The 144,179-nt window shown below is 40.2% G+C and overlaps 2 protein-coding genes across 5 annotated transcripts; both read left to right on the forward strand.

Moving 5' to 3' along the window:
* The first annotated feature begins 7,377 nt into the window (after positions 1 to 7,377).
* Positions 7,378 to 9,779, forward strand: NKX3-2 (NK3 homeobox 2). Its single transcript, XM_032984529.2, has 2 exons — positions 7,378 to 7,887; positions 8,196 to 9,779. Exons 1-2 carry the CDS (start codon positions 7,488 to 7,490, stop codon positions 8,669 to 8,671), a joined length of 876 nt encoding a protein of 291 aa, XP_032840420.2. The 5' UTR covers positions 7,378 to 7,487; the 3' UTR covers positions 8,672 to 9,779.
* Positions 9,780 to 34,633: 24,854 nt separating this feature from the next.
* On the forward strand, positions 34,634 to 103,115 carry RAB28 (RAB28, member RAS oncogene family). Of its 4 annotated transcripts, XM_042808355.1 has the most exons (9): positions 34,634 to 35,083; positions 42,417 to 42,513; positions 47,751 to 47,839; positions 56,647 to 56,776; positions 84,985 to 85,041; positions 90,664 to 90,767; positions 93,632 to 93,709; positions 101,112 to 101,212; positions 102,126 to 102,234. In XM_042808355.1, exons 1-8 carry the CDS (start codon positions 35,006 to 35,008, stop codon positions 101,205 to 101,207), a joined length of 729 nt encoding a protein of 242 aa, XP_042664289.1. In that variant the 5' UTR covers positions 34,634 to 35,005; the 3' UTR covers positions 101,208 to 101,212; positions 102,126 to 102,234. The 4 variants fall into 4 exon arrangements, with proteins under 4 accessions (XP_042664289.1, XP_042664290.1, XP_032840441.1 ...); XM_042808356.1 differs by lacking the exon at positions 101,112 to 101,212 and having other exon boundaries at positions 34,650 to 35,083; positions 102,126 to 103,115; XM_032984550.2 differs by lacking the exon at positions 84,985 to 85,041 and having other exon boundaries at positions 34,659 to 35,083.
* The last annotated feature ends 41,064 nt before the right edge of the window (positions 103,116 to 144,179 follow it).

The following is a 144,179-nucleotide window of genomic DNA, read 5'->3' on the forward strand; positions in this document are numbered from 1 at the left end:
GAAATTAAAGTACTCTCTTGGTTTCCCAAGGGATTCATAACTGATGCTTTGTTTATCCGCATGACTCATCCCTCTCACGTTGCAAGAGTTTCCCACTAAGTCATGGGAGTCCTTTAGCACTGAAGACTTCTTCGACCAGCTCATTTACTCTCGTTCATGTAAAGGGTAGGGTGCAAACTGCTTTTGTCATATTACACATTTTTATTCTTTGACATCTGTCACCTGTCTTAGTAATTTTTTCTTCTGTTAGATAAATCCCAAAATGTGTCTGGCTAATAAATTATAGAAATAGCTACTCTTACAACAAGAATATCCTGAGAATCTACTCAAGATGCGCTCCCCTCAATACCATAAAAATGCTCAGGAGACAATCTGTAACTCAGAATCTCTAAATTTAGTCAAAGATAACACTAACAAAGGCGGGAATTCTGAGAGGATAGAACTGAGTATCATAAAGACAAGACGGGGTGCATATGTGCAAACATCCATAATTGACATGCTCAAAGTCTGTATTCTCTAAGGTACACACAGAAAATATGAACAATATCTGTATTGCCTCCAGACAACTTGTGTCACATTTGTTAATTTTCAGGCAGCCAATTAAATTTGCATGTGAACTGAACAAAACAGAGTCACTAATTTATTTGTGAAGTTTATGTAAGTATTTGTATTCTCACTGAGCAAGCCAAAAGAATTACTGATTTAATGTAAAAGCTGCATTCAGATGAAATGTACAGTCACTGTACATACAAAATCATTGCCAGTGGAAACAACTCACACAGCGAACCTACTAATTGCCCTAACTTCATAAATCCAATGTTGGATCCAAGGTCTCTGTGCTCAAACATCTTGGCTTGGCTGCTCCACCACAGGTTATCAGGCGTGGACGGTGGCAAGTCCTACGTCGTGGCCGTGTAAGGCAGCTGCAGGCGTGGACTCCCCCGTCACACATCATGTAGAGCTGGGGGGCTTGTTTTCCACCAGAGGCATCAAAAAGCTCTCAGAGAGGCTGGGGTCCCTTCAGAGAACAGAGCTACCATGGAGTGAGATGCTTGGTCTAAAGGGCCTGGCTTCCTTCTCTGCTCAGCGGAGGGATGGGCGCTCCCAGAGAGCAGACCGACCACCCTGGAGAACTCACACCTCTGATTTCTCTTCAGACGTACAAAGCCAATCACACAGGCCTGGATCCAAAACAGGACGGATGTACCACGAATCTCATCTCCTCAACACATCATGTTTGAGGCACCTGAGTCCAGTGCGGGCGCTCCCAAGTCCGATCTGCTTCTCCGAGCAGGCACCCCGACTGCCAGCACTGCACGCAAGAGACCGCCCAGGGCACGCACAGAAATGTCACATTCAGGCTTCCTATTCGGTGTGAGGAGGATGTGAAACAAATAAGTCCTTGATCTCACACTCTGAAATTTTTGCGCAATTGGTGATCTGTGTAAATTTGTAATGGGTAAGTCCCAAACATTACCTTTGATGGGTGTCTATTCCTGATATGAATAATAAAGAGATAGAAAAAATAATCTAAAATGATGTTGACTTGCTATCAATAAAGATGTGACTCTTCCTTAGACAAAGGTACGAAATCACTATAGTTCCAGTATCCTGAGAGGCTGGCAGGCTTTCTTGATTTACCTAAGTGTTAGAAGCAATAAAAATATTCAAGTGTTACCCCAGTGTAGCCACTGATTTAATTACCAGGTTAGTCCATCATACATGAAAAGTGAGCTCAGTTATTTCAAACAAAAAGTAGGAAAGGCTGTTACTTACTTACAGATTGAGGAACAATGGTAAAGGAAACCTGGACTTCATATTATGTTGTACCAAATAAACATCAAATGATTAATCTGTGCTATGAGTGTTCTTAAAATCCTAGACACCTGCACACGGGAAATGCCTATACTGTAATATGGTGAATATTCATTAAAATGTTGCAGTAAATAATAAGGAGAAATTCAGAACAAGTAGGTAGACCAGATACTGTATGGATGACTCACACATATATGACTTTGGCGTAAGTCATTCAATCTGTTTCTACTTCAATTTTTGTACCAGAGAGTGCAAACAAATAGACTACCTCCTCCTTTTAAAATTGTTTGAAACAGATAAAAAGCTAAATACAGGGGTTAAATATCAGCATATATATTTAACACAAACATTCAAAAGCTTTAATTAATGACTATGAGATGCACCTGGCCATTTGGATATGCTAGTTTGCTTTTTAATAGTAAATAAAGTTAATCTTGGCCAGGTTGTATTTCTAACCTACAGATAAATACATCAGAAGACAAGGAATATATAGTCATTTACTGAGGTAGTAGGAAACTTAGCATAAAAATAAGGAAGGAGACAAAGATTTATTTCAAAAGATGGTCTCACCTGAGCACAGTTGTGGGACAGGGCTCTCGGTGTGTCCACAGCTCGTGGCCTCCTGGCACCAAGTGGCGGAAACGACTGTTTGGCTTCACTCTTTCTCGGAGGCATGATGATTAGATAGTTGGTGTATCTTCTCCTTTTCGGGATATTGCAAAAAGGAATAATTCAGGAGGAAAACTGCCATGCAGTGAAATGAAATGTCAGTAGTTTTGTTTTCATGGTAGGTACTCTACATGTCAAGCCTTCACTTTTTATTGTAAAGATGAAGCGACAAGAGGGAGATTTGGGTTGGTTTTCCCAGAAACAGAATCTCTGAGCAATAAAACTGGGCCGAATTGTGTCACCATATATAAGCAACCAGCAGGATTCAAGCATTCCTTTCAGTTTGGTTGTAAACTCCTATAGGAGTGTTTGTGTTTGAGCCCCCCAGCCTTAAAGGACATAGGCTATTCCCCATATAAGGAATATGAGCAGAGAAGGGGGTTGCCAACCAGCTATTAAAATCTACCGAGCCAATTTGCTAAGAGGTTGTCAAGCCAGTAAGATTAACACTCTCATTGTCAGCATTGTATTTGCACATTCTCCAAGTTTAATATTCAGATGGATTCTAAAAATCATTCAGATTTTTCTCTTAATTGTAGGCGGTGTATCCTTCCCTCACTGAAGTCCAGGAGCATCTTACAGTTGACATCTCAGCAACAACGCAGGACCCTGACATCAGTGCCAAAAAGCAATTTGAAGGCTGAGTGTTGCAGCAGCTACTTAAGCGAGGTCCATCACAAAATGCGTGGAGAAATCCTGCTAGGACTATGATTTAGAAATGCACAGCTGTCACCTACTGTGTAGCTACAGTCATATTTGCTTGGAAATTATTATTTAAGAAATAGAATCAAAGCGTGTTCAAAACCAGATGACTTGAAATTTTCTTGCAAATACCAGCAAGTTGTTAAGAACGAATTTACATACCTTTGCTGCACAGCCAGAGAGGAGCACAGCTGAGGTAAAAACCATGAACCAAATCTTCCTCATTGACATCAGAATCACAAGGGTTTAAAATTCCTCGTAGGAGGAAGCACTGTTTGTACCATTGTCATGTTCCACGTAAAACCCTGGCAGACCCAGCAGTAGACTGCAAGGATTTGCAGAGCTCTGTATATATCAGGAGGCAAATCAGGAGCAAGTCTGGGGAGGCAGCTTCTGTCCAGGAAAAAATTATCACCTCTAATTAGGTATGGCAAAGGTATCACCTGCCACCGTGCTGGCTTCGGGACGTGCTGACAAGAGGGCTACAAGTGTGGGGTAGCCCTGGGCCATGAAAATCTTTGGCCTTCCGCAGAGCTGAGCAGGGCTGGGAGGGCAGATAGGGCAGAAGCGGGACGGAGCTAGCCTGGCTCTGCCCCAGAGCTGGCGCATGGAGGCTGCATCACTAATTGATTTTCCACACTGGACAAATCCTACCCTGAAGGAAAGGTTATAACATTTCCTTTTCCCAGTGCAAGCTAGTCCCACCCAGGGGACCATCTGGGCCTTTTTATACAACATTCTCTATTATATTAAAAGTGTGTGCTCCTTACAAAAGCTTTTTTAAGGTTTTGCAGCCACCTCCGTGTATGCGTGCGCTGTCTTTCACCAGTTTATCTGACGCTTTCCCAAGACGCCCATGAGCAGGACGCATCCTTCCCTGCTTCCTCGTCCCGTGCGCTATACACAGTGCTCCTGCGAGCGCCTTTCCCCGCACCTGGAAAGAAAAACCTCCCAGGTGACTCGCACGAAGCCACCCCGCGCTGCAGCCGCGCAGGCTGCGCTCCCGCTTCCCCAGCCCGCTCCGGGTCCCGTCACTGGTGGCCGGGGCAGGACACCGGGGCTGTGCTTTCGCTGTGCCTGTCCCCGCATGCGGTGGCCTCGGCCCCGGGGCCGGGCAGTGCGGCGGGGACGCCTCTAGATGGGGCAGCCCGGCCGCCGGCAGCGCCGGGCCGGGCCGGGAGGGCGAGGGCCGGCCAGCCGGGGACCCCCGCGGGGTGTGGGATGAAGACCTGGGGGGGGTGTGTGTGTGGGGGGGTGGGTGTCTCCGGTGGGAGCAGGGAGAGGCAGTTTTGGGGCGCGGCGGGGTTTGGGGGTTTTCCCCTCTGCAACGTCATACGCGTCTGTAAAACGGCGGATTCGACGTTTTGGCTGCTTTCAAAAAGCAGGGAACGGGCGTGCGAGGAGCCCTTGACAGGGGTCCCTGGTTCAGGTACCCCCGTTTCAGGCGCTGCCCTACCCGCTGCCTCCTCTCGTCCCGTCCCCCCGCCCCGAGCCTTTTTCCTGCGAGGAGGGTTTGCGCCCGAATTTGCCCCCACAGGCTCGGAGGGGAGCGCCCGGGCAGCCCTTGCCCTCCGGTGCCGGCCCAGCGGAGGGCAGCCGGGAGCCGGCTGCGAGCCCTCCGCCCGGGCGGGCAGCGAGGAGCAACGCCGGGCTGCGGCTCTCCCCGCCGTCCCTCCCTCCTTCTTTCCTCCCTCCCTCCCTCTATCCCTCTTCCCCGGCGGGAGCGGCGGGACCACCCAGCCGGCCCCCGGCCGCCGCAGCCCTGGGGCCGCCGGCCCTGCCCGGCCTCCCGCCGCCGCTTCCCTGCGCTTCTGCTGCTGCTCGCTCTCCTCCCGGCCTCCTCCCCAGGCATTTCCTCCCTCCAACAGTAGTTTGCTGGTTGGGAAGAAGGCGCAGAGATCGCCCCGGGAGGAGGGAGAACGAAAAAAAAAAAAAAAAAAAGTAAAAAAAAAAAAAAAGGGGGGGGGGGGAAGAAAAAAGAAAAGGTGGTGTCAGGGTAAATAAATTAGCTGGGTAAGTAAATTAGCAAAGAATTACAGCCGTTGTAGAGTAATCGCAGGTATTTCCAAGAGTTTGGACGCGAAACTTTGTAAATCGGGGACTTCGCGGGCTGGGGCTGCCTGCGGCAGAGCGCGGAGGGCGGCGGCGCGGGGAGCGCCCCGCTTCCCCCCCGCACCCTGCCCCGGGGCAGCTGCCCGCTCTGCCGCCCCTCAGCAGAGCCCCCCCAAAAAAGAAGCCCACGGCGGAAAGCTGCCCCGGCCCCGCCGTGCCCCGGCCGCCAGCCCAAAGCACGGCTCCCGCCGCCCGCGCCACCATGGAAGCGCGGAGCCCTTCCTCTCTCCCCACGTCTCCGTCCACGCACCTCCACTGACACCCCAAAATTCACCTCCCGGCTGTTTAGCACCCCCGTAAAATGCCCGCACAGGGCACCTTCACCTCCTGCATATCTCGTCGTAAGTGGATTTCTCGCAGCTTCCCCAGATGCTTCTTACTCCCCTCCAGCTCTCTCTCTCTCCCCCCCTCAAAAAAATAAATAAAAAATCCCCTTTGGATATTTTCTGAGTGTAATCGTGGCACCGAAGTCTTGGGTGGCAGAACCGATGGCTTTCCCGGAAAATACCTCGGTGGGGAAAAAGGGATAATACGAGAGTCCAAGCGATGTTAATGAAACGGGCTGAATTTGTTCAGAAAGATAAAACCTGTTCTCGTTCAGTCATGCAAAGGTGCTCTCCAGCTTCGTGCTGCATACGAGAGCGGGATTATTTATTTTATTACTTTATTTTCCGAGTAAGAATGATGGTTAAAAACACTTAATTCGTGCCAGAGTCGTTGATAATCAATTATCGTGGCTTCGTGGTCTACAGCAAACAGGCGCTCATCTCTGCGAGAGCGAGTAAGGAGCTGCTGGAAATGGACGCACGCCTGGGAAGAAGCAGGTTAACACCCTGGGAATTCGGCTCACGAAGCAAAGCCGAGTTTGGGGGTATCATTTTGATATGCTCCAGCTCGTTGAGCTGACGCGTCTTCCCGGCACCGAAAAAAACACGGTCGTGGAGTGCTGGCATTTCATTTGGCGTGTATCTGCTTGATACCCTCGCCGGGATTTTTCTGTTTGCTCTGAGAATGCTAATAATGCCTGAAATAGAGAAAACCATGATGCTTGGGGCACGTTGTTGTTTTGGCGACGAGTCGCATTTATACAGTTCACGTGCGTGTAATAGTTTCCGAAAGCTTCTTGTTTAGGGCCGTTTTCTTTCAGGGGAAGACCCGTTTGGAGGAAAGCCGTCTTTAATCCGCGAGAAACTGCCTTCCCCAAACGGTCTTTAAAAGCCCCACGGGCAGAAGATCGTCCCTACTATAAAACAGACCACGCTTTTAAGCCGACGACCTGGTGCGAAGCCCGTTGTGGCCGGCGCGGAGTGGCGCGACGCGGCGCGGAGTGGCGCGGCGTGGCGTGGCGGGCGGGCTGGGCGCTCTCCCCACGGCGCCCACGGCCCCAGCCCGCCGCGGCGTCCCGCTCCCCGGCAGACCCCGGGGAGCCCTTTCCCGGGGCTCTCCCCCGAGCAGCACGCCTCGATCGCTTTGCCGGCCTGCGGCGTTGTGCCCGCTCGCCGCCGCGGCGTTTCCCGCCGGGACCCGACCCTTCCCCGCCGCGGGGCTGCGGCGCTCACCGCCCGGCTCGGCCGAGGCGCGGCGGGAGGGGGAAAACCCCTCCCGGGGCTGTTACCCCCCTCACTCCGCGGGGGGCAGGGGCCGCTCCCCGCCGGGGGCCGGCGGCGGGCGGGGAAGGGTGAGGAGGAGGAGGGGGGGGGGGTTGGCGGCGGGAGCCCCGCGGGCCGCAAGGGGTTAAGGCGCGGCGCGCCCCGCCGCGCGCCCCGCGGCGCCGCGTCGCCCCGCGGCGGGGGAGCCAATCGGCGGGCGGGCCGCGCGGGGGCTGCCCAATGGGAAGGCGCGGGGCCGGCGCTGTCAGGCGGCGGTGAGGGATGACAGCGCCGCCGGCAGAAAAAGGAGAGGGCGGGCGCGGGGCGGGACAGAGCGGGGCGGAGGCGGCCCCGGGACCCGCCAGCCACCCGCCGCCGCCCGGCCCGGCCCGGCGCAGCAGCGCGGCGCGGCGGCCCCGGCCCTATGGGCGGGCGGGCCGGCGGCGGCGCAGAGAGGCTGCCCCCGCTGGCGCCCGCCCTCCCGGCGGCAGAGAAGGGCCCGGCACCGGCGCGGCCGCGGCCGGCGATGCGGTCGCCCAGCTGAAGGCGCCGGCGCGGGTCCGCTGCTCGCCCCGCGGGGCGCGCCCGCCGCCGGGGGCCATGGCCGTCCGCGGCGGCAACGCCCTGACGCCTTTCTCCATCCAGGCCATCCTCAACAAGAAGGAGGAGCGCGCCCGCCACTCCGCGGGGCGGCCGCCGCCCCCGGGGCCGGCTGGCGGCTGGCGGCTGTGCGGAGCCGCCGAGGGCCCGCCGGTCCCCTCGCCCGCCGCCCGCACCCCGGCCCCGGCCCCGCGGACGCCGGCGGGCTGGGACTCGGATTCGGCGCTCAGCGAGGACCCCGAGGGCGAGCGGCGCTCCGAGGAGGAGGGCGCCGGTGGCAGCGCCCGCCCCGCCGAAGCCGCGGGCGGGGGTCGGCCGGCGGAGGAGTCGCAGCCCCCGGAGGCGGCGGAGCGGGACGCCGCCGGCCTCAGTGACAGCGAGATGTCGGCCGTCGTCTCAGGTAGGGGCGGCCCCGGCGGCGGCCCCTCCGCACCCGCGCGGGGAGGGCGGAGGGTCCCGGGGGGGGGGAGCTGAGAACGGGAGGTGACCGGGGCTTGCCGGGGTTCTTCCCGCGGGGCCGAGGGAGGGAGGATGGCGGACCCCCCTCTGCCGCGCTGAGCCCGTGGCCCGGGAGGGCGACGGACCCCCCCGCTGCCGGCGGCGGCCGTCCCGGCGGCGGGGTGAGCACCCTGCGGGGCGCGGGGGGGGGGGGGGGGGTTGTCCCGGTGCCTGACCGCCCTGACCGCCCTGCTCTCGCCCTGCCCGCAGATCGCGGCCCGCCGGAGGAGGAGGACGGAGCGGGCAAGTGCGGGAATCTGCTGCCGGGAGAGGAGGAGGCGGCGGCGCCGAAGCCGCGGAAGAAGCGCTCCCGCGCAGCCTTTTCCCACGCGCAGGTCTTCGAGCTGGAGCGGCGCTTCAACCACCAGCGGTACCTGTCGGGGCCCGAGCGGGCCGACCTGGCCGCCTCGCTGAAGCTCACCGAGACGCAGGTGAAGATCTGGTTCCAGAACCGGCGCTACAAGACCAAGCGGCGGCAGATGGCCGCCGACCTCCTGGCCGCTGCCCCTGCCGCCAAGAAGGTGGCCGTCAAGGTGCTGGTGCGCGACGACCAGAGACAGTACCACCCCGGTGAGGTGCTGCGGCCGCCCTCGCTGCTCTCCCTCCAGCCGTCCTACTACTACCCCTACTACTGCCTGCCCGGGTGGGCTCTGTCCACCTGCGCTGCAGCCGCCGGCACCCAGTGAGGGGCACACATACATTCCTCCCCCTAAACCCTCCAAACCCTCTACCACACACACTGGCAGCCAGGAAACCCATCTCCCCTCTGCCAACCCCCCCCCATCCATCCGTCCATCCATCTTCTCAAATCCAGAGCCCCAGCTACAGCTCTCAGTGCCTCGGACAGTATTTATTATTATTTTATTGTTATTTTTATTATTAATATTATTTGGATGGTTCCTCACCCTCCTCTCTTCCAACGTAGGACTTCTCGGCTACCCCCGCCCCAACCCTCACTCCATCCCCACCCTGCCAGCCGAGGACTTTCGCGATTCGGCACGACTAGTTCATGGTATCCATGTTGTCAGTGTATTTGGTGTAGACTTTTTGTTTGTTTGTTTTATTTCGCTTTGGATTGGTAGAGACTCGATCCTGTGTGGGAGAGAGAAAGAGAGAGAAAAAAAAAAAGGAGAGAAAAAACAAAAAAAAAACACAACCCGCAAAACCAAACGCAGCTCAAAAGAGGAGATCAAGGACTCCCTCGGTGGATTGTAAGGAAGATTATTTTTGACGTCTGTTTTGAGTCCTTGGTCTTCCAACTCGCTGCAAACTGAGTGTGCCTTGTATGGTGCTGAATGTAAGGAAGCCTCTTTCAGATCCCCCCTGCTCTTGTTGCCCATGTTATTCCTGTACTCCATGATCCCTGGCAAAGGATAAATATGTCACAAAAGGGTGAGACTTATATCGAAACTCCAGACTTCTTTTCCTTTTTTTCCTGAGATCTTTCCATGTTTGGGGAGGGAGGAGTTACAGATTTTTCGCACTTTCCAGTTGTATTAAAGTTGTTGTTATTATTATTTTTATATTCAATGTGAATATTTCTAGTCAGGCTTTTTTAAGAAATTGATATGACGGGAAATTTTAATACCATCAGTGCCTTTTACAGTTTTTCTGCAGACCTCTCCTTCAGAGGCGGGGATTTCTGATCTGCTCAGCAATGTAATTACAGTCTCTTTCTTTCAAGGTAAATCATTGCTTTTATTTTTCTCCTTCCCCCCCCCCCCTTTCTCTTTTAATGGCACTGTGCACTCAACTAGATTATTTACTTCAAATGAATTGTGAATGTTTGTAAGCTACCCGCTGTACTTTTTTTTTTTTTTTTTTAATTTATAAACTTTAGTTTAACACTTAGTTCTGCCGCTTGTGTCGTTTCTGAGAGCAGACACGGGTTTCCGCAGCGACTTTTTTCCCCGCGGCAGACTTCAGGCTTCTGTCCAGCCCGTGTCCCTCCTTTTCCCCACTCTCGTGGCGGCTGGCTCTGGTGGGAGCTGGCAGCTCCGGACGTGGGGATCGTGTGGCCTGGCGGGGATCTCGCCCCCCCGGTCCCAGTGCTGCTCCGCCCGTGTGCACCGCGCGGCGCCGGGGCCGGTTACCCCCGTGGAAAGCGGAGGGGGCTGGGGGGGCTCGGGCGGGGAGCCTTAAGGAGTTGTTGGCTAACGCGTGTCCAGGGTGGAGCGATCCCCGCTTCTGCCTCAGAGCCGCGCTCGCAGGTTGAACTGGCGGCTGCCCGGTGGCGGCAGGGATGCGGTGCAGCCGGAGGAGCCGCGGGGACACCCACTCGGGTTTTCCCGGGGCGAGGGCGGTCTCGCTGCGCGGGCCGGGCCGGGGGCCCGCTTTCCACGGGCCGTGTCGGTTTAAACCCTCGGCAGCTCCCGGGGAAAGTGCGTGGGTCGGTGGGTTGTTTTCTCTCTGCCGAGGCCCGGCGGGGAGGCCGGGGCCGGGGGCCGCGGGCGGGCGGAGGCTCGGGACGGGGCTGCGCAGCCCTCCGCGAAACGGCCGAGGCCGTTCGTATCCCGACACGACCGCGATAGCCGCTTGGGGCAGCCTCCCGCCTTGGACCGAATCCCCTCCGAGCCTCCGTGGCGAGCCCGGGCCGTCGGCACGGCGCTGGCAGCGCATCCCGGCCGCCGGCCGTCCCCGCCGGGGCCAGCGCGGCCAGACGGGGCGGGCAGCCCGCACTGGGGGGGGGGGGGGGGGGGGGTGGCAGCTCCCCCCGGGGGGCCGGGGCCGGGCAACGGCGCTCGGAGGGACCGGAGCCGGCGGTGGCTGCGGTAGTTTCTCCACGCCGATGGAGCCCGCCTCGCTCAGGGGCGGCCGCGTTGCCTGGGCGCCGCCGATTCTCCATCGCCGCCGGCTTCTTCCTTCCTTCCCTCCTTGTTTCCTTCCCCGCCGGGTCGCACCGGCTTCCCTCGGCTCCCGAGCAGCGAGAGGCTCGGAAAAAGCCCCTGCTGCCCCACCGCCCCCCCACCTTGCGAGCCGCTCCAAGAGGTGGCCGAGCCGTTTCCTCGCCAGCCCCCTCGCCCCGGCCCACCCCCGGTTGCTATTCCGCTCCGCCCTGGCCCCCCGGCTGCCCTCGGATGTGGGGAGAGGGGCGGCGGCGGCCCCAGCCCGGCTTCGGGGCGCGCTCTCTGCTCCCAAAGCCGCCAGTCGTCTTGGCGTCCTGGGGATGCTTTGGTTTTGGTTTTGTTCCGCCAGGCGGGTCGGCAATCACTCCGGATGCAGCGGTCCTGTGCTCTGCAGAGCAGACCTCGGTGGATGAAGGAGGACTGACATTTAGTAGGCCCGATCCTGAAACCCTTTTTCTTTTTCCTTGTCTTCTTTCTTTTTTAAAACAAAACAAAACAAAACAAAACAAAACAAACAAAAAACACAACTATTTCCTTCCGCCTTCCCCACCGCTTTCCCTCCTGGGAAAATGAAAGTTTTGGATGGCAGGAGCAGGGCCCCCGTGCACTTGGGAAGGTGAAGAGGAGCCCCTGCTGCCCCGCAGACAGCTCAGTTTTGCTCCTTTTCTTTCCCCTGGGGATGTTTCTCCGCTCGCAGCCCCGTCTCCCCGTGTGAGGCTTTCAAACCCCGGCGACACGTACATAGCCTCCGATGTCTTCGATGAGACAATTTACACCAGCGGCGGGTTTGGCCCCGGTGGTGACGGGGGGGGCACGGCGGTGGGGTGGCTTTCGGCGAAGCTGGTTACGATTCCTACCGCGCTCCCTGGTCGAGAGACAGGATTATTTCGAAGCCGCCTTTTTTTTTTTTTTTTTTTTTTTTTTTTTGCCGTAGGACACCGTGTTTTATTATTTTGCTTCGTGCTTGCTGACGGCTGCAGCGCTGCAGGAAACCGCCTGATATGAAAAGAAAGCGTCGGTCATTAGAGCTTCCCCGGGGTTTCCCGGGCTCTAACACTGGGCAACATACGCAGAATAAAGGGTCAAATTTTTTTTTTTTTTTTGAATCCGGTAAAACTGAGATGCATTTTACTTGAGGTAGAAATTTCTGAAAAAGATGATCCAAGTGAAGCTTACTTGGAATTTTAGGATCGTGTTTCTTATCGAATATTTACACAGAGAGAGTGTCTTCGTTTGGAGTCGACAAAATCCAATATTTCAGAAACGTCAGTGTTTTGCATCGGGAAGTTTTAATCGATAATTTAATGGAATTTTACCGGAATTTGCAGGTGTTTATATTATTGTTTTTTTATCGATAATATTACGATTTGAAGTATAAACCAAACGCTCTGAGTCTTTTTGTCTTTTCTTAATGACAAAATCCCTCCTAACCCACTCATAACTGTACCAAGGCCAAAAGAGTTAGTCTGGATTTTTGGCGTTAAATTATCAGCAAAACCTGGACTTTAACATGCTCTCTTCATGCCCCTCGAACACACATTCAACTCATCAGCACATCCACGGCTGCAACACGAAAATAATCTCCCTAACGATTTATACCAACTTCGGCCTCTCTCCCAAACCTCGAATCCGTACAGGAGTCGTGGGAATCGTTTTCCATCCGGCCACGGACAAGTTTCAGTCTTAAAGAAGAGAAAGCAGTCGCAAGAAACAGAGGGAGAGAGACAAACTACCGCAGCTACAAGAAATTCGATTGTTGAAATGTCATGTAAATTGTGTATATCTTTGCATAGGTCTCCATAGGCGCTTGTGTTTGTGTATTAAACACTCGCAGAAGCGCAGAGACCCACTCTGCGACCGGGAGGCTGCCTGTGTTTAGATACCTCCCGCTCGCTCGCAGGGTAATAAAACAGGAAACCACGTAGATTTTCCTCCTTCCCCACCCCCCCCCCCCCACACACACACTTGTCAGGTAGGAATCCGCGGCGCTTCCCCGGGCGATGGAGAAGCGGCAGGCGATGCCGGAGCGCGGGCAGAGCCCCCCCCCGGCAGCGCAGCACCTGCCCGGCCTCCCAAGGGCTCCGGGGAGCAGGGGGCAAAGGTGGCCCGGAGGTTAAGGGCTTCTCCCCGGCAGGCCCGGGGCTTTGGCAGGCACTTTTCCGCTCCGCTTCCTCCGCCAGTTGGGAAGGGGAGGCGCCCCGGGGGTGGCCGCCGGGCCGGGCCGGGGCAGGGAGGGGGATAACCAGGCCGGCTGTCCTCCCGGCGGCTCCCCCCGGGGCTGCAGCAGAGCGGCGGGGCCAGCGGCTCCGCTCGGGGGGCCCCGGAGCCCGGGCCGGGATGCTCCTGCCCGCAGCCGGCGGGGAGCGCTGGGAGCCTGCCCGAGCGGGGCTGACCCCCGCGGCCAGGGCACCCTCGGGGTGGTGGCAGTGGTGGCTCTACCGAGCAGCCTCGGTTTTTTTTGTTTTTTTTTTTTTTTTTTTTTTCCCGAGGTGATGGGAAAAATAACAAGCAGGTCTTTCTGCCCCGGCCGCGTCCTCGAGGATGATACCGCTCCTAGCCTGCCCGAAAGCCTCCCCCAAAGTGGATTCTCGCTTCCCGTGGTTCGCTGCTGCGAGGAGCAACGCGATTCACCGGGGAGCAAGGGGAACCAGGGGGCAAATGAAACATTTCCCAGCCAAGCCGCACGGCGGTCAGCCTCCCCCGGGGGCGAGCAGAGACGCCGGGGGGCGAGTAGGCTCTGCCCGGAGACCCCCGGCCCCGCCGGGGCTGCCGCCTGCGGGCCCCCCAGCTCCGCTCTGCCCCGGGGGGGCCGCGCTTCCCCCCGCACCGCCGCAGCTCCCCGGGGCGGCGGGCCGGTGCCCTGCCGAGGGGCCACGGGAGTGGGTGGACTCTCACCCGCAGGTGGGACTTGTCCTTTTTTCAGAACATGGTTTGTATTTGGGGTTTGGGGTTTTTGTTTTTGTGTGGGTTTTTTTTTTTTTTTTTTGGTTGGTTTGTTTGGGTTTGTTTTGTTTTGTTTTCTTGGGTTTTGTTTGGGTTTGGTTTTGTTTTGGTTTTTTTTTGGTTGGTTGGTTGGTTGTTTTTTGTTTTTTTTTTTAAGGGAGGAAGAGAACTTCGGCAACCCGCACGCAAACCTTCGCTCTCTCCAGTGGGATGGAGGGGGAGCCGATGTCCGGGCCCGCCCGGAGAGGGCCAGCACCAGCCCGGGGGGAAGCCAGGGGCGAAGGCTGCCCTCCTCCCCCCCGTTACCGCGGACACCAGCTCCCACCCGGGTCCCACGGCCCGAGGGGAAAGCCCTGGCCAGTGGGTGAGAGCTGTGATTCCGCTGCCCGGAGCCCTTGGGGCGGCTGAAGGACCCTCCCCGCCTCTTTCCCCGGCTGCTTCCCCAGCTCTGCGCCGGAGCTGCGGGAGGTGGCAGCCCCAAGGCCGGTCCCAAGTGCTGCTGGCGATGAGTGCAATTGTCGGTGTGCTCCTTGAAAAAATAACAGCGGGGAGTGGTGGCTGCCGAGCCACAGGTGAAGCCGTTTCGGGGCTCTCAGGTGCGTCCGTGGCCTTTTGCCTAAGATGTGACTGGGTAGTGAATAGGCCGGCGCTTGGGCTCCCGAAAGACACTGCTGGCAGCCAGCAACGGATCCTCCGCTGAACCAGAAACGCTTCTGAGCCAGGGAAGCCTCTCCTCGCCAGCGGCAGGGGCTCGGCTCTGGGAGAGGCAGGCGAGGGCTGCAGCCCCGCCGCTGGCCACGGGCGAAAGGCGACCTGCAGGGACTACCTGCTGTCTTCAAAAGGGTTCAAGTTGCCACCGGGACTAGTGACTGATGTCCTTCCCGCCAGAGTAGGGACACAGCTATTAATAGAAATATAGATCTAGGTAAGAGTGCTCGTAGGTATTTCAAATAATTTTATTTTCTGTCTTAAAAAAAAAAAAAAAAAAAAAGGAGCTAAAAAGGCTACACGCTGCTTTCTCATGCACGGCCCGTTGACAACCAAAACAGTGTTTCCACACCGAGCAAGAGTGGTCAGAAAACCATACAACGGGTGGGAAGGCAAAGAAGGGTCCGAATTGGAGCTTCCCGGGGCCGGGCGGCAGCAGCCTGCGAGCAGGGGGGCAGGGGGGGCCGGAGCCGGCTGCTCGGGGGGGCGCGGGTTGCTGCTTTGTTTCCTAAATCCCTCTGTAGGGAAAGCAAATCCTGCAAGCGGTGATGGCTCTGAAAGACACTGTCTCCCCTGCCCGCTGCTTCAGAGCCCGACTCTGCCGCTTTTCGGCTCGGGAGGTTTGAGGACCCCGCTCGGCACTGGTGATTCTCTCCCCGTTAAAGCTGCCCCACGGCGAGACCCCCTCACACCCCCCCCCGCTTTTCTCCCGGGTAGGGATAAAACATTTTGTCCATGGATCTGCGCTGCATTGCGCTTAAACCGGCCGGGGAAACGCTTTGTGTCGCAAAGGACTCGAGTGATAATTAGGGATGAAATGCGCGTGGAGAGGACTAATATTATTTTTGGCTTGTGCGGGAATAATACGGATTTGCAAACTGTAGGAATAAAGCCGGGTAGGCTGGGAGGGAGGGAGTTCTAGGGGCTGCCGGCAGCGCTTGGGTTTGAGTCGGGCTCTTCTGCTCTGGACAGCCACAACGAGGGACGGGTCGTGTCCAGGATTTGCCTTTTGGCACTCGCGTGGGGCAACGGGGGGCGGCCGCGGGGTGCCTGGGGGGTGGTGCGGGGCGGCTGGCGGGTCCGCAGCCCCAAAGGCACCGTCGAGAAGCCGTGGGGCCGTTTTCCTCCGTGAGGGATGTCGTGAGCGGGTTTGCTGAGGTGGCGGCGTCGCCGCTCTGTTCTGCGCGGTGGCACTGTGAGTCTAAATGGACACAGCAAACAAATAATTTGTAACTAGCTAATTAAAACAAAACAAACGACGATTCGCGGCTCCCTTTATTCAGTTAAGAATAAAAAATAATCGCAAACGGAGAACTTCTACGGACAGATTACATTTTCCCAGCGACCACAACAAGAAAGTAATATATGCGATCATTCGCTGGTTATAAACACCAGTCTGCAGGGGTGCAGACTGTCAGATTGTCAAGTGAATCTGAAGGTTCCTTTAAGTTGTCTGAAATGTTACGAATTTATCAGATTTAAAAAAAAATGTCTGGAAGAAACGGATGAGTTTCCTCACTCTTAGGGAAAAAGATTTTGCGTGTTGTTTTAAAAAGTGCGGTTCTGCGCCGTGGCTTCGCGGCCGCTGGGAAGTTGTGCTTACATGTCCGTGTCAGGCTATGGCCCGGGGCATCACAGTGGCATAATTTTTAGCAAAAATACCTCCAAAAGATACTGAAACATCCTCTTCGGTTTTGTGAACAAACGGTTTCGCTGAAGAAGGATCAGAAACGAAGGGAGAGGGTGCAGAAAGAAAGAAATCTAGCGTCTACCCCTTGCCGTAAGGGGTGAACTTTAAAAGGAAAAAACCCGACATTTTATCTTAGAAAAAAAATATATGCAACCTTTGCAACGTGGAAATTACTGGTTAACCGATCTCTCCTCGGAAAGAGTCTCGTTTTGAGCGCGGTGGCGAAGCCCGCGGGGCGGGCAGGCACGGCGGGGCGAGCCGGGGGATGGAGGGGCCGGCGGCGGGCGGGGGGGCCGGGAACGCGACTCCCCGGACGTCCCCTCCTGCCAGCGACCAGTGTAGCGCCGGGGGATGCAGAGGTGTCCCTTGCGGCGGACATCTGCCAGAATCCCGCCCCATCGTTTCTCTCCTGCCCCCTCTCCTGCGGGAGGTGCCCGCCGGCCGCTCGGGACAACCGCCCATCGCCGCTGCATCCCGCCCGGCTACCTGCCCCGCGCCTCCCTCTGCCTGCTAAACTTCCTCTGAAGGACAGAGCGCCTCTCCCCCGTCCCCCCACCCTGAGCAGGGCCACGCAGAGCCGTCGCCCCGGGCCACCGCGGACCGGCAGAGCCCGGCGGCCCCGGCGCCTCTCCCGGGCCCTGCCAGCGCCCCGCCGGGCGGCTCCCGGCCTCCCGCGGCCCAGCAGGGAGGGTCTCCTCAATGCCAGGCCTGTGTATTTGTAGTTTGATTTCGCACGTCAAGGATAATTTCTTCATACAACTTAATGGACGCGGCTTGACATCCATAATGATCGCTAATCATTCAAATTATTTTTGCTAGCGCCCAGACATGTTCCAGTTGTTGTGATAGATCGCGTTTCACCCATAATGACGGACAATTACCATTTCTAATTCGCCGGCTTTTGACACCTAAATCCACCCACCATATGTGGCTGAAAAGCGCCGGGCTCGGCGGCGAGGCCCTGATGACATTTGCAGCAAGCCGCTCTCCTCTGAGAGGGGCACCTGGGGTGCCACCCCCCCAACCCGACACCCCCCGGCCCTTCCCCAGGCCCCCGCCGTTTGCCATCGCAAGCCCCGCGGCAGCAGCTCAGAAACGCACCCGGTGCGGAGCCAGCCCCGCCGCCCCCCCGGGGTAACGGAGCCGGGGCTCGGTCCCGGGTGGATCGCGGCTCCGTGCCCGAGGCAGAGCCGGCTCTGCAGGCTGCTCCCCTCCCGCTGCCCCCATCGCCAGCGCGGCCGCGGAGAACCGTGCGCCTCTTCGTGCTCCCGGCGCAGGCGAAAAGCCCTGATCCTCCTCGACGTGAGGACATATGGCCTTGAACCGTCCTAAGTAAAAGGCAGGGGGGTTCGGTTGTAAAAAGGGAGCGCGGTGTCTTTTCACCACATCCAGCAGCTCTCCCGGGGCATCTACTTGCACGGTTCCCCTGTAAACCCGATGCACCCGGTGGAAGGTCTCTCTGCGGGACCCGAGGCACCCGGTGGAAGCGGGACCGGCGGCTCCGCGCCGCCCCAGCCCCAGTCCCGGTCCCAGCCCCGCTCCCCGGCCCGGCCTGCCCGTCGGGCACCCACTCGCTGCGTGGGCAGGGGCGGCCCGGTGCCCCCGTCCCGCCGCGCCGGGACACGATTTGCCAAAAGCAACCCGGTGAGGATTTACCCTGGGAGATCCCCTTTATTATTGTTGTTGTTGTTGTTGCTGTTGTTGTTGTTATTATTATTATTATTTTATTTTTTAATGAAGGGACGGAAGAATCCGTAGCGTTTGGTTTTAACCCCCGCACGACGGAAGCACTGCCGCAACTGCCGCGACACAACGCCCACGGCACAAAGTCCCTCCCGAGTGCTGCAAGACGAGAAAATTCGCGTTTGTACGGATCGTCAGCCATACCTCGCGTTTTAAGCCCTACATATTTCTGCTGCACGAACATTTAAAGAGCCGCATGAGCCATTTCCTTCGGCATGGGAAGAGAGGGAGCAAAGGAGGTCAGCTCCTGCCGTTGTGCTGCTCTCCCCCACGATGCTCACCGCCGCAGCCCAAGGTGTAGTTAGAGTGACAGAGAAGCACACATAGCATCACGCAAAGACACGCGCGTTTCCAGTGGGACAGGCAGATTTGTCCGGGGGTCACACGCCCGAGCATGTCGGGGCATTACCCGGGGCTTCTCAATGCCTTCAATCCCCTTGTTGCTCCCTCTGAGCACCTCTACAAAACCCACTCGTGAACTCAGGCCTCCCCGCACACAGCCCTTCCGGCTGCCTCGGAAATCTCTTCCCCTCACCGCAAATGCTTAAACCCGACAGCTCTGGTTTAATATCCCTTTTTTTTTTTTTTTTTTTTTTTTTTTTTTTTCCCCTGCTGTTTCTTCTCTGAGCACCCGCGAAAGAGCCGCGGGCGGCAGGCAGGAGGGCGAGAGGACGGCCGTGTCCTCCAGAGGCGAGGCGGCGGGAGGATGCTGCGGGGATGCGGGAGCGGGGACCCGCCGGGGAGCTGCCGGGGCCCCGCTCGGGGCGGCGGGAGGGAACTGTCATCGGCGGGAAAGTGCTGAATTCGGCCTGACCGCCGCCCCGGCCCGGCCCCGCTCCTCCGCGGGTGGCATGAAGTCCTTGCACACACACACCCACGCCCCCCCCCCCCCGCTCTCCCCACTCACCCCGGTGAGCGCGGCCAAACGGCCCCGCAAAGAGCAAACGCACCGAACCCCGCTTTGGTTAGCTGGGGGTGAAGAAATGCTGTACTCATCGTCGTCTTAACGGAGAAAGCGGAAGGATTTATCTATCAATATGCTTTAAATAAGGACTAGAGGGATTGCCTGTCTGAGGTGCCTCAGTTCCCGGTGAGGTATCTTGATTTGGAGGTTTATTTCTAGTCAAACTTCCACAGCACGTCCGAGGTGTTATTGCAGTTTCCCCAAGAACTAAACAAAATACTTTCTCAGCCCTCGATTTCGAGGTAAAGACGATGAAAAAAACCCCACCAGCCCACTCCGCGTTAAAAATCAGGGCACTGCGAGTCAGCTAGCACCGACTGAGTACCAGGAGCCGGGGCTGCTCGCCCGGCAAAGGCGAGGGGTCCCGGGGCGGACCCAAACACGCCGCGGGGGAAGCCGATGGGAGGGACGGGGAGTTTGGGAGTCGGGTCGCTCCTCTGTATCCTCGCTCACCCCCCGTCACGCGGGACGTCAGCGCCGTGTCTTTGCCACCCCCCCCCCCCCCCCCTCCGTGGATGCTTTATCCCACCCGCCCTTGTGCCTGCAGGGCGCTGGGTACCAGAGAGCTCTCCTGCCTGGATCCTCAAACACCTCCTCAGCCTTCCTCCCCTCACCTCCCAGGGATCTGCCCGGTTTCAGGTCAACGGGAGAAGTGCTTGACTTGAGTGTCCTTGCTCAAGTAATGACACTCGGTGAAAGTTTTGCTTGGTTGGGAGGATCCAGAACTGCATCGTTCAAAGGAATAGACCCATGTCCCTCAGTGGGAGCAAGACTGGGGTTCAGGAGCTCTGTAGTGCTAGGAAAGTCATCAAGGACAGCCCAGTAATAATCCCCCAAACTCAGCACAGCAATTGTTAATGACCTTTACAGGGTTTGGACATACTGGTGTGATTGAAGGATTTTTAAAGTTTGTTTCCTCAGTGAGACTCTGCCAGGTGTCTGGACTCCTGCTAGCCCGCTGTCTGCCAGGTTTGGTCTGGGGATTTTGCCACCTTTTAGATCCTGGTCACACCTTCTCCACTCTGCCCTTCACATGCTCACCATCATTGACTGTAGTGAGCTTCCTAAAACAAACAACAAGACAAAACCATGGCATTGAAGAAGCAACAAATAAATTTTCCTGTATGTCTTTGACAAGGATTAGGCTCTTACTATATGTGTCAGTCTAGCCAGCTACAGAGACTGGTGATATAAGAGTTCAGAAAAAACCCAAACTAACCAACCAACCAAAAAAACCCCCAACTTATATATCCATTCTCTCTGGTATAACCCCAAGGAAAGAAAAGCAGTGCTCCAGTGACAGAAGGGCCGTTTTCATTGAGAACTTTGCAAGATACATACTATTTTACGTCTTAACACACCATCTTAGCAAACCTGGACATCTGAGAGATCTGCGTGGGAGCAAGACATGCTCTGCGGAGAGTATTGTTTCTTTATTCCTTCTGCAGGGTATTCTCCAGGTATTGTTGTAACAGAAAGGTCTCTTAGATTCCCAGCAAGAGTTCCATAAGGGTATCAAGGAAAGCAGGAAGACCTCAGTGCTTCTTGCTTCTGTCCCCCCTCCCAAGAGACCCGGCTGGAGCAGCCCTAGTCCCCTGCTGGCCTGGTACGTGTGTCTGACACTGCCATCTTGTGTTCTAGAGTTTCAGCTATTATTTACAAAACCAGAGTCTCTGTCACCAGGTTTCAATGAAAAGGTGTTATTGGCAAAGAAAAAGGTGTAGCTGAGTCTGCAGACAGTTTAACACATGCTCCCAAAGGGAGGTGCCAAGTGCCCATTTTATTTGGGACGCTGAATTTCAACATTTTAGCTTCTAGCTAAAGAGCTAAGGTTTAAGCATAACGGAGCCTGTTGGATCTTCTCGAAGGATGAGCAGGTTTTAGGTTTTTCTGTGTCTGTCATGGTACAACTCAGGCTTTGTTGATCTCTCAGGTCACTCCAGTGGCACTTTCCTTCTAGTCATGTTTACCACTCTCTAGGAAGAAAGTAGAAGAGTTTATTTATCCTTTGTAGACACAAACATGAAGGTCATGTCAATAGTTTCCTGCATATTTTCTGCCTTTGTTACCACCACTGTAACCTCAGACAAATCTCTGCAGACTCACCATGCAGTTTTGGTGAATGGCTTCAATAGGTAAAACTGCATGAAAGAGAAAAACTAGGTAAAATAATTAAAATGAGGCAAGACAGGGAAGCTTTACCCTAGTTTAATCATTTGAACTGAGTGGCAGAGACATCTGGACAGAAAGGACAAATGGAGGTGTGACCTGAGGGTGACACACCTGTTTTATACCCACTAATAAACATAAAAACCTTCCTGGAAGCTGGAAAGGGAAGGGAAAAAGGGGGACAAGAGAGGCATCTCTGGAAACACAGAAGGCCTGTCAAGCAGTGTCTTTACTTTTAAATTACCTATTTTTTTTCCTTACAGTGAAGGCCTAGTAGCATGTTAAAGATAATGACCCAAAGTTTATTTAATGTTTTCTGACTTTTTTTTTTTTTTGTATGTTATGACTTACATTACTTAAACATGGTTTTCTTTATTAATTAAAATAAGTATAGATTGCATATCACCGTATCCTTTTAAAAGTATTAAAATCATATAAGAATGGTGTAATTAGAGTAAGTGATGAAAACTTTCTGGTCAGGACTTCAAAACATGTTAAATTAATAATGAACAACTCGAGTAAGGTGTTGCAAATAATGTTAATTAAAAATGTTCACGTGCAGTCCCTTTGAGGGCATGTGAATAAATATCTAACAGTTTCTATTGGGGTCTCGGTTTATACTGAAAATGAGGAAGTCTTTATAATTCATAACTATTACAGAGTCTTTATGAATGGTCTTTCTCATATTTCCCACTGGAAACCATTAGATAATCTGTTTTTATTATACAGAGCCAAACGTTTGGCTTAATATTTTTGTTTTAGAACAGACCACAGAATCGTGGGGATATTAGCCATCTCATAATTTTTAGGGGTGCCTTAAAACCATGTACATTTATTCCTGTCTTGAGAGTTTCTTAAAGTTACAATCTTTGATCCTTGTTCTCCCCAAAATGTTACCCAAGATACATATAAAACAGGCACTAAAGGAGTTTCCTACTCTATGTTTCTTCATTAACCATCTACCTTACCACCCACCAATGCTGTGGATTTAAGAGTCTACATAATTGAGTCCGTAAATTAACAAAAAAATCCAGGCAGCTGGAGTAACCAAGCAGTAGATGGTACGCTGGCCTTAATGTTCTCATATTAGCACATTAAACAAGCAGAAAGGGAGCTTTTAATTATGCCTGGGTTTTTTATGGCAACAAGATACATGTCTTTCTCTGACCTTCCTGCAAAGTCAATACGTTTTTGAGGCCAAAGCTGAATTAAGAGAGAGAACAAAAGTGAGTGGATTGAAGGATTATTCTGAGTATCTGAGAAAGATTGTAAGTAGGAGGGAATGAACTTCAAGCACAATCTGCACTGGTGTTCAGTGTTCTAAACGATGAGTTATTCAGCATTTCAAACTGACAGCTTGTAAAGGTAGATTTTATTAAATGCAGAGCAATAAAATTTTGTGAGTTTCTGTCATTCTGAATTTTAGTGGCTCAGATTGAAGCCTCCAGCCTTTTAAATCATAACTTGTATGAGCACAGCTCTAAAGCATGCACCATTCTTAAATGTGTGCTTTTCAAAACCTCATTATTGCCTTTGCTGACAAAATATCCTTGTCGGGATCCAGGTATGCATGTCTCATGTCAGTGACAGGCTGACAGGCTCATGCCCTCTGTTGTGTTTACACTGTATATTGTATAAAGCTTTCTTCTCTTCATTCTCACTAGGCAGAAAATAAAACAGGGTTAGCAGTGATATCACCCTTTAGACCAGCCAGATTTTCTCCTTTGATCTCCAAAAAATTTCTTTGCATGTGCATGGCAAGAGTCTGGCTCAAGGATCCTTGTTTTGCACTTGAGACAGACATTGAATGATTCAGGACAAATGAAAACATATTAACAGCTATCAGTTAAAGCTGAAATCTAGCAGGGAATATTTTGGAAAAGTTCTTGCATGACAAAGTGAGATCAGTGGAGATCTCTGGTAACATTTTAATGGATAACAGAGCTTGAGGAAAAGGCAGTTTTGTGTAGGCAAAGGACCGCAGGAACTTGGCCAAACAGCTCAGAAATTTATGAGACCAATTTTTTTTTTTCAGATTACAGCTGCCACTGAAGCACCAAAGTGAAGTGACAGAATTGCACAACATCCAACAGGTCTGTGTTTGCCAGTGGGGACCTAAAATCCAGCCACTTCACTTGATGTGCTCCAGCAGTCACAGATACATATGTCTGTGTGTGGCTGTGAGTGTGCATTTGTCCATTTAAAAGGAACACTATCAATTCAGATATAATATTTTCTTCTAAAAACATGTGCTCTAATTACAAGTAACCATAGAAAATCACTCCAAACATTTCAAATTGTGTTGCGTGGTGAGAGAGATTAAAGAGCCAGCAAACCTAATTGTAAGTCCAAATCTCGGTTTTCATAGTAGTCTATATGCGTATTTTTCATAGTATTTCATCAGGTCCATGCAATAAACTGTGTAAGCTCTTAATTCATATGTTGCCAACTGAACGTGAGTTTCAGTCTGTTATTAACCAGCAAGAATTTTGCCTGAGTAAAGTAAAGTAAACCCAGTCGGATCTGATCCACTATTAGATGCTAAAAGAATATGTGGTAGAAACCTCAAGACACTGAAAATAATACCTAATCTCTCATTAGTAATAGTTGCATTTTCTCAAAATCTTAACTGCAAGGTTTCATCTTGGTCTTCTTGAGTACAGGATTAGATATGCAAATTCTGTCACAGCTGTTGCTTTTCATTTTTCCTGGTGTCCTTCTCCTAACTATCTCTTCCTTACTATTTTCAACGTTTGCCGGGTTGCTAATACATCTCTATACTTTGGCTAAACAGAGATCTGAGACAAAGCCATAAATATACACCAGAACGCCATAAAGCTACTCCAGCTCTGTTAAGAACGCTTATAGTTTTGGCAGAGGTAAACGAACTACCCTCAAGGATGTAAAATTTCCTGGGAGGAAATTAATTTGGGAGCACATAGGCTAGCGTTGAGCAAAAGCATTTTGGGTGAGTCATAACTTTTGATACCACATCAAAAGAAAATCAATACAAAGTAAGGTGTTGACAATGAGTTATCCTAGATATGTAATTCTGATGATCATACTCACTTATGGATTTTTGGCAGTTAGTTCTGAATTTAGTTTGTCATGTGCAATGAGAAAGATGGACAGGAAAAGTATCCGAAATTCTAGCCCTTTGTCATTCCAGCCAAGACACGTTACCATTGAGCTGTGAGTTTTACTGTGTTAAATAATATCAATAGTATCTAAGAGAGTAGGAGTTATTGAGTTGTTGATAGATTGAGTTATTAGAGCTATGACAGGCCAGCTGCTGAACTGGGCTGTGATGCCCAGCTGCCCAGCCAGGACATCAGCTCCCCTGACTGCTGGGTGTCACAGTAGCTGAACAGGCAGCACGGATTTGTGCCCGGCCTCACTGCTCATGTCATGGCTTAAGTCACTGACAAAGATGAGTTCATGCGAAGGCATGGGGCTGCGGTGCGGATGAGGTGTGGGCGCACGTTCACCGCTGCCAAATCTCTTGCTGTGGTGGTAACCGTGGGCAGAGGTGTGGTAGGGAATAACACAGGGGGTGGGGGATGATAACATCACAAATTGCTGCAGATGTTTGCTCTCTGAACATGAGTCAGAGCCCTCTGCCACGCTGCACAGTGACACGAATGCCTGTCGGGCACAACAGACATTTCAAAGCTGATTAAGATATGTTACATTTATTCAAATGGGGATCATTTTCTGGCAAAGTACACTGGGGTAGTTAGTGCTTCAGTCATCTTTGCCTTCATTTGCTGACACGTTGCACTGAAATGGCACAGCTGATGAATGGTTGGATGGTTTGTGAAGGTTAACATGAGGCTTCATCCTCTCTTGCTGTGTATCTTAGTCTCTAACAGTGGTACACAGATGAGTAGGAGGCTACTAAACAACACTTTACAGACATTTCAAATTAATTTTGGACTGGGATAGTTGACTACTCAAGAAAATCAAGCTTGGGTGTCTGCAGTCAGTGCAAACTTACCTCTACCATGAAAGTTTCGCATGAAAGCGTGCATCCAGCTGAGTAATTCCAGACTGAATTCTAGATCTGACTGGATTGCTTGTATATTCACAGCAGCTAAAATCCGCAGTCAGGATCTCAATTCACTGGGTGATGTATACAGGTAAGCAAAAAGATCATATTTGTTCCTCAAAAATTGCAAACTGCAATCTAGAGATAAAGAAACAGGAACTTGCCACAATCATGGGGGAGAACCAAGAAACAAGGAGAAAATTTTATTCAATATGACAGACAACTGTAGTGGATCATCAGTACTTTCCAGCTGCCAAGACACTTATCGACAAGGAAGTTGAGCAGTGAAGAAGTGGAGGAGTAGGCTCTCGTCTCTTCACATCTGAGTCCTTGTGTAATTGGACTGGTAATATTCTTTTCCATTCAGTATGAGAGCTTCTTGAAGAGCTATGCAGATGCATTTCCAAAATAATTCAAAGTCCAGAGAGATCTCTTTCTGCAAAAAAGCTCCTGGAACAGGGATTCAAGTTCTGCCAAGTGGATCACAACCCAGAATATTTTTCTATGCTATACAGAGACTAGTAAAATAAAGTCTAGGAGTCTAGGGAACTAATTAGGCTTGAGCACACTGAAAGCATGTTTGGTATGCGCCACAGTGAACACAAGACTACATGTTTAGGTACAACAGTCATGACTATAATGTCTGCAGTTTAGTGTTGGAGATAAATGTGTTTTTTGATAGTTGAGGTAGGAAACCCTGAGCTCTAATCTGGCCTTTGAGGCTGACGTCATATATGACTTTGAGCAAGTCAGACTTGGCGAAAAGGGGATTGCGGTGGGTTTCCCATGTCAAGGCTCATTCAACTCATGTACATGCAGTTCCCTGGATGGAGATCAATAGTGAATGATTATTGTTGAAGATGCTGATCATAAAAATGCTGAAAGGGATATATTCATTATCATGGGAGTCTTAAAAATTATTTGCAATTAATAATTTATTCAGAAAATGGAGTTTGTCTTCTTGTGAATTGTTCACAAGTAGACCATGTTTTCACAAATTGATAGATTCTATAAAGGCATTTACTGATGTACTTCCATGGGATTTCTCTTGGCATAAAGTTCCCTGTGAAAAAGAATAATTAATATGGACCTCCAGGCAAGTGGAAAATAGGATACATTGCAACACAGGTTTACTTCATGTGTCAGATTAATGTGACAGCTTTCTTTGCTGAAAGATTTTTCAGACAAGGGTGATATGGTAGTGTATTGGGTTTGCACAGCAAGGTTTTGGTAGCAGGGGGTACAGGGATGGGTTGTGTGAGAAGCTGCTAGAAACTTCCCCTATGTCCAACAGAGCCAATGCCAGCCGGCTCCCAGATGGACTCACTGCTGGCCAAGGCTGAGCCCATCAGTGATGGCGGCAGCGCCTCTGTGATGACAAATTTTAGAAGGGGAAAAAAACCCTGTGCAGCTGCAGCCAAAGAGAGGAGTGAGAATATGTGAGAGAAACAACTCTGCAGACACTAAAGGTCAGTGGAGAAGCAGGGGGATTTGGTGCTCCAGGTGCCGGAGAAGAGGTTCCCCTGCAGCCCGTGGGGAAGCCCATGGTGAGGCAGGCTGTGCCCCTGCAGCCCATGGAGGTCCAGGGTGGAGCAGATCTCCACCTGCAGCCCATGGAGGACCTCACGCCAGAGCAGGTGGATGCCCCAAAGAGGCTGTGACCTCGTGGGAAGCTTGCTCTGGAGCAGGCCTCAGGCAGGACGTGTGGACCCGTGGAAAGAGAGGAGCCCACGCTGGAGCAGGTTTGCTGGCAGGATTTGTGGCCCTGTGGGGGACCCATGCTGGAGCAGTCTGTTCCTGAAGGACTGCACCTCATGGGAGGCACCAATGCTGGAGCAATTCCTGAAGAGCTGCATCCCACAGGAAAGACTCATGTAGGAGAAGTTCATGGCGGACTGTTGTATGTGGGAGGGAGCCCATGCTGGAGCAGGGGAAAAGTTTGCAAGTCCTCTCCCTGAGGAGGAAGGAGCAGCAGAGACAATGTGTAATGAACTGACCACAACACCCATTCCCTGCCCCCTGTGCCACTGCCCAGGAAGAGGTAGAGAAAACTGGGAGTAAAGTTAAGCCCAGCAAGAAGGAAGGGGTGGAGGGAAGGTGTTTTAAGGTTTGGTTTATTTGTCATTATTCTACTCTGATTTGATTGGTAATAAATTAAACTAATTTCCCAAAGCTGAGTCTGTTTTACTCATGATGGTAATTGGTGAGTGATCTCACCCTGTCATCTTGACCCTCGAGCCTTTTGTTGCATTTTCCCTTCACTGTCCAGCTGAGGAAGGGAGTGATAGAGTGGCTTTGGTGGGCACCTGGTTGTCCACATGTAGGTATCATCTATGCGGACTTTCTTGATAGAGAGTAGCTACTCATTAAATCAGAAAGGTGGAAATCAGTAGATAAAATGAAGACAGGAGAAGTATCTAAAGAAGATGATGATGGATATTACTGAAAGAAGTAGCAGGTTGCAGGGGATGGCATACCTCAACGATAAGCTTCAGGTGCAATCTTGTGTAATTCATTTCTTAATGAGCTGCCCACAAAAAGAAGGGTTGGAGTGATTAAGTGGTAAAAGGATGTTGGGAAGCTATTGAGGAGGTTCAAGATAGTGGGCCAAAAGAACTGGATAACTCTGTGGTCTGAAACATGTGATGTGAGATAAGATTCAGCCACATAAAGTGCAAGGTCTGGTGCACTTGGAAACTAGTAGCAAAATCTTCATGAGAAGGTAAGGCATTATAGATAACAATTTATGAGGCGAATGAGCTAGCTACTGGATCTATTGGAAATGTGATTTATTTGTGAAAAAATCAAATGAAATTGTAGTGATCAGTAATAAAAGCTGAGGGAAAGGAGGAGAATGGGGGACATTTGAGGTTAGGGCACTTGTCCTCCCAGGTAATCATTAATCATCTTGAGGCTCTGCCTTCCAGGAAGTGTCTAAACATCTACCTGCTGATAGGAAGTAGTGAATGAATTCCATTTTTTGCTTTGCTTGTGTGTGTAGCTTTGTTTCACTTATTAAACTGTCATTATCTCAAACTTCACTTCTTGCTTTTGCCTTTCTGATTCTCCCCCATTCTGCTGAGGGAGAGGGAGCAAGTGACTGGGTGGGAGCTTATCTGCCAGGTGGGGTTAACTCACCGCATGGAGCCAAACCAGTAGGCTCTAGAGCAAGAGCACAGGGGGAAAATGACTTTCCTGCTTTTGTAATGGAACTTGATGGTTTCCTTCAGGAATTCAACAACAGGACACCACTGATTCAAGTGGGTCCTTCCAAACCTGCAGTCCCAGATACTAGTAAATAAGCTGGGAGTTATTTTCCATGCTGTGGAAGCAAAAATTAATGGCTTTTTATTGGACCGGTAACAGGTCAACATTATGAGAAAGATAGCTTTCTCCATTATTCTAATGAGCACTGTGGTTTGGAGACAGGGAAAGGTAGTTCCCAGTGATCCCGTGTGTTCAGGTGGGAGCTTTAAAATTTGCATGATCTGCTCGGTAGAAGTTGGATGTACTTTATGCAAGCTGCATCTTCTATAAATTAGTTCTTGTTCCAAAGGTATTTTTGACCCTTTCTCTAACTGTTGTCGTTGTTATTTAGCCTGGCGGTTGCTGGATTTTCTACACTGAGTTGGCTAGTGTGCTTTCCTTCAACAGTGAGAAAAAGTGTTTACCACACTGCAAATGTGGTGTGGCTTTACTAGTACCTTCGGCTAGTGGAAAGACAAGAGAACTTGTTTGTGCATTCACACAGCTGTCAAACAAGTTTCCAGTGTGGGTTTTTCATGTTAGCTGTGGCCAGAATTACTGTTCGTGTCTTAAATACCAGCCAGGTGTCAGTTAGCTATTCCCTTTCCACAATGCAGGGAAAATTTAGCACCTCACATAAAGAAAAAAGCTGCTACTTGCTTTACTCTTCTCTCCCTAGCACAGACAGTGTAGAAGGAGATACTTTGTTTGGGACCACATGACTTGGTCTCTTTTGTGGGAGGGAGGATGCGGTTAGTCTTCTCTTAAACATTTAGCTTGGCTTCCATAGTCTTGTGCTTGGTGAACCTCACTGGTCCTGTTTTACTGGGTAGTTTGTGGGGAACAGCTGGCTAGCGGTTCTTCCCTGTTTTATTAGGCAATGTAGTTCATAAAAGTTGTGGCCTTCATTTTAATCATATTCCTGTGTGGAAAGTCTTGTTCACTGCAACGTCTCGGCCAGAGACGTTTACATCACTGTAATCAACAAGCACTTAAAGCAGTTATTCCTTAAATGACCTTAGGTTAGCAGGAAGAAAGATGGAAGAATGCCCTTTCAAAAGCAAGGATTTCCAGCTTTAGTAGGACCTGTTTTTTACATGTATAAAAACAAGTGATTATTTACCATTTCCACTCAGTTGTCAGTCTAGTCGGCTGCATTAATCACTGAGTCTGACTCAAAGCACAGTAATCAAGCAGTGCAGAAAAAAAGACTATCTGGTAAAGACATTAGAGATGATACCGATGGAGAAGAAACAGTTTGGTTTTCATTTGCAAATCTCCAGTGCAATTAAAAGTAACAGCTGCTTTCTATTCCACTCCAGAGCTGAGTGGCAAAATCAACACAATAACGCAAGTAAGTCTTTTTTTTTTTTTTTTTTTTTTTTTTTTTCTTCAATGCACATTCCACTTTTGTTTTTGCAACAATTTTCCTCTTCAAGGAAACTTTCCTCATTCAAACAGATATAATGGCAATTTCCACCTTGAAGAAGTGTCTACAGATCCTACCTACACAAACTTGAAATAGAAAAACTGGTATGAAACACAAAATGAAATACATGTGTTTGTATAAGCACAGGAAGAAACAGCAGAACAAAAGTTTAAAAAATAGCTTATATTGGTAACAGAGAACACAGCTCCTGTCGATCACTCTGAAATGTGTTGTTTCCATCAAGCTGAAGAGGACAGCACAGATGACTTGCTAGCTAACGACCCTGCATTCCTGGCGAGGATGGCAAAAAGGTTGCAGGCTCTCACACATGCCATTGCTTTTCCTGTCAGCCCAGAATTCCATCTCATTCAGCTTGATTTGCACCTTTTCTCAGAGCTTGGGAGAAGCGTATGGCTATTTCCTATGTAGGTAGTGATTCCTGGCTCTTTTGTAGGTACTTTCATGCAGGAAATGCTACCTTATACTATATTCTAAAAAACTGACACATTCACAGAGATCTAGTTTGCATTTGTACAAGTTGCATTTGCAAACATAGTAGACTGTGTATGCCACAATTATTTACTCAGGATAAATTAAGAACAGGGGCCCAAAGGAACCAAAACTGTAACTGTGCTATTTCTTCTTCAAACTGAAACTGATTACCAACAACTGCTTTTTAATTAAACTGGAATAAAATGGTGGGAAAAAAAAAAAAGAGTATTTCCGATTGCCAGCTCAAAACAGGAGCAGGAATTAAAAACAATGGACTTGCACTGAAAAATGTGACCAGGAGGGTGTAGGGGAGGATGTGAGAGAGGGAACTGGTGGCATCCAAGAGAGGCACAGAAATAAGCAGGTCCCAGGAAGGAAAGTTCCTCTTGATCCAGATGAGGAATGAGCTGTGTATGTGGCTCTGTCTCCTGTGAGGGATGAAGGTCTTGCACAGGAGGGGTGGACTGTGGGGAATTAATACTAAGAGACTCCCTCACTTGTTTCTGACCCTCAGAAATTCCCATAGATCTTTCCCAGCACCAGCTTCCTACAACACCCACTCAACTGTTCCAGCCCTCCTTCCCTACCTGCATAAAACCTCTGACTCCTCCACTGCTGCCCGTCTCCCCTCCTAAACCTCGCTGGCCCCCCAAAACTCAGTCAGCAGTTGCAGTGAACCCACTTAGGGAGAGCTGCTAAGCCTTCAAATACTCGAGCCTTTTCAGCTAAAACTGAATAACTTCAGTGATAATCAGAAGGTGAAGAACCTAACCAATGAAAACATTTATTAAACTCACTGCCCACCGAATAAACGTGGAAGATCTAGTAGTGGAATAGAGAAGCAGCAATAATCAATCTTACAGACTCTTAAAAATCCTCAATTGAAAATGAAAATCCACGTAGGCTAAATCTAAGCATTCTGGGTTTGCTTTTCTCCGCAACCTTCCATGGAAACACCTGTGAGGTGTTTTTAAACACCCAGGGCTCCACTGATCAAGAACTATGGATCTAGGGAATTTAAATGAAGTCATACAGCTCTTCCATCCCTTTTTCTGAAGTATAGTAATAGGTAATTGTCTATACGTTTGTTTTCTTATATTAAGAAGTCCATTTAATTCAGTAGAAACTGCTCAAGCCAAGTAATACGCCCAAACTTGTCAAAGAATGGGGATACCATTACTTTCTTATTTGGAGCCTAAATGAAATAGGGGAATTTTGCCATCTCACTTATCATTGACAATATTCTCAATTACCAGTGAAATTTCCTCCTAAAGAAATATTATAAAGTATATAGAAAATATAATGAAAAACAAAAGAGCAAATATCAAAATACTGACTGGATGTCCACTAACCAATATATATTTATTTTCTGTTTCACTGGGTGACCCAGGCACTTTTCAGTGAAAGCTCTATTCAAAGGCATTGCCCAAGGATTTTTTTCATAGTATCATAAAAATGCAGAAGAGCTTCAAATTATTTGCATACTGTTATCAATGAAAAAAAGCCTTTTGATGGCAGTGTGTTCTGTTTCTTAATTCCAGCACTTTTCAACATGCTTCACATATTTCCTTTACCTGTAAAGTATCAAGAAGTTCAAGACTAGCTTCCTTTCATGTATAAAATGTTGTTCATATTTAGCTATTAACAAACTATTTAAGATTGCAATGACAAAAACGTTTCTATTTGAAAACGTCCCTAGAGGGGACAGACATGCTGGTACCAACAATCTGTACCACTCCACATAAAATAATCAGACCATTAATGTGCTTGATGTACTGGCAAATCAGATGTATAAAGACTTGTAGTCTGATTGGTTGCTCTCTTAGAGTAGCATAAAGTGAAATCATGGTAAACAATACTCCTTTGTAGTTTTATTGTTACTTAAAGCATTAACTCCACCGGGCAGCTTTAATCTTGTACAGTGATTTTTTTATATAGTAAAAAAAAGATTTTAGTAGATCCCTGTCTATCAATATTCTTAGTCTTTCAAAAATTATGCCTTAATATACAAGTGCTTATTTAAACATACCGGATACACAGCTTCAAGACAACTTTAGGTCATGAATGCCGTATTCAAGACGAAGCAGTTTTTTCCATATCGTTCACTCATTTAGATGATGATGCTAGCTTTTAACAAGCTTGGATGATTTGTGGAGGAAAAATTAATATAATCTAAGAAGAAAATTAAGGTTGGGGTTGTGTATTATAGCACACACATTTCTTTGTCGTATCTGAAATGAGAATACATGTAGCCTGGGGTCCTGGAGCACCTTCCTATCTGATCATCCTGCTTGTGCACACTGAGCTCAAACCCTCTTAATTCTCATCTTGGGAGTTGAATAGAACCCTGCTTCTTCTCAAAAGTGCTGCAAAGCTTTGAATTAATCTTTTACGTTCTTAATGTGACTGAGGCAGAATTGGCAGGAATATGAACAGTTCCATCAACAGTGGTTTATCAATCACATCTGCCTTGATTTGAGATGTGGAGTTTTTAAATGTTTAATGCCAATTGTAGAACCGTTCAGTATGTCAGATATCAAAGGAAAATTCCATGTTTGTCCTGGTTGCTCTTCCTTCCAAGAACTGCTGTTCAGCTGAGCCCTGATGCCAATCTTGCTGAAGTTCCTAGTTAAGAGAACTTGCAGTATAATTAGGCTGAAAGATGATTTGAAGTGGAAAATAGTTGATGAGTAACACGTTTAATTTGTTTTGAAGTATGAAGAAGGTGACAAAGATGTGTGTCTGGTTTTCCATTAGAAATTATGGCCTTTTCTGCTTTTTTTTCCCCCTTTTTTCAGAATGTCATTGGGAAAGCATTTGGCCTCAATTCTGCAAACACTTGAATACATGAGTAATAAGGAATTTTCCTGATCCTGTTGAGGATTGAGTAAAACAGTATACTTGTAATATTGGAAATTTCTGATATACATTTCAAAAAGAAAAGCTGAAAGAGACTGAAACATGAATTATTTTTATTCAGGCAGTACTCAAAGTTGTTCTAAACGTTCTTAGCTTGATATTGAATCTATTAAAGTACATCTATACTTTAAACAGTTTTAGCCGTCTCTTTTGTTCAAATCGTTGTGTGAACTGTGCCCAGAGAATTGTTGTCACTTGTCATATTGGAAGGATATGTCAAACAGGGGCTTTCAGAGGTCTGGTAATATTGGATATCTTTATTAATGGCCTTGGAATAGAGAATATGATTCTTGAAGTTGCAAATATAATCAAGTTGGAAGGAATAGCATGCATTGTGGAAGGCAAGATTATAAATATGTTGACAGATTGTGTAAGTAGCCTAAAATATAGGATGAAATTCAATGGGGACAAGCAGAAAGCACTACAGTTAAACAGGAATAAAACCTCAAAGTGTATGAAATTCTGATAACAGGAGGGGATTCAGAGGTTTTTGGGTAAATCAGAAACAGTATGAGTCAGCAATGTCACACCGTGAAGAAAGCAAACATCATACTGGGATATATAAACAGGAGTCTCATATGTAAGACACATGAAGTAATACTTCCACTCTACTCAGTACTCATAAGGCCTCAACCAAAGTACTGTATCCAGTTTTTGGCACACCACGAAAGTGGAGGGAGGCCAAAGGAAAGCAATGAGAATAATCAGTAGTCTAGAAAAGACAACACAGGGGAAGACTGAACCAAGAGGAGTTGTTTAGTCTACGGAAAAGAAGACAGACTGAAGACATGCTGACAGTTTTCAAGTATGTGAAAGCCTGCTACAAATGAGGCTATAAACTGTTCTCCATGGTCATTGTGCATAATAATGGTTTAAAATTCAATTAGGGCTATGTCACCAACTTTTCTTACTAACTGCCTATATGGATGGAAGAGTTCTCAGTAGATCATGTGAGAAAACTGTGGCATCCCTATCAGGGAGGTTTAGGAGAAGGTTGGGCAAAGAACTGTCAAATCTGCTGAGCTACAATGTGGGGAAATTAGGCTGGATTCAGTGCAGTGCTTGCTATCGTATTTGCTTTCTACTCTAGCATACTTCTTTACGAAATTTTAATGTATCTTGTTGCTGTGGGGAAGCCCATCCAAGGAAGGGAGGTGGCTACGGAGGGGGATCCGCAGCCAGGATGAAAACGCAGCCCCTTGGCCGAAGCGGATCACCTCTGCCAGGATGCACCGCAGACGACCGGTTCTCTGCTCCCAAAGGAACTCCCTCACCGCACTGCCCGGGCCGGGCTTCCCCCGCGTCACCCGCGCGCCCCCGCGGCTCGCGCCCGCTCATCCAGTCAGGGCGGGTCCGCCTCCCTACTCCGCGCGCGCGCGGCCGCTAGCCCCGCCCACCCCGCGACCTCTGACCCCCCCCGCGGTCCTTAGTTACCGCGCGGGGCGTCAGGTCGGGGCTAAACCACAGCGGCGCGTAGCGGAGGCTCGGGTTAAACCATTCTCCCGGTCGCTGAGGGGGGGGGGGGGGGGGGGGAGCGAGGGCTCGGAGGGTGCCCCCTTCTTGCGCCCGCAGCGGCTGCTGGGCTTGTTGTTGTAGCTCCCGCCCGCGAGCTGTTCTCTCCCCCTTCCCTCCGCTCTCTGGTTGGTTTCGTCCCGTGCGGGCCATAGCGACGGCGGGCGCGCTGGGGGAAGATGGCGGCTCCGGCCTCCGCGCTGCTGCCGGCTCCGTGAGCGCGGCGCTCGCTCCTTTCTCCCTTCCCCTCCTCGCTCCTGCACCCCGTCCCTCCCCGTCTCTTCTCCTTCCCCGCCGGGGGCGTAGGGACCATGTCGGACTCGGAGGAGGAGGAGAGTCCAGACCGCCAGCTCAAGCTAGTGGTGCTGGGCGACGGCACCACTGGCAAGGTCAGTGCCGGCCCCCGCCGGCAGCGCCCCGCTCCTCTCCGTCGCCGCGGTGCCCCGAGCCCCCTTCCTGGCCTTCCCCCTCGGCTCTCCCGCTGAGGAGGTAGCAGCCCGCGGCGGCTGCCAATCGATCGCGCCGCCGTTGTCGCGCTACCCGGTGGCGTGGCCCTCCGTTTCTCTTTCTCCGTGGGCTCCCCAGCGGCGGGGGCGCAGCGGAGGGCCGGGACGGGTCCCCAGTGCTCGGCAGCTCCTCGCTCTGGGGCCGCCGGTGTCCGCTCCGTGCTCGGCAGCGAAACCCTCTAAGGACGTTTCGCTACCCTCGCGGCACCCGGAGAGGCTCGGCCAACAAATAGACGCGTACGACTCTAGTCCCCTTTTCTTGAGCCTTAATAAAAGGAGTGGCTAGTAGCGTAACGACTGCGGTGCTGCCTGGTATGGGAGTTCCCGGTGATGCCCGTGCGCTGCAGACCGGGCCCGGGTGACGGGTAATTAATTGCTTGTCTGGCGTTGCAGGGCTGTCTCCACGTCATTCCCGGGGGCCGGCAGTGCCCGGGAGGGGCCGGGGCCGGGGCCGAGCACGGCAATTCCCGGGTCTCACCGAAACGACGAGCAGGGCCGGTTGCATAGTTGGGTCTCCAGGCTCTCTTCATTTCGGCTTCGGGGTTTATGACCTCCTGAGTTGGCAGTTGGCATCTGAGTTACTGCATCAGAGTTTGGAAAGACACTTCTGGGTCAATTTACTTTATGATTTTTTTTTTAATGTATTATTTTTTCTATCTAGAGTTAACATAATTAAGTACTATTTATAAAAGTTTGTTTATGAGTAAGTTATACTTGTATTTTTAAAAGAGAAATTTTGACTGAGAGACCAAAGAAGGCAAGAGAGGCCACTTTCTTACCCATTAAAATAGTCACTCTTTATTGTACGTATGTGAACATATCGCCATATGTAGCCTGAATCCTTTTGTGAGATACACTTGAAAATAGTAATTTTGATGTATATTTGAGGAATACAGTTTTAACTGCATCACTAACTTTTGAAAACACTGGGAGGCAGAAAGTCTGTGTGCCTCACAGTTCATATGAAAAGTAGAAATATTCTTAGAGGTAGTTTAAATGAAAATAAGGTCTTAGTACATGCATGGTTTTGCTCACTTATGCAGAGCTCTATAAAGAAACAGAACGTTGTTTTTTTTTGTTTTTTTTTTTTTTTTGTCTCCAATGGTTCTAAACCCAGTCTGAAGTGGTATTGTATTCATCTGAGTCAGTAGATGGGCAATTCCAGGCGACTGTGTGATGAGAGCATAATAAATACACAGGATTGACAGCTGAAGTGCTGTTTCACTGGTAGTGTTCCCCAGGAGTTTTCCATTCAAACTGAGGAATTCTTTCACTACTGCTATTCAGCACCTTGTGGCAAGACCTCTTGCCAAACATGGATTTTCAAGTGTTCTTGAGTTTTGATGTATATTCCTGCTGGTTCCTACCTCTCACGCGGGAGCTGCCACTCACTGAATCTCCTGCTGGCTCTAGGAATCCTGTGCTTCAAGTGCAGTTTATTTTGTATGAGCAGCAGCTATGCTATGGTGGGCTGCTTTTCCTCCTGTCCCCCCTAGATGATGCTGTAATAGAGGCTTCTTCCAGCCATCCTGATGGTCTAGCAGCAAACACTTGCAATTATTGTAAGATCTTTCAAAAATAAAGAAGTGATTGGGTCATGGAATGGAAGGATAAAATGTACCTAGTGCTATTTCAAGCACCTCAGAAGACTAAATTGTTGAGGTTCTTCTCCTTTGTTGGCTACTCGTTCTGTTAACTTGTTGAAACATGTGTATGTCTATATGTTTTCAAATCTAAATAGCCTGCCTCTCACATCTGGTTCACATCTGGTCTTTAAACACATGCATACTTAGCCTCTCATTTACTGTGCAAGACATTGGTTTTTCTCTTCCTCTGTCACTGGGATCATTGGACAGGAGGAGTGTAGAGTGTAGGATATCATGCAATATATCTTTGAAATATTGCATTTTGTGTTTAATGTGAAATGTTCACATTTGACTTCTTTTCATTGCTCCCCCTCCTGCCAAAAAAAAGAAAGACAAAAAAGGAGGTAAAAATTTTTTTTTTTTTTTTTTCCTCCCTCTTGGCCATCTAGGGCTGTCTGGTCTTCAGTTCTCCATGGGAAAAAAAAAAAAAAAAAGTTCTTTGAGTCAGCTGGCTGAAGGTGTAAACTTGCTTTCTTTTTCTTCACCCATTGTTTAGAAGCAGTATGTTTCAGGTTCTGTGCAAGCGTTGGTAGAAGTTTAAAAACAAATCTGTGTCAGTTCAAGCTAAGGGTAATATTTGTGTTTCCACTAGCTAGGTATTATTGCTCTATCTGTAAGGCAAGGGAAGGATGTGCTTCTATCCATTTGTTTTGTGGTGGTTGAATGAATAATTGGATACTTAGAATTTTAAGGGTAGGAACAAGTAGCACAAGCTGTAGGGAGGGAGGAGTAAAAAGGGAAGAAGGAATATTGAGTGAGACAGAGTAGAATCTGGAAGAGTATTAGGGTAAAATAGAGACGGTAAGGAAATAGTAAATTGTTGAAGAATTGAGGAAGGCAGGATTGGATAGTAAGAAGCTAATATAGGATGATTTTAGTGAACTAGACAAACTAGGAAAACAATCTGAAAATAAATCAGAAGTGGGGACAATATGAGATGAAAATAAACAGCAATTATTAATAGCAGTTGGCTCTTTGATTTTGATTACAGGAAGGAACATATATACACGCAGCAGCCTTATGCATCTAGGTTTTAAATCAACCCACTCTTGCCAGGCCAAAATGATTTTCCATTAAAATAAACCAACAGTACTAGAATGGACTGAAAAAAAAAATGATGCAATGGTCCAGATATTTCTACTCTTGCTATGCACAGATTGTCTTAATATTGAAGGATATAATGATGCTGATTTGAGCTAGAACTACTCTGATTTGATACTGTTGAAAACGGGTTTGGGCCTCTGGAAGCAAATCTTGGAGCTATTCATGGGAAGGGAGGTCCCGAGAAATAGGTGTTCAGGAGGAGCAAAGCAGCTGAGGTTCTGACTTTCTGATTGCAGAAAGTCATCTGTTGCGGCTGGGACTAAGGTATGATAGCAGAAACATCCTACCTTTTCTTTCTTGATGAAAATGAAAGAGCAAATCCTCGACGTGGGAATCTGCAGGAGTTAAAATATAGGTTGGAATAGAGAGTGGTGGCCTGTTTGCTTTAGGACTTTTTAGGATGCCAGATTTTCAAGCATTGTGCTGATTCTGGATGTTGTTACACATGGGCTCAAAAACTTCATCAGTGTTGACAAAAACATTGTTAATGTTCAGTCTTGCAAATGGAAAATTGCATCAAGCATCCTGTGCAGATTAGCCTAGTTTCATAGATCCTTCTAATGTCAAAAAAGCCTTGATAATTTTTTCAGTGAACAAAGCTTCATCAATAGTTAGCTTCAGATGACAGGACTACTTCCTTTCTATACAAAATATTTCCCCTCCGCTGCCCCAGCTAGATTGTTGTCAGTGAGGAATTCTTTGTGTTGGACAGTATGTGGTTTTATGCTAGGTGAAGCATTTTGTTATTTAGCCTAGTGTTTCTTTTCGTTTTGTCTGTCTTAAAATTCTTGCCAGTAGGTGTAGGACATGACCGAAGAGTGAGTGTTGCTGTGCTTGGAGAACTGTATTGACATTCTAGAAGGGAGTGAGGGAAGGGATAGGTATGTATTGCTTTTTTGAAAATGGATTCTCAATTGGCTGGTAAAGTTGGTATGTGAATGGAAATCCGTGGCTTCAGAACTATGTGCTTGCATCCCACAGAATTTTGGTTTTAATTTTTCTTTCTTTCGACTATGATGCTACATGTTGGCATTGCTTTCTGAAAGCCTTCTTCTATAGGATTTTACTCAAAGAATTGTCATTGGCAAGGTTTTCTCTACAAGTTTGTGTTGTCCTGGTGAGTAGTCAGTGTACGTTAGAGCTGGCTATCATTGCTTTTTCTGTTTGACTTTCAATTTATTTCATTTTTGTTTGTTTGTTTGTTTGTTTTTTTTTTTTCTGCTGTTTATTCAGTATGTAGGTGCTTAGGAACAGCATACAGTTTACACTATGAGTTGTTGACATTGAAAAATAGAAGCAAGAAATTGTCTTGCCTCACCTGTGAGGTTTAATTGCATCTTCATTTCCAAAAAGCCTTCCCAAATATCCCATTGTATTTTGCACTTAGAATACTGTAATTTTTATGTATTATTTTTTACTGTTGTCTTGATTGCTTTGTGTTAGAACCCAAAGACATATTTTTTATCTGAAAGGAGGGAGTTTGTAACACCAACCTTCAATAGTGTATTGCTATTCAGAACAGCATGTAAACATTTGCTTTGAAGTATTTAAGACAAATGTGTGAACCTGCCAAACTGGGTCTAATGGAAATTCTGCCATGACAGTTGGTGACCTTGTTGTCTTGGTAGAGATGTGAGGGAACAAGGACTATGCTCTGATCTCTATATCAATGGCTGAAATTTTATGAATGGAGCATTACAATTTTTAAAAAGGTTCACTGATCACTTATTTTTACAGCTACAGTTCTACTGAGCCATTATTTAACTTTGGTTGTTTTTTACACGGATTATACTCAATGTATCCTTACAGGCAAAGCTGTCATGCAGGATCTTTTATGACAAGCATGGCAGATAACAATTTTAGGATTGAACGGAGTATTTGCATTGTAGAGGTACTTGAATATGCATTGACCTAAATTCTTTCTTTGCTGTTGTGGAGAAGTTTGAACTGTTGCTCTTAGTATTTTGTGGATAAATGCTTGTTCTGTAAATATATAGAGGACTCTAGTCTGGTAATCCAACACCTTCCTTGAGCTCTAACGTTTATTGGAAAAAAAAAATTAAAAAGGAGTTAGTCAATGATTTTCTGCTATAAATTCCTTTGCATTCAGGAGCACAGTAGAGGAAAACTGTTTAAGAGAACTTTGCCATGCTGTTGATTACTTGCTGCTCTTATTGGTTGGCTGTTAATTGAATGTATGTTGTTTATTTTTACTAACACCCCTAGAATCCCTCAGGGAATATCGAGTGTCACAGAGTGATAAAGCTAATATTTACTGAGCCCTTAAAACAAGAAGGGAGTGGTTGCTTATTTAATGGGGATCTAAATTAGTGTGTAGGAGAATATAGAACACTGTGATATAGTCAAATGGTATTTTAATCTGTACTCTGGGTACTGGTTACTTTTCTGAAAAGGAAAATGTCAAGGAGAGGACTTTATGGTATATTCCTGCAATGTTCTTATTCTTATCTACATCTTTAAGGTCATGACAGCTGAAAAAGAATGTCTTTGTAATCCTGACATGCTAGCTATTGCGATTAAAAGATTCAGTTCTACTGACTTTTTCAGTGCTGTAGTCTAAATCTGTATTGAATTTTATTTTGTGCATTTTGTTAGTATTACTGTCTCATAGCTGTAGGCAGAAGAATCTTCTCATGATTCATCCTCTGTGGTCTTCACCCTTTCCACAGTGATGCAAATGAATAAGCATATCATGCCATTTCCAACTTACTTGCTTTTTCCACATTTATTTATTTATTTTTAATCCTCTCAGAGCTTGAGTTCAGTGAAGTAGATTAAAATGTTACCATAGTCTTTAAGTCTTTAATTGTTTTTTTTTTTTTTTTTTTTTTTTTTCTTTTTTTTGGATTACTTTCTAAACATATCTTCTGAGATCAAGATATCATTTATTCTTTATATATGACAGTGGTAGGAATGTAAGTGTGATATAGAAACAGGAAAACAGTAAGTCTTCTGTTATTTACTTCACAGGTAATTTAATAGTTGAATAAATTTTTGCCTATTCATATTAGAGCTTTAATTCTAGAGCTCTGGTGATCATGTTTTCATGCAAAAAAAGAGTAAGTTACCTTTTCTTCCTGTGTACATTTGACATTATGAGCATAATATAGATATTTGTTATAACTGTTCTATTGATAGAATTTGCCTATTCTAATTTTTCAGAACTATTGGCATTATTTTGCTGTTGGATTTTTGACTAAATGTGCTCTAACGGCAATTTCTAATAACAATTGATGTGATGCATCTCTTCATGTCTTGATGAGCAGAAAGCTGGCAAAAAAAAATCCTTTTTGCCCATTTTGAGTTTTCTCAGACACTGTGAGGGTTTTGTGAGGATGTTAGGCTTTTTTCCCCCTATACACATAAATGCATATTTAGATTTGTTTTCTGCAATTACTTTGTTTTTATATTTTTAGATGTCACATCAACAAGAGATTTGTAGGTATGCACTAAAAATTTGACATAGGATGTACTTTATCCATGTAACATTAATTTTTAATATAATATTTTTTTTTTCACAATACTAACTTTTGTATTCTTTATAATTACACCTCTCTTTTCTCCTTTCCTTTTTTTTTAACTTTAGATTGTTGGGTTTTTCCCTTTCCCCTTTCCCTTTTCCCCTTTCCCCTTTCCCCTTTCCCCTTCCCTTCCCCTTTTCCTCACCTTGCATGGAGAACTTAAATTGCTAGTGAAAGAATATAAATGCCTTGCTTAATTACCTTATGTTGATTAGTTGTGTATCCTTTTAGCAGTATGTAGTAAAAGCTGATTATTAGGTTAACAGTATATTCGTCTGTTTTTGTAAATCCACAAAATATAAATCAAAGAAATTAATTTTCAAAGTTTTGCTTAAAAGAATGATTCTGCAAATGTGCGTTCTTAACATCAGCTTAGTTTTTTCTGCATACCAGAAAGTACTCTTCCTATCTTAGACTTCATGTAATCCTTGATCCTGAAACTTTGATGTACAGTGGCAGGAATCCTGCCTCACTTTGGAGTCACTCTGGGAATCTGTGCTGTGCAGATCTTTGTTCCCTCCCAGAAAGTTGGTGTGGGATCATGGTGTTCTGTATGAGGGAAGGATCCTTGTTTTGGAAATGAATGTTTTGAAAAAATAAGTTCTTCAGGTATGGTTAGTGTTATTTAGATTTGTGTCAGCTTGAGCATGCCAATAATACATCATTAAAATCTGTAATATTAGTGATCTGAATGTCACAGTATCTTTGAAATACAAAGGAAATATGTGCCTTCTGTTTGCATAAATTAATAGCCTTTACCACCTACTCTTACTATGTTGAAGTTGGCTGGAATGCTTGTCAATCCAAATCTGTGAACACTGTCAGCATGCTTTGATTGAAAAAGTGCTTAACTGTTTCATACTTCTGGTTTAGCATCAAGTTTTTTGCTGTTTAAAATGACAATTTGATATTGTTCTGTTTTAGACATCCTTAGCTACACGTTTTGCCCAAGAAACATTTGGAAAACAGTACAAACAAACCATAGGACTGGACTTCTTCTTGAAAAGGATAATATTGCCAGGTAAGAGAATAAAAGCTAACACTAAAGGGTTTGGCAGCAGTAAGACTTGAAGAAACAGATTCTTCAAAGTAATGTATACTAAGTAAGCTTAGTACAGTGCTTTTTATGGCAAACTAAATTAGGTTATTCAGAGAAAATTTTGTTAGTACATTCTTGCCAGGTGACAAAGGGTTATGCATTTGCAATGTATATGTTTAAGTAAAACACCGAATTAAAATAAAAGGAATGCTATCTACATTCATGATTTTTATTATCTTTACTTGAGTATACTCACTGTCCATGTGGATAGTGTAACACACAACAATGAAATGGAACTTTAAATGTATTCATTGAGAAAGTATATGTGTTTTGAAAGATAGATTTATATTTTTTTAAATGTAATACACAACTTGTATTTGAGTTGTGTAAGAGAAGCATAATGCAGCTATGGAATCGCAGTGCTCTAATATGTGAATGCTGTTTTATGCAAGGCAGCATGAAATTGCTGGCATTTAATAGACCACTAAAATTTAGGGTCCCTTGACACTCATAAAAATACAGTTTGAGCATTCAAGATGTTTCACTTCACGACGGCAAAGAAACTATTTAGATGCCAGTTGCAGCATACTGCAAGGAAAATGCAAAGAAATAATTAAAAAAGAATAGTTGCTGATAGAAGTTTGTCTCCAAACAATTGGGGGTTTGCAATAACTCTTTTCATTGATTTGTGGTTGCTCAATTTCTGAGAATGAAAGTATTTCATTAGATGCATTTTCTTCTAGCTTGAGAAATCAGAAGTTGTTAGAAAAAGTATGTGCAATTATTAAAAGTTGTAGTGAGATTTGGTAAGGTTGGTGCAAGTTCTGTAGTTCTGTTTTTTTTCCTTGTGGAGGGGAAGAGGGAAGCAAACCCAGAAATGAAGCATTTTAGCTATAACCTGAAATTATAAGAAAATATATGCAGTTCTTTAACTTATTTTGTTAAAATTATATTGCCAGTAATTTCTTGATTATGTTTATATATTTTCTTAAGTGAAACAGAATATTCTTTTCAGACTAGTCCTGCATTCACTATTTTGATTTGGCCATTTTGCTGTACTTTTTTAGTATCTGGTGAGTGATAAAGTACCAAATTTCAGTGCTTATTTCTCCATAAAATCAACAGAATAATTTTTTTATTGTCCTGCTCTAAAAACACTAGTGTGCATAATACTTAACAGCAGTACTTGCAGATGGAATGTGTACACAAATCATGCAGTGTGCATGCTGAGAACTTGTATTTTGCAAGTTTTTTTCCAGCTGTTAAGCATACAGAAGCTATTAGTACGTTACTGGGATTTTAAATATTCTTGTTGAGTAGAAAATTTGGAAAATTATCAACTATTGTTTCATTTATGTTTTAATTTCTCTTAGTTTATTTTGTAATAAAATCAGAATGTAGATGAAAATAGCACCAAAGCAGCAACAAAGTCTGTACATCTATTTTCCTCATTTATTGCTAACAAAATAGTAACATTCATGGAATGTATTCATATTCAGGAAGAAGCATTTTTCTGTAGATTATTATTCTGTTTTTGCCTGTGCCTATACACATGCTTAGGTATACATGGATTTCTGTGTTTTGTAGATAAGCAGAACTGGTGGTGGGGAGCAAGAGGGAAGGAAAAGAAGAGGGAGGGAGGTAAAATTGCTAAAGACTGGAATGGGAAGCATTACGGATTTTTCCAATTTCTTGATTAGTTCTGGGTTTGCAGAGCTGCTATATTTACTTGAAATGTTAATTCATACTGCTGTACAGACATTGTGATGTGTATATATAAGTAGGAAAAAACCTCTAGTTTTCTTTAACAGAACTGATTAATAGCTATGGTTCAGTATTTGATATTTTTTTTCTTCTTTAAATATAAGCAAAGATTTCAGAAGTTAAAATTACTGATCTCTATAGAATTGCACAGAATTTTACATTAGACCATGTTAGAAATGCATTTTAGCTTGTAAAATCAAGTAGTTTCCCCCCTTTTTTGACTTTTTTATAATAAAAGCTATATTTGTCTCTAGTTGTTTTAGTAACTGCAGTTTTGCAGTGAAAAAAGTAGTTTGCATGGTAAAACAATAGTTTAATACAAATAATAAAACCTTTGGTTAATTTTGAACAATATGACTTCTAGTGTTCAACTGTTGACAAATTCTCTCCATACAGCTTGTTCAAAATATTATTTCAAATGCAAATCAATTTCAGTATATTTATTCATGCAGTATCTTGTATAGTCTGGATGCAACCACGGTGTAGATTTTACTGCGTAAATAGTGTATCTGTTAGTCAGAGGGTCTCCTGATAGACATTTGTATGAGCCAAAGACAAATACTTTTAGGAGGGTTGTGGGTGCAGTCCAGTAAACAGGATTCTTCAGTTAAAGGGATTTTTTTTTTTAGGTTGTCAGTGCAAAAAGTGGGCAGATTCATGTTTTTAGTTCCATCTTGACTGTGCAGCACTTTAAGTAAGGTTAACCAGTGCACCGAGTATACTTCTGCAGGATCACTGCTGAATCAGCCCTGTGGCTTCAGTTCATACTAGAAACAGTCTAGGTACCTGGATGGTGTTGCCTCAGTTATTTTAATTTTGCACTTGTGTGCATTTTCTACAGAGTAAAGACTATTTTCTCATTCCTTATCAGTGCATTACATACTATTTTTATGTTTTTTTTTTTTCAGTTATTTTTATTAGTATATTAACCTTGTTTCTGAGAACTGTCTTATTATGCATGGTTTATTTTTGTTTTGTTTTCATTCTCCGGTTTGTATGTTCCTCTTAAATCTGTGAAAATATAGATTTCAAACTCTGCAGAAAACTTCATGTGCTACTGTCGTAGTTGTTTATTAAATATTTGCTAGGCAAATTGTCCAGTTTTTCCTTCTGTCAGAGTAATCAGCATCCTTCTTTCTCCCCCAAGATCAATCTGAGCACAAAGCAAATATTACAGAACCTAATTGAAAAAAAGGGAAAATCAAGCATTTTGTGCTGGAGGCAATCAGCATGGTGAGGTCTTAAATAAGAACCATTTCACCTTAAATTAAGGTTTTTTTCCCAACTTTTTTTCCCAGTTTCTTTTTTCTGTTGTTTGTGAATAATTCGTAACAGTAGATTTTTAAGTTGAACAGTCACTGTTAGACCATTTAATTTAACTTCCTGCATTCATATTTCTCAGATAATTTCATACAGTTATCCAGATGCTAAGCCCAGTATGCTGTGCATGATTACCACTCTTAGGAGGAAGAAGGAAGTTTAGAATCTTTTTAAAGCATTTGAACACAAAATTAACCATCTGAAAATTGTTGAGTTTTTGTAATTGATAATATTTAAAAAGCTTTTTTCCAAATAGCTGGCATGAATGATGTGGTAAATTTCCAGTAGAATGCATACAACCAAGTTAGAGGTGGAATACTGCAGCGTGGTGAGCTTTTGAGCATGTTTAGTTTGATTACCCACTTGAGGATATGTAGTTGTTTCAGACTGTGGATTGGCCAGTTTATCCAGGGCATGTTTTATGGAGGACTTACCTGCATTGTTTGCAGTCACTCATGTTCTAAGCTTTAAAAATAATTAATTAGTACATAATATATGAACTGTCAAAACAAATATGCTTTTTATTGTATAAGAGGTTGCCTTTGTTGAACTGAAGCATCTATGATGTACTAACTAAGCCCCATGTAGAAATTTTGTATCTTTATAGTAGATAAAACTCATTGTATCTCAAAAGTACTGTGAACAGATCATCCCACATTCATCTTTAAGTATTTGAGACCAAAGTAGCAGTCTAGGAAATTGGTACTTTTAAGCAGATTAAAGCAAGATGCATCATAAAATTATAATGTGTTATATTTAATACTACAATTAGCATATATTCAACTGTATAGTTCAAATTTGCTATTTATATTCACTGAGCGCTGGGTTATATTTCCATGGAGCACCCTCACTTGGGTAACAAATGTGAGTGTGTTATTTATAAATTGATGGCTTAATAGATCACACTGTGTAAAATAAGGTTGCTAATAACATAAAATAGTTGAATTAAGCATATCTATTTCTTAGCAGCCCAAAATATTGTGTTCTTTTTCACTTGGCTCAGTTGTTGTGATGTGGAATTTGTTGCAATGTTGTTTGTTTTTTTTTTTTTTAGTCTAGGAATAAAATTATTAGGCAATTATGATTATTTGCGAGTATGTAGAATTGTTATGAACATGTAAGTCATATGAGTTGTATGTAGATTAGAAAAACTTTCATCAGACCATACTGTATTACAGTTTGGTGCTTCCAGTTGGTCAGTACAATTCTGAAGTTCTCATGAAAGATGAGCCAAACTGTATTTTAATATGTTTATATGCATGTGGTGACATACGCTGCTGTGTGTGTGTGTTTAGTCTGTGGGTTTCTGAGTTGTTAGCTTGCAGAATATGTATGACTTTTAGGATATTAAATATTCTGTGTTTACACCATTTTTTTTTGTTACTTTGTTTTTGAAAACTTGTTAACAGTTTCATCATAATTTAGAGACTTCACAGTAGGAAGGAAGAACTATTCTTCGTGGAGATCCTTCAAAGATGAAATTTTGTAAATCATGTCCAGTTTAGTTGCTTGCTTTGGGGTGGTGAGTGGAGTAAATAATCATAGTTTGCATCCTCAATTTAGATACATGTCAGTATTTCCATTTTTTTAATCTGTCAACTGTATAATTCTTTAGCTGTATAGTACTAAGAGTATCACTACCAAAGTATAGTTACTGTGCTGATTTCCCCCTCTTCTAGATTAGTAAAGAAATTTTGGAGACGTGGAGGGGCATAGTATATGGAATAATGGGATTAAGTTGGCATTAATTGTATTACTTTTCAGTTCCAAGTACGGTGGTATAGAACTTCATAAAGTTTTACATGTTTCTTCAGTGAAGAATGTTACATAATTTCTAGACAGGAATGTTATACTTTATGCAATTCTGGTTCTTTTCTGTTAATATTAAATACGTTAATATTTAGCTATAGCTATAGTTTTACTGCATCTTAATGATTTAGCTGGACACAGGTGACTTTTTTCCAAATTATACAGTCATCTTTGTGTTGAAATTCAGTTACTATTTATTGTATACTTGTAAAAAGCTATGCTGTTATATGGTAGAGCTGTATTACCTGCCGTGATAATATATCATTAATTTTTTTTGTATCTAAATTTTCCAGGTTACACAATATCTGTATAATTTTATTTTTCAGGAAATTTGAATGTTACTCTTCAAGTGTGGGATGTAGGAGGGCAAACAATAGGAGGCAAAATGCTGGATAAATATATTTATGGAGCTCAGGTACAGTATAAATGATGATAATTTTATCTATAGTAATTGTATAAAATTAATTGAAACTTTGTTTTTAAAATTATATATATCTTACAAGTGGTTGTTTTGTAGATCTCAAAAATGTTGATACTCTGCTTAACCTAAACTTAATTGATACTAATATGTAAGTCTAATTTTGATTTGTAGTTATTTTTTTAGTGCTGCTTAAAAAGCAAAGCAAGGGTGTGCCTTTGTATATCTGAATAAGTGCAGATGCATGTTTCCATGCTTTGTGTCTTGAGTTAAGAAAAGCAATCATAGTAAATAGTAAAGGCTATTTGGATATCCACATGGTAGATATAGTGGCTGCTTTTAGAACAGATGCCTCCTGGGGGGAAAAAGTAGAAGGAGGAAATTAAGAGCAATCCTACACCATTAAACTCATATATGCAACTGGGGTTATAAGAGGGCAAACAGAAGGAGGCAACCATGTAGCTAAATATTTTTGCAGAACTCCTACCCAATGAAAATTAATTTTATCTTGAGGTTAACTAAGCAACTTAAAGTGAATGGTAGGATTAAGTAAGAGCTAAATATTATAACAGCATCTTGATTTAGGAGGATGTACTATATGCCAAACTTCTTAACATGAGTGATCCTAAAATGTCCTCTTTAGGTTTTATAACGAGAACAATATGCAAAACATGTTTTATTATATAATGTTATATTTATCTGAAAAGAAATCAAATGCACCTATTTTTTCCCCCAAGATTTTAAGCTATAGGAGTATGGAATCCTAAAACTTACTGAACTGAAACTTTATACTAATAAGTACATCAGAGGGATGGCTTATTAAGGAGATTAGGATTTGTTAGTTAATAGGATAAAGACAAACTTGTCAATTTAACGTTGTGTCTCTCAAAAAATGTCTAAATGTTTTTAGCTGTTGCATCTGTTCTATAGCATTTTCTTATTTTATAATAAAAACCATTTTGCTGCCCCGTTAAAGATCTGCCAAGCAACAGGAGAAGGTGGCTTCCATGACAGAGGGAATTTGATTAATCACAAATTGTTGCCATATGCCCAAAGTAAACTCAATGGAGGAAATAAAAAGCTATTAACTTTTTCTGTATTGAATTTGATGATAAACTTAGGAGTTTCTTATCAGCAATAGCAGGTCAAAAAGTTAATACCAGTGCCCCATAATAGTGAAAAAGTTGATATCAATAAGCCTAAAGTTGCAGAAGTTTGATTTTTAGTCATTCTGAGCACATTAACAAAAACAACTCTACATCCAATTTCTTCTCCTTTAATCCTCCCCAACCCTCACTGTAACCCTAAATTTTAATGAAATAATGGCTGTTCTCTCTCCCATTATTGGCATGTATTACCAATGTCTGATAGACTTTTTATCATCAAAGCTGACTTGTAACATGCTTTTCTATTAGCTTTGTAACAGCACCTGTTCAGGACACATAAAACTATCTTTATTTTCATCTATTCATGAAACACCATGAATAATTCGGAAAGGCACTGCTTTCAGCTTGTTTCTAGGCAGAAGCTTATTTAATGTTGAGCACCTGTATCTTTGCAGAAGAAAAAGAGGAAACATAAAGTAGAACAAGTAGGAGTATTTAGAAAGAAAAGTCCTTTTAAGTACTTATAACAATTCCTGTGACTAGACAGCAAAGCAGCAAGAGAGTAATTGGGAAGAGCTAGTGTGGAGTTAGCAAGGATAAATTGTGCCCAACCAACTTGATTGGCTCTGTGGAGATGAAAGCAGTGAATGTCGTTTACCTTGGCTTCAGCAAGGCCTTTGACATAATCTCCCATCATATTATTACAGACAAAATGTAGAGATACAGACTAAATGGGTGGACCATGAGGTGACTAAAAAACTGAATGGACAGCTGGATTTAAAGGGAGATGGTCCATAGCTCAGTGTCTTACTGGTGTTTGGTTATTTGATACAGGGGTCGTGTCTTTTACTAATTCTTTGAACAATGGAACAAAACATTGTAAGTTTGCAAATGACACCAAACTGGGGAGGAACAGTCAATATGCTGGAGAGTAGGGGTGCTATTGAGAGAGACTGTAACCAACTGAAGGAATGGACCAGCAGAAACCATATGAAGTTCACTGAAAACAAATGCGAAGTTCTGCACCTGGCACAGAATAACCTTATGCAGGCTGGGAATCAGCTCTCAAGGAATCAACCAGAGAGTGCCCAGCAAAGGGCTGTGAAGCTGATTAATGGACTGGAGCATCTCCTGTATAAGGAAGGGCTGAGAGGCCTGGGGCTGTTCAGCCTGGAGAAGAGAAGGCTCAGGAGGATCTTTTCAATGTATATAAATACATGAAGGGAGGGTGGAGAGGCGTTGGAGCCAGGCTCTTTCCAGTGGTGCCCAGTGACAGGACCAGAGGCAGTAGGCACAAACTGAAACCCAAGAGGTTCCCTCTGAACGTCAGGAAACACTTTTTAACTGTGAGGGTGAGTGAGCACCAGTACAGGTTGCCCAGAAAGGTTGTAGAGTCACCATCCTGATATTCAAAAGCTGTCTGGACATGGTCCTGGGCAGCTGGCTTTAGGTGACACTGCTTGAACAGGGGCATCGCACTAAACGACCTCTAGAGGTCCCTTCCAACCTCAGTCATTCTGTGAAAAGGCTGTGGAGAAAAGGCAGTGGGGGTCTTACTGAAAAAAAAAAAAAAAAAGATTGAATGAGAGTCAGCAATGTACCCTTGCAACAGTAAAAGCTAGCTGAATACTGGGCTGCATTAGTAAGAAGGTAATAGGTAAGTCAAGGAAAGTGATTATCATCATCTCTGACATTTTTTGAGGCCACATTTGGAGTACTGTGTTCAGTTTTGGCTTCCTCAGTACAAGAAAGCCTTTAAAATCTTGGAGTACCTCTAGGGAAGGTTGCTACAAAAGAAGTTTGTGTACCTATGGTGCATTGCACTTGGTCAGCATGTATGGTGCAACTGGAATTGTAAATATCTTGTTTGTAAAGTACACAAGCTGTACACATATACACAGAGTAGATGATTTGGATGTATTTTAGAAGTTGTGTTCATCTGCATGTATCCTCCAAATCTAAATAATTCAGATTTGAAGTACATGTGTAGATAGCTTGCAGCATGCCTACAGAATGCATCATGCCTTTATCCAGTATTTGCAGATACCCATAGCCTTGTACAGACTTCATCTGGTTGATGATCATGAGATTCAGAAATCACAAGTGACCGAATTCTTGGTTTTCTGCCCAGAAATCCAAATGTATAGTAGACCTACTTATAAAATAAGATGACCAGCTGGAGATGGAAGTTTTTGAGAATCTACAGCAACTGAAAAGGTTATCTACAGTCTACAGTTCACTTGATCTCAGTTGAAATTTGATCAGAATACCAGGAGGAATAAATGGAGCATGCATCTATACTTTGCTGCGACTCTTGGCACTGGAGTTTTCCTTCTCTTTGAATGAGAGATGAATCTCAGTTCTCTAGGATAGATCTTTTGGTTAAGTTACTGTTAAGAGGCCATTTTTTTGACTGAGATCCCTGATTTCTCGTGTCATGTTTTCAAATATGAGTGCCAGATTTGAGGATGAAAACCTGCTGAATTTGCTTGCGTGTTTGCAGTTGGAGAAACTGCAATTCACTTGCTGTCTTGAAGCAGTTGCTTTCCCCCCCCTTTTTATTCTCTGGTGTTGCTCATCCAGAACAATATAGTTGCTGTATCCTGTCTTGGTAGCTGAATTTCACTAATGGGTCAGAACAACTCTGCAAGGTGAGAGGAAAAAGAGCTCTTTGATCTTTGTAAATAAAAGGTACTTATAAACATATTTCTGTCAGTGTTGATTAAAATTGACACATTTATCTCAGAATTGAGAGAGGCTAAGAGTAATCTTGTAGTCAGTTACCATAGCTGAACTGATAGACAGTAGCTTATTCAGTTATGGCAACTCAGTCGTGTGTAATTGAGAGACCATATCCTCAGTATCAGAAAGACAACAGTGATTAAGTGTATGCAGACTGTAAACTGGTTTCACTTGTAAAAATAGCATTTCTGCAGATGTGCAAGATATAGTGAAGTTACTTTTTGCTAAAATGAATATTCTGTGATTAGAAAAAATACTTCAGCATTTTTGGCCTGATATATTTAATGAATATTTTGGCCTGATATATTTAATGAATATTTTGGCCTGATATATTTAATGAATACTTTGGTCTGATATATTTAATGAATATTAATGAAAAGTTGAAAGTTAATTTAGTTCTTTTATACTAGTCAGTCATAGGATGAGGGCAGCTGAGCATAAACCTGAGGAAGAAAACATATGGTTTTAATTAGTGTTTTCTGTAGCTTTCTTCTGTCTTGACCAATCTTGACATAAACGTGACACTTTTCAAATGTTGATTGTCTAGTGTGAATATATTGCTTGGTTAAAGCACTTCCATAATAGCAGTTCTGCTTTATAATAGCACTGCTGCTGTTTGCGTGGTAAATATTTCAGAACCGCTCCCATCTCTTACCTGTAATTGCTGTCCCTACCCACATATCTAGTTTAAAGTATCCTTAAGAGCTGTCATACACTACCTCGTAAATTGGCATTTTAATAGAATAAGTGTACTGCAGACTCTACCTTTTCTAGAGGCCAGCAAATAATTTCTGCAATATTCTGTTTCCAGTGACCTATTTTTGAAAATACTCTATAATTCCAAACCAAAAAGCACTCACATACGTACTAGTGTAGGCAAAATGTCTCTCTTACTAAACTGCAGTTATGCAAACAGGGACTATTTGCCACATTGCTGGAGACTAGAATTAACGTGCTGTTCTTGGCATATTGTCCGCCATGTGTTTCAAACCTTTTTCATGGCAGGGAAATGCACTACTTTTGTGTAAAAAAAACAGTGTTAATTTTCCACCTTAATTTCTTATACATAATAGGGAAACAACAGCTTTTATACTGTCTACTTGTTCTGTACTCCATATACTGTAAGTTTGTGAAAAGTATGATGTATTTTTGTGAAAGCAATGATGGAATTTCTATGTTAAATAAAAAAGGTGAAATAAATTTTAGCTATGGAGTTATGACTAGTCATTCATTAATTATCTGTGTCATACTAAGTTGCTTAAAAAGTGCTGTTGCGCAAAAATCTAAGTACACTTTATGACCTGGATGCCATGCTGCCATTTTTTTGCATCTCTAAGATGTCATACCTGCCATCTTTGTTTCTTAAGTATAACAAATATTGACAAAATTAAAAAAAAAAGAATGGTTAAGAAAATAATATGCATTAGAAGCAATGTTTTAGATCATGGAGAAGAGGACCAAAATTAAGTTAGGTGAGCTCTAGTTGTGAACTTTGTTCAATGATTTCTTTGATGGTAAATGCACTGTGAATACCGTTTCTTCCAAAGGTGTAGGCAGGCTGCAGTTGGCTAGAGGACATATAGTAGAGTAGGATTTTGATGAAGAATTAGTTAGAAACAGGGTTGGCCAACTTTAAATACTCAGATTCTGTTAACTTTATGTTAAGTCTAATTTACTAACTCAGATTAAACTCTTCAGTGCTGAAGATGGTTTAGATAGTCTGGTCTGCTCTTCTGCAAGCTGTTGAGGGAACTTGACCACTGGTGAAAGAAGCATGCCATATGCTTGTTCTCATTTACAACTTTCAGCCTTATGTCTGGTGTGGTTTGTTTTTTTTTTTTTTAATCTTTACAGTGTCTGTTCTTCAGCTGGGGTTTCTTCTTTTACACTCAGCATTTAGTAACATCAGTCTGACCTTCCTAGGGCAAGGCTTATATTATGAAAGAAATATATGCATGCACAGGCATTTGGGTAGTTATAAAAATAGTCAGGAGAAGTTAACTGAAATGCAAGATATTAAGGAATAAATTGTACAGAAGTTGGAAGAGGGAAGTGAATGTTTAATATTAGATTTGATTAGTAAAGGAGGAAAGAGAGCAAGGGAAGAGATGGGTGTCATAATTTTAATTTCCTTCAAAGAACTGGTGAAAACTGTTCCTCAGAAATTAATAGCAGCCATATGAATAAGAACTCATTTTGCCAAGGAGTTGATGACATCAAATGAAAAAAGATTTGTATTGCTGTCATAGGGAAATAGGAATCAAAGGGATCTTACTAGGATCTGTTGCCCTCCTCTGAAGCTATACCTGTGTAATGTCTCTTTTATCAACCTTCAGAAATCCTTCAGTGTCGATGACCCCGCTATTCCTGAACATCATGTATTTCAGAGCTTCGCTATTCTTACTGTCTACATATATTTTTTTGCCTAGTATGTACCCTTGTAATCTTCTTGCTGTAAGTTAAACCTGTTGCTACATGTTATATTGATCACAGAACCGTAAGAAAGTTCATGGTGGAAGGGATGTCAGGAGGTCAAACCTCCTGCTCAAAGTAGGGTCAGCTGTGAGATAGGACTAGGTTGCTCAGTGCTTTATCCTTCCTGTAAACCTCCAAGGATAGAGACTGAGCAACCTCTTTGGGTAACCTCTTCCACTGCTTGATTTTGTTCATGGTGAAAAAGCTTTTCCTTATATCTAGTTTGAACTTCTCTTATTTGAATTTATGCCCATTGTGTTTCATCCTGCCATGCACTACTGTGAGGAGCCTGGCTCCACCTCCTTTATAGCTTCCTCATGGGTACAGGAAGGCTACTTTTAGGTCCTCCCAGGGCCACCTCCTGTCCATACTGAAGAATTCTGATTCCCTCATGTTTTTCTCATAGGACAAGTGCTCTAGCCTCTGATCATCTTGGTGGCCCTCTTAAGTAAAGTGAACTTATTCCACTTTATTGACATCTTGAGGGGCCTAAGACTGGATGTCTTACTTTAGATACTGATCTTATCTAACGTGCTGAATAGAACGGAATAGATCCCTTGGTCTAGTGGCTGTGCTTCTGCTAATACAGCCCAGGATCATGTTGGCCATCCTTGCTGCCAGGGAACATAGCTGGATCATACTTGGCTTGCTGTCTACCAAGACCTGCAGGTCATTTTTTGTTGCTCCCCAGGGAGTCAGTTCCCCTAGCCTGTATTGTTTATTCCTTCCCCGATGTGGGGTTTTGCATTTGTCCTTGATGAATGTTGAAAGGTTCCTGTTCATCTGCCTGTTCCTTGAGCAAGTCTACATACCTCTGAATGGTAGCCCTGCCCTCAGGCATATTGGTTGATCCTCCCAATTTAGTGTCATCTGCAAACTACGTATAAGAGCATATAAAAAGACAACTCCTGTTATCTTCTCTTGAAACTTTTACCACTATCATCATGCCTACCATCGATCTTGAAACAGTCCAGTTTTCTCAAATTTCTGATGTTAGTCATGATATCTAAACCTCTGATATTGTTACTGGTCTCTTCTAGTTTCCCTTTTCTTGACATTCAGTGCTCAAAGCTGGATGCATTGTTTTACCTGGAATGTTTCATGCCAGTGTGTTATTTGCCTTTTTGCTACAAAATAAGCTTGACGGATTCAACTGTGATCTACTATAACGCCTTGATCCTATCGTATGGAACCTGCTACAAAGCCAGGTGTTTCCTGTTGTGCAGTTGAATATTGCTTCCTTTGAACTTGTCATGGCACTTATTGAATTGCAGCTTTTATTTTTAGATCAATTCTCATCAGATAATCTGAACTCTCCTCAAGTAATCTTTCAATCTCTACCAGTTTGTTGTCATCTGTGAAATTAATTTAATAAGCATGCACTCTATTTTGTGATCTAAGACATGCCTCATGAAACAGTCAAGTAAAGCTGAGTCTAGACAAATGCCTGAAAAAGCTTGACTTGAAAAATCTTTTCTATTGACAGTGGGTGGTTGAACCAGCTAATTTTATATGCATTGTATGTTATTTTTTTTTTTTTTTACAATATTTGTGAAAATTTCATATGAGGAATAGTGTGCAGTTGCATGGATTGTTATTTCCAGATGTGAACTCCATGAGTACAAGTTCAACAGAAGCCAGTTTTGACTTTATTCTTCATTTATAAGCTACTTACTTTATTAGGGTGTAGCAGAAAGCAGGGGCGGAAGACTCAGTAATTGAGAGTGATTTGTGAGAGCTGATCTTAGAATTACGGAGGGGAGAAGGTACATATTTGGTCTGTTAATAGGCTGTGCTTTATAATTTTGGATATTAGCTCTGAGGAATCCTTGGTAATGTCTGCTTTGAGTATTTGATACTTGTAGCCTGGACCAAAACCTCTGAAATAGATGGGGCTCTCTTTTTGACTTTTGACCACATCTTTAGTTTCTCCTTTGAAAGTTTAAAGCTTGCCAGTACTTATTGCTTGTCTTCTACGACAGTGAAGGAAGGGATCTGTTTTTTTTTTTTCCCCAGAGGAGAGCAGAGACATGACAGTCAATGTGCAGAAATGCACAATTGAACTGCCTTTTTTTAAAAATGTTTTCAAGAAGAGAACAGTGAAACTACAAATAATATTAACTAAAAGTCCTCCAATGTGATTTTTGTCTTACTACTAGTATGAAGTGCTTTTTGTTTTTTCATGAAGCATATGCAGTTTAGAGTATTTCTAATGTAAGTAATTGTGCTCTTTACTGAAATGCCATTTTTTTTCTTTGTAATTCAGTTAGCATCTGAATTTGGAACACATGGAATGCAGGAGAAATACTGTAATGTGTTTATTACAGAAACTTGTAATTGCTTTAATTGTTCCTCAAAAGATACAATGCCATTATTTGTTAATGCTCTATTTTATGATAATAATAATATAGACTGATGCAAATTTTACCATGTTAGAAAACTTTGCAACCCGTAACATTTTAAATATCTTTTTTTATTTAGGGTATTCTTTTGGTTTATGATATTACCAATGGCCAGAGTTTTGAAAATTTAGAAGACTGGTATAATGTGGTAAAAAAAGTGAATGAAGAATCAGAAATACAGCCACTTGTGGCCGTGGTTGGAAATAAAAGTAAGTTATTCGTACTTAAATATTAATCGATATACTCTGGATGTTGCTGTCTTGAAGAAATGGCACAGGGTATATAGTATATATCTATAATAAAATGAAACTAAATACTGTCTTGTTTGTTGTTGCTGCAAACAGATGACATTTTTGGGTGTACTTCAGGATTCTGGTTCTGGGCAGTTAGGTTGAGGGACTTGCTGGATTGCCCTTTCCTTGGCCTGCAGCCTCTCTGCCCATGTTTTCTTTACTTGGAGAGCAGCACAAAGGAGTAGAGAGATCTCTCTCACCTGTGTTTGAATTAGATAGGGGTTCGGGATATAGCCATGACATGCATCTAAAATGGAGAACTGAGAAGCATTCTGGAATCTAATAATAGGTATATTTCATGGTTCTCTATGTCAAAAGACTGCTGAATTATGTAGTGGTATATATTATTTGAAATAACTACACTGCACACTAAGTATAATATTTATGAGTTGCTTATTAGTCTTTTTTGCATGCTATCTGTAGTTTTGCACGAGGTTACTCATTTCCTGTTGTTTTGGGATTTTTTTAACCTGTTCTCTTTTTGATCATGTAAGTATGATACAGTTCTATTCCTCTGACCACCAAAATATGCCACCTTAAATAACCATCACCTAGTTAGTTTCCTAATTAGATGTATTCCAAGTTCCCCTATTTCCAGCTAAGAAATCTTACACAAAGATCCTTATTAGTGTATCTGAGGTCTTGATCCTGGCTCTCTTACCCTTTTTCTATTGAATATGATAAAAGCAACATAAAGCAGTTTTAGAAACAAAGTGGTAGAAGCAGATCCAGATTTTTTAAACAATGTAAATACATTTATTTGAACAACAAAAATCAGATTTTATTTCGTTTGATTTTCCAAGCAATTAGTGCCCATGTCACAATGTCCACATCATGAACAAACCTGAAAAAAAGACCTCATCCAGCGAGTTAGTATTGTTTAAAAGCATTTGAAAACAATGTAGAGACAACACTTTCATTCAGAAACATTAACTGTAGTGTTGCTACTGTGATGCTGTAACATTTTGTGATATTAATTAAGAAAGACTACTTATTTTCTGGGAAGAAAACAGAGAAGCCCTTAAAGTTGTAATATATAAATACCAGTTCTGAAAGTATAACAGTGTTGTACTCTAGCAGCCCAGAGTCAATAATATAGACTCTGTTGAAATTCAAATGAAAAATATTTTTCACTGATTCTTATTTTTCCCCAAAATTGGACTTCCTAGCTGGAGTTCTGCAAATCTTATGAGGTATTTACAGTAAGATATATTATAACATATTAATGTTCTTTTGCTGAAATGACACCATAGAGGTAGAAAATCAGACACAGGTTTCCATTTGAAGGAGTTTTATTTCTGTTGCATACCTTAAGTACATATATATTTTTCTCATACACATGCCTGCAATTCTTTAAAATCCAAGTGTTTCTTTTGGAGCCATCTGCAAACAGAATACAATTTTGCAGGTGAGTTTCCAGATAAAGGCTGACACTGACTAGTGAGAGGGCTTTCATTTTATGAAAATAGCAACTGCTGATACAGTGTGCTTGCTACCTTGTTTTTCTTCAGAAGCTGTGTATAAAGAAAAAAAACAAACTATTGCTTTCACCTGATCTTAAAGGTGTTTGTTGTTCCAAATGTTGAGCATGCAGGGGGATGCTGTTTTCAGAGGTCACTTTTTATTTTTATTTCAGCATGATAAAAATTAAGCTTTTAGAAGTTTATTGCTTTTATAATAGGAGAAGAATATCTATGAGGGCTTCTACCCCAATACTTAAATGGCCTGTGAGACATAACTGTAGTCAGGCTCCTTTTGTTACATAAATAGAAAAAAAGGTAAGTGTTTATATAGAAGTATGGTGTTGACTCTTGTGTATTATGAAAAAATAAAGCTACCAGTACTAACAAGTTCTTCAGGTGGGATCACTGTGTTTAGAATAGCTCAACTTCTTTACTCAGTAAGTGATAAGACACTTGTATGCAATGAAAGAGCAATAATAAATTTAAAGCCAAGAAAAGCTATTTCATGAATTGATGAACTTATTTGACCTCATGCATCATGCAGGAGAAATACTTTCAGTTAGTAGTTTCTGTCTCAGGATTGTACTTAGTTTTTGATCTATACATGTCTTTTAGGAAAATAGCCAGGTATGCTTACTTAAAGACAAGAAATGTCTATATCCACAGGCAAGTTACTTTAACACTTAACTTTCTTTCTGAGAAAAGTTTTGAGAAATTGCCAAGAATGTAGTTACTTTAACTCATAGCAACTAGAAAGCATTGGGCCAGTATTTAGATACCTAGATGAAAATTTGGAAGCTCAGCTGAAACCCTCCATTTTGAAACCTTGGCCTAAATTTAGTGCTGCTCTTCTAAGTATACTTAGGTTGGGCCTACGCTCTCACTTGATTGTTTTCACTTACTAATACTGTCAGAAAGAAATTCATATTTCTCCCTTTTGGTGTAAATACACCTGGAATCTCTGCTGTAGTGCTTCAGGTGCTTCAGAAATAGGAATAAAGCTATAGTTTTTTTTTTTTGTTTTTTTTTTTTTTTTTTAAAAAAAAGCTTGGAAGAAAACAATGAAAAATGTTTTTCTTCACAATGTAATGTAGAAAACTGAAATGAAACACATGAATTCTATTAGATGAAAATAATTTCCTTGGGTAATTTTGTCACTGAAAGCAAATTACTTCAGTTACAGCAGTATATGGTATCTAATTGTGTTCTGTTAACTTATCTGTGAAACTACATTATTTATTAGTGATTTTTTGTATCAATTTGTAGTCATTCTGTTAAATGTGTTAGGTTTGCAGGAATTTCTTCAGTATTCCACCATATTTGAAGAAATTGTTCAGTGCTGATTTAAATAAATCAGTGCTAGTTTTGCCTATTTTATGGTACATTACAATAGATTAGAAGCATGAACACAGTAAGCTATTGTGCCTGTTTAAAGCATGATAATTAACTATTAAAATCTTCTGTTGTGATTCTAAGAGATTAAGATTTACTCATAGAACATTGGAAAGGTAATTTCTACATACAAAGCTCCAGTCTCCAGACTCTTATCCATCAGAAATTTATTTAAAATTAGTAAAGTTGTATGAATTGACATCTCGTAAAGTCTAGACCTTTGCATTCCTCTTTTTTTCTTTATTTGTCTTGTTTTTTCTTTTTGTTCTTCAGGACTAGCTAAAGTGAAGGACTGTTATTGCCCACTGATTTATTAAAAATAATTGGGAGAACAAGAGCTTTAGAGATGCACTCCTCCTTTGTGAAAGTGCTACTTTATTTAAGGTGACTGTCTTCCTCCTGGGTGCTTAGTTTTATTTATCATTGTTTTTCAATTTATCATTTTTTTTTTTCCCATAGCCTGACCTACACATTTGGTCAGAGAGAGTAGAAAATTGATTTGAGTCAAGATCTTGCCCAGACCTTCTTCCTGAATTTATGCCCAATTTTCAGTTAATTCTCTAACCATAAATTTTTGTCTGTGCATTTGGTAAACAACAAAAGGAATTGGAAAATTTAGTGTAGAATTTTTCTTTTTCATATTAATTGTAAATCATAAAATCTTAATAATCCGAAAATCCACAGTTGGCATTGAATCTTAAATTCAACTTTCCTTATAACTTACTTTGCAATATTTTAATCTTATTTAATACAAAGTACATTTGAAGCGTACTTATTTCTATGTTGCTAATACCACTACATTTGTACCAGAAATAGGGGAGTAAACCTTATTAAGATTAACAAATGCTTTGGAGTTTCAGTACAATAACTTAAAACTTTTATAGATATGTTGATGTCAAATACTTTGACTCATAACTATAGTTTCATTTATATTATACAATATCGAATGAACTGTGTTTTGTGCATTTAGGAACTTTGCTTAAATTTGGTATTGACAGAGTTCAGTAATTGCAATAGATCCTGTAGTTGTCAGTGTGAATTAGAGAGGTTTCACTGTGTTTTGTGTGTCGGATGTATTTCTTTCCTTTCTACCTTGATTACTTTATATATTTTCCTCTGCACTAATCTATAAACAGTCTCTTCAAGTGTCGTACCAACATTTTCAGTGGATAAATTTTAAACAAAAATTAACCCAGGTTGCATAGAAGCTACACTCATTCTGATTTATAACTACCAAGATGGTCTTAGGGCAGTGGTTATCTGTAGCTTATACAGGGGGTAGGAATTATCAGATACCAGTGTATAGTGGATGGATGAATGATTTCTATTCTTAGAGATATTAACCAGATCCACTCCTCAATAAAGACTAATAACTCAGATTTTTAAACAGTCTTCATGACAGATGAGGGCACAGAGGAGAATGCATCAACACTAATTAAGAATGTTGACCATTTGTTCGTCTTAGCCATGATTAATTGATCTTGGAGTGCTATCTCTGAACAGGAAGTGGTATGCTGTTACATTGCGAAGTTTAAAGGTTACATTTTAGTGTACCCTTTAACTTGCATTTACATACAACTTAAAATGTTTTTACCTATCTTATCTGAGCACAGAAAGAAACATTTTCCAGCCCAGATATGAATGAATGTTTGATGTACTGTGTACTAATGTGAATTTGGCTGGTAACAGGGCATACCCAGTCTGCTTTAGGACTCTGTTACTGCCTTATATACATAGTCTCCCCAGTTGCACTCAGAAAATTCCTTCATTAATACTCGTTTTGAGATTCTGGCTTATTAAAATTCAGAACTATGTATTCATTCTCTTGTTCTTCCCAACTTCCTCCAGCTGTTTTCTGTTCTTGTTTTCTGTAGACTTGCACTTGTTAGAACCTTCACCTGTAATTAAGACGAGTGTTGAGAGGCAAATGCAAAGACCCCTGTTCTTGTGAGTCTTATGCCTGATTAAACTAAAGTTCTTGTATGACTGAGAGCAGGTCCAGTCACCTGAGCCTCACACATGCTCCTGGGATTGGAGGGTAAACTACTTACATGTAGAGACTCCCTTAAAAAGAAAACCTTGTCCTATGCTACGGTCAATTTACCAACTCATTTGAATAAATGTAGAATGCTACCCTGTTTTAAAATATGTATAGAATGTTTGTCTCAACAAACTCATAAGATTAATAGAAAATTGCAGTCTTATGGATTTGTTTGTTTCAATTGTTGTGTAACTTTTTTTAAAAATTACTTTTGACAAGAAACTTAAATGAATGAAAGGGAAAATCACAGGTGAAAATTATCTTTGATTCACCATAATAATATATTTGCAACCCAGCATCTGTATGTGTTCTGTATTGCTTTGAGGATGGGAGAAACCTAGAAACATACACATTTTTGAGTTATAAAGTTACCTTGCTTGTCTGAGAAGGCATCTGTATTGCAAGATTTTGATTCTAAATCATGCTTGGCTTAATATTAATGGTGCTGTCTACTATCACTGCTGAAGTGATGTATTTAATTATGTCTGTTAAATTGCCATCTGAGGAGGTCTACTAAACTGTGTTATATGCCACACAGAGATACATAAACAGAACCTGAGCCTCAAGTGTAATTTTTTAGAAAGTAGCTGAGCTCACAGAAGATTATACAGGACAAAAAAAGGAATGTTTGTTGCTGTTGTGTAGTATTTACTTAGATGTATTCCACTGGCTGAGAAGGGAAGAGACCTGGCAGGACAGATCAGAAGGATCTGGGTATATATACTCCATTCTGGCCCCAATCTCCATGTAATCTGCCGTGATAAATGTATCTGTTGCATCTGTTTTACTTGGACCCTTCTTTCAGAATGCTTCATAAAATGATTTCTTGGATGGTAAGTCACAGTGGACACAGCAGCTGCTAAATCACCTGGTTAAAGGCAGATTTTAAGACTTCTGGACTTTCTTCCATTGCTGCAACCATGACTGGAGCCATGTATACAGGATAGATTTTGGTGGCGGCTCTCAAAACCCAAGTGGCCTGTGCCAGAGTACTAACAAAAAAAAGTAGAGTAGAAAGGAGAAATCTCTTCTGTCATGTTGCTCGAAAGATAATAATCATTATCATAATTTTCTGCCCCGCCTGTCTTAAGATGAGTTTCTGATGTTTAACACAGATGGGATTAGTTAGTAGTGAGCTTGCTTTTTGATTCATGTTCTGCTGTGGTATGGGATTTGGTACAGGGATGAAGCTGAATAATATATACACCCTGCACACAGAAAATATATTTACTGTTATACCACTTGTCTGAGTTTGAGATTTACAAGGCTAGACAGAGACCCGATGTAAACAGGTGTAATTAAAATCAATGAATTTGCATTCATCTGAGCCAAGACAGATTAGATATTGTACAAGTTGTTTGCTGAAATTAATGTTTTCTCATTCAGATCATATAGTGCTTTAACAAGAAGGGAAGGATAGTCATGAAATAGTCCAGTGGACAGACAGTTCTTATGTTATGCTTTTTTATTTTAGTCACTATGAATAACCTGGTTTCTTCTTCCTACACTTAAAATCTTGAGGCTGCCTTTCAGTTTTTTATTTGCATACATATGTTTTGCCTACTAAGACCAACGAAGAACTAAGTCTAAGTTCAGGGACTTGGTAGAATATTGTTAATGTGGTTGGAATACAAACACCAGTGTGACAGAAGTACCAGTAAGTAATATATTCTCATTCACTAACAGTTACGCTTAAATTCAGAAAAATCTTTAAAGATGTCATTGAAAAATGAGAATAGAAGTAAACCGTTTAAATACAAAGGTTAGAACAGTATATGCATCCTATTTTTATAATAATACACAAATGAAATGCTGAGAGATCTCTTACTGTTTCCATGGATTTTGTCTGTAGTTTATTTAGCAATGTAGACATACGTCTAATAAAAAAGATGCTGCATAAACCATAGTCCAGGCTGAATGTGCTTCTGTTTTTGGTTTAGGTAGAAATGTTTTTTCTGGCTGCGTCCTTCATACTTAGGTCTTCTTACAACAAATGGAAAGCCCTTAATTGTACCTAGGGGAATAGTTAATCTACAGTGGACATATGGTGGACAAAAGCTGAGTCTAGTAAATGAAAAAAATTATAAACAGAAAATGTGTGAATGTCTGCACAGTCTGAGAGTCATGGGAGATAGTGTACTGTTGGATTGTAGCTTATATTAAGTTAATTTGCTATTCTTTTCTATTAGTATATTAATGGAAGTCAGTGCAGCATAAAATGTGTAGTTTTAAACCCCAGTCAATTTCATTTCTATTTTATTGGATTGAAAAAAATACCTGTTTTTAAGGCAGGACAATTTCTTTTCTTTGCAAGTTGTCCTGCTGCCACCTTTGCCATGTGACATAAATGCAACTTGATTTCATTAGTGGAGTGAAGCTCTCTGAAATTTTAAAAAGTTATAATGTTTGATTGGGGGCAGTTAATCAGTGTTAACCCTGAGCAGCTCTTGGGCTTTATGGATTCAAGCATTATATGTGGTTGCACTGCTCCAGCAAAAGGTTAAGTATTAATGGAAAATGTTCACAGCTCTTTTACTCAAAGAAAACATGTTACTTGTAAGTTTTCTTTTGATTTTACTTTTACAGTTACATTGAATGTCTTCATTCATTTAGCCATCCATAAAGCAAATATTGTTGCACATGCAGTGGATAATAAGTCTTTTTAGGACTACTTGTGTGGTATGTCACAGATCATTAACTGCGAGTAACCACCTGACTTGAGGGAAGTCTGGAAGCATCATTACAGTGAAATAAGCTTTTATTTCTGTATCACTGCAGCACATTGATTTGTAGGAATGTCTCCATTAGCTACTGTGGAAATATATTCTCATATATTATTATTGAAGGAAGTTGATGAGAGAGGATAACCAAATTTCAAGTGTGAATAGGGCATTAGTATTAGGATTTTGTACAAAGTGGGAAAAAGACGAGATCTATTGTAGCATTATTTTCTATTTAAAAGCTAGGTAAGTCAGTAAACTAATCTTTTTGTAATGCTTCAACTGAAATGCATGTAGTAATTGAATATGTTTACAGGCAGAAAGTGTGGAAGAGAAGTTCCTTCCTAATCACCAGGGAAAACTTAAGCTTTTTCTATTCATTTCAATGAACCATAAAAATGTAAGATTTTTATTGAAAGAAACCAGTAATTATTTCAGCTCAATTTAGAGGATGAGGGATAGCCTATGTTAATATGGGGAATAATCATAATGGATAACCTCCATTAATATGATTAATAGGAGTTTGTAGTATGAAATTCTGAAACACTGTCCTGAAAATATTTTAGCAAATTTGAAGTTCTTACAGAAGTTCTTACAGATATCACAGCTAAGTTTTTCAAAGTATTTTGCTGTCAGCTCCTTTAGGAGCAAAATACAATAGAAAATGGATAAATGAGTATTCAAATCAGCATCTTATAGTGGCATAGTATGAACAGTGTGTATGCAGATTTGAGAATGAAGAAGAGAAAATATGGTGAATGCATTATGTGTATATTTTAAAATTTTATAGTTGTCAGGACTATCATGTTTATGGAGATTTGCGAGAGAAGAAAAATAGTGGCACTGTTCCAAGTTCAGTCCACAGTTCTAGCTCCATGCATTTGATATAATGATACATTCTGAGTTTGTGATGCCCTTTTCAGTATAGGAGCATGTATAACCTGCTAAATGTGTGGCTTTTTTGATAGATCTTTAAGCATCTTAATGCTTTCCTGACATTAGCACCTCTGGTTATGAATTTGTCATTGTTCCAGTATTTGAGATTATATGTCTTGATGAGGTTCTGAATGTGCTGCAGTTTCTTTCTGCTATCTACTTTGGTTTATTTTATAGGTGGGGGTTTCTTTGAGAAAAAAAGGGTATTTGAAAAGAGGCATTTCATTATTTGGCTGTGTAATATGAGACTGTGAAGGTGTTACCATAGGAGTAACTACTGAACCAGTATCAAACTTTGTTTGATCTTAACAGTTCAATGAGATAAGCCAGGGCATTTAAATACAGACAGCATTGTTTTTATTATTATTTACACTCTGTGTTTCCAGATATGGAAGAATATCTCATGATATGAAGGATGTCATGGTTTGAGCTCAGAGAGCAACTGAGCACCACACAGCCTCTCACTCTTCCCTTCCCTCCCAGCAGTGAGAAGGGACAAATAAGCAAGACTTGGGATTCCAGATAGGACAGGGAGGGGCAAATCACCCATTATGGTCACGGGCAAAAGGCAGACTTGTTAGGGGAAGAAAAAAAAGAACATAGATTATTATTAGACACTAACAAAAACACTTAACAGAGTAGGACAGTGAGAAGCATTGCCACATCTTGAGAACATCTTCCCCCACCCCTCCCTTCTTCCCGGGCTCAGCTCTGCTCCTGAGATCTCTACCTCCTCCCCCAGGTGTCACAGGGGCAGGGAATGGGGGGTGCAGTCAGTGCTGCCGCTTCTTACATCTTCAGTGGGGAAGCTTCTGGAACTTGTTCCCTCTGCTCCATTGTGGTCCCCCTCTCACAGGAGACAGTCCTCCACAAACTTTTTCTGACATGAGTCCCTCCCATGGGCCACAGCATTTCCCTACACTGCTCTGGCATGGGACACCAACTTTCTCCAACTGGAGTCCTTCCCATGGGCTGCAGCCCTTCATGAGCTACTCTGGTATGGGATACCCCTGCGTGCTGCAATCCTCCCAGCACTGAACTACAACAGCAGGTTCTGCTTTTTCCCACAAGATCCCGGCCTTCTTTGGGCACAGTCACCTTGGTCGACCATACAAAACACCTCACAAGCCATAAATCAGTGTCTGCTCCACCGTAGATCTTCATGGGTGGCGGGGGGGGCCGCCCTGCCGTCTCCCCACAGGATACAGGGGGGTCTCTGCTCCGGCACACCTCCCCCCTCCTTTCTTCCTCCGTTCCTCCACTGACCTTGGTTGTTCATGCATCTGCTGCAACTCCTTCTCACAAGTCCCTCTCCTCCTCACCACATCCCTTCTTAAATACATTATCACAGAGGCGCAGCTGATTGGCTCAGTTTTGGTGCAGAGGTGGAGCTGACTTGGAGCTGAGGGAGCTTCAAGAAGCTTCTCACAGGGGGCCGCCCCTATAACCCCCTCCCCTGCCACCAAAAAACCACAACCACTCACTCAAACCTAGGACAGAGAAATAACATTACCTTTTTCTGCCTTTGACTAGAGAACTCATTCCTAAGCAGTTATACATAATAGCATTTGAAAACTGCCATCAGGATCATTGCTTTTTTGTTTCAGATGCTAATCAAACACAAATTCAAGAAAGCTACAGACTAAATAGTTGAACACACAGAATAGTAAAATGTTTTAAGAAAGGCTTGCTTTTGAAAAATACTTGGATATAATCATTCTGTACATTGAGGGCAAGTTTAAAATGCTGGATTTTGCAATTACAAGCATTTTTTGTGTTAGATAATTTAAAATGAAGGTTTGAAAAAAGTATGATTTGTACAGATAACGTACCTTTGGTACTGTGGAAAGAGAGGCCCTCAATTGTGCAAAACGTACTTTACACATTTACAGAAGTTTGGAAAGTAATTTGCTGTAGGCATGCAGAATGAAGAAAGCAATGTATAAGAATTGTTGGTCAGGCTGTTAAATTGAAGTGTTTGAAAAATATTTTTAAGTTCTGCTTTACACGTAGAAAATGGTGGCATTTTGGATTCTACTCCTCAGTCCCCCTTCAAAACCGTTATGGAAAATCTTGAAGTATTTTGGTTTGCAGATACCACTGCTATGTCTCATGGGAAGTGTAGTGCTGATGTTTCTCTTCCAATTCTCCTGTAGGCTATGCTCCTGATGCTGTGGATATAAAGGCTGGTTTTGTTTTTGTTTTATTTTTCCCTATACATCTTCCACGGTACATCACATCTTCTTAGGTATGATATGTGAGAGTAATGCATCATGGATACTGTCCAACTGGCAAATCCAAACTTGGGAGAAAATAACAGTGTAAGACAAACAAAAAAACCCTCTTATTAGGCACCATACTGATCTTTCTGAATCAAACTGTTCTGTTCTCTTGGAATTTTTTTTAGGGAGTTAGCTTTATATGGAAAAAGGAGCCTTTTTGAGCAGAAAAAGCAGTTTTCAGTGTAATAAAAAAACCCTAGTAGTTCTGACTGATGATTCTGGACTAGTCCAACTGGAGAGAGTTTCCAGAATTTTTGATATTGATCCATTGTTCAATTCTAAGAATACTGTTGTGGTAGTTTATTTTAATAACATTACCCTGTACTTGCAGATAATAGAGGAAAAAAAGCCTGGTCTGGTTATGTTGCAATTCTGTGAGGTTAAAAGTGGTTCTGTGTGAAGAGTATTGATCTTTCACAGCAATATTCAGTAAAGAATGCTGGAAATAAATTTTCTAGAAAGCATTGTATAAATCAGTTGTAAAATATGGAATACATGTTCAGGCTGTAGAAAGCTTCTGGGTTTTCCTAGAAGTTACGTACTGTGTTTTTTACTCAGTTCTTGTCGTGCTATAGTAACTTCATGCAACAGTCACTGTCTACAACACTACTGATGTCTATCAAGAACAATTACTGAAAATATCTGGACTTAATAATGTTTGAACTTTTACGTTTGCTTTTTTTTCTTTTTTTAATGTGAAGGGGTTTTGTTTCTTAAGTTGTCCCAAGCTACACAGTAGAAGTAAAGGAAACAGTGTCATGAGAGAAGAACAGTCATTGTAGAGATCTCTACTGCCAGCTAATACATTACCTAATTAATAATTAACAATTTTCTTGGGCTGGCTTTTTGAAATACATATGTTAAGATGACTTCCTCTTACACTGTAAGTTTTGCAGGTTTTTTTTGAGAATAGTGTATCCAAAAGGTTTTCAGAGAAATGTTACTGATGTAGTTGCGTGTTTAAGTGGTTGATCACTAGGGCAATAATGCTGGTTTCTGAGCGCAGCCAGTACTTTTTCCAGCTGCTTTATAGTGATATCTTGAAGCTTAAAATGTAATCTATATGGGTAAGCCACAAAAGCCACTATATATTAAAGCAGACTCTGACAGTAAATCAAAATTGAACAGCTGGCAACACTACTAAAGTCATAAACTTATTTATTAAAAAAACTAAACAGAAGAATTATATTAAAAAGAGAGGAATATGTTATACAGACCAGTGGATATAGCTTAAAACCTGGAAAGTGCTGCAGATTAAGGGTGCAATTTATGAACATCTGTTCTGGCAGTTTCTGTGAGATTCTCATGTTCTTTACAATAAAAGTGTGAAACATGTTTTTCCCCCCATACTAATCATGCTTTTCTGCAGTTCATAAAACTTGCATTGAGCCTTATGCAACTGGGCCTGTCTGCTTTACACACTTGCTAGAGTAATTACTATGCATGAAGGAGTAAGTACTATAGCAACGTCACAATCCCACAGTTTACACTTATCCTGACTGTTCCAAGCAGTCTCACTGGCTTCAAAAGCAGTGAAAAAGTACTGAAAGTTTCTTTCTTATATTTAAACTTAGAGTGTGGCAATGAACTAATAATGGAAGCAGGTCACTAGAGAGTAAAATGGACAGAAAAATGTCTTGTACACGGTTTCTCTAAAATTGAAGCATACTTACAGATCCTCTATTTTGCTCTTTAACAGATACCAAAACAACTGTTAACTCTCTTCATCTCTTAATTTTGAAATAAATGATCATAGAATTATTATTTTACTTGCAATATTTATGCTGAATAGTACATTTTTTTTTTTTCACATTGATGGGTATCTGAGAATAAGCTTTAGGATATTCTTGATCTGCTTTGAGAGGAAACTGAAGAATCCTAAATTTAAAACTGAGTGTCTAGTTCCACTGTCAGTGGTACTGTTTTGCCTTTGACATTAGTGTGACCAAGGTTTGTTTTGGAGATTTTGGCCACAAGCCCTGTTTTATAATCAGGCTTGATCTGCACAGCACTGGTCATCATATTTTGCTTTCTAACTCTTGCTTCATGTCTTGTAATTCAGAATGGACTAGAATAGATCACTGTGAAAGGCCATCAGTTTTTCTCTCAAGCAACGCAGACTCTGCTAACATCCCAAGCCCTGCTGCCATTAGGTGACGGTCAGTCTCTCAACAAAGTCAGAGATTAGGAAACCAAGGTGCAAAAGGAACACTGAGCAAACATGCAATAAAACCACTTTCCTTGTCCTGAGCAGGTTATATTGCTTTATTGATGAAAATGGTTATGCTTTCTTTCCATTTGAATTTGTTTAGTTTCACTATGTTATGCCTTTATTTATTACATCGCAGAACCACGTGTTTTTATAGCTAAGAATCCTCAAGATAGGGAGATCTCTGTACTAGCTTCTCATACATTTAGGATCATACTGACTGACAGCAGGGAAAAGAAAGAGGATTTCTGGTATCCTTTGGACAAAGAAATACCTGATGGGAACAAGGCATTTTCTGTTTTCATGTCATTCATTTTCGAGCATTATATAGTGTAGGTGCACCTCTGTGGTCTTATTTGTAGTGTGTATCCATTTCTGAGGTTGCTTGGCCAATTTTTTTTTTTTCAACTAGCTTGCAGGATATTAAGGAACTATATTTCTGCCAAATGTATATTGGTCATTGATAGTTCCTTTTGTCTTTTCATTGAGCAATACTTGTATAATTGATTTATGTATATATGTAGTGCTGAGGGCAGTACTATTACGCAACTAAACAAAAAGTGAATTATAATGACTCGGTAGTTACGGAAGTTGAATTTTCTTTCTGCTCTGTCAAACACGAAACATACTTTGTTTGCACGGTGAATCATTGTATCTGTCAGTGGTGTACAGTATATTAATCTCAGTTTTTAAATCATGGTTTTATTTGTAGAAGGTTCATAAACATTAATGCTGTGTTTGCTTTATCAGTGTGTTTACCTGTTTTAAACTTTTATTTGTTACATTTGATGTGTTAAAGTGCACGAATTTAATCTGTATGCACCTGCATAAAATGATTTACTTGTGACCTGGGTTTCATTTGTCAAACTGCCTTAGATTCAGCAAGGAACTAACCCAACAGAAATCTAGTCTCCATATCATCAAAGACAATATCAGGTTCTGTCCCAGAGGAATCCTGGGCAGGGCTCCAGGTTGTAGTGTTTTTTATTGGACCTGACTAGAATATTCTGGATTCCTGGTTTTGATTAGCTCAGATTTTCATGTTTGTTATGAGTATTTTATTTCTCATTCTTGAGACTCTTGTATGTGGGTGGACAAGGGAGGCAAACAAATGACTGCATCACTAAAATTTTCCACCTGCCTCCTTCTATTAGGCTCTGCTGTCCAGTCTGGATTACATGTCTCTTTTGCACCTTTTTATCTTCTCCATTCTCTTGACACCTAGTCTCTTGTGCTTGGTGCAAAGGGAATGCTCTTAATGTTGATTTTCCTTTTCACTCATCTTCTGGGAGTGCTGCTTCACCAGCCTGATATGGACACAGAGTTTTTGTTCTTTTTGTTTAGATAGGTGGGTTTAGAGAAGCATGGGTTACCTTTCATACTTTTTAATTATGTTAGACAACTTATAAAAACTCTATCAGCTTCTCTGACTGAATAGACTTGATGGATGAATTGCGAAGGTCTTTTGGTTTGCGTAGTAGCTGTACTAGTACACTGGAATAGATTTCTTTGGAGCTGTTACAGACTACAGCATATATAATCCATGTGAATTAATGTGGCATTTCCTTCATAATCCTGTCAGTTTTCTGCCTTAAGAATACTTCCATGTTCTTCCTAAGAGTTGTAGTAGAAAAGGCCCTTATGTGGTGATATCTGGAATTATTAGACTGTCATCATGTGCTTTTGTACTTAAGGTGTTCAAGTAGAAATAAACCATGGCATTTTTATTCTCCTTTCTTTCTGTGGGTTTATTTCTGTGTTTGATTTTAGCATCTAGTGTTATGTATTAAGTAATTAGGATAAGAGGGCAGAATTTTTGTGAGTATGCTGGTGCTTAAAAAAATAGACTGCTGTCTGGTGAATTTCCACATGTGGTTAAACCATTGCCTAGTTGCCTAGTAGTTGCTTTGGTACTTTAAAAAGTCCCCCTAGGAATGCCTGCTTGCATCTTTCAGTATCACAGTACTGTTGCAAATCTGATTCTAAATTTAATTATTTCATGAAGACATCTAGATGCAGGGGAAGTTAAATTCTTTTGAAAACCAAACCAGTAAATCTGTAGCAATATTAGTGAGCTAGTTCTGAGTTGTGTGTCTGAGTTTTTTGAGTTCCTAAATGTATTTGGGAATAATACTGGAACCTGTGAAGCCACATCATTCTGGAATTAATTTTAGGGTTGCTCTGAGAGAAGAGCACAGTAGATAGCCAAATGCTATTATAATTGCAAAATACAATTTAATTTAATTTTGGAAAACATTTCTGAAGAAACATAGAGTTAACTTCCCATTAGGTAATAAAATCACTTAAATGTGGTGTGCACTTAGTTTTCTGAAACTTATTTTCTGTGTTTACTCTACCTCACTTCTTGTTCTGGAATTCTTTTCCCTAGCATCAGCACAGCTGCATCATCCATTTCCACGGTCCTTTTAACCTCCACTTTTAATTAAAAAAAAATTAAATCAGATGCTGTTTAAAGCTTCCCGTTTAGTTTTGGGAAAATAAAAGTTCACATCTAGCTTAGGCGTGTGTGAACAGCTGTTAAAAGCCACAAGCAAAACGATACTTATAAAAGTGGTGGGGGGAATTTTAAGAGCAAGCTGCCAGTTTGACTGTACTTTTCAATAGCTCTTCACTTTCAGCCAAATGGTTTTAACAATAATTTTCTTTGAAAAAAACCCTATGCTTTATAGAAGCAGCAGCCGAGGCAGTTAGGCCAGTGGTAATAGGAGGCAACTTGCCATTTCTCTTTAACTTTTTATGAATTTTTTCTTTGAATCTGGGGAAATTGCTCATTAGAGAGGTTGGAGGGGCTGATGTCCACCCATGCCCACCCACTATGTAGGCACATCTGTCCCCGTCTGATTCTAATGAGGGATCTTGTTCATTGAAATTCCCAAGTTCCAAAACTAAGTGTGGAAGGATAATACTTCCTTTGTGCTGTATTTTGCAGGCATTATAGTCCTGCTCATGACTTAAGCACTTTGAAGTAATCATAGGATTTCTTTTTTGAGTCTGAGTTACTGAATCTGGCTAATCAGTTGGACAGAAACATGCAGGGAATTTATCAGATGTTGAATATTGAAAAAAAAAAAAGGGGAAAGATTTAGACTATCCCTTGTCCAATCCACTTTCTCTACTATAAGGAGCTTTGGGGAGGGGAGGTTAGGGGGGTGGGGTGGAATAGTTCCTTCAAGAAACATTTTGTCTTTACTGATGCTGGAGGGGCTAGAGTATAAAATACTCCGTGACCTAAGCACTATGTATATGTATATGGAATTCCTTTGGGCAGTTTTCTTTGGGCCTGTCCTATCTGGTCCATTCCACAAGCCAGATGTCATCGCTGCAACACCTTCCCAGATGTATGGTGACAGTCTGTCTGAACAGGCGTGACCTGTGCCACCACTGTACCCTGTGGTAGGAGGACAATAAGTTTGCTTAGCTCAAGCTTACTGTGTCAGTGTGCACTAATTCAGAGCATGCATCTGGATGTGGAACTGTCTTCATACGGTTTGGAAGCCTGGCAGATACATGGCTGTAGCACCAGCCTGGGCTACATGTGGCATATAGATGTTATGTTGTATGTGTGAGTGCGACAGAACAAGCTCTGCATGGTAACTTGTGCTGATCTACTGGGGTGAGATGACCCTGGAGACACACTTTCTAATTCAGTCTTTCGACTTTTTGATGGGCAGCAGAATGATGATAATCATAAATGCTTTTGAAGTTTCTTCAAAGCTGCCTTTTTTTTTTTTTTTTTTTTTTTTTTTTTTAATTTAGGTTGTTGAGGCATCTGTTATTTTTTAATTTTAATAGATTACATCCTGTGTTAACTGGTACAGTCACTAAAATGGGCTGTTGTGGTATTTGTTGCTTTGTTACACTTCTAACTCCTATACTGGGGTTTCCACACTTGTGTTATACCTTAAGTATCACTTTTTTTCCTGCAACAGTGTAGCCTGCAGCATGCAGCCTAATGCTTTGGGTTGAAGGTTCGAATTCACACGTCTGTTCTTGCAGTATGCCCATGTTTTCTTTGCATGGGCAGCTAGTGAAGATAAGTTGGGGAGCGGTGTAAATTCTTTTAAAGTTTCTTTGTCATTGTTTTCTGCTTATAAGTGTAAGTATGTTATGACGTTATATTATTAGCAAGCAAGAACCAAAAAGCTTGTTAACCACTTCGAGTTTCTTGGATGTCTCATTTTTGCATTGATTACTTATAGTGGGAAATTTTTAGGGAATTCTAATTTCTGAAAGGTAAAGAAGATACAAGTAGGACAAACAAAATGTCAAGTGAGTAATTTCCTTCTGTCACAGTGAGTATCCCTGGTGCCAAACTGTAAAACTCTTGTAGGACTCTATGCTGGGATTCGAATTTTGGGTATAAATCACAGAATTATCCTCAAGAATTGGGAAAATTTTAGGTGGTCCCAGTCTACACAGTGTATATGGGAGAGCAGTAATGACCAGAGGAATTAAAAAGCTTTTATATAAGGAGAGACAAAACATACTGAGATCCTTAGCAGTAGGAAAAAGACAAACAGGTATATAAAACCATGAGAAAAGACTAGAGAACAATTATACAACATCTTTTCAATACAAATGCAAGGAAATCTCATGCCTTTTTATTAAACAACAAGCTGAAAATGAACAGATGAAATTACTTTCTCACATTGTGAATAACTAAATTGTGGAAGTCCTATTCATTGACTCTTGTAGAAGCCATAAGTGCGCATGGGTTCAGAAAGGAACCTCAGAGATTTGTGAAGGGCTGGTCCACTGGTGGCTATAACATGTTTCAGCTGTATTCCTAGCAACCTGGAGATGCAGTGTCAGGCCGAGGAACACAGACTGCCTGAAAGAGAGGTGTGTATCAAGGGATGATGATTGCAGTTGTACCGTTTCTTATTTTCCTGACTCAATACCTGCTGTTGACTGCTCCTTGAGGCAGGTTACTGGCATGGATTATACCAGACCTTCAAATACCAGATTTTAAAAACACAAATTCCCGACCTTGAACTGTTATGACTCCTGCTCCCCCACTCCACCTTCCAAAAAATAACCCCAGAATAGCAAACAAAACACTGCCCCCTTGCCCTTTTGCCCTCAGTGCTTTAGGTTGTGTAGCTGTATCTATGTATATTACTTTGTAGCTAGTTGGTTGGAACAGTGCAGGTGAGAGAATGTGACCTGGATTCCTGTGGTTGCTTCACAGTCTCACTTACTTTTCAATACAATAGTCTTTGGATAAAGTAATTAAGTCATCTGTGGGATAGAGAGAGGCACTGAGTATCTGAGTAATCCCTAGTGATTAATTTTAGGCCCTCAAGGTCTTTACAGTATCTGCTCTTAATAAATTCAGCTGAGTTAGTCACGCAGACTCTTCTGAAAATCCCACTTCTTGTCTAGACTATGTTAAAGAAGTTCATTTTGCTGAAAAGTTCTAAAAATCTGACATGTTTAATATATTTTTATAAATATGTTTTAAATGGAAGTATGATGGTGACACAATTTTTCAGAGTGCTCAATGATGGCCTAAATGAATATTTAACCATAAACTAAAGTCTCTTTACTAACCTAATTCTGAAAACTTCACCCATGGAAATTATGCCTCCAGAAACTCCATACCCTCTTAATGTATATTAAAAGAGGAGGTATGTACTAAGTCACAAAGAAACTAGGTCATCATCAGGGCCATGCTAAAATTTTAGTGGATAATATCTTGGGGTTATTTACGAAAGACTTGTTAACTTCTTGACTCATATTTTCCCTTTCCTTTTCAAACCTAGCAAAGGAAGTACTGCTTATCCTTGAGCACTCCTAACTATAAGAAGTGGAGTGGGTTTGTTTAACTGTTTGAGGTCACGACTGACCAAATGATCTGGGAAAATACACTTTCAGCATCTAAATTCTCTGTAAGTCAGATGTAACTGATTTCTGTAACTTCAATACAAATTGAATGAAGCAGAAACTCTTAAAATTGTCTAGTTGTAGGAAGTTTTAGAAAAAAAATGCTAAAAAGTTTACAAAGAGAAGACCCAACTGAACCTTGGATTGCTTGCTTAATATTTTCAGATTAAAGTGAATTCTGACCAAAATTTTTAAGAGTGCATACATGTGTCCAGATTCAGCTGTTGTCAGTGTTGTATTCCCCGCAACAGAGACCAGTCTGAGGAGGTGGTTTCACAATTGGCTTAACCCAGTTTCACTTTTGTCAACTCTAGTCATGGTACCACTGCACAGAGAGTTGATTCAGTTCACTAATCCAGCCTAAACTGAACAGAACAAGAGGAGGAGTTCTTGTTTGAATGATCTCATGTATTCCTTTTATTCTGCAGTGGTACTATCACATGAGAAGGCTTGGAAGTGCTCGGCCAGCAGCACAGGGAAAGCCAGGACCATCCATTTGATTTGCAATTATGGTAGCTTAAACTGCTAAAGAAACTACCACTTTTCTAACTCTAATTTCAGGCCAGCCCCTTCCACTGAACCACCTGCTTTCTTGATAAAAGTTTTTTGGTGTGAGTTTAGTTTTTTTTTGTTTGTTTGTTTGTTTGTTTGTTTGTTTTTTTTTTTTTTCTTTCCTCTGTGTGTATGTGCTGAGGGAATTGGATTGCTCTGCACAGCCAGTTGGCCAGGTTATCTCCGAGAAGAGCAGGAACCTTGCTTTGTTAGATCTGTAACAATCAAATTATGTACAGGGTACTTCTCTTAGTCCATTGGGTCCTTTATGCATTCTATAACTTTTTAAGTCTTGGACAAAGTTGTTAATGTTTTTTTTCCAGTTCCTTGTAACTAGCCTGGTGAGTTGGTTTCTCTTGCTCATCTGAAACTAGTTAATACTGTAAAGTTGCAATATTAATATATTTATTTTGTCTTAATGTGTCCACTAGTCAATGTTTTTGTTTGCAAAAATAGTAGATATAAATCATGTAGAAGAGCTTTTGTAGTTTTCCCTCAGTATCTGAATCAATTATAGCCTTCTATTAAGTTTACAGAGTTCTGGACTGAAGTGTTCACATCACAGTAGAAATTTATGTCAGGAAGAAACAAGCTATTTGCTCATTCCACTTGGAGACAAGAACAGTTCTTCAGTACAGTGATGGACCAATGATTGATGTATTGGTTATAATTCAGGTTTTTTCTTTTTACTGGATGACTGGTTGAGGATAATTAAATATGTCAGTTGGCAATTGTCCAAGAGGTTTGTACAGTCCCACTTCTACTGTCCGGTTTGAAATCATCATATTGTTGAAATATAAATAGTTTGAATTCAGTTCTTTGTAGTCTTTGAAATGCTGTGTCTCAATTTAATAAATAGCAGATAAATTAACTATCAGTAGTGAATCAGATCTGAATATGTTTGGTTTTCATTTCTACTTTTGTAGTTAATTAAAGTATGTTATATTTCTTTACTAAGCAGTCTTTACTTTTTCTTATGAAAAGTAATTTAATATAAAGTTGAGTTGTACTATTAATTTTTTAACTGCCAGTTGAAAACAGTTTGGCTTGGTAATAATTAGTTACAAAATCTTCCAAATGGAAGAAAAACTGGACTGCTGTCAAACAGGATTTGATACACATGGAACAGTTAAGCAGTAATAAATTGCCTAGTAACTGAGTAATTTCACTCAGATATGTGCCAATCTTGCCTCTACATTGAAAAAAGTTTGGAAGAAGAACTGATGTTTGAAATTGCTTAATGCTGGAGGTTTATTGTAATAACAATAATACTGACTTGGCCTGATCTTTGAACATTTAAGGCTTGTTTTTATATCCCAGTGAATGATTTCATGTTCATTTATAATTTTTGTTGTGGGAGAGCTCCCAGAGGGGTATGTAGGAGAAGCACTAAGTGTCTCCAACTCTTTATTACATCTGCTGGAAGCAACAATGGAATCAGGCATGGAAGGGCCCTGGAGCTGACCTGGGTTGGCTCTGTTAGGAGTAAGTAATTCAGAGTATTGGATAAAAGCATCACACTTGAAAGGACAGCCACTTTTTTAACATGTCTGTTTGGCGTGAAGTCAGCAGAAGTATACCTGTGGCAATGGTCTGTATAGATGGATGCAGCAGCAGCCGTCAAGAGTGCTAGAGTGGCTCCTGTGAGGAATTCTTATTTATTAGGTAAATGCTTTTTATAGGAAGAAGTTTTGTATTAATAGTTCATTTCCATGGCTTCATGAAATATATTACTCTGTTATATGTTCCTAGGCCTTACTTTGAGAACACTGTTTTAGGAACTGCTGTGTAAGGAGTAAGCTTTTTGCTTGATGTTACAGTATGTCTAGATTTACTGTTTTTGGAAGAAATTACTTGTACAACTGTACCTAGCTTGCAAGGCACTGTAAAATCTTAGAATTATAGGTAGAGCTGCAAATGTGTCTAACATTTTGTTGGGGTTTGGGGTGGAGGTAGGGGCGAATGTAGGTGGGGTTTGTTTTATACTCTGTCTATAATTACAGACTGCATCTAATCTCTTAATAAGGAGAAATCTTTGTTTAATAACATGAAAAATTTAGTTTTTCATATGCAGTAGTGAGTCTGACTTTGTTAACTTGCCTGCCCTTTTGAATGCTGACAAGGAATTCAGCCCTTCCAACCTCACGGAGGCTGCAGTTCTGTGGTGAAGCCAGTTTACAGCCTGAAGTTAGCACCACTCTCTCATGGGAAATCGGATCTGTGACTTGATCTGGGTTAAACAGAACACTGCAAGAAGAAATGGCTATTTTTAACATGGATCAGCTCATTGAGCTTTATAAGCTCATACGAGTTGCATGGCCTCCTAAGTAGGTGAGGAGAGAAGGTGCATTGTGGCGTGAGGGTGGGAATGAACCATCAGGAGTGGGACAGGTTGGTGAGATTCTCTGAGCTTTGGTGCTGGCATTGATAGGTCTTGAAACTGTGGCCAGAAACTCTTGCTGTTGACTGCAAAAGGAAACAGATGTGAGTGACAGAAGGTCTCAGTTTCTCAGTCAGAAGGTCTAAGAAATGTTGTAGGAGTTTATCCCAAGACCTTTGACCTTATGAAATTATAGTGAGCTTTATATTTTATGGCTGTCAATCCACTAAACCTATGTGAATTTTAGAATGATAGATCATCCAGTAGTATTCTTAGTATTTAACTGAAGATGACTGCACCTTGTCCTGGGATTGATAAGTTCAGTGAAGATGTAATAAATACATCAAAATTGGAGAAAATATTTGAGAGAGATACAGAAAAGCTGATCAATCCATGGCTTGCAGATATATTGGACTAGCACCATCTTCTGAATGTTTAGTACATTACAGCTTTATGTCTTCAGTAAGGTATTCAAGAACATGTAAAAAAAATATTCAACTTTGTATTGCAGTAATCACAGGACTGTAATATCTTTTTTACGCTCTATTTAGTTTATGAAATTGTTAAATTAAACCAAATCAAATGATATCTATAGTTAAATTAGTGGGAAATTAAGATTATTTTTTTTACAGTTTTTTAACCTCTGTCCTAAAAAGTATATTTAATATTGCAAGGAGGGAAATTATTTTGTGAAAAAAGCTGTAGCAGCCTAGCAGTTTGTCACTAGTAGCTCATCTTAATCAATTTAAGCAGTTTTTTAAAAGTTTCAGTAAACCTGGTAAAAATTATTTCATGTTGAATCAAAGAAGGGTCTGTTACTATTTTTCTGCCAGCAAGTCTTGTTTCAGAGTTCTTGGGCAGCCATTAAAGGTAGGTATAAGGAAGTTTGGAAACTACTATCAAAAATGGTAATGTGGAATATAAAGAGAAACATATTTTTTGAAGTTAAGCTCATAGAAATTAATTAGTCCAGAGGAGTTCATATGAACAATTTAAAAGTTGTATTGCAGTCATCGTAGTGTTAAAAATATTCTCCCAAGATCATGAATCAAGTAATTCTGTGTTTCTTGTATGTTGCTCTGTAAAGGGTAGTGTTGGTGAGAGAAAATGTTGATTCTCAATGCTACAACTTTTTTCTTGTTAGTGTCACTAAAACATTGGCCGTTAGAAAATGACATATCAGTTGAAACTTTTTTTTTTTTTATGTGTATGTTTAATTACTGTGTTTGTGAAAGATGCTGGACCTGAAAAGTGAAATATTGTATTTTTTACTTGTAGAAATTTTTAACAATGTGAGAAGAAATGCTGCAGCTAGAGTTTCAGAGATACAAAATAATTATTACATATCTTTATGCTCTATTGTATTTGGATTATGGTAACAGAATGGTTATTAACAGAACTGCCGTTTCTCAGAGATGGTCACCATAATGCTATTACTGTATCATTTATAATTTCATTAGACATTTAATTGTCTGATGCCAGTGTGTTAGAGTGTGGGGACTGGAATGCCAGCTGCTGTTGGACATCCTGGGTTATGGTTTGTGTGAGCAGAGGTTAATTTGTTCTGTTTTGCTTTCTCAGTGTTTTTCAGTAAACATGTTTAACTGTGTTCCTGTGCTGGTCACTGTGACTGCCCAGTGATTTTTCTAATTTAATTTATATAGTAAGAAAAATCCAGCGGGGGGATGTTCTTCTGTCCCAGCTGTTTTCTCATTTCTTCTTGTCTTTAGGAAGTAGCTATTTATAGAGGTGCTTGAGTCCAAATTAACAGCTTTAACGTAATAAAGAGGTAAAACTAATTGCTATCAAATTTCTCCTTGGCACAAAGATTAGGAAGCCTGAACACAAGTGTTAAAGAAGATGAAAGATGATTTAGTGCACAAAGCAGTAAGTTCATGGTTCAGTGAAACTTCATGTGATCTTAGGCAAGGCTTTTAATTTATCTTTTCATACGTGTTTAATTTTCCTATTTGTAAAAATAAGGATACTATTTGCCTAATTTACTGGGAAGAGAATTAGTCAGCAAATCATCTGTTAGTAGTTGCAAAGTGCTTATAAACTGTTGATAAAGGCCATGTAAGGATTTGAGTGACTGGATAAAAAGCAACAGTGAACAAACTGTCTGTTTTCCAGGAGGAACTTGTAATCTTAGGACACATTTCTCTGTGGAAAATAAAAACTAAGTAACCAAAGGTGTGAAATTAGAGAACATGGAAGTCCTGTGAGATTATGCTTTTGAGAGAGAGTGCCATTAATTTGCTGAAGTTGGGCTGTTCATTCTCCAGACCAGTATGCACATAAGTGTTTCAGGTTCTTTCATTCACATCCCCATTTGATTTGTTAAGTTTACCCAAAGGGCTTGTTTATTTAGGTCTGTACACAGCAGGCAGTAAACAGAGATATGTGATAAAATCATCTGTGCAGAGGTCTGTGCTGATGCATCCAAACTCCTTGTGCCCAGATGAATGCATTTCAAGTTAATTTGGCCATCTCTTTGTTACACCAGTGTCTGCCATCTAGATATATCTTCAGTGTACATACTCACTTGAGTTGCAGGGTGGGGAGATGAGTCAACCCATGCCTTTCATCCTCTTCTCTTGCTTTCTCTGTCCTTATGATACCCTTTTAAAAAGGCAAAAAAAAGGCAGAGTTGTTCCAATTATGTTTTAAGTCCAAGGTAATGCTACAAGGTGACTCAATTGTGTATTTGTTTAATAATATCATCTTTTTTGTTTCCAAAAATGTCTGCATTATGTGTAAGGATAAGGAGTATAGGCACCTAACAGAAGGGATCAGATTCTAGTGTAATCTTAGTCTGTTCAGTCAGATGATAAATGGTCGCAAGAATTTCTGCCAAGAATTTATTAAAAAATGAAAATGGGAAATGTCTAGCAGAGGAAAAAAATATTCTTATTTTCTCTTTAATGGTCTCTTCAAGCTGTTTAAGCCAGTCATCTCTCATCTTAGTTTTGAAAAGAAACTTGAGTGTATTCTTTTTTTTTTTTATAAGAAATTTTACTCTAGTATGAAAAGATGCCTGCTCTTTGTATTTGCAAAGGTTAACCTATCTTCTTAAAAATGACCTGTCATCCACCAAACATTCTACATGCTTGTTGTTAAACGAGAATCTTGTCACACTGTTGTGTCCTCTATAGTTTGCTGCACTTGGTGTGCTGAGATGGAGACAATAGCTTCTGGCTGCTCTTCTTTTTTGTTGAAACCTATTTAAATCTTGGAAATGTTAACCTCATTAACTTTTTGTCTTCTAAAGATGCACAAGAACCACTATATTTTAAAGCTTTAGAAGAAAATCCTTTATTGTTTAGCAGTATTTAAATGTCTCATTTAATATGGTATTTTTTTGTAGAAAACTCAATATAAAGACTACAACTACTTCAATAAATACAAATCAAAGAGAGCTTGTCATGCTAAACACATTCTTTCTTATTTCCTGTGTTTGAACAAAGTACTAGCATCATCAACCTGATTTTATTGTGTGAAGTACCCTCATTTGAAGAAGCTCATCGCAGATTTTGTGTCTTGTATGTCATTCTTTGAGAGGAAAGAGAATTCCACATAGGCTTTGTACAAATAAGTGGAGGCCCGTAAGAGAGGTGTGCATAAAACCAGGCAAGCCTCACTTCACAGGCAGGATGCCTTTCTGTTTTTAAGCGGAGACCTGGGAATTGCTCACCTTTCCTTTCCCATATTAGGCATACATTTTCTTGTCTTGTATCTGTAGCAATTTGTTTAGAAGGAGCTCAGATCATAGATTTGGCCTTTAGAAAGTTATATTTTTCTTTAATAATGAAGAAGCATATTTGCAGATAATTCTGATGCCTTTTTAGAGGAGGAAGTCTTACAAAGTTTTGTGTAAATTACAAGAGTTTTTAAGCTATCAATTTTTTTTTGCTTTCTGAAACCAGTAATTTCCTGCTTTAGCTGGAAATGTTAAGTATAGTTTTTTAAGTATTAAAGTGCAGCACCAGTATTATTATTCTGCCTTAGCAAGTCTTCTAATACAATGTTTGATTTGTTACTGTGTCCTCATAGGGAAGCATCAGCAGTAGAGTGTACATGACAGTGAGAAAGTAAACACATGCTTGCAATCAAATTAATGTATTTCATCTGTCTTCAACTAATAACAATCTGTCATGCTATCTATCTGAGAAGGGGCATAAACAGTTTATTTTGTGTTTGGAATAACTTCCTGGAGGTAGTTAATGTGACATGTAGTTTGTCTGACATGAGTATAACCAGATCAACACTCTAGATGTTTTCTTGATAACCTAAAAAAATTACTGAGAAAATCTGTACTAGAACTATATTTATATTTCATTTTGAGCTTCCTTAAATCAGAGTAGTGGCACAGTTTTCAGAACTTCCATGAAAGAGTTTTCTTTTCTTGGCAGTTACACAATTTTAGTGTGAGAAAAAGATTGAAAGTATTAATAAAAATTTAACTACAAAAAGCTGCAGTTTGCACTCCGACATTTAGGTTTGAATATTGGAGAAGTGTGTGCTGTAGTAATTTAAAAGTACCAAATTAAAATTAATTTTTAAAAAGCTAAGTAATACACGAAATCTGAAAGTACTGCAGACTTGCTACAATTTATTGTCAAATTAATTTATTATTATTTGTCCATAATTCTGGTTACTCTTATATCAGATACAAATTATTATTAAAAATATCAGACATTTGTTAGGTGATTTTTTTATTTACTCAGAAAGAACCTTTGTGCCTGCTTAGAAAATGAAAGTGCACTTGCTTGAACTTCTAAGTAACCCATTCAAATATTCTTTAAAAACTAAGGCATAATGAAATAGCTCCATCTTAAAGTGGGAAAGCAGTAGGCTACTAGTAAGTCAAGCAATAAAAAGCTAGGGAGGTTTTTTTGTTGCTTTTTTTTTTCTATTTTCTTTGAATGATGGCAGAACTAGAATTAAAACGGGGTAATATTGCTTATGGCAGAAGAGGCCTGAGAGGGGTTCCTTCTGGCCAGAGCGGTGGGACCTGCTGAGGTGTGCTCTGCTGAGGTGCTGCGGGGAAGAGGTTTGATACACTGGGCAGTAAATCCCGTTGCTCAGAATGCTGCTCCCAACATTCATCGTAATTTCTGTTTTATTCTTTAGAATAGTGGATATTTGGCATGTCTTAGAGAAATCCTTTTATTCCCTTTTTCATGTACTTTCCCTTGTGCATCAGAGAAGCAGAACCTTCACACTCTGAATTTAAACTGACTGCGCTTGGGTGTACTTGTGCGACTTCAGTGTGTACTGCGTGAGGATGGTACTGTATAACAGTATTATCGTCTTCAGTCTGTTAGGTTTTCAGGTGTTCAAGCTACGTTTGTTGTTAAGAAATTAGTCTGAAATTATACCAAAAAATAGGATGAAAAAGAGATCATATACAGCCCGCTTTTTTATGACCCTGGAGTATTTTCAGAAGAGAAAATATGTACATAATTTTAAGCACATGTAAATCAAATTAATAAATTATTAAAGTATTTTACTTGTCATGTCTGTGTGGGCTAATCGTGATAGCTCATTATTTAAACATTATGTAATTGTATACCTTGTGTGAACAGCTGCAAATACTTTGCAGAAAGATTTATATTTCATTTTTCACAGCATACTATAAAAGAATATATTTTTGTGTGGTACCATAGATTAATACAGATGTTTACTTATAACTTTAAAACTGCCCTTAATTATATTGAAATATGAAATGGTTATAATATGCATGATATCCAAAAAACTAGATAGCTGTAAATTCATTTAGGTGTTAATACCAGTTTTAGTGGAAAATACTGTAATTATCAGTTAAAAAAAAAAGTTCAGCTTAAACAGGAGAACTGCCCCTTTGTAACAGACTCTCTCGTAGTAATTACGATTGCAAACCTTAAAAGTGAAAGACCGTCAGATTTGGGTGGAGAGGCATCCCTTTACTGAAATTCTCTGAACTGTCTCTTTCATGTTTCTTTTCATACATATGGTTTAGAAAGTGGTTAGGTTAGTTATCACTGCTATAATCATCTAAAATGACTGTATAGTGCCTTATAGTTTGCAAATGTAACCTCATAATCCAGGAGAAATGCCAGCAAACTATTAAACAGTCAGACTTGCTTAACGTGCATTATGCATGCTGCTCAGCTCTTTATGCCATTCTGAACAACTACTCTCACTATTTTTTCAGCTGCTTGGAAGTACCTGTACAAGTTATGTATTTGTGTTTCTTCCAGAATTACCTGAAAGGAAGATTCATGCAAAATGGATGTTTTCCGACTTAAAAAACCCCTGTAGGTTTACATGGAGTTCTTCTCCAGTGATGTTATGAAAGAAGAGACTGGCAGTCCTGTGGGAAAGGGAGATAAATAGCATGAGTAGCAGCTTTTATATTCTGCATAAATGATGTTCTGTTGTCTTTTTAGAGTATGTGCAGTTATTTGCTTGTGTGACAATGTTTAAATAAAAATATACTATTATTACATTTTCAGCAGTTTGAAAGATTATAAAACCAGAACATTTATTATTCTTCTAACTGATGATACATATTTTAAAATACTTACTGGCTTCGTGTTTGTACCAGTTGTATTACTCTGGTAGATTGCTACATGTATTTTACTATTGCCTTAATTTTAAGACAATACAGCTGTGGGATTTGGTATCACACTTTATTCTTTGAAGCAAACTCTGGTGAGCTAATTGTATTTGTTCTATTTAATTTCAGTGAAGCAGGTGAGCTAAAGTAGTATTTAAGCTGTTTGACTATTGGTTTCCACATATATATGGTGTAACGGATCATTTGTCCCTGAGCAATGGTGCTACCTGGCTTGTTGCAGGCCTTTTTTTATCTTATGGAATGGTGCATATATCTCCATAGTGTAAGAGAAACAAATTTGGCATTAATTTGTTTACCACTAGTGGTTTCAGAGACTCAGGTCAAAAGTAGCAGAATTACTCAATCAAGACTGAATTGCTGTCAAATGACTCTGTGTGGGTAGATTGTAAATCTCGCATTTGTATTTTATCTAGCACTTTCTAGTGTTTTTGTATTCACTTGCTACTACCTAATAAGCTAAAGTTTCAGTGACTTACTCTTAATTTCTCAAGTAAAGTTATATAGAGATTTGACTTTGAATAACGATCTGTAGTGTCTCAAGTGATTGCTTAGAATTTTTCTGTCGTTTGATAGTTAGCCTCACAGATAGTCATTTTAAAATATGGTTTCCTTTTCCATTTTGAATTAGCACTGTCAAATTTTCACTGCAAATAAGTGAGGTGTAGCAGCAATTCAAAGGATAAGGAAAATGTTGTTTGTATAAATCACCTGAAGAGGTGACCTAATCAAATCTTTCTGGTCCTAACTCAAAATTACTATTTTGTCCTAGTCTTCTTTGAAGTGTCACTTGATATCTGTGGAGGTGACCTTGATGGTGTTTACATCTTTTTCCTTACCTAAATTCCGCAGTGTTCTTACCTGTTTTTCTTCTCAAATCTTCAGGAGTGCCTTAAAGGGAGTACCCTTGGGGTTTCTATGGGAGTTCCATACTTCTCTCCTAGATTCTGTTTTCTTTTTTCAACTCACTAGATCTCTATTTAGTCTCACCTACAAATCAAAACTGAACTGTCCAGAGTTCATGAGAAGCAAGTATTTTAGTAAACCTTACCTACTTTTGCTACAGCAGACACTGGTCTATGCTGGTTTCATCTCTGAGGGGAGATTTTCACTTGGATCTGTTTGGCTTGGTGGAAGTCATGTCTGAATTCCTGAAGTTGCTTATCTGTTTTTGTTGTGCCAGTATCTTTATGGGATACCTGTACATACCAATGCGTATAGATCTGTTAGTTATGGAGCAGTAATTTATCTTGCTAGCTTTAGTTGAAATGGATCTTCACACTAGATAAGCTTAAAGGTGAATGTTTAATTTTATTCCAGAGAGGCAAAAACTTGGTTTCTTCTTAGTTAGAAATAGAGTTGCAGGAGAGGAAGAGTAAGGCAATAGAGATAATTATTGTAGAATATCTGGCAACCATGGATTTTTTTGTAGTTGTCAGATGAGCTTTTTAGTGTGTATTTCAGGCAGAAAAATGAGCAAACTACAGCAGCCAATGTTGTGGATGACTTTTCTTAGAAAGGGACTTCAAAATGACTTGGGGGGCTGATGAACCCCTTTTTATGTCCTTATCAGGCCAATCAGGGAAACAGTACTATGACCTATCTCTTTCTCTCTCCCCTCCATTGCTCTTGATGTCCTTTTGCTTCTCCTGATTTCAATTTTCATGTGGTTTATTTAAGTATTCCATTTAATGCAAAGTGGTTCCTGTATAGTCAAGGAATTAGCAGTGTACTTCTTTGACATTTTAACTATTACTTTGATAACATACTTTAACCACCATTCCTGCTTGTTGGTCCCATTTTTAAGACCTTTGGAGTTCTAGATATGATAGATTAAAAAAATACTTTCACTGCATTCTGTAAAATGTACACATCTTGGGTTTGCTTTATCTTTTCATGATCAGAAAACATAATTTATTAATGTAGATAGCAGAGTTTGTATCCAAGCACTTAACCTGAAGTACTGGTTTGTAACATTTGTGAGCTTTAGAGATTCGCTGCTTGCAAATAGTTAAATCTCTTTTCGCTTTTCAGACTAAAATCGTTGCGTGTCCTTTAGACATCCCATTATTAATTTCTAGCCATCAGTTTATATTCTACTTCGTAAAAATGGGGCTATTAATTTTTCCTTGCCATTGTCTTCTTTCTCATACACTTCAGATGAGGAGGGTGACTGTACCATCTGGCACATAAACTTCACTTTGGGCCTTTCTCTAAATGTTTATGTTTGATGCGTGTCCAAATCTTGCAGATTCTTTCTTTGAGACCTTTGTTAGATATAGCCTATCATAACCACTACCACAGTTAAAATGTTCTTATTTTGCATCTTAATTTCAGTAAATCCTTTTTCTTGGCTAATGCAATGTTATCTAGTAATTTAGAATATTCTGCAAGATCATTTTCCTTGTTTGTAAGATCAAACTGTATTTATGTATCTGATTCTCTTTCTTTCTATCCAAAAGTTATTTGTCTTTGCCTTTAAACTTTTCATGGCTTAAGTGCATTCTAGTATCATCCTTCATCCCAAGATATCTACTCCTGCTGTTAATTGGCTCATCATATGAGCCCACATTGGCCAGCTGTTAGTTTTCTTTCTATAAAGTCCCTGCATTCCTTATAAACATCTTTTTAGAAAATCATTTTTCTCCTCGAAATCCCTCCCTAAAGTCTTTTTACTGTGATGTCTAAATAAAAGCTGGAGAAGACTTATCTCCTGGTGTGCTAAGAATTCTGCCTGTTGGGCTGACCAACGTCACATGTTCAAAAAAAAGCAAAAAAGGACTGGAAGGTAACTATTTGCTGTATTTTAGCTGATCTTCAGTAACCGTCTATGATTGTGTCTTTAGCCTGGGGCAATACAAGGTAATTTGAATTAGCATAGTAGTTTTTCATTGACTGCAAACTCCAACTTTGTATAGTTAAATGTTTATTAATGCTTCAAACCCTTTTCTTCTTCTACAGCTGTGCCCTCTTTCATTGAGAGCTAATGTAACATGAATTGCCTTGCATTGAACTGTGGGCTGAGAGTGTGCACATGGACAGTTACCTGGCAGTTATCTAGCATAACAGTAACTGTACAGTTCACAGCAGACTGCCCATAATTCAGAAGGCACAAGGTGAAATACTTGTAAGTGGGGAGAAGGACTGAGAATTACACAAAATTCAGAAACATAATTTCATCTTGATTTTTCACTTCCAGTCTGTTAATTTCTAGGATCTTGTGTGCTTTTAATTGTTCTCCTGTAGTAAACTATATGCTCCACTGACCATATATTATTCTTGATGTTCTTCAAATAGAAGATAGGAGGCATTTGAGGATATGATTTCCAATATGTCAGTGGCATTTTCTCCCTGAAAATTCATCAACCTTTTAGTGTGCTGTTGTGTTCTTCCACTCCCTATTCTTTCCTTCCTAGGAAGAGAGTTTGAGAGAGATTGTAATTTGTGAGCTTGTTTTTATGGACTTACATAAGCATGTAATGGTATTTTAGAGGGATAGAGTGTAAATGCTATCTATTTATTTATTTTTATTGTAATTGTGCGTATGTTTTTGAAGTTTGGGTATAGTTGAAAAAATACAGTGAGTGAATTTGGAGGTAGAGTTAAAGTTCCTTTAAGAGCGCATCAAATAAAAATAAAGAAAATATATGTTTATTTTTCCCAAAAGAGTAATCTCACTGTTGTGTTTTCCAAGCTGTACTTAAAGCTGACATGTGAAGGGTAAAAATAATAGTTAATAATTTTAGGCAGTATGCTGTATCTATTCTTAAAGGTGTTCCAACAGAGAGGCTCTTTTCTGGTAGTCATTTTTCAGAGAAAAAAGTGAAGTAGCTATTATATAGACTGCATGAGTTTTTAACAAAATTGCTATCGACTTTGGATTTTATCTTAGTAAATGTATTTGTTCTTCCTCTTTCTTATGAAACTATATATTATATGTTTAATATTATGAAAAAGTGTACTACAAACATTAGTGTTAATAGCTTAGTATTTTAGTTCTTCACAAATTAATGCATGTGGTAACTGGATGATTTTAGGCCTGTTCTTATAAACAAGGCCTTACTGATGTGCAAGGAACAGTAATATGTGGCAAAAACTCCACATTAACCAAGGTAAGCAGTATAAATGGGGTGTAGGAATCCCCTGTTAGACTAAAAATCTCCAAGAGAAAATCTCCAGAGCCTACAAATTAAAGACCTCCAATATCATTTTAAAATAAAGCCTTTTATGTAGTAGGAGAGCATTTTTTCAGCTGATAATCAAATGACACTATTATGCAGGCTTACTAGATTTGCAAATTTACAAGTTTTTACAAGTCAGTTGGGTCCCTTCCTCAGGAAATCAGTTTAAGTTTTTTTTTCCTGTATTGACTCAAAGAGCCTGGTTGTCCTTAAATCCTTGTGAATATATTTGCCTTATAATTTGACGGCATTGAGTCAACACCCTTATAGGAACTGTAATGCAATAAAAAGAGAAACTGTTCAATATAGTTTCCAGTTACCTTAGGATCAGATTTGGAGAAGCTGGAATGTACACAATAAAACCTGTGCAAGACTTGAGTTCCATGTTGTTTTGGAAGCAACCAGTGCTTTTCAACATAAAATACCATCTGAAAGCTTTGCTCTGCTTCCAATGGTTATAAAATGATAAAAATGAAAATGTGTGTGACTCTTGAAATATGCTTTTTATTGGTTTTAATTTTCTGAACCATACCCTTGTGGAATTGAAAGCTTCATATACAAGTAACTAAGCATCAGTAATTTTACTCAGTTAATTTTTTATTATAATGAATGTTTTTGCTCTACCATGTTCTTCAATAAAGTTCTTTATAACTTGTTTACATTTTTTACTTAGAAAAAAATACGTAGATTCAGAAGTGCTTGATGAACTCTATTTTATAAAAGTCTTTAGATTACATTGGAATCTCCAATATGCATCATGTTTGCAAACAGAATGTGCAACACTTAGTTTTGTCTCAGTTTTTTTTATGTAGTTAGCAGTAAAGTTGTTACAGATTGTGTGTATCCAGAAGTAAATCTGTCATTTATTTCAGATAAGAACTTGTTGCAGTTGACCATGCAGTTTTAATTGTGATTGCATTTTAGTTTTGCAAATAAAAATAATCTGATGTAATTTGTTATTTTTATTTTGTCAAATGATTATAAAAAGAAAGGAACTTAAATTGCATACACCTGTAATGGAGAAGATTACATATGATGTGTTTCCAATTAATAATTTCTAAAACAGGTAACTAAATGGGCTCCATTTGTAGTAATTTTTAATTTCTTCAACTTACTTCTAGTTGACTTGGAGCATATGCGCACAGTGAAAGTTGACAAGCATCAGCGATTTTGTCAGGAAAACAATTTCAGTAGCCATTTCGTGTCAGCCAAGACAGGAGATTCTGTAAGTAAGAAAAATAAAATCCTTGTATATATATTTTTTTTTAAGATACAACAAGTTTCTTTTTTATACTTCACATATCAAACCATTGAGAACTTTGGCTGCTACATGTCCTTTTTGCCTGCCTAGTTGCATGAAAAATAGGTATTTTTGTGATTGTATATATTATTCATTAATTACAGTCGCTTCTTATCTGATTTGCAGCTTGAGGTATAGATTTAAATATGGAAATGGTCTAGCTTATACATCAGCATGAGAACTGAGACCAGCTGGATCTCTGCTGTCAGCCTGTATTGAGATGTATTCCTGCACTCCAGGTGGAGTCCCATCTATAGACCATCTGTATAGAAACTTTCAACAGTTGATGTTGTCACAAGACCCTGTTGTAATCAAAGTTTTTAGGAGGGATCCTGAGCCATGAGAGACGCTCCCTTTGCAGGTCCATTGAAATTTGAACATTCTGGTATTTGTAATGCTTTGCAGAACACATTTTTGAATGATCTCTTGACTCTGAGCTAACTGGGTTATTTGTTTTAGTTGGAAGCGTATGGGAGGAAAGGTTCTTTTTCAGACTGTATCAGTCAAATTAAATCACATTGTATTGTTTTGACTGATTTCTGTCACATGCCTAATGATTTTGTCATTCCCATAAAACAGTCCTGTCTCTGTCTCCTTAATGTTACTTACTTTATGTTATTGAATGGTAAGACCATGTTCAATTATATGGAAGTATAATTCTGTAACACAAATGGAATCACTTGTTGTTTTAAGTCCTTCGATGGAACTTCTACAGTGGACTGCCTAATTTTAGAAGATGATAGTTCTTCTGTAAAGTCTGACAATACTGCTGGTATAAATGCAGTGAGTCCTGACTCTCCTTATAGTTTGTGTTAAATCTTCGGCATAATTTTTTGTTTAAAGTGTGAAAATTCAGGCTTTTTGTGCTAGAAACAGAAGAAAAGCTTTCTAATACTTCACTCAATGAAGTACGCATCTGATAAAATGTGTTCCATTCTCAAGGAGACAACCTTTTTGTGGGATTTGTCAATAGGGAAGAAAAAGTTCTTTTTATAAGGTTGATATACTTAATGTTAAAAATTATGGAGGAATCTTTATTACATATGTCTTTTTAACTGATTAATGAGTTACAGCAGCATCCCACTATATACACTGGTTGTTCTTTTTTTAACTTACTGTTTAAAACCAAAAGTGAACATACCTGGTAAGCATTAACCAGAAATCTCTGTTTAAATATCTATTAACAAAAGAAGGTATGAGCCATAGTTCACAGTAGTTAATTTCCAGTTTCAATATAGATTTGAATTAACCCTTTCACTGTTACCGCACACTGACCTTTCAAAATCTTCATATATTTGAGTAGTTGTACAAGACAGGGTGTTTATTCTAGACAGTAATTTAAGAAGAGGCCATCCATCGCTACTGTGGATATGGACTAGAGAAGTCTTAAATACTCAGTTAAGATAAATGATCTGTTTTGTTTACCTCAGATCTTTCCAACAGACTCATTTGCAAAAGATAATTTTATGTATATAGAAAAGCCCAAAAGTCTCCTCAGGAAAGAAAAAAATTAATAAAAGATTTAGCATAGCTGACTGTCTCACTGTCCATCAAACTGCATAACTAAAGCACTGAACCTTACGCCTGATGTTTTGGGCCCAAAGCATCCTCGTGGCAGGTGATTTAGCTCAGTACACCTGAGAGCCTCGTGTAGGTTAAAGTAGGTCTCTGGAAAAGGTAAGCCTGTTCAGGATTTCCTTTCTTGCTGTGTGATTGTTAGTAGAATAGACCAGTACTAGACCCAAGTAGTTCAGAGAAAGAGAAATTATTTTGGAAGCTACCATGGTTTGTTGGCTGTGCCACTAATTCATTACTGGTTTCAATCTTAGGTGGAAGAAGAGATTGTGTAAATGGTATTTTTTTGAATTTTCATTGAAAATTACTAAAAGCACTTAGATGGGCCTTACCTTCTGAGAGTGGTGGCTGCATGATGAAAAGCAATGTTTGTTAGTTGTTTAGACTGTGAGCTCAGTCGAATAACCACGTAGATAAAATACAATGTGTAGCTTGGCAATGCAGTGTTCAGCAGCAGTGCAAGCTTAAGATGCATCTCTTTAACATCTGTTGTGTTCTTTGATCTCATTTAAAATGCAGCTGCCTAAGCAGTAAGATTGCTGGACTGGACTGAGATGAAGTAAAGTAGCTATTTAAGATAGCATTGCCACCCAATGATCTCTGTCAAACCATGTCCAAAGTCTGACTCTGCCAGGCTGCTGCATGCTGTATATCCTACTTGTTTACTAGATACTTCTGTTCAGTGTAATATCCATAAGGTTTTAAAAGACTCTTCAGAATGAACGTATCATTGCTTGGCTTTCATATTGCTAATGTTTTTTCAACACTAGCAGTAGACATTTTAGTGATGTTAATGCACAGTTCTGTTGTTCTCAATTTCAGAAACCTACATCTCTATTGCACAATACACTGGTAATGTATTTTTGTGCTAAACATTAGTGAATAACCTTATTCATATTTTATAGCACCGAGAGTAATATTTGAGAGGAGGGTTGTGTAAAAGCTTGTTTAAACTTGGGTCTCTGGAGGCAGAGTAGAAGTGTTGCTTAACAATCCAGTATACTGTTCGTTCCTTGTACCATTGTTGAGTTATTTTCTTCAATTTTTAAACAAAATTGAATGTACCAGATGAGGTTATTTTCAGATCTGTTTTGCACAGGTCATAATTTTGTATATCTCATTGTTTACAGTTCATGAATGGTTTGATATATTTGAAAGAACCTCAAGGATGTCTGTTTTTAATCATTTAAATGCAATTTAATTTTTTTCCATAGGTCTTCCTGTGTTTTCAGAGAATTGCTGCTGACATACTTGGCATCAAATTAAACAAAGCAGAATTGGAGCAATCACAGGTGATTTTCCACAAATATATGTTTTTTCTTATTATCTTATTTAGTATTAGAAAAATAATTTCATTGCAAATTAATAACTGTCCTTTAAAGCAAGCTGCATCTGTTGCTCTGAAGCCAATAAGCCAATTATTTACTTTCACAACAGATTTTTTAAAATATAATGATTCTTTATTTATCCATCATGATAAACATGCTGAAACAAGAAAATGTATGTTCAAAAATTAGGAAAAAACTTCAGTTTGAGAGCTGTTTGCTTAAAAATAGTACTTAAAATTGGTTTAGAAATTAAAACCTCTCTCTAGGTATAAATAGACAGGTATCATGGAAGATACTCTTATATATACATTAAATATTGTACATTGATGCCAGATACATGTTTTTATGACAATTGTTCCCGTTTCTTTATATATTTAAAGCATTTCATTTTAGAACACTACAAATTCAAGTGATAGAAGGCATAAGCTTCTGTGAGTGGAAATGTTCTAAGTTAATCTTCCTTGTAGTCATACAGGACAAAATATTATTTGTCAGTCAGAGAGTCAGGAATCAACTATATTAAATCCTGTTTAGTTAATCTCAGATTTTAGTCTTGCCGTGGTTTGAGCTCAGAGGGTAACTGAGCATCACGCAGATGGTCACTCCCCTCTTCTGCCCCAGTGCTGGGAAGGAGAAAATAGGCAAAGGCTTGGGAATTGAGTTCAGGACAGGGAGGGATGAATCACCCATTATGGTTACAGGCAAAAGACAGACTTGTTAGGGAATTAAAAAAACACATAAATTTAATACAGACACTAACAACAACAGCACTTAACAGGCATGGTAGGACGGTGAGAAGCATTATCACATCTTAAAAACACTTCCCCCCACCCCTCCCTTCTTCCCGGGCTCAGCTCTGCTCCCGATATCTCTACCTCCTCCCCCAGGTGTCACAGGGGCAGGGAATGGGGGGTGCAGTCAGTGCTGCCGCTTCTTCCGTCTTGGGTGGAGGGGCACTTCTGGAAAGTCTTCCCCCTGCTCCATCATGGTCCCCCTCTCACAGGAGACAGTTCTCCACAAACTTTCTCTGACGTGAGTCCCTCCCATGGGCCACAGCATTTCCCTACACTGCTCTGGCGTGGGACACCAACTTTCTCCAACCGGAGTCCCTCCCACGGGCTGCAGCCCTTCATGAGCTGCTTCAGCATGGGACACCCCCACATGCTGCAATCCTCCCAGCGCTGAACTACAACAGCAGGGGCTACTTCTTCTCACCAGATCTCAGCCTCCTTTGGGTATAATCACCTTAAACTGCATGGGGCACCACACAGATCTTATGTTAGCATCTGCTCCACCATAGACCTGCATGGGTGGTGGGGGGGCCACCCTGTCGTCTCACTACAGGATATGGGTGGAGGGTCTCTGATCTGGTGCACCTCCCCCATGCTTTCCTCCTCCATTCTTACACTGGCCTTGGTGTTCACATAGATGTCGCAAGTCTTCCTTACAACTCCAGCTCCTCTTCCCAGGTCCCCTTCTCAAATATGTTATCACAGAGGCGCAGCTGCTTGGCTCGGCCTTGGTGCTGAGGTGGAGCTGGGGGAGCTTTGAGAAGCTTCTCACAGGGGGCCACCGCTCTAGCCCCCTCCCCTGCTACCAAAAAACCCCACCACTCACTCAAACCCCAGGACAAGTCTTCATTGTGTGCATGTATAATATAGGACCTTAGTAGTGACTGTCTGCCTCAGGGAAGGAATATTGACTTTGTAAGGTCACTATTTTCCATTTTATTTTGATGCTCAAATGAGAAATGGATCCTATTCTGGCTCAGTATACCTAGTCTCAACAGCAGACAGACCTGTGGAATCATGTGTTTGGGTAGCTGTTATAGGTCCCTGGCATCTGCAATTATTTTTCTTACTGTACCAGTCCCAAATAATCTCCCCCCAGAGGAGGTGAATAGTTTCTGCCCTTGCGTTTTCTGTTTTGTTCTTTGTGCTATGAAGGTTATCTTGGGGATTTTCTGTCATTTCCTCTGCAGTAAGAAAGGGCTGAGAGAGGAGAGAATGTTGTCCAGCAGTAGGTGGGAAGGTCATCAAGAAGGTTTTCCCCCATTCTTTTACACTGGTGTAAGCAGTGAGTTAGGGATGTGAATACAGCGATATCACTGTGAACACATGGCAAAACCCTGCTGCATGTTCTGCTCTGAACTGTAGCAGAACTTTCTTGTAGTTCATGCTGTCCAGTAGTCGCTGAATGCAAAATGGTTCTAATGAGAGCATTGTTTTAGGGCCTTACAAATAAATTGGGAAAAGATGATTTTGCTATTTTTAAAAATCTGAACTGTAACTATATTAACTGAAAAGTGAGCACTTACTTAACTGTATCTACCAGAGTTGGAAGTCATTTGATTTTTATCAGTGAAATTTATGAGATCAAAAATGTGTTAATTATTCACATAAGCAAGAGGTTTTCTACTATAATCCCTTTTCCCTTACCACCTCCTTCTTCCTATTTCCTGCTTCTAAAAATAATGTTCCTGACAGTAAGACTGTGTGCATAGGTTTAAGCCAAAAAGATTTTATACAAACCCAGTTTCAGAAACCTCAAAAACAAAGATTATACTACTGAGGTAACCCTTACTATATAATGATGTTTGAGATTACAATACAGTTATTTTAAACGTACTTGTTGAACCAAAGGGTAGCCATTCTAGTGGTGTAATATCCTGGAACTGCTAGCTAATACCAACATTAAACAAGTACCACAAAATAAGTCAACAAATTTATTTTAAAAAAAAAGGCAAAACATTTCTATGTACAGCTTGGTCTCCTGCTTTTTGAAATATATAATAAATATATAATTTCTGAAAGTGTTTTGCCACAGCAGTATTTACAATCTGTGTTGAAGTGGTTAACTAGAAAACTGTATTGCAAACAGTAAAATGGTAAAATATACTTACAGTGCATATTTAACAAGCAAAGCTAAGTAGTTTCAAAAAGGTGTAATTTATAGGTAGAGAAATACCGAGTGTATCTTTTAAATGATCTTTTACTACTAAGGCACCGTCCATTTATTGTTCTGAGCTCTTTGATTATTTGCATGTAAATAATTAAGCACATAGAGTTCTTTAATTTTTCATTACTTATTTAGCTAGCACTGGAACATCAGCCACAGACTTCTCTGTGCTGTGTGTTGGTGTGTTCTGGTAACTCAGGTGTAAGCTTGTAGATAGGAATGCAGATACCTTAAATTAAAAAGAGAATATGATAAATGGAGTTATATAGAAAATTGTAGCTTTCTAAAGAAAGCGTCTGTTTTTAGGTTGTTTTTAAAGTAAGAACCTCTGTATAGTCCTGACTCAAGAGTACATAACTGTCTATGTCAAATTGGTATCAGCTGTATTACACAAATTGCAATAGCAATAGCGTATAAATAGTTAATATGCATAAACTAAATACTCTCTGTGGCCCATACATTACTGTTAATGTGAATGCAAGCTATAGTGATAAAAAAAAAAAAAAGTAAGAAAAACACCCTGAAAAACCAAGAACACCAACAAAAAACAACAAAAGAAGAAACAAAGCCAGGGAACAGAGTTGAACAGAAAAGAAACTTCATTGTGGTACAGTAGAAGTGAATAAGTGATGCTATGCTGTACATGTAACTAGAGAGAGAGCTGGAAAGCAACTGTCTGACTTTGCAAAGTTCTGCTAATCAAGCATAGTTTCAGTCCACTCTGAACAAGCACTAGTTCTTTGTTACCAGTCAAATGTTTGCTTCCCTTGAGAGTGCTATTTTGAGTGGGCTGTAGGAATTGCCCCAATTTAAGTTAGCGAGACACCAATGGGGATTGTACTGGAGTGTCTGGCTGTTAGCTGTATCTTAAGGATCATTGTTGTACGGAACCAAATACCCTGGTCACTTCTTAAGATAGAAAAGGGAAAGTCCCTACACAGAACTGGAGAAGGAAAACTTTAACCTTCATATCCTCAGGGAGATTAATAGAAGGACATTTCCTGAGAGAAGTTTATTAGTCTGCAGTGGAAAAGCCTAGCTGAAGTAATGTGTAGATGCTGTTTCCCAAGTGCATAGAGCTGTCTCTTGGCTGGAAGGACGTGGTGTCAGATGATGTTGGCATTACTAGGTTTCTGGTTTACCACAGACTCTTTTTTTTTTATGACAGGTACAGGTCCATTAGTGTGGTGGTGATTTTGTTTTGTTTTGTTTTCTTTCCTTCCATCTGTAAAATGGGCACAGGGCTACCTTAAGTTGTGGAACAGTTACATGAATGTGTTCCTTAAAATTTTTAGGCATTTAATACTCTTAACTATTGGACTATAAAAGTAGATAGGTAGAGAGACAGATGCTAGATAAATGCTATAAAGAAACAAATAAAAACAATACAGTAGTAAGTGTGATTAATCCTTAAATCAGTAAGTATGCAAATGTAAATGCAAAGTAAGTATGAAAAAAAATGCAAACTAGGATTTAATCTTCAAACAAAAGAATAAAATATATTTTAGTTTTTACAAATGTGCACTATTTACATGCTGGATTATATATTTGAATTTTCCATGTTTTGTGTAATGTGAGATTTCCTTAATTTGAAAAATTTAGAAGGTTGCTGCCTGAATATATTTGTCAGAGAATTTCAGATGTCTTCATTCAGTCTAGGTGGTAGCAAAATACAAGATGAAATATTGAGTTTGTGTAAAATGGCAACAGAGAAATGCTATATGTGAATTATGTTGTATTATATATTTCTTCATTTTTACTGATTGTCTAAAGTTGAGAATACTCTTTAAAAATTTTTTCTAGCACTTTTGATTTTATGCCTGAAGATCATATGTCTTGTGTTTAAAATCAATTATAATTGTCACAGTCACTAGGAAGATCTTAGAGGTGGCTCACGGGTAGTTAGAGATAAGTTGTAGGAATCTCAAACACATTATTTTAACTTGTATGAATTTGTTGGTCTTGAGTCATGACTTCTGAGCTTTGATGACTGCCAGAACTGCAGAAGCTCTTGTGAAAAGTGGATGGGGTTCTTGGTCCCTTTCAAATTAACAGCACAACCTGTTAATTAACTGCAAGGACAAGCCTTAGAAATTGAATTACATAGCATGCGTTATTTTAGAAAACAGCTGCAGCAGTTTAAGGTATTAATGCAACCCAAACTATTTGTTACTGCCCTTTTGCTGGAATTTATCACTCCCACAGCAGAATCAGAAAATGGAAGGTGATCATGTTCCTTGGCCACATCAGGGTGAAGTTGAGCAGCTTAGCTTAAACTGCTGCTGAAAGTTGTTTTTAAGTGAAGCTGCCAGACTTTGTGCTGAAGCGGATGAGGTGCAAGTACACGTTACATTCCACCAGCTCTCCTTTGGCAGCAGTGATCTCCAGCAGAGGAATAGGACAGACATTTGGGGGTGGTAAGTTTTTAAACTATCTCAGCTAGAGCTACTAAACCTTGTCTGCTAACATGCTGAGATGACTGTTAATCAAACCTTTATTTGGACAAAACTGTGATGAAACAAAGAACTAGATTACTCTTTATGCGTGACTGGAAAGTAGAGCATGTTTTTGAAGTGGAACGGTTCCAAAGTAAGAAAATTGCAGATTCTGACTTATATTTAGTCCTCAAAATACTCTCCCTTTTAAATCGCAAGGGTCTGATGAAATTTGAGGAAATAGCTCCTTTACTAATCAAATGTTTTTCTTTCTATATTTTTTACTTTCAACCATAGCGTAAAAACTGCATGGGGTACAGCTTTGTTCCTTGGCATTGGCAAGAGCTAGCATTTTTGTAAGTGATGTGTAGTTTTCTCTTTAACTAAATGCCGGTTCAGCAAACCAGGGTGTGTGCGCCAGATCTGTACAATAAAACATTTGGCAGATAACTCAGATCTGGAATTCAGAGCACCTGCACCAAGAAAGGTTATTTCTCATTATTGACAGTGGTTTGAACCATGGCAATGATATGCCTGACATAGAAACTGATACAAAAAAGCCTAAGTTTTTAATTAACCATGAAGTTAATAAAAGAAATGTTGCAGTGGTATTTTTTCACCCTTATTTAGATTAAATTCCTTTAGAAAATCCAAGTCATTTATGATAGTCAGCATCTTGCTACAATGTGCCTAAGCATGGGTCACTAACCTGACTGTGTTTACAGGATGGGATTTAGACCAATGTTTTGAGGAACAATTAATTGCCTACTGATTGCCAGACTTTTCTCTTTCTTTTTTTTTTTTTTTTACCTCAGCTCTAGTCAAAAGATTGGTATGAAGAAACTAGGTCTTGTGAGTTCAGATAACACTGTTTAATGCTAAAACTCCTACTACTGCCTTACATGGGATTTGGCAACCTTTCCCTTGATAACATCAGGCCAGGAGTCCAGTAAATCATGAGTGTTGTCCACTAGATAAGATAATATGAATGTGATCGGTTAAACTCAAGAAGAGTACATCAGCAGCCAATAAATCCAGATCCCTTACCAGACAATTAAATTATTATTGCTTGTTTGACATACAGGTTTTATTTACAGAAGTAATCTTTAACATATACTGCTTATTTATTCATATAATCCAATTTATGTATTATTTCCTTTAAAATAATAGTAAAAAATTAATTCATCCATTGATTTTAACCTTGAAAATATGTTGTGTAAAAGTTGAAATGTTTAAGAAAAAAATTATTAAATTGGTTTAGAGTATCTTTCATAGCAGACCTACCTCTTCTGTTTCTTCTTTGCTGATATTGTTGTATGAATTTTTCTCCCGTTTGCATGAACACTGTATTAATAGTGAGAAAACTTGCAACAGTTTTGTTTGTCTTTAGGGGGAAAAATGAGAGCCTTTTATTTTTAGATGAAGTAAAGAAAAATCAAACCTTGCAGCACTTAAATGTGAGGTTGTTAATTTACATCACTGATTATATGTTTAGTTATTATGTGATAGTTATGTAGTGAAACTTGCATGTATACATCTAATGCACTTATTATAATTGTTGGTAGGAAGCTGACTAATGTAGTATTTAAGTACCTTTGACTTAAAGGAATAGGCTGTTGTCATCTTTTCTTCCACTGAATTGTCTTCCTTTTTATTCTGTCCCTTCTCTTGCTTTAATACACTTTTATTGATGGCACATATGAATATTTCACTTTGGTGCTTTGAAAGTACATGTCCTTGAAGCTTGGGCAGCAGCCCTGGTGCTGATAGTGATGCTTTCAGCTAGACGTGTTGCTCTTGTATCAGTGTAAGGCCTGAAAAGAAATGCACTTTTGTTTTGCTTCTGCGTAGTCTTTTTATGTCATTCCTTCATTCTTTTCAACTACTGATCATTTTCTCAATTTTTTTTTTTTCCTTCTCTTTTTACATTCTTCTCTTGCCCTCTGTTCCATTATGTTGATCATGATTAACAGCATATTGTCAGGGCAGAACTAGTGAAATACCCTGAAGAAGATAACCAACATCACAACATTTCCAACAGCCAGAGCAAAGTCTGCTCAATGCAGTAGTTCAGGTACTGATGGAAAACTTGGGGTTTTTTTCAAGCTGCATTGCTTTTACATGAAATAACAACTGTTACAGTAAGTTCTGTTGGAAAAATATGTTTTGTATCTGTAAGCACTTGTAATACTTCACATGTTAATTTGGAACTCAGTGTACAATTACATGATTTTTCTGAAAACCAGATAATGCATAGAAACTTTGAAATGCTTCATGTTACTGTATTAGGAAGGTCTTTCAGTGCTGTATATTCAAAATGTTACATAGCTACCTCAGATGGATATGGACACAAAATTGTAATCTCATTTCCTTCTCCTCATATATTAGGAGAGACCAATGGTCTTATGAAATGCTTTGTAAATAGAATGGGTAATATCTGCTGGATCTGTATTAGAAAATAAGTATTTATGGTATACAGAAGTTCTTTTTATGTTAATTTAGTCTTTAGTTCATCTGCCTATCAAAGTTTCTTTGAAATATGGTTGTATTTGAAATTTGCTTTGAATTCTGTCCATATTTTCCTGTGAAGTGCGTGGAGTAAAGACAGAAAAACTTATGTACAATTTCCAATTACAATTCAGGCAGTTATTCTTCAAAAATGTATACCATAGTCTTTGTAAACAAATATTGTTTTATTATTTCCATACAAAACACTTTTCACGGAAGAAAAATTGTATTCATTGCTTTTGCAAAAAAAGTCATGGTCCATTTGTAGTGTTGTGAAAATCTACCAAGGCACTTCCTTCTTAGTAAGGATAAACTGGTATTTAGAACCAGAATTAGCACCTGATACAACTTCCTGTGAGATGATGAGAAAATTTTACCTAAGTTTTTACCTTCATATTTCATAGTAAACTATCTGTTGAATGCTTTGTCAGCATGAAGATTATATTTTCTGATTGTTACTGTGTTTTCTTTTATGACAGAGAGTGGTGAAGGCAGATATTGTCAACTACAGTCAGGAGCCTGTGACAAGAACCGTTAATCCTCCTAGAAGCTCCATGTGTGCCGTTCAATGACCATGCGATTCTTCTCTGTTTTGATACCTTTGGCAGTCGTCCTACCTTGACACAGGCTCTGGGTTTACCAGGAACTTTGTTTTAACAGTGACCGTCACAACAATGCAATTAGAGGTTTCAAAAACGTGTTGCACCATTGTATGTTGAGAAGCAGCAGGCAGTTTTCTGTCTGGCTGAAATTCAAACATGAGACCACACATTTGTAAAATTAAGATCTATATTCTTTTAAATTATATTTAAATAAAGCAGTATAACTGTGTTTATACGTTTCCTCCTATCTATTTGACTGATACTGGGATAAAAATGGATGAAGTCGTCCTGCATCCAGAATACTTTTAATGACATCACCATGGGAGGTTATTTTGCCAAAGCATTTTTAAATTTTTTTTCTCTTTTTTGCATCTGTGATCTGAACTAACACTCAGCAAAAGTGGAAAAGCTTTTGCTGGAATAATTTTAAGCACATAATATATTTTATCTAGGGATAATTTGGAAAATATTCCATTAATATATATACATAGTGCAAAATGTACAAATTGTATCCAATAAGAAACTGCTTGAAATAAAGCTGTAATATAAAAATAGTTTTCTGAAATCTCGAGTTGTCTCCATGGATGCTCTGAAAAATTCTTGTGTTTTTGTGTATTTTTGTTACCACATCAACATTACTTCTTGCAGTAGTAGATATGCTCATATGTCTTCATGAATATGGATGAACCTCAGTCAACAGTTTGGGCTGTAAATGTTGAGTGATATATTCAGCATGCATTAGAAACTGTTGATAGATCAATTAGGATCAGTTGTTTTTAATAACTAACTGAGTGACTTTTGACTTGCTCCTTTTTTCTTTCTAATTCAGAGTAAATGACAAATAAAAAGCTGTCTGCTCTGTGATCATCACACTTCTCTTCTGTTCCTTTTCTAGCAGTCTTTTAGACATCCAGTTCTCTGCTAGCATATGTGAATAGTAAGCTAAGGAGAGAAAAAAAAATTGAGCCAGCTTGATTCCAGACTGGAAATATTTTAATGTTTTAACTCTAGAATGTGTTTTTTTTATAAAGTACAACAAAACCTTTGGAGATTTAGAAAGTTAATGGGGCTGAGTGAAGGAAGCTTGTATATCACAAGTGAAAATCACAGGGTTCTTCAAGTGAGTGTTCCCATTAATTTGTTCAAGCAAGTGCTTAATAGTTGGCACTATTAAACTATTAGTAGTTTAATAAAACAGTTCAACTATTTTAATCATGTTTAAAGAAAGAAAAATATTACAGATGGCAAAAACATGCTATTTGTTATTATTTTGGTATATTCCAAGTTCACTGAAAAGCTAAGTTAATTTTTAAACCATTCAACATGAAGTTTGACACATAATTTTATAACTACATGATAATGACTTAGTGTTGTAAAATTTTATCATTCAAATGTGGGAAATTCTAAGAAACGAGTTATTGAGAAATTATTCTACACTAAGGTAGGTGTGAATTTGCAGTAAATTATTTATTCTAGGGTTGCAGTCTGTGTTCTTGCTCCTGTCCCATGGAGTTCATGCCCCGCTGCATAGCTTTACCTTATAGTTAAATGCAAATGAAAGATGAACTGTCTTCCACTATCACCAGATGAGAACTTCTGTTCAAACAGTTTTTCTGAAGCAGCTGATAAAGTTTACAAGTTTATGCCCTCCAAAGCATGTGATAAGGTTTTTTTGAATCCTCAGAGTTCTTGGTGTGTTGGTGTCCTGAACTCTGCCCATATGTTCAGATACTCATGAGAACTGCGCACAGCCTGGCTCAGCTAGATGGCTAGAGCCATGCGAGTCGACTTCCTAGTCCCGCTTCCCGAGTCATATGTAGCATGGCCTTAAAAATCAAACTGCTTTTTGCTTAAAAACTTCTGTAATCTTTTCAGAAGAAAATGCCTTTTCACAACTTGATAGACAAAGCCCATTATGACCGTGAATAATGAAAAATGGCTTTCACATCTAAGGTAATCCTGCAGTATGAAGGCTGTGATACATGTCCCAGTCCAAGCTGTTTTACAGATGGATTTTATGTCTTTGTCTCAGCACAACCTTTTATTCTCAGTGCCTGTTTTTCTAACTGTCTCTGACTTTTACATCCTTTTGTATTTTCTTTGATCTTTTCAGCATTTTCAGTGTTAAAGCCCTACCTCCTCTGAAGATATTTTTGTTTACATTTCCAAGCTGCTCTCATTCTTCCTCCCTAACATACATGTATATTATTCATGCTAACCAGGAATCTCTTGTCTTCGGTGCCCCCAGCCCCTCCTTTTGCTGCCCCTCTTAACCTCCTCAGATTTTCTGTATACTGACTTCCACTCTCCCTGCCTTTCCCTACCCTTCCTGCTCCATTTAGATCCATTACCTGTCCACGTTTTAATCCTTACAAATGGGCTTTGCTCTTTGCTCAGCCCTGGGGACCCCACCTTGAGCCTTTGGATTCCAGCTGCAGTCTAAATCCTCAGCTGTGGTAGCTGCCTTTGAAGTGCTGCAGCAGCTGTGGTTGAAGATACAGGGGTGCCTTTGCCATCGCCATGGCCCAGGTTCCACCAGGCTGAGCAGGAAGGTCAGAGATAAATGTGGTGGGTTAAGGCAACACGGAAAGGAGGAGTAGGTGCTGTTCTGCAGGGTAGGCAAGGGCGCTCGGGGCTGGAGGGACCGAAGCGAATTTAGCCGGCGGTATGTGTAGGGGGAGGCAGGGGAGCTGCCATCCTGTGCCCGGTCTGTAAGTAACGTCCCACTACTGATCCACATGATTCACATATGGTGGAGTTTAAGCATGTGCCATATTCATGCACTTAAATGTCTTTTGCAAGGTGAGAACTGGTTGAAAGCAATTCAACAAGCAGTAGTGAAGTTAATGCAATGCTTTCCAAAAGCGAGGTGACACATGCTTAATGTCCGTTGACATGGGGAGCGCACTGGGGCCAGGGGGAAGCATGTTTTTTTCTGAAGCTGAGGCCAGATGAAGGGAAGAAACGTGTTCAGGCTCTGATCTTACACAGATCCATGCTGGTGAAGTGGTCTGCCTGCTCAGAGCTGTTGTAACTAATGGTTTCAGTCACAGCTCTGCCGCTAAAAACTGTTCCTAAATTCAGCTTCTTGCTAGTGTCAGTCCTGTGTGATGTGGATACCATAGGTACATTGTGTCTGGCTGTGTGTTAGATTACCAGTGCTTTCAAAACATGTATTTGAAGCGTTATTAGACTCATGCAACTTCTTATCTTTTGTAGTTCTAAATTTGATGTGGTCAAATTGAGTCTCTCTCACAAACACCAGTGGGAAGGTATTTTCCCTTAGAGTGCCAGAACCTGCGATGACTTCACGATCTCCTCTCTGACTACATTGTTCTTTTGACAGTTCACAAAAGTTAGGAAAAAAAGTTCTTTTTAACTTTTTTTAAAGTTTGTTTTTTAAAAGAATAAAAGAAAAATAAAGGACACATACAAGATCACTAGAAAAATTATGTGAAATGTGCTCTTTTGAGGAATTTAAAAACTGTCATTACTATCTATCTGCATCATTAATCTACTTACCAAAAAACCCTTTTCCATAAAGCACTGTTTGGGTTTCACTGGAACTAAAAGGCCTTTGCACCAGGCAGCTTCTTTTAAATGCAGAGCTAATTTTCTTGTCAGAGAAAACAGTGGTAGATGCACCTGATTATGAACCTGGTAGCCAAAATTTTTATCATAATTTTATAATAAAAAATATCATAGTAATACTTAGAGTTGGATATTATGCTTTTTGATGATGATGACAATTTAAATAAGTTGAAATAATATTTTTCCTTTTTACATCTATTTTATGTTAGGAATATGGTTGCTTTTTCACAAAAGACAGTTTGTAGTCTTTGTTTCATGATGATTGTGACCTTTTCCTACAGGTTTTAGTAGAGAGTACTGTTTAGAATGTGTCCCTATTTCATGTATTGATCTGGCCCCAAAGATTTAGGTGTCTCTGGGAAGAGCAAGTGACGCCGAAGCCTTGTTGCTATGTACCTGTGCCATGCTCGGACCTCTGCTCTGAGCTGGCCCAGCACCTGTAACTGACTGAAAGCAAAACATAACTCATTGTCTTTCAGAGTAAATCTTGATGTATCTAACTAGAACTGTGCTGACCTGTTTATGTTTTGTCACTGACAGAAGACTAAATTGCTGTTCCTTAACATAATTTTATAATAATGGGAAATTTTCTGCAGAAAAATTTTTCCTGTTTAGAATACCTGCATTAATTTCTGATGTAGCTTAGGAATTTGTGTGAGGGGGCTGCTAGATGTATTTAAAGTGGCGCTGACTTTACAGAAATTATATTTACAAAGCTGACGTGATTAACTACTTTTCCTTCTGGAATTCAAGGATTATTTCTCAAGCAAAGAGGTTGTTCTACAATGTTGTATTCTTTTTTTTTTCTCAGTTCAAGTACTACTGCTTAACATATCATCGTATTTCTTTAGGCTGTCTTTATTTAAAACCAACTCATAACCACTTAAAATGTCAAAATAGCTGAATGCTGCTGAAAAGAAAAAGCAAAAATGTATCCATGTTTGCATAGGGGTAATGGCATACATATGAGATTAAAACTCCAGTTCAGATAATTATCCGTAGGAAGCAAATTTGTACTCTGATTTCAGAAGCTATGAATAGAATGTGATTAGAATTTGTATGTGCTACAGTTTTATTTGCAAAATACACAGGTCTTATATAAAACCTCTTTTTATAAAGTACTCTCTAGAAGCCTTGGGGATCCCTGTTTAACTTGCAAATGCCGAAGTTTGATCTTCCCCAAATAGAAGATAGTGAAGCTCCTGAGTTCCGTGAACTGATTTCTATTTTCAGCTTCCCATAGAGAGCTGACTGTTCAGCCAATTTAAACTTTTTTTTTTTTTTTTTTTTTTTTTTTTCCCCCCCTACTCCACTTCATCCTCATTCATTTTGGCACCGTTTTGAACTGGAAAACTTCCAGTTAGCTAATTGGCCATTTGCCTTGTTTTATGTTGGGGTGATGTCAAGTGCTGAAAAAACCAATTGACTGAAAGCAATCTTGTTTCAAAGGTTGGTCAGAACCAAACCTCAGGAGGTACCAATTTCAGGTTTGTTTTGTATTTAACCTCTACACAGCATTCCTTATCCTAGTGGATGAACCTCAGAGAAGAATATAGATTTGAGGTCAAGAGCTTGTGTTTGCTCAGATACCACGTTTAGAGCACTGAATTCTGGAGGAAATAGAATCTTTTTTTAATTTTACCTTCAAGACTTTCTCTACCTCTACTCTCTAATGTTATATTGGCAATCAATGTTTTTATAAAAATATGAATTCAAGTCCCCATTTAAAAAACAAAATGTGGTATTTATACTTCGGTTTAGGGAAGTTTTTTTTTTAAGTATGAGTGGAAAAAACTGTATGAGGTATCGCTGGCATAGGTGAAGGTGTTTAATACACATTAATCATCATCTTGTTATGATCTGTTAAATAACCTATATTTTGTTTTCTACTTTTCTTATTTAAAATATTCTTTAGAATGATAATTATTATAGGTACAAAATAAAATACAAAACTGTTTGTAACTAATTTGTGCCTCAGAGAACTGGTCCTGCGAACTGCTCCAGGCAAACATTTTTTCTTTGCTAACTAAACTTCATTTCTGTCCATTCTTGGGCTGATCCATACCAGGTAGCTTGCAGGATCATGACCTACTAATCCTTTTTGATTTCTGGTGAGCTTTTAAAAACAAAGTAGACCAAGAAACATCAAAGAAGGATTTAAAAGACACACACCGTGCCCTGAGAAGTAAACGGTGCTTTGGAAAGCATTCTCTCCTTTACAAAGAGGTGAATGCTGTGGTTCAATAATATTCACCAAAAGCACTTAAGCATATGCTCAAAATTAAGCGAGTATTTAAGTTCCCTTGAAGTCTATGTGATTTAAGTACACACTTGAAGCTAAATATATTCTGGCATACTTTGCTGACACAGAAATTCTGGCTCCATTGAAATAAATGCCTTTGAGGCTAAAGTTCTTTCAGGAATTTCAGTGTTGTTTCTTAAATTTTCTAGCCATTGTGAAAGGTATAAACTAAAGCCACTCCCAAGTTAAAAAGAAAAATATGAATATAGGTGTTTCTCTTATATTCAGTCATTTTTCTGATGCTTTTGCCTAGCATGAATGATACAGATTTTGCAAAAAAAAACCCAAAAGTTGAAATATAGTTCAGTTGTGTGATCAGAGCATTTAGTTGACATTGGGTGAGTTGCTGTTTTTGGAACAAATGCTCCTCATATCCATAATGAATCAGAAACAGAGAAAAGAATCTGGAGACACTTGGCAAGTCTCATTGCAAACTGAATACTGACTGATAGTGCAGGAAAACATACCGAGCTCCCATTTGTAGTGTCTGAATTGCAGATCTGACATGGAGGATAAACAAGAGCTGGTACTTCTTGCTCAGATTTGGGGAGGTATTTGATCACCATCTTGGAAAAAATGAAGTGTGATTTCTGGATACATTCCAGTATTTGTCAAAGAATGGTGAGGCAATGTTTGACTGCATAATGGAAACTGGAGAGAAATTTTGACATCCCACTCATCAATCCAATTGCTTTTTTATCTCCCCACTGTCTTGGAAAGAGAGCAAAGTGTAAACCAACATTTGGCACAAATGGGCTGTCTGTGCCATTTAGCAGCAATTTGCATGTAATTGGTAACAATTATATAGACAACCCATTTATAACAGTGAGTGAGCTCACAACCCAGCATAAACTACAAGAAAACTAATCATATCCCCCAGGAATCACACACTGATGTAAGAAAGGAAATGGAAGTCTTTCATTTAACTTCTTTCCTGGTTTTATCACCGAGAAATTCAGGGATGCAAATAAGCCTGTACTCAACAGATTACACATTCTCAAATTAAAAGCACAATTTTTGTTTGTGCCAATTAAGCTTGAAAATAATCAAGGGTCATAGAGTGCTCCCAATCCTCTTTTCACTATGATTCTGCTAATCTTTCAGACTAAATGGCCAACTTTTGAAAGTCAGAGTTTAACTCTGTCTCCATACAGTCTTTCCAGTCTCCTCTGTCAAGAGCAGCTGGGGGCCAGCCAGGTCCCCTGCAGCAGGGGCTGAGGTGGCAGCCAGTGGTGATGCTGAAGCACAGCTGAGCATGCTTGGAGAAGGTTCAGCCAGATTTCACAATCATGGAAGTGTAAGTTAATTGATTGAGATAAAATTAGTTTGATTTGTATACATCACCAGCAGTGTAATTGCTTCATTGTCTTTTAGATAAAATACAGACTTACTTTTTCATAAAATTATTTTTAGGTGTTTGTAGGTGTTTTTGTTTGTCTGGTTTTTTTTTTTTTTTTTTTTTTTTTTTTTTTTTTTTTTTTTTTTCAGGCAAGCATAAATTTGGTGTACTTGTTTAGTTGTGACAGCAGATGGGATGTTTCTGCATCCTCCTGGGTATGAGCATAGTCTTTTCCTCTTTGGTTGAGAAACTTGTTGTAGAGCAGACTCGCTAACCATACTGATTCAGGTTGGGCACTATCCAGGCTGAGGAGTCTGGAAATACCAGATAAGTGTTTCTATTCCACATGCAGAGCAAAGGTAGTTCCTTGCAGCTGTTATGTAGGTACTTGTAAGACATCTGTGCTGCTGTATTATACCTAGTGCTGTCTCCTATTGTTGCTAGCAGTGTATCTACTGCAAGAAGATGTATTTGGGTTCGTATAATTTAGCCCTGCTAATAGAGTTTTGTTAAAATAAATATAAGGGAAAAATTCCGTGATTGATACTGGGGAGTGGGAAATCCATGCCTTCCAGAGACAAAACAGACTCAAGGGAAAATGCAACAATTTCAAAATAAAGGAGGTTTGTACACATATGCTCATCTCCATAGTAGCATAAATCATGCACATGAAAGAAGGCTGTGGCTCAGGCTCCATGTAGGGTCTTCTGTTTCATGTAAGTCCTACACTGATCTGTGGAGTGGCTATGTGGAAAGGTAGAGAAATGCTAGACAGGATCAGCACAAGAATTGGGCTGTTGGCTCTGCACTTTGTTATACAATAAAGTCCTATAACTCCTTTTGTATCCAGACACTTCAAAGTGGCTACTCACAAATTATTACTACCCTCTGTGCACATGAACCTCCATTATTCAGTAGGTGTTTCTCTCTCAGGACACATTTATGGCTTTTGTGAACAAAAGTTCAGGTTTTCTGAATCAGATTCTTAGCATTTTCCAGTTTCCTAGGCTGGAGTAGCAAGGATGAAGCCAAACCTTACCCCAAAAGAGTAAAAGAATGTTGATTTCAGAAGGAAATAGTGGTACCACACTCCAAGTGTGTTTGAAATATTTGTCTGAACAAGTAAATACAGCTTTCAACATTTTCTGACAACTAACTGGAAACCAGTATAAGAGGCACAAATCTGCTAAATCATGGCACTGATATTTGCAACCATGGATTTGCCTATTCTGGCAAAATGCTTATGCTGTCAAGAGAAATATGGTAGATTATGGCACCTGTAGGGTCCACAAAGATCCCCAAATCATTAACAATGATCTGCTACTGGTAAAAAATCCTCTTTGTCATTCAGCATATGAAAAATAACTTTCCTGTTCAGTTGCAGAGGGCTACATGCAGGCTAAGTTCTTAAAAGCATTACTATTTGTTTCTGGGTATGAAGTTAAAGATGTGTGGTGTACCTGGTTTGAATCATCATCAGTGAACTTAACTGGAAAGAAAGGAGCAGCATAAAGGTACCCGTCAGTGATGGGTTTATATGTGGAAACTACATTTTGCAGTTTACCTGTATTTCTCTTTGGAATTTTACAGAGCCAGAGATCTGATACCATGGCAGGTTTGCCAGACATTAAAGATTTCCTGCAACAAAGAAGTGACTAATTCTCCAATACAAAAGGTATTTTGATCATGACCACTGAATCTGACTCAGCTTTGAGAAAGTTTGAATCCAGATCCTTGTGTATGCACCAACCTCATTAGCCAGCTCCCTGAGTAACATTCAGTATGATGCTGCAATATCCATTAAAAGAGGATGGTGTAAGTAGCTGGTGGTAATTCTGATCTTTGTGAATGTTTCTTTATTCTTCTTACGCTCCTCTCACACCCCGCCCCCAGCATGGTGGAAGTGCTGGGCAATGAAAATTGAAAATTGGTGGATTGCTGAATATTAATGGAGTTTTGAGTCTCTTTTTTTTTTTTTTTTTTTTTGTCTGCTTATAGAACCTTACTAGTTTAACTGACAAATATTGACCAAGATATTAAAATTATAACGTCTTTAAAATTATTTAGAACTGGACATTGCAGATGGTGTTTTCAACAGAAATTGGCAGAATGGCATCTCTGGCTCTGAGTTGGAGGAGGTGCAAATTCTTCCTGTGTGCCTTTGTACAAACCCCTTAAGCTGCCGGTGTCTTGGGGCTCTTTGCAGGGTGACCTTAATACCCCACCCAGCAGGACTGCTGTGGACACTTGTGTGAATGTCCTGTGCTTGAGTACTGTGGCAGAGTTTTGACCATGGCAGTTTTGACTGACACCTTGTTCAGACCTGGGGAGCATCCAGCAATATTATCTTGGATTCTTGGTAATGGTTCCATTTTGCAACCTATGTAGTCTGATGGTGTCCCTCTTACAGCCAAATGCATGGGGTGGACCTGGACCAGGTGTATTTCAGGTAACAAATAGGATCAAGTTTATAAAAGTTATCCCAGCAAGGTTAGCTGACTGTGTACATCATACAAACCATAAACATTAAAAAATGTTGATTTCTGCTTAGAAGGCACATAAATGACAGCTGAAAGCTAATGCAAGGGATCACTGAGGTATTCTGGCAAAGCTTGGGGATGGATGAATGATTTAGCTGACTGACTAGTCACATAAGTCAGTCTTGGGATTCTTTTAAATTAATGAAAGATTAGGGTTTTTTACTGCTCTGTCCCTTTCCCTATTATTCTAGTAAAAAAACAAAAAGACCACTTTTTTTTTTTTTTTTTTTCATTTTTCTTCTTTAAATATTTAACTCATTAGAGCAGTGGCTTCTGTTGCATACCTGGCAACTGCAGTCACCCTCAATAGCAACCATTCTGAGCATAACTGATTCTTCTATTGCTAAGTACTTTAGCAGGACATTATATTGCTCTCACACGCACATAAGTCTGTGTCTATAGAAATATATGTACAAGTCTGCATACGCTTGTGCACATATGTATGTCTTGGTGCTAACAAAGTTTCAGATAGATACTCAGTTCTCTCCTCACCTGTCTCTGTTTCCTGTTTTAAGCCAAATGTTTAATTTCTGCTAGAAGCACATCTTAGAACATGTGGCTGAAACTTTGAAATGCCTACAATTATTAATGGTATATATTAAATGTAGCTGTCTCTAGGCTATGTTGACTACATTGATACAGGAAAATAAGCAGGTCCAAGGAGTGCTGCAGGGCACTGGAACATTGCTGCTTGCACTGCTGTGGTGCAGAAGTGACTTGCCTGCCCATATCTCACCCCCTGCTTTTAATTACATGGTGCAATAAGAGCTGCAGTGGAAGCAGGAAAATAGAAAGATGGTTGTAGAGTAGGTAGGCAAACCAGCTCTTGTCTTTTCACCAAAGCACTTAGATGTTCCCTCTAGTATCAGCCTACAGTATTTCAAATCATCCCCCTACTCCACTGTCACTAAGGCAGCACAATTATTTATATGGCCATGTTATAATCTGGACTGGGAAAATGATCCAGCTTAGAAAACGTGGAAGAGGACAGTAAGAGAATCAGTTTTTATTAGAAGACAGGATTGATGTGGCCTGGCACACATTCTTTAAGCACGGCTGAGGCACCAGTGAGCTGGGGCATAGAAGCACCGCTGGTCAGTGTTTAGGTGAAGACAGCTTCTCATTGACTTAGACCTGGGAAAATGTATAGCTTTCTATGACCCGCATTCCTCAGGCCATGCAAAAGATGTAAAGAAAAGTGACCTTTTTCTCATCCTTCTCACCACTGTCTGACCTCCTCTTGACATCAGTTCCACCTGCAGAAAGTCAGTCTGCAAATACATCGTTTCCTGGGCTCCCAGATATTCAATTCACATTGTTTTCCTTGCATGTTGCTATTAATGGCAGAAACACAGCAGATAATAATGATTTTCAAGAGCTTTGCCTTTTTTTGCCAAGCCAGCTGCCTCATCAAAGAACATCTGGCACCAAAAGACAGACCTGACTGTGTTCCACTTAGGGGATATTTCAGAGATGCCTAAAATGAGAGACTGAATACCTGAGCATCTGATTGCAGGGTTAAGGTTACCTCAAGTTTTGAAAATTGATATTTCTAACTTCTTTCTCTATAAAATTGTTTCTTTTTTTTTTTTTTTTTTTTTTTAATTCAATGAAGAAAGATTATTACCTTAAGTATAAAATGACCTGCCCCTTCTTTGTACTTCTATAGTGTTTTCTTAAAACAGCAGAGGGGAGAGGATATACACAGGGATGCCCTTTCAGCCTATCTGAAATCTGTTGCAAAGAAATACTTTACATTCCTCCCTGGGTTTCCTGGTACTTTTCTCACAAAAGGAGGAGTTGCTGGTTTTAATGTACCTGGATTTTACTCTTATTCCATCTGGTGATGAAGAAGTGACTTGAGGAAGGGAGTGTAACTTAATGGTAAAGATGGCCCCATTCTGATTGGAAGTTTTGCATGTAGTTTTGCTCTTGGATCAAAAACTTCTCTGTTTGAGAAAAGCATGAGTTAAGCATATGGCTGCAACTGATGCTAATGTAATTGTGCCTACATGCACCAAAGCTGAAGTTTCTCCCTTGTAAGGAAGCTACAAGCCCTAGACAGAGCCTGTTAATTTATATTTGCAGTGTAAGTATGTTATGTATGTAAATGCTTATGCCATGTAAATGATATACATTTGGTCAAATCATTCAAATCTAAGCATTCCTCTTCCCTTTGTAGTTTGGGGGGGTTTGTTTGCTAAGGGAAACATGGAGGAATATTTATTTGTTATCTTTACCAAAAAGTGCTAAAACGCCAACTGCGATCTGGAATTCCTGAAGCTTGATGCTGTTCAAATGCAGAAAAAAATGATGGCTTCACCCCAAAGATCTGCCATTGTAAATAGGAGTCAGGAACCAAATGTGGATGCACAAAGCTAAGGAAAAGAGAGATACAGGTGCAAATGAGAAGCTCTATAGGTTAGATTTTGACAAAGGCAACATTCCACTCTTTTTCAAAATCTGTGATGCTTGGTGACACTGATTTTGCTCCTTACAATTATTCATCCAAGTGCTAAAGGCTGAGAAATCTTTCTGTTTCCACCTCTCAAGGTGGAGACCAAATGAGGCCTCCTGGATTCTCAGAAAGACCAAAAGGAATCTGGCTTCAAATTCCTACTATTCAAAGTGGTACATTCATATGTAGTGTAAATGGTAATATATATTCAATGTGAAGAAGCTGCATGGTGGTGTTGCAACACCTTCCAAGCAGGAGTCAGGAGCTGAGTACACATCTTGCATGTTGGATGACATCACCTCAGCCATCACTGCTAGGATCAGAGAATGCATTAATTGTACAGGAACTTCTGTGTTACTGACTTTCCACTTCAGTGCTAAATGGTGATGTCTAAGCATATACCCAGTTGGAAGACAATTCTGGTTAAATGCTGTCAACCAGCCATTTAAAAAGACAGACAGCTTCCATGGATGGAGACCTTGAATCAGGGCCAGGAGACCTGGACTTCTGTCTCTAGTTCTGTTGCAGACATGAAGTAACACCTCAGAAGACCTGTACCTGTTGTGTGGTGAGATTACAAGGTTTTTTTCTCCTCCAAATCAATATTTCACAACCTAAGGAGATAGTTGGCAGCATAGTAAGGAGGTTTTACATCCCTCACCTGAAGAGTACCCATTTTAGAAAGTGTTAAAACCACAAGCAGTGCAAGTAATTATATCAAGAAAGCAGAGTCGCCTTGATTCAAGGTTATTTCTACACTAAGCTGGTGTAGCCTTCAAAACATTTTCTAAATTTTAATAACCAGTGGATGCATAAAAGTCTAAAAGTTTATCCATGCAGCTACGCAGTACTTAATATCCTATTTAATAGAGTCAGGAGATGAATTTCATAATAGTTGGACTTCTGCCCTTGATTACTAATTGATTACCACTTACACTCACAGGGTCATTGACCTTTCAATTTGTAATTTATGAGAGACTCTTACATCTGATGATACTTTAAAATATTTTAGATCTTACTTGGTATCCAGACCAGCTGAATAAGTGTTCTAAAAGGTCACTGGGATTTGATAAAACTGAAATAAAACCAAGTCTGGTGGTTTTTGGATTTTTTTTTTTGTCAGTGTGCTGCTATTTTTTTTTTTTTTAAACTTGAGACATTTTACTTGGCCTTAAAGTCGTAAGAAAAATTCATCTGCCTTGTTCTCTGATGTTAGGAGATGGGGAGGCTTCTTGTGAAGATTGAGTGCTCCTGGTTGCTGCGAGACTTTAGAAACCGATGCTGCAGGGATGATTCTTGTATGAATTATTTGATAAAAGAAGTTAATTTTGCCTTACACCTCTAACAGGGATTTGCTACCAGAGCTGATACTGCAGTGGAAGGCCAGTACCTCTATGCTGTCGTGGTATTGTTCGGTCTACATAAATGAAACTTCTTTGGGGTTGATTGTGTGAGCACTTACAAGGTGCTTCGCTTTTCTGAGAAGGGGAGATTCGAAGGGACAATGGTGACTGAAGGAGTGCAGGCAGGCCTCCAGTCTCAGGCTTTTGTTTCGAAGGCCACCAGTCTTGTCCCTGAGTGTCTACACTCAGACCGTGAACTCTGAGATGCAGACAGTGCCAGGATTTTCTCCAGACTCCAAGGTTTAAAGTAACTGCTGGGGACTCTGAGAGGCATCTGTTCAGAGGCCAGCAGAGAGCAGACACTAGGTTTTAGAACAGTAAACATTTAAATTAACATAGTATTCCCCACACCGCTCTATGGTTTCCTCTTAGGAGCTGGTGTACTGTGCTCAGAGATACTGCAGAAGAGATGTATTTAATCCAAGATATGCACCCACAGCTGATTTGTCTGGGTTATCCAGATTGTGTCCCGTAATGCAGCTATGTTTGTTGGGTTGAGGAGGGCCTGCAGACAGAGAAACACAGCCTTTATAAAGGGAATCTGGTTTTGTGTTTGAGTGTCTAGCTCATCAATACAGGTTATTCATTGACATGCAGGAGTGTGTTGATTTGACAGCCAAAATGTGTGTTAATGGGAGAAAATTTCCAATAATATTTTTTCCAGTTACTGTAGAGATAAGAAGTTTTAACATGTTTAAGCTTAAAAAAAACCCAAAACACCCAAACCCAGTCTTGAGGTGTAATTTCCTATTACTGTTATTTAAAAAAATTCCTCAACTCTGCAAAGATAGAAAGAGTTAATTCAGAATATGTAATGTACTTTGATTTTTGGATTAGAAAATACACATAAACAACACTTTTCACTACAACCGTTAACATTGGCTGCTTTCCATAAAATCACTTTTCTTTCCTTGGCACGTTTTGCTGGGAACTGGCCCTTAAAGTGGTGCAAGATGAAGCACCCCTGACCATGAAAGTGCCCTTTGCAAGTGAGAGCTTCTCTCTATTCCAGGGGGTGTTTTTAACCCCATGTGCTTTTTTTTTTCAGAGTTCAAATTCCTTTTCCCTAGAAACTGGTGTCTTCTTTTATAAAAAACATTGGCAGAGCTGCTGAAACTACTTCTGCAAAGATTTAACATGTTACATTATCCCTTGCAATTCCCTGCGTTCATTTGGTAAGAAGCTTTGCTAAACTTTGTCTGTTTGGGCTGGTGTTTCTCCTCTCAAGTGATTCTTCAGGAGTCAGGGATGAGCTTCATCAGAAGGGGTTCAAGGAAGCCAGGATTAAACCCCACCTTTTAAAATTTTTTTGCTGGAGTTATAACTTGGATGGAAACCTCATTCTCTAGGTGTGGCTGAGACCAAGATTACATGAGGAATTGGGTGACTGGGGTGTGAAACTGTGGAAGGCAACAGCCTGCCAAAGGGATTGGGACCAAGCAGAGTGACGGAGGATGGAGACAGGGGTGTTGTGAAAATACGTGTGTGGTTGAAGCACTCGGTTACTATGGGGATGTGCAACACCACATTCACCACTGAGGAAATGAATCCTGCCCTCACAGCAAGGCTTTCATGTAGTAAATAACAGAATGTGCCGCACCTTTCTGGGTGAGAGAGGGTGAAAATATGCAATATCTGGGGGAGGGTTTCTTTAGAGAAAAGAGTAAGTGGTTGTGTAATGGGAGATGGTGTCAAAATGTATACGCATGAGCAGGCAGCGCTATGGTGGAACAGGCAACTTGAACTCTTGTTTTTTTGCTAGCTTCTGAGTGTTTGGTTTTGGAGTCCTAATGTTCCTCCATATGGCTTTTTTGGATTATAATGTAATATAATATAATATATGCTGAATATAATATACATATATAAATAAATACCCTGTGGTGGAGCCAGGGCTGCCATGTAATATTTAGTCGACTTTAAAGCAAATGATCTTACATTTTAGTTGGGTTTTCAGTTAGATTGAACTAGCAATATTGTAGAAAGGGACATTTTCAACTTCTTAAAATATACCCCTCAAGATTATTCCAAGTTACCACAGACAGATTGTGTTGGGAATGTGTTCATGTTCTTAAAGCTCAGTCAGTAATCTCTGTAAATTCATTTTAGTCTGTGGGTTTTTTACTTATACCAGTTGCTGCAAGTTATTCATGCCATAGGATCATTTGTCGGTTTTGCACATTATTCTTTTTGTTTCCTTATGGAAAGCTTAAGACTGAAAAATGTGCTATTTTGTTCTCTGTTTCCAAGTTGCTTAAGGATTTGTAATGGTTATTTCTATGATGTGAAATAAGAAATTTTTTCCTGTAAATGCAAAGCTTGACTGCGTGTATCCATGGTTTGCATGCAATAGCTTTCGATCCTTGCATAGTCCCACTGGCTGGCTCCATGTGAGCAGTAAGTTGTGAACATAAGCACTATCAGGATCCAAGGCCTAACTAAAAAAGCAGGGTGCAAATACCAGTGCAATGAATCAGCAGAAGAAATAATCAACAAGGGAATAGTATTTGCAAATAAATTTTCATGTATTTGCCTAACGCTATTAAATAAAAGACCTGGAAAAATTAACTGCTGTGATTATCTGACAAGCGAGCAAAATTGCCAATAGTCACTACCAGTTAAGCTTGGAATTAGTTAGTCATAGCAGGCTGAAGGGTAAAAAAATTAGAGTACCAATATGAAATGCCAAAAATAACTGCAGATAAAACAGAATGTTAATATTTTTTTTCGCTTTCTCTGGCCTCCTTGCCCCTCCCCATCTGGTATTAATTTTGATTTGATTTGATTTTAAATAATCATTAAGACATCAAGGGCGTTAGGGCTTTGTAGCTTAGAGCAGTAGGTCTGCTTTTCACATTGAAGTGAAAAGAGTGTACATTTGAAGTGCACTCATGGTTCAGAAAGAAATACTCCCAGCCCCTCTTTTAGAGTAGAGTGAACCTCAGGTGTTTTTAAATATTGGCTCGATACGTTAAGTTTAAAAATGTTTTGGAGCAGTTTCGTTTCCTCTTGAGCTTTGTATCAGCCTTGAGGGGGATGTTGCTGACTCAGAGACAGATGGAAAGATGTATTTAACAAGTGGAAGGTTTAAATGAAATTCTTGCTCCCACCCAATTCTACATTGCACAGTCTGGACTGCGCTGCATGTTGCCGGCTCCTTAATTGTCCTCAAAGCTCCCATTACTTCTCAGAGCGCAGAATGATGAAGGTCACAACCAAAAGACTATGTTTTTATGCCAGACAAATTTTCTTCCTATGGCTTTTCACTCATGGTGCTTTAAAGAGGAAGAAGTATTACTTGTCACTTGAGGTACCTAATCTTAAAGCGTACTGTGACAGCAGCATGGTAGCATGCTCTGCTAGTGAATAAGGTTTTATTTTAAAGGTTACCCAAATAACGAATGGATTAGTCATTCCACTTAGACAAGGTGCTCATTCTCAGAGCAGGGAAGAGATGCAAGTTTTCTTCCTTTTGCTGAAGCCATTTAAACTGGTCTATAGGAAGATTCCATTGTTCAGTTGAGCAGCAACATCTCTGTACAAGATAGAAGCTCTGGACGTCTCTACAGGGCTTGCAGGAACTCAGCTGGAGCCCCTTCCTTGGTGAGACCAGCAGTTTATCAGGTGTCTCACACCCCCAGGGCATGATGGCAGGGAGTTTCTGTGCGTGCTGAAACTCTGAACGTCTCAATTTTCTTGGCCAAGTGGGCATGCGATGCTGCTGAGAACAAGACAGTGGTAACACAGTGACCTGCTGCAGACCGTTGTACTTCAGTTGCTGTGTATTTTGATTGCTGGGGGTGGAGCAGGGAGTTTACTTTTTCTTCTGGGGGCAGCTGGTCTAAACAGAGAGACTTTCAACCTATACACCTAGAACCGTTCTCAGATAGCCAACTGTAAGCGTGCTGAGTCCCAGTATTGTGGTCTCGACGCTCAAGAGACCATGGAGCAATACAGATTCCCTGGCCGGGCTGCCAGGCGCTGCCTCCATGGGCAGGCAGTGGTTTGGTGCCATCCGTAACAGGGAGGGTCAGCAGTGACATTGGCCTCTCTCCTGTACAGCACAAATCATCTATTGGAATCTTTCCTAGAATAATACCACCTCTCCGGGTTAGATTTTGTTTTCATATCACTGTTTTTTGTACTTTTTTTTTTTTTTTTTTTAATAATAGAAAATATAAAATCAGGGAAATGTCCCTGTTTTGATAGTGTGCTATTTGATATTAGATGGCAACTGTGGTGTCTGCCTTTTGGGGATTTTCACTATTAGCTCATCAGTGTTAATGTGAATTAATTTGCAGTAGTACAGGGCTATGAAGTTCACATTAATAAAAGAAAATGATTTAACAAGAATAACATGTATTTTAAACCTATCCTTTCTTTGTAATGGTTAAGAATGCTACATCATTAATATTCTTTATGTAGTAGATAGTTTTATGAGGAAGGGAGCTATTGTAAATGTAAGATTTAGAATTCCTTTGTCTAACTTTGCGAAACGATATTAATTTTTCAAGCTACTGCCTGAAAGAAAACATGTCACTGTTGATTTATAGCCTTTGGTCAAATACTCGCATAGAGTTTGATCCATCTGTTAGATTGTACAAATTTTTAGAAAGATTAATTGAAGCAAGTAATTTACATCTTGTTGAGGTTTCTTCTTGTCTAACTATGTGTCTGTCAAATAGATAATTACACTGATTAAATTTGCCAAAGAAAAGGAATTCTAATCAGATATATGAATGAATGTTTTGTGCTGTTATAGCAGTTAAATTCTTCAGTTGAGGCAAAAACTTAAGGAAGCACTGAATTTATTAGACTTAATAAAAAGGGGGTGTTTCCATGAAACCATCCATGAGATTTTACAGCAACAAAAATATTCAAGTTATTTGTTACATTTCATGATGATAGTTTCATTTTTTTTCTCTGTATTTCTCTCAATGCATATAGAAATACAGTTCTTTGAACAAAAAATTGTTCACCTGTTTTTGGTAATCACACGTTCAGATGGGTAATGTTAGACCTGTGGTACTAAATATGTTATACAGTGGTGAGTTTATGGATTGAATTGCTGTATTTATTTAGGAAGCAATAAAGTCCTTAACTAATAGCAGAATATGAAACTATAGGAATCCATAGGCTCTCATACCCAGATAGGCCTCACCGACTCTTTGCATAAAATCTTTCCATAAAGACTGATCTAAACTTCCCAGCAAATGTTTAATACATCCTGAATTTTCTACCATGACATAATTTGCTTATCAGACTAATATTAGAGCATATTGGTTCCAAGTGAGGACAGACTAAGTCCTCTTAAATAAGATTCACAAAGACTAAAAATTTACTTGTATAATTTTGCCATTTATGGAGTTGTACAGGGTAAATGCAGCATGGATGGATTAAAGCATAGAAGTGCAGTAGGTGTGTGGAGACAGCCAACAAGAAACTTAATGTGTGGGCTCTAGGAGCCGAATACTTCATGAGCTAGCATGTGTGAATTTTACTTTTGTCTTCAGAAAGAGAAAATATCCTAGATCAGTTATCACATCATAAGTAATACAATGAATAGGAATTAAGATTGTTTTTGTTCAAACTTTGTTTCTTTGTGCTAATCAGAAGCACATCTTTAAATTTACTTACCATGGGATAGAACATCTTGCTAAAAGGAGCTTTATTTTTTATATGAATGAAATCAAAAAAGAGAAGAAGGTGATGCTGTTGAATAGTGAGAAGGTGAGAGCATAAAACATATGATGATAACTGTCCCGACTTCTTCATACGTGGATGTGAATAGTTCCAGTAGTTGCAGTGAGACTGCTTACAGTAGTGAAGTGTTTGCCTGCACATTGTGGCTGTGTTCATTTATTCTGTTGACATGCTGTTACAGCTATATGAGACAAAGGGAATGTATATTAGACACAGGAAATGTAAAACTATCCTCTGTATATTCTCAGTCTTCTGAAGTTGGTTGGTTTTGTTTTTTTTTTTTTGTTTTTTTTTTTTTTTTTCCCCCAATAAACTTGTATTGAAAAAATGCCTTTAAGATTTTTAGCAGTAAAATTCTAGATTCACCATGAACACAGTTCAGTTAATTCAAAACCTGTGTGTTTCTGTTGGGTGTTTCTAGAAAGTGAGAACAAAAATATTATTTTGAGCAGACATGAGAAGCTCAGCAGAACCTAGCTATTTCTAAGGATCTAGAGGGATCTTATTCTAAAATCTCCAAATTTTAAAGGGAATTAGCATTGAAATTTGGATATGAGCAGATAAACACTCTTGTAGAATTGGCCTTGACTGAATTTTGGAGAAACAACTGAAACAATGTATGTGAACACAACAGACTGTTAGGTATCTTCAGCTAGATACATGCATAGCATAAGAGCTCAACAAATATAGGCTTAAAAATAGATTATTTGGTTAGTTATTGTGATTTAAAAATAGTATACTTATGTTTCTGACTGTGTACACTGGTTGAATTTTTAGGTAACTGATCCAAACACCATAACTCCTGAATCCTTCTAGAAGAATACACCAGTCTGCTGTTTGGATGCTCAGAAAACTGAGGAAAATATTGCTTTTTACTGTAATTCAGCATTGGGAATGGAATATTATGTTTAGTCTTACAACTGTTTTTCATCAACATTACTTGAAGTCCTGTAGCTATAGATCTTTAAGAAAAGTGTTCTTATGGGGGCTAGTTTTGCTAGACTTTATTTCAGCATTGGGGTAACTCCACCTTTAATAGTTTTGATCTGTTGTAATAGTTAATGATTTGTTGCAATCCATCTCTTGAGCAAAATTAATTTTTATTGAAACTCCATTATCAGGGATATATATCACCCAACATTTATCTTATGTTTGTGTATGCAGGATAATCGTAATTCATAGCTATTATATTCTTATTATATAGAATTTAGGGGTTTGAAGTCTACTTGCTTGCAATTCATGGCATGGAGAAATATAGTCTTGCTGAATAGCTTCTTGCTGAATTGCTCAGTACCATTTCTGGATAGAAGAACATAAGAATTGGAGTCAATTGGATTTTTACAGTAAACTTGAGAAACACTCAGCTTTTAATAGAAGAGTAACTATAACTAGATTTTTTCAATGTGCCTAACAGTACATTTAAGACAAATTAGTTATTTTAGTCCTGTCTATCATAAGGAATTTTACATGACAGCTGTCTGATGAGCCATAAATTGGCATTCTTCAGTGTAACTGAGACGACCCTTCCTTGCTTCCAGTCTTTGCAGTCCCTCTGCTAATCTGACAGCTCAACAAAGGTGACCGGTGTCTTTGGCTTTTAAAAGAGTTCAGGTGATCTAAGCCCAACAGCTGTGTATTTTCTCCCATGAACATCTGGCACTCATCGTGGTATGTATTGTTGTATGTTTTGTTTTACATGTGCCAATACTGCCTTAAAGCTACCAAAAGGCCAAAGTTTATTTTGGCTGAGTAGTCAACTATTTAGAATACACAATAATATAAAACTTCTCATTTCCCTCCAAAGTCCTACAGCTGTTTTTATAAGTTATAAAGCAAGGAGGAAAAACTAGACATGACTGTAACTATAAGATGGATTCTCTGGTGCATCTGCAGCAGGCTCACAGCTTCGGTGGTTGCAGGTCAGATATATAAAGGAAAAGGAATCATTTCACACTGATATCTATCATTAGTAGTAACTTAGGACAAATATTAATACTAGTGAAATCAAAGCTCCTTGAGTTTTAAATGGGCTAGTTACATGTAATAAACTATTTAAAATGTGATGAATAGTTTTAAAATTGTAGCCTCTTCATCCATTAAATGTCCATTAGATAAATTTCTATATCTTTGTAATCACCAGAAATAATTATTTAAAATTCAATATATTAAGATGGAAACCATTGACAACAGTAAGGGTAAGCCTGCCACTGGTTAAAATGTGAAAAGTTTGTGGAAGGTTTTCCTGAGCAATGTGCATGTGACAGAAAGATGTTTCTGAGGTATTCTTTTATTATAGTGACTTCTGAATAATTTTTGACTGTAATAGCTTCTCTAATAGGGGAAGAAAAGATCAAATTTTAAACCAAGTAAGAATCTTCCCCAGGGTCATAAATTTAGGCAACTTTAATCAATGAATTAAACCTTCGGTCTAAATATGATTCCTGAAAGGAAAAGGTGAAGTCACAAAAGGTCTGTTAGTGAGTCATGAAGGAGAAACTATTCCGGTTTGTTCTGCAGAAACTCATATTTAATGTCTCGGTATGAATTAACTCAGTGGTCTGCAATGGAGACTTCAGGTGGTACATTCCCTTGTTCGCTTTCACATATTCATCACAAATCACAGAACTGTTCAATTCCGTGCAAGACACAAAATGGAAACAGTCTCTTGCTCATTGAGTTTAGTGCTTAAAGGCGGAAAGAGAATATGCACTGGGAAACCCACTGGAAGGATTAATTTTCAAGTTATGTTTTTAAACAGAAGAAGATGGAATTAATTTAGAAGTGAAGGTGGCATCATATTTATCATAAACTCCAGTTTTGTTTCTTTTTTATGAAATGTGTCAAGCTGTCAGTTGGACCAGCCATTTCAGAGTTATAGGCCCTACAGGACCTGCCATCTTTGGGTACACTCTAAGAGGAAAAAAAGGCAATTTAGCATGGTATATAAACCTTCTAGCAATTACATATAGCAAGGAGAAATTAGTTTGGGGCAGAAGTATTTTTAAGGGGATTCTGCCCTGTCTAGATGAAAGTTCCATTAACTTTATGGTAGTGTGGAAAAAAGCCACCGTCAGAAATTGGGCAGCTAGAAGATACTGCTGTCTGGGCAAAGGAGTGAGACGATTGTTATGTGGTGCCTTGAAAGTAAAGACAAGCTCTATTTTTTGTTGGAAATGCTTAACATAAAGGTGTTAGGAGAAAACAGTAGTGGGCGTTTGTGTTAAATGGATTGCAAGGAAGAGGCATGGGAAATGTGGGTGTGTTTTAAGTATCTCTACATTGTACTTATACTTTCAAAAATGTTATCCTCACTCTTGGGTAAATAATATTTAGAAAATATTTATAACATATACAGTCAACTTGATGTTTAGGTCTTTCAGAGCCTAGGGAGAAAAAAAACAAAGGAAGTAACAGTAGTGTTAACATTGTTCAGTCCTTGTGTATTTAAATTGTAAACTCATGGAGGAAGAATTGTACAGGGATATGTTTGCACAGTGCTTGATACAGTGGGTTCCTGTCTTCTGTATCTTATTATACTATGAATAGCAGACAAGAAACATAACTACATTACAGTCACTGTATTTTAGAATTATAGTTCAGACAGTAGTGATCAAACCAGTGGTAAATGGGATTTCAGTCTTGTTTTGCACATGTATAATTTGAAATGAAATCCTCAAATAAGCCAGGAGAACTATAGCTGTAAGGGGAGCAGATGATTGGAGTTCAGAGGCCAGATAGTTAGTGGAAGGAAAAATGGGCTCCGTGGTTTCCTTTGTTTCACCCATATATATCTGTAACCCATGCAGCTGCAAAATTGCCTTAGTTTGTCCAACTACTGCCTCCCTCTTCTCTCCCCTCTCTCACACATGGCTTCTTTCTATTCATACAAACTACAGCTGTAGAGCAAGTAGCATGCAATGCCAAGGCTAGTGTTACACTAGCCTTGTCATTCTTGTGCTTATTCTCTTCAGTACCTGCATGTAGCGTTCATCCCTGGAAGAAAATGCTTTTTGTAAAACCTTATGCATTTTTAAGTGCTTTTGAGTCTTGTTCTTAACACATACCTGAGACATTATATTGAAAGATACAGGGCAGTGTCTTTTCTTATCCAGCAAAAATGTTGTGTGTTATTTATTTATTTGGTTTTTAATGATAAAGCGAGCAGATAAAATCTCGGTGAGGTAGTGTGGTCAAGCTATGAAATTTGTTCACAAGCTTTCCCTGTCCTTCCATGTATATGACTGGAGCAAGGATACTTGCATTTTTGATGCTGGAAGGAGGTGAATGTATCAATGATAATATCCATTCTGGTCTTCCTTGTGAAAATCCAGCTTCTTCCCCTCAGGGATCACAGAGAAGATCTCAGCTCTGCTATTCTGCCTGCTCCGCTCAAGTGGGAATCCCACTGTTTCTGCTCACAGGAGGAGAGCAAACAGCAGCAGAGATGAAACCCAGTGTGCATGTGAAAGAGGAGAATTTTGCTTAAGGCATCTGAAGTATTGTGGGAGGCTTAAGATAAAAGTTGTTTTTGTGTTTGGAGTGCAGCTGTGGAATATCTGACCTCAGGCTCAATAGCTACCAGGGACTTTTAGCTTCATCATTTGATGGTATAAAGTTTCAAGAACCTTGATACTGCACTGCTAGCATTTTAGATGCAGTGGATGTTGCCTCTAGTTCTTTAGCTGAATTTGCTGGAGGGCATCAACTCAAGAATTTTTCTCCTTGGTTTATTGGGTAGGAGACACTGACACTAGCTTTATGTGCAGATGAATTTTAAGTATCACTTCTTCAAATTCTGTTTTTTTTCCACAAAGCCTACAAAAAGAGTAGCAGGCACCTGGCAAGCTGAGACTTCTGCCCTTCAAAATGTCTCGCTCAGTTTTCTCCATACTTTCCCATGTGCCCATCTGCACTTGTCTGTACCTTCTTGTGCAATACTGGAATCACAATGTTTCTGTTGCAGGGGTCGTTCTGCTCAGGGTCAGACTACACTGAACACACTGGGGTTCATATCCAGCACTTGTTTTCCTTGCAGCTAATTCAAATACAATCAAAAAATGGATTTAACAACACTTCAGGAACTGCAGTCAGCACATCTCACTCTGCAGATGCCTATAATTACTGTTGCTTATCTGTGCAAGCTAAATCCTCACGATGTAATTCCTCTTGTATACATATCTATGCTCATATCACTCTCACCACAATGCTTCACATTACCGTAGATTTGGGACTATATTCTTTTCAGAGAAGAACAAAAAGATACTCTCTGTCTCAGTGGGATGCATAGCCTGAACAGACACATTTTTCCAGATCAGGCCAAACTGTAAGAATGATACTCGTGGTATTTTATCTGTGGCTTCTCTTTGCTTTTTTTTTTTTTTTATAGCCAATGTGCAGGGGTGGTATTAGCTGGTAGACCGATTGCTTAAAAAATAACTATATTCTCTAAGAGTCCCAGATGAAGTATGAGCTCTGTATGATCTCTCTCAATGCTGGACACTTTCTCTTCAGTAGGATACAAAATCCTTCTGCAGTGTCTCAGTATTCCAAATACTGCACGCATTGCTTGTAAAAACATTCTGTCCTGTTTGAAAATGTGAGTCAGTCCCCATATCTCTGTAAACAGGTTGATATCTTTTCCCAAGCAATTGAATGAAGGAAGGGAGAAATCGTTTTGTCTAATTTCAAACCTTCTCAGATATCATCACTTTCAAGGTTCAGCTCAAGCCTGAACATTACTAGGTTCATGTTTCATTTCAAGATTGTAGTAAAGGGTCAGGGAAAAAAATCAGTGAAAATATAAAGCAAAAAAGGTAATGGAGTGCTTCTCTTTGGAAAAACAAATATGGAGGTTGAAAGAGAACTAGGAAGGGCAGAAATTTGTATGAAAATGTCAGCACTCTGTACTATATGTGCCAGTCCCTGTGCTGGGTTTGGAGAAATTTCCTTATCTGTGAAGAACAGGTTTCCATTTAACAATGCAGTTAAAAAAAAAAAAAAAAAATTGCTCCAAGAGAATAAAAAAGTTTAAAGAGAGTAGAAAGAAAAATTTTGAAAACTTTGATCCTTCTTACTACCAGTGTTCACCAGGATGATCTTTCACTGACTTTTCAGCTTGAGTAAACTTGTCCATCTCTTCTCATCAATTTTTCTTTATTTCTTCAATGTTTCTACTGAGTAGTTGCTGAATGTCCAAGTCTGGCTGGCTAAGGTGTGATAGTACTAGCTCTCAACACTTACTTTAGAGTCTCTCTCTTTTACCTATTTCTCACCTCTCCTCACTACTTAATATGATATATGGTAACTCCAGTGCTTCTTGTTAAATTTCATTGGTAAAAAAAAAAATAGTTTGCAAGTATGTTTTGCTTGCTTGCTTCTTTTCTTGCAATATGTTGCTCATATTCTTTACTTGCAAAAACTATATCTTGACTTGTTGCTTATGCTGTCTACAGTGTAGCTAAATCCAGAGGACTAGCTGGGAACAGCTGAAGGCTGGAAAATTTGTTCTGCTCTCAAGTGAGATTTTCTCTGAACTTTGCTTTGCCTTGCATTGCAGGATCCCTCTTCTATTCAGGTGCACGCAGGGAAATGTGGAGTGTGGAAGCTCTTGGAAAGAAGTTTGGAAAATCTAGGCACTGATACTGAAATGATTGCACTCAGTTCTTCTCTCAAAAAAAAAAAATTATTTCTGGACCTTAATAATTTCTCCATTTTGTAGACCAAAGTAATTGGGCAGGACTGTCATTTTGTGTCGGCATCTATTGATTCTGTACCTGCGTGAACCTCGCAAGACATTTGACAGTAACCATGCTTTTTGACTACCGGTGTCAAAATCTCATAAGGTTCATTAATATTTTCATCCCACATCACTAGATTTTACTTTTACAATGTATTTTAACTGACTTGTAATATAACAGTGCCCCTCTCTCTGTATGGACCATGATACTGTAATCCTATCATGGTATTTAGGGGCAACAGCACTCTGATTAGCTTCCAGTGGTGATTAATCCTTTTTTTTCCCCCCTCAAATGGTAGTTGTTTATATTATTGGTAGTGCTCTCAGTTCTTACCAGCCTTTTCTTAACAGTCAAGTCCTTTTTCAACATCTGGACCTGGCAATGGATTTCATGCATCAACACTTAAGAGCTATTTTAGAGTCAGTAACCACACTGGTGCATACAAATATAAATGCTGCACTCTCCAAGCAGCATCCTGCTTTCCAATCCCCATATTCTCTTCCTTCTTCTCCTCTCCTTGTCCCCATCCCCTCAAGTTATTTTAAAGTAACTCTGTGAATCAGACTAGCCTAGGATTCTTGGCAGTCTGTCCTGCCTTTACAGTTTCTAACCATACCTTGACTTCCAGTAGGAGAAAAAAAAAAATGGAAAGAGAAAGAGAAATGGGTTTTACTTTACTGATGCTGGATTGAACATCTGCCTACTCTTGGCATTGTCTCAACCTGGAAATTTAACAATGCTGTACTCTGAGTTGACCAGTAGGTGTCAAAATAACCTGTCATTTGAACAACTGCAGTGTGTTACTGATGGGAAACTGATAATCTTTTGTTTTGTCTGGGGTTTATGATGAGCTGGGCTCAGTGAGTATCTTGTGTCCTTACCCAAGAGTAGAGCTGATGTTGCAGCAACTTACTGAGAGTTTGGCACTGCTGTAAATAATAGTGTTACAGATGCTGTCTCAAATCTAGTGAAACCAGTAGAAACTGGAAGTTTACCCAGGCTAGTAATTCTGTGGAAAGCCATACACTTCTCTGACTGCCTTTCCCTCTCTCCCATAATACTTAGCAAACTAGACACTACATGCAGACTAATTTATGGCAGCATTACATGCAGAGTATTCGAAAGTCTGCATGTAATGCTGCCATAAATTGAGATGAATACAATTTTGCTGGTCTTGTTGACTTTGTTTTCAGTCCTTTTGTCCCACCACATTTGTCCTTAAACCTGATTTTTCTGAACGTCTTGTACTTGAGAGCAGACCCGACAAGATGAGTTTTGCCCTCAGGGGTGCACTCAGTATGACCCTATGAAGTGAAATAGTTCAGCCATTGCAGTTGGTGTCTCACTGAAAAGTTAGGAAGCCCCTGTACATACTCAGGGCATTTGGATTATGAACAATTCTCATGTTCTTAGAGCACTACAGTTTAGAAGCCAGAAAAAGAATGAATCTTTTTGTACTGTCTTCAAAATCAACAGCTCTCGTAACATTCACGTATGTGTTTATTCTTTTCAGCCCGAAATGTTCCTACTTGTTAATGCGTATGGGTACATTCTGTGGTCTCAGTTTACCAGGATGAATGTGGGCACAGGTTTGCTGCCCTAAAACTTCATATGCTTGTACAATTCTAGTTTAATATTGTGAAGGAAAAAGTTTACTGGGGTCTGTAATTGTAGGTTTTATAAACCAATTTTTTGTGCTTCAGTTTACTGATGAAATGGAATCAAAACATTATCAATTAACAGAGATTTAACCTGTCTCATTTGGGCATAGAGTTTTATCTGATTTTCTAGTTTTCTCAAAATGCTGTATGTGAGTCTGTATATGGATGACCTGATCTTTGTGAAGGGCACTGTTACTATTCATTTCAGTTTATTTTGAGTTTGGTCACCCACATGTGGAAAAACAGGCAGCCCTTTGGCTTCAGTGGGGATTCCAGGCACAGGTCTGGCTGGAAGACTGTTCTCCTAAAAATCAGCCCCCTGCCTCTGTTCATAGTGGTGATGCACTGAATTAGCTACAGTAAGTGAGAGAACTAATGACTTAGTAGAGGCTTCTCTGAGGAAAGCATTCTGCTTTTATTTGGGGTTTTCACTGAAAGAGAAATTAAAAGCTGAGAACTGCAGTGACATGAACAACAGACAGATATAGATTGGTCATAAAAATGCAGTCAGGCTGGAAATTAGAAGGTTCCCACCGCTCAGAGCAGTGAATTTCTGAAACAGTATTCTAACAAAATGCATAGGAGAAACAAAACCCACGAAAACAAAGGCAAGCCACAGATTGAGGCAAATTATATAAAAACAATTACCAGAATTGGTGCCTGTGAGAGCCAGGGCTGGATCTGGTGACCTGAAGGGTCCTTTCAAGCCTGTTTCCCTTGAAAGCAATGCCTGAAGACGTGCTCCCTCTCTGATACTACAAAAGAGCCTACATTTGTGTCACAGGATTGCCTGGTGCCTCATACCATGTGGGTTTAAATGAGCAACTGGTTGAAATCTGTTGTGTCCTCTCTCTGTCAATGTGTGTCACACTGGTGGAAATGTGACACGGAAACATTTCACCAAACAGTTGACAGCTTGTCAAAAATAGGGATGTTTATTGTTGGTTTGACCTATGTCAGCCCTTCAGTTTATGTATTCATGGCTCATCATAGTATGGGTTTCCTCTTACTACACACATGTTCATGGTTGATTGTGGTGGAAAATTTGTTTTTAGTTTGTATGAAACCAAAATCAGCAGAAAATATTAAAGTATGGGAGAAAAAACAACCCTAAATGAGTCCAGAAAGTGCCTTGCATAGGAGGTGAACCAAAGCACAGAGGCCAGTTGAAGTGAGTCTCTTCAACTGAGAAGAATGATCCGGCAGGATTTGGTTTGAACTGGAGAGTTCTAATTGATGAGATCTTAGAGGACATCACACATCTGAGGGTTCTCTTGGTTCCTTGGCTTGGTGAGTAAATATAACTTATTTTAGTAAGAATTTAAATTGAAATACAATGTAAATTGACTCCTGCCCTTTCAGCTTTGACTTATTTCAGATAAGTTTCTGATCTTTAATGCCACACTATAGTAACAATAAAAAAAGTCTTTTTAATACCTTATAGTAGCTGCCAGTAATAACACTGGTTTATAATGAAGCCAACAAATACTGAAATTTGAACAATTTGTGAAGTCAGTAGAAAATGTGTAACCACATACTCAGGCAAATAGGCTTTTCTTATATAATAATCACCCTACTCTTATAAAAAGCAGATGCAATTTCAAAGCAATAGAAAATATTTGTTCTGCATACTGGAATACGATTGTTTAAGAAATCATCTCTTAAAAAGTCCATGGCGTTGTGTTTACTGTCTCTTTCTCCTCCTTTTTCTCAGTGAGATTGTTTTCTGGTCCCCCTTCTTTCCCCCCCATTGAAGGTGCACACCACCCACCACGATCATGCTCCATTAAGCTCTTGTGCTAAACAAAAAATTTTTGTGGAGCTTTCATTTATCAACCTTCCCCCAAAGTGCTTTATGTGTTTCATCAGGGATTTGCAAAACTATTCACAGCTTTGGAAGCACAGCACTGGAGCGCCATGATCGATGGCAGAGGAATTCAATAACCACCCAATGCTGTTGAGCAATCCTGGGTAGTGGTTTGGGACAGGAAGTGTATGAGCAGAAGATAATGACCTGAGGTACTCCATTAGGTCCTCATTTGAAGCGGATTGGGATTTTTAAGTGCTCTTGGCAGTTGGAGCCTCACTTTTAAGTCTCATTCAAAGAATGTTATTTTTGAGAAAAACTTAATTTATAACACACTGCTGGGTATTGGTTCAGGTCTCTCCCAAGTAGCATTTTACCTTGCAAAGAGAGATGAAGTGCAATAATATGTCATTATCACAAAAGATCTAATTTATTTATATACACTGATTTTATACAGATGATGTTCTACTGATGGACAGTGATAAATGCACATGTAAAATTGTGCACAAGACAGTACTACTTCGAGACAGAACGGTGCCCTTTAAGCACAAAGCATTGTTATCTGGATTTATCTTGTCATCTGAATACAGTCGCCGCTTAGCACTGCTCATCTTAGTTACCCTATTAATTAAAATATAAATGCCTTCACTGGCAACATTTCCCCTTCTCTCCTTCAGAGCCAGAACTGGTGTAGTGTGGTGTGGTCTTTCAAATCTGGAATAAGAGGGTTTGCTCTTGCAAACAGCTTCAGAGTGTGTCAGTCTGAGCTCCTTTATTCTGCACTGTAGATGTCTGGAAAAATGCTGTGTCTCCTCAGCTGGGTATTCTCATTGCTTAGCACATTCCCTGCAGCCCTGACAAGAACATTACTGTGGGAACAGGGGAATGTCCAAAGCACACGATGTTCTGGCAAATCCCAGCTGGCAGGCAGCCCTCGGGGGTCACAGCTAGCCAGATGTGATGTGGGCTGCTCTAAATCAGACCATTGGCAAGCTTGAAGGACCAAGAAATTTTTTGCTACATCCACTTACCCCCAGCAGATACTGGGGCAGCTGAGGTTAGAGGCTAACATAGTGCTCCTTAGCAATTTTGAGGTGGAACATCAATCACTTCTTTCCGTGAAGAATTAAATCGTACATTTGGTTTATTGATATGAGAGGCTATATAAAAAAATGTTCCCTCATACATGAGAGAGAAGATTATGATGCTTAAACCATTCATTTAATCCACAGTTTCTATCACAAAAACAAGGGGCTGACAGCAATGATGTTTACAGTTTTATTTAACTTAGAATTAAATGAGATAGTTCTTCTGTCTGGCCATAAATAATAATGAAATCACTATTATTAGAAGTTGGATTATTTCTGAATCTCATGACCAGGATTTGGGTCCTGTTGTACTAGGTTATTTACAAACATGGAATAGAAAATTCTTTCTGAGCATTTAATAGTAAAAAAGAACAAGACACGACATGGACAAACAACCAAACAAAAAGTGGGATAACTAAGTGAAAATAATCATATGAATGAAGGAGATGATCATCACAGCCCTATGCTAATACTCTTTTTCATGATAATAGGTGAAATTGTAACTACTATGAACAATCCATAATTGGTTTTTAAAATGACTATACATTATATTTAAACAAAGTACTGTTGGAATGAAAATTCTGTAGAATTTTATTAAATTCACTTCATTAGATTTTGTTAATCCTTATGCAGACAATAATTGTCATATGTTATAAAAATTATTTGCCATGTATTGTCTTATTTCTTTAAAGCAGCCATGATTTTTAATGTCTTTTAACTTTCTTTGAGTTGTTTAGTTTAGTTGTGTTTCAATCACAACCTTAGTCAAGTGGTGAAGAATAAATAGTAGATAACAATGATGAATGAAGTTGAGTATCACAGAAAATAGGTGTCGGATCCAGCTTCCATTGAAATCCAGGAATAAATTCTTATTGACAATAGTGAAAACAAATGAAGAATATATCTTTTGATTCAAGTTGCAAGCTTTATGAAAATTTAGACTGCATAGTTAAACCCACATAAACCCTCACCCATGAAGCGCAACATTACTATAATTTTTAGATATGAAAAGGGTTATTAGTTGAAAAGCAGTTTTATTTGTCTGAGAATAAAAGAGTTGTCCTTTTGTTATTGATTGGGTAATTTAGGAAGACCTGGGTGGTCTTATGAAGGACAAAATGAATTATGACAGAATGTAAGTACAAGTAGATGAGGTATAACTGTGTGGCATACTATATAACAGTGTCAAATGACAGTGTATTATAACTTGCTTTTTTTACTTATTACTTAAAAATACTTTAACAGTTCTCAGGTGATAATTTTATATGATAAGAGAACAAGAACAGAAAGAAAAAAATGGTTCTGTGTCCTTCTGTCCAGTCTAAGATTGTTGCTTATTTACAGAATATAACGCTACTTATTTTGAATCTTGATGAGTGCCTCTTTCATACACAACTGATAAAATCATTCCACTCATAGATTGCAAATGTCATTCTAGTTGCATTCTTCTATTTCCTGTAAGAAATGTAATTTCATATTAAATTGTGGGTTTTTTCCAACCAATTTCTCTGAAACACGTTTATTTCTAGCTGAGAGACAGTATTTTCCTCAGTATATCTATTGACAATATAAAACTTGAAGTTCAGTTTGACAGAAATCAGAATTTATATACAACTGATCTGTTTTCATGCTGAAGAATGTACCAACTTTAGGAGAGAAGATTGAGATAGCTGTTGACCAAATGCTCTTTGACAAGTGGCAGAAAATTAGTAGGAACAGCAAAGACATGAAAAGCAAAGACATAAAGTGATGGACCCTGGAAGAAAGCTCTTGACAAATCAACCCCCAAATAATATTTTGATGATGTAAAAAGAAAGCAAGTGGAATGCTTTAGACACATACATTAGATGTATCGCCCAGCCACAGTGAAAGTTACTCCTGTGAACAAGTGGAAAACATAGAAACTCGCTAGAGATGATAGATTATGCTAGTTATGGATCCCCACACAAAGGAAGGCCATACAATAAGTGATTTTGGACAGCTGAAAGCAACTCTGTAATGGAGCTATAGGTTGGAGAGAAAGTGAAGATAAAAATGACTGATAAAAATAGGTATGGAAGCTGAAGGAGAAAAGGCATAGGCAGAGGATGGAGTCTTGGGATCCTTTGTTGTAAGTGGGAAAGAAAAGAAAGGAGAGATGTATAACATGTTGAATGCCTAATCAAAAGGCAAAAAGCAAAAGAAGGCTGAATGTAAAAAGAAGAAACATGGCAAAGAATTCTTAAAAGCAGATGAAAGTTGAGGGACAGTGAAGGTGGAGCAAGAACATCTGGATTCAGGTAGGGAGTGTGCTTCGCTATATCTGGAAGGATGTAATTTCAAGGGGGAAGCCAGGCTGGACTGTGTGAAGGATGAGATCGGTGGGGAAGAATTCAGTATGACTGTATGGCAACTGTTGAAAAGGCAAGATAAAAGGATGGAAACCAGAGGTGCTTTTGTGCCTTTCTTCTTCATACAGTGTAGGAGAGTAAGGCATGTTTCTGTCAAGTGTGAGGAAACAAATGTAAAAGGTTAAGGAAAGGCAGGAAGAGTAACAGGACAGCAGGGAGGATCGAATGGGTCACTTTCTGATGGTGGGAGCTAGAGGGGTAGTGACAAGTCCTGCAGTTACTGTGGCAGAATGAAGGAGGAATAAATTTAATATTAATAGCCTTCCCTTCAAATATGATCTCATTTCTCTAATGGCTTTGCTTTATAGCACTGCTGATAGCATCCTGACTCTTCCTGATGTCGCAGACAAACCTACGCACAGGCCATAGGCTCTTCTCCTGTTATGCATACAATGCAGACTGTGTTCCAGTGTTGCGTCCAACACTAATGTTAAAGGAAGGCTCTGCTTTTTATTTTCAAGGACTCAGGCTTTCAAGGCTTTGGACTGAGTGCCAAAAACAATTCATCAGGAACGCTTTACAACTCAGCAATACAAAACATGTTAGGATACAGATCACCCACAAGACAGAGTTTGGGGAGGAAATATGTAAAGCACCGGTTGACCTCAACATGATTAATGGTTTTTAACACATTGAACTCTGTTGTTTACAATGTGAATTTTATGCTGGCTCACCCATAGTTGTTTATTTTTATTTTTTGAAGGAGGTGGAACCTCCATTTGTGAAACTTTCATTTATATAGAAGTTAATGACAGTCCACATATAACAGCAAAATATTTATATTGAGACACAACTGTCCCAGCTGATTCTATTTTTCCTCTGTTCCCTTCAAAAGCAGCCGTTAAGAATTACAGACCTTGCAGAGTTTTTGTCAGTCATCTCTGTCCAGAAAGGATCATTTATGGGACGTGAAGCTTATTTACTGTACTAGAGCAATGAATATAGTCTCTTCTGTAACTATGAGTTTCCTCTCAATTAATATAGTCTCTTCCATAAGTATGAAGCCACTCAGTCCCAGCTCCTTGGGTTAAGAATATTGTGAGTTGGAAGGCACCTCTAAGAATCATCAAGTCCAAATCCTGTCTCCACACAGGGAAACCTAAAAATTAAACCATATATGTAAGAGTATTGTCCAAACACTTCATGGAAACTGACAAATTTGGAGCCTTGACCACTTCCATGAGGAGCTTGTTCCAGTGCTTCAACAGTCTCTCAGTGAGGAACTTTTTCCTAAAGAAGACAAAGTAATTTTAATTTTACAGGCTAGCACAGGCCAAGCAATGGTCAGTATGCCTGATTAAGCCAGTGGGACTCATAGAGCCCCTTATTTATGCCTCAGAAAGTGAAAAAAAAACATTATTAAAGTTGTGTTTTGTGCCCTACATCTAAACGACATCAGGTGTACCTGTACATTGCTAAATGCTTGTAGTGATGGGCTACATCTACTTGTATGTAGTTAGTGAATTCACCCTTCCTCCTGAGCGTGCTTACACCCAGGAGTCTGGTCCTGTCAGCTGCTGTGTTCATATGGCCTGCAAGCATTCACCAAACAGCAGCAAGTACTCCACGATGAAGAGACTCATTATGTTGCCTAATCCAATCATTCTTTGTACTCAGTGTTGCTGAGTCCTGACACGTGGGACATCATTTCCAATTACACTTCCTTCTGATTGCAGCAGCTCCTGTATTCAAAGGCACTTGGTCACCTGCACGTAGCGCATGGGATTTGCTCGGGTTACGCTGTAGCTGGAAGGAACAGGGCTGAGCCCATTTCTGCTGACAGTGGATGGGATCCTGCTTTTCCTATGTCCCTCTGGGATGAGGATGTGCAGCAGCTGGCAGAATGAGAGCTTCCAGCCCATGAGTCCAGCACTCCAAAGCTGTCCTGGACCATGCACCAACCCTGTGCTCAGGTCTCTTGGTGCTGGGCACACCAGGCCTGGACACACTGAATGGTGGAGGGAGTGCTGCAGCTTATGCCTTCTAAGATGATTCATTGTCTTTTTGAGAGGATTTATGAACTTTCAAAGCCAAAGGACTCCTTGCCTTGTCCTAGTTTCAAGAAGGCCAAAGAGATTATAATTCTTTCTGGGTTTAGCTGCAAAGGGGATATGCTTGCTTTCTTAGCAATATTGAGAAGGGGGAATAAACCAGGGGACTGTTGTTAGCTGGGAATCACGTACACAGTCAGCTGGAAGGCTGGTTGTCTTCAGAGGTTTCTGCATGAGGTTAAAGAATTAAGGCTTCATCCTCCCTCAGGTGACTTCAGTGTCACAGCAGTGAAGACCAGCAGCAGATAAAACCATACTCTGTTAAAAATGCTTTGGTACTAGGTTAAAAGGAGAAAGGTGGCAGCTGTTTCATAAGTATGTAGCTTTAATAGAGCTACAGCTTTGTCTGGTTGACCCCTTATATAAGCAAGAAGTCCAGACCCGTTTCCGTAAGCCTGTACTATCTATTCATCTCCCAATAAGACAGTCTGCATATTTCACCCTTACACTGACTAGTGTTACTTGTTAATCCTGAGATAAGTTTAGAAGAGTGAACATATATAAGGCTTATACCAGCTAGCTCAAGTCCTTTAGTAGCTGGTAACTTGGCCAATTCAATTTATGAAACAGAAAAAAAAAAAAAAAAAAAAAGACTCTCCTTGCTACATTTCTCTTCTTGCAAGGGTTAGCATCCAATACTTTTCTTCATATTTAACATTTTTCATAATTGTTTAAGTGCCAGTTCAAAAGCTACATGTTTAAGCTTCTTAGAAACAAAGATGTTTTTAGAAAAATTACCTAACATTTTGAAGGGTTTATTGCCTGCTCTTTTTCTTATGGAAATCATGCAGTTGAAATCTGAAAAGTGGTTATCCACAGGAGTATCCTTTGAGGAGGCAATTTGGCATCATGTCATTATGACACAGTATTGAAAGATATTATAATTAATGTAGAAAAAAATTACTGGTAGTTCTTCAAGCAGTTAATACTGCCATCATCATTGTAGCATTTCATACATGTTTTCTTTACAAACCAATTTAACCGTGTCATCTACATTTTAAATATCATGCATAATCTAAAAAAAAAAAATATAAATTTTTATATGCTCTTAGCTGACCAAGGCCAAAGAATAATGCAGTGTCTTATCAGATGTGTAGCAAATTGTTTTCCCTAGCAGCAAGATGAAGCATGCAAGAGCCCTGAAACTCCTGATTTTTACCATGTCTTCTGCCTTTCTTTCTCAAGGTTTCCCCAGACTGCATATTTATGTACAAAAGTGAGGTTAATGTCTAAAGAAAACATGGAGCATGTCCATGAACACAAAGGGGATTGGTGAGAAATGTAAATTTTGGCAAGCAGAGAAGATAACAGAGGTGTTGAAACGAAAGGTCACATTTCAGATGAGGTAATTGCCTTGTGATGTCAGTGTGCAATGGATGGTTTTGGGGAGGGTAGGAAAAAGGGAGAGAGCATAGTGCAGGGGTGATGCCTTGAGGCACATTTCAGGAGCCAGCAGTTGGTTATGGCATGTCACTGCTCTGTTGAGTTCTGACACCAATTAAATATCTAGGTTCTTCTCTTATCAGTTCTGGAAATTACAATTACAGCTCGTTAGATATATTCTGATTGCACATTTATTGTTGTAAAACAATAGAATAGTATGGAAAGCAAATGAGCTTATGTAAAGAATAAGGTTACTTTGAATAGTGCAATTTAAAAAAAAAATCTTTTTTTTTCCTGTTTAACCGTTTTCCAAATGAAAGTTTTTTTTTGTTTTTGTTTTTTTTTCTTTTGTTTCCAGTTCAAAGTTCGTTTTGAAATGTTAGTTGAGTTATTAGGGGAAAAAAATCCATATATTTAACAGGTCAAATAGCAAACAACATGAACCACTCAATTGGCCTGTATGCTATTTTTTATTGATTTCACTGCCATGGCTTTTCATTGTATTTTGGACTGGCTAACAATTTTTGGAGCACTTTTAGAAGATCAATGACTAGATGTCATTTGTGCTCAGACCTCCAGACTTTGTATATATTTGCTGCTTTCTGAAGCAAAGTAAACGAAAAAGTTAAATTTTCTTTGAGTTACCTGCTGTGAATAAGATAGAGAAGCAACAGGTATTATGTGTGAATGGACATTTAATTCTGGAATATCCTTAGTTTTTATTACATCCATCATAATGCGTAAGACCATAGTTCAGTTTCTGGTGTCCATCTATAAATGGAGGGTGGATATAGTGGCATAATAAAAATAAGATAACTTTGGAGTTAGCAGAATACCGTGGTAACACCTGGCACAAATCCTGTGTACTTGTGGTTCAAACGTGACACTGGAGCAAGAGTGAGAACAATGTTGTGTCTGTTCCCCTCCTTCCTTTGTGTTTCATAGTCTGCCACCCAAATTCAGGGTCTGGATACTGCTGAGCCCTTGCAAAAGGAGTAGGTTACTGGTTGATGCCAGGCTCATAAGTGTTAAGCAAAAGGTGTTTCTCTCAAAGGTCTGATTGTGCACCATGAAAACTCATGGAATTAGATTTCAGCCCTTGTCTACACCTGTAATTTCTCCAAAATGCTGGGCTTGCTTTCTCTGTAAGTCTCCCATCTTATTGTTGATCACTTTAACTGTTAATTCAAAATGAAACTCTGGCTCCCTGGGTCTGCTTCTAGAAAAGGTAAGGAAGAAGGAAAATAGCTGAAATCTCAAATAGAGGATTCACTTCCATTATCGAATTTTATAAGGTGGTATGGGGCATATAAAAGTCTGTATTGGTAGCTTGGGATCACATGCTTGTGTTTCTGCTCTCTCTTATTTGGAATGAGCTTGGACTATCTGTGTTATGGTTTGGACTGGAGATGGTTTTTCCCTTTCTCTTAAATTGGTGACTACAGGATGTAGCAGTTCTGATTATACTGAAATTTGCTCTAATTGTTATCAGGCAATAAACATTCAATATATTTTTATAAGATGTAGAGTTTGGTGGAAGTTTTCCAGTGTTTGAGAAAATAACTGGAAGCAAAATGGTAAGGATGCAAATGGAATTTGAACTTTGAAATTGAAGTTAGCCTGCCTTATTCTGTTAAGAAACTGAGGATTACTGTAACACAGCAATACAAGACGTGTTCTCAGCTAAGAATGAATATGAATGTCTTTTTCAGATAAAAACACATTGTAAGTAGTGCAGGAATGCATACCTGTCATAAGCATAACTGCTGTACAGAAAACAGAACAGGAATGTGAATTAAATGTTATTTCAAAGAACATAATTTTCCTCTTCGGTTCTCATACGCCATATATGGGCAACTTCTATCAAATGAGCCTGCAATAAAAACTCTGTATTGTGCATTTGCCTTTAAAGCAACCAAAAGATAATGCTTGTATAATTTAGGTGAGAGATCTTATTTATTACTCTGAAATTAGAGTACTTTTTAAAGTACTCTATATGTGTAGATGGGAGTGAAGATTCTTAAGTTGTTAACATTTGATCTCCTGTTATAATTTATCAGATCCAGAATGTAGCTTAAATAATGTGTTTATATAGTGTTGTCTAAGAGTTTTACTTACAGTCTTGCTTTGAAATTGTATGTTGAATGGGACTAAATACAGACATGTTTTTTTTCCTTTGATAAAACACATTTCCACCAGATATTCCTCTTATTTTATTTTAAGAATTGATGATTTTAGAAAAGGTAAAGCTAATTCAGAAATCCTGTAAGTATTTTACCGGCCTAATAATGCCCATAACTCACCAACTTGAAACACTGCAGGATGAGAATTAGGTTCTTGGATTAAAAAGCTCCCTTTTAAAATAAACAGGGGAAGCATAGGGGAGAGACAGAAGAGCATAACTTATTTAATATTTAACAAACCTCCTGATCCATTTTCTGGACCAGTTGCCATGCTTTTGAAGATAAATGCAATTACATTAGATATGGGGGTGGTTTACATGCACTGGGAGTTGGGAGAATATTGGTTCTCTACAGAAGCAGAAACGCGAATGCTTGGCTCTTCCACTAAGGTGATTTTTGGACCATTTTTCTGATTACATCTGGGAGAAATCCAGACCTCACTGAAATCAGTGAGACTTTGCTCATTGCCTTTAACAGGACCAGCATTTTGTCTGTGAATGTTCAAGCTTTCAGTCACTGGCCAGCTCCACTGGAGCTACATTTAAGCTTTTCTATTTTACTACTGAAAGTTGTCTCATCCTGGCTCTAGACTGCAAAATGACTCCCAAAAAATTTTCTTTTTATAAAGTACATCATTGAAGAACTTAGCATGGACTCTTGTTAGCTGAAGCACCCCAATATTTTGATGAAAGACTGGGGTCCCACTAATAAAATCTGAACATTTACTAGGCGGTGATGCTATTAGGCTGAGTTGGGTCAAAGTGCTGTCTTGTAAATCTTGGCCAACCAGTGGGGAGCTTCTGCATGGGATCCTAATGTTAAACAAAGGGCATCAGCCCATATCAGAACTTCTGACAGTGCTGTAACAAAACTAGCAGTGATAGTGGATCATAAGGAGAGGAGATAAGAAATCTGTGGGTCTCTGACAGAATGAGGGTTTGCTTTATACTACCTCTGTAGAGAGAGACATACACACACAAATGATGCAAATTCATTCAGCTTGGTCCTCTGACATGCTTGTCTCCTAAAGGAGAAGAAAACAACTTACAGGAGTCTGCCTGGAGATGTAAGAATTTAAGGCATGTTTTTCAAAGTCATGGTGGTGTTTAGACCTAACCTTATTGCAGAACAGTGGACCTTGAGGTCCTTGATGCCTAAGGTATGTCTGAAAAAATGGACCTGGACATGAAACTCATCTGTCTACTGATAAACAAAGGTAAAGAAGTGATTCAGTGCTCTTGTCCATTGTCTGTGCCTGACTTCTGGGCTCTTCTTGGAAGAGAAATTTTAAAATTCAAGGTAGGTTCCAGAAGCCACCCCAGACAATGAATAAAGGTGCCAAAGAATGGGTTTGCAGAAAGTAACTGAGAGATGAGTTTTTCCATTTGTCTGCCAGGCTGCCGTTTGGTCCCTGCCCGAGACTTGGATGTGGGATTCCTAGTTTGGAGGTCTCTGATGAGGTTATATAAAGGAGGCTGGTGCTGGAGATACTCAGGAAACCAAGGTGACCTGAGAGCAGGTGGATCAGGCAGACTGCTCACAATGCCAATATGTTGTCCCTGTTCAGTTTGTGTTCCCTTTACTTACCATTTGGCTGCTGTCTTTTCTGGTCTGATCTGGAATTTGTGGATTACTTTATCTGGACTACTTTAAGGAAAACTGGGGTTGAATGAAAAGTGAATTCCATAAATCCTTCCCCTGTGATGCATCTTCACTGGAAGAGGAAGCTGTCTTCTGAGACAACTCGAATATCATCATTCAACACAATGGTTATATTCAGATTTCAAGTTACCCTCCTAATATAGTTATAAATCTGTTGTGCAGTCATCTGATGGTTGCATATTAGAGCAATGTTTCCCAGAAGTTTCCACTAATCACAGTATGTCCCATAATTTTGCGGGGTTACATAAAATTCTGAGTTTTGTTGTGATCTGATTTTGTTATCTTGCATAGTTACTGGAAAGCATAAAGAAATAGCTGGTGGTATGCATTTTTTTTTTTCTGATAATATGGGAGAGTTGAAAACATAATTTTAAGTTGTACTGAGTGCAGAAGGAGGTAAAATACATTGGAAGTTTGGGGTAGTTTTTTTTGTTTGTTTGTTTGTTCTGAAAGGGCAGAGCTCTAGAGTGGACACTATCTCACCTATACTTTTCAGTCACTTTAAGATAAGCAAAGATTTAGAGTTCTGAACATTTTGTTTGTATGAAATTGTACGTTTAGAATGTAAGCCTTCAAGATGACACCTAATTTGCCCTTATTATCTTCCTTTCAAAATTGATAATGTATTTTAGATTAAACATATTCAAACAATTTATTTGTCTGCAGAAACTACTCCAGTCTCCGCTACGTGTTGTGAGTTTTCTGCACTACCAAGCAATTCTCAAGTCTGATGCAGTAAATAGAAATGTTATTTTTACTTTCCTTAGCCTCTGTGCAGCTTACTGGCCTGCTGTGTATTAGCCACACAAGTAACTCTGCGGCAGGTCAAAAGGAAAGTTGGCAACTTTACAGATAGGACACCTCTCTGCAAACAACGTAGGCTATTCCCATCTCTTTCCTGGATGGCACTGGAGTTTCCAGGTGCTTGCAACTCCTATGGCTTTTTTCTGTCTCTGCCTGTGCCTCAGGCTGCTTGCTTCCTCTGTTTCTTTACTTACCAGCAGCATATAGTGGCAGGTCTGTGAGGGAAGGCAAAGTACTGCAAATGGACGGTGTATTTCAGATAAAGGAGTGAAGGGTGTGAGGTGGCTCAATATATTACTCCAGGAGGGGTTTGCTGCAGCCAGGAAAATCCAGCTCGTCCAGACTGCCTCTGCTCTCCTTTCACCCCCTCCTGTGAGTAATGAGAGTTGTTTATTTCTTCATCCCTGCCCTTGCAGAGAACAACTAGGCGTTCATTTCTCTTTCCATCTCCTCCTCTCCTAGGCCTCTTTTTGTTCCTTGAAGAAGTAGGAAGGGACAGGGGAAGGGGAAAACTTCAAGGGAAAACACTTTTGCTCCTTTTCCTTGCTGGATCACAAACCAGCAAGGGCAGGACCAGGTGAACAGCCTGAGCATGGGGAAGGACAGGACACTGAGACATGTAGAGTAACCATCTCCCTGGCTGGGGCATGCAGCCCACCCCAGGACCTCTCCTTCTTCCAGATCCTGAGCAGTGACAGCCCCTTTGCTGCTGGGTGAGATTCCTTTGCTGCTGCCTGTGTGCTTCCATACAATTCCCCACTGGAGATTTCTGCTAGGACTGATATGAAAATGAATTACAACCTTACCTTCCTTTTCCTTTAATAGTTCTCTC

Source organism: Tyto alba, unplaced genomic scaffold (genome assembly GCF_018691265.1).
Source record: "Tyto alba isolate M040663 unplaced genomic scaffold, T.alba_DEE_v4.0 Super-Scaffold_6, whole genome shotgun sequence".
Lineage (NCBI taxonomy): Eukaryota > Metazoa > Chordata > Aves > Strigiformes > Tytonidae > Tyto > Tyto alba.

Coding starts and splice junctions, on each gene's coding strand:
- NKX3-2 (XM_032984529.2), top strand. CDS start 7,488: ATGGCCGTCCGCGGCGGCAACGCCCTGACGCCTTTCTCCATCCAGGCC. Junction 7,888..8,195: donor GATGTCGGCCGTCGTCTCAG/GTAGGGGCGGCC, acceptor CCCTGCCCGCAG/ATCGCGGCCCGCCGGAGGAG.
- RAB28 (XM_042808355.1), top strand. CDS start 35,006: ATGTCGGACTCGGAGGAGGAGGAGAGTCCAGACCGCCAGCTCAAGCTA. Junction 35,084..42,416: donor GCGACGGCACCACTGGCAAG/GTCAGTGCCGGC, acceptor GTTCTGTTTTAG/ACATCCTTAGCTACACGTTT. Junction 56,777..84,984: donor GGCCGTGGTTGGAAATAAAA/GTAAGTTATTCG, acceptor TGTTTCTTCCAG/AATTACCTGAAAGGAAGATT.